Source organism: Notechis scutatus, chromosome 1 (genome assembly GCF_049901735.1).
Source record: "Notechis scutatus isolate UNSWTSFEM ecotype Mainland chromosome 1, rNotScu1.2, whole genome shotgun sequence".
Lineage (NCBI taxonomy): Eukaryota > Metazoa > Chordata > Lepidosauria > Squamata > Elapidae > Notechis > Notechis scutatus.
In genome coordinates, this window is record NC_142009.1 from 111542933 (window position 1) to 111677085 (window position 134153).

The following is a 134153-nucleotide window of genomic DNA, read 5'->3' on the forward strand; positions in this document are numbered from 1 at the left end:
CCACCAATCCGATCCACTTTCATTTTAGCAATGGAGAAAAAAAGCATTCAGTACGCACATAAATTGCTCAGTTTCTTAACCATCAAACAACTTTCTACAATATTGCATAAATTGTTGAAAATTCATACTAATTGCCATCATTTACAATTATAGGCAAGTCTACTTTGTCAAATTCTGTATTTTTTTTATTGTTGGAAAGATGAAGATGTGTCTTAAATTACTTGAGAGTTTTATTTTACATAAGTGATGAGGTATTTTGCCTTATTACAAAAGCTTCTGAGATCCAGGGGGTGAAAGATATACCTTCATCATGGAATGAAGCACTTTAAAAAAAAAAAAAAAAATGGTATTTATGAAATCTTTCTTCCCTAGCAGGTTATTCTACGTACAACATCCTCACCTAAATGGAATAGTTCAGCAAGAAAACAGATGTCTATGCTGTGCTCATATTTTTATTAATAATTTCTTAGCTAAATAAACTTGGGTGTCTAAAGAAAGATAGATATGCCAAAATTAACTCTGACAGGCATGAAAACGGTTAGGAAGCAAACAGCTTCAGGCGTTCCATGTGCTCATCAGATCTCTGTACCAAGGGCATTTGACAATGTTTGATAATGGAGTTTTACTTTCCTTGTGTGCCTTGCATGAATTGTAGGTACAATTCCACAGAATGTGAGATTACAGACCTCAGTAAAAATGTATTACATTTTTGCTGTATTTTGTTAAACTGCATTAGCTTTCTTCCAGACCATTCTTTTTTCGTAGCTAATTGATGTATGTACTTGGTTTGTTGAAATTAGCTTGGATAAAAGCTATCATTAATGTAGATTATTCCAGGTCAGCCACTTAGTTAAATGGCACCACACTTAATTTTGGGGGTAATAGCACTGTAATCCGTTTTCTTTCCTGTTCCATAAGAAATGCAAGCATATTGAGAATCCAGGAGTTCCCATAACAGCCTTGCAAATCTTAGCAGAAGACAGATGCTTTGTTAAAGAGCCAGAAATAATGTAGAAATAATTCTTAAGGATTTTCAAATCAATCTTTGACAGAAAAAAATGTGTCATATGTAGATTTTGTTTAGAGCTGAATATTACTACTAATAGTAATACCATCAAAGATGTTACTTTATAACCCCCATTTTCAATTGGCTGTTCCTTGATATGATTTTGAAGTTTTAATCATCGCTGTGAAGTAGTTTAGTTGACCAGATCAATACTGTTGTAATTACAAAATACTAAGAATTGTCTTAGAAGGGGACTACAGTTGTCCTGTACAGAGAAATTGAATATGGCTGTATATGTGAGATATTGTTTGATTCCAATACCTGCAAGCTGCATGGAGGCCACTCAAAACTATACTGTATTCATTAATCTACCGATTAAAATGCTAGATTCTTGATGCCAAGTTTCTTAAGTACTATCAAACCGAAGTTGGGAACTTGCTGTAATCCAGATGTTTCAGGCTCCAGATCCCATAAATCAAGGGTGTTAAACTCACATCATCACGACATATTGTGACTTCTTTCCCCTTTGCTAAACCGGGTGCAGGCATAGACAGCTTGTGATGCATCCGGTCCGCGGGCCACGAGTTGAACATCTTTGTAAGACCAATGTTCAGGTAGTTTGTAGAACTGTAATCTAAACTATCTGGAAAGAACCATTATCCCAACATCTGAGGCATTTTCACTTTTGCTCTTGGGTGAGGTTGCATTTTAAGCAACCTCTAGGACTCCCATCTACACCTCAAAGGTTAAGTGGCTGCTATGGCCAGAAAGATCTTCCTCAATTAGCTATGATCAGAAGGCTTGGACAATTGCAACATGCTACATGGGGGTACCCCTTGAAGACAATCTGTTTAAGTGCAGCAGGGTGAACTGTAATAGGCATTTCACATTACCTCCACCTGACAGAGGAAGTGTGCCTTTTGTGTAAAAGGATCCACTTTTTATGGAACAACACACAACTGAGATACATAGGGTTCCCATCCTTCAAACATTCCATAAGTGTCTGAAGACCAGGTCTTCATCTGAGTTTATGGTGGCAGTGGAGCCCTTGGCAATGTTTTGGATGTTATTAATGTGAGACTGTCTCTTTGGACTTCAGGTTTGAATTCTAGAACAATAATAAACTTTTATATGCTTGTAAACTGCATATATGTACAAATACTTGTGATCTCCTAAGTTGTTTTACTGCATAGAGAAACAGCACTCTACTGTTCTGTTAGAAACTCAAATAATTAATGTATGAAAAGATATTTTATGAATATGAACAAAAATGCAGTAAAAGGAATACAGCAAATAGTGAAAAAATGTTATTTTTATTGTAGACTATGCACATATACCAGTGATGTTGAATGGAGGCACATTTGTTTGAAATTCTTCATATATTGATTTGTTTTATACCTCAGAGTAATCAAGCATGCAGGTTATGAATTTGCAGTGGGCACACAATTATCAATGTGGTATCTCTTTCAAATAAATGTCAAAATATGTAAGAAATTGGTCATAAAGTTATTAATGATAAAAAAATGTTACTGTAGATATCCTGCATACATTAAAACAGATTGTGAAAAGTGTAAAATGGCAGTTTCCTTCTCCCCCCCAAGATTCAGGCATCCATTTTAATTATTTTATCACATTTCTATACTTTCCCTCTCGCCTAAGTGACTCTTGAATGAATTAAAAATTCATAATGCAGTAATATGAAATTATAATGCCTAAACAACTGGAAATATTGTGAGACATATATGATTTTTCAGATTGAGCTCAAGCTCATACGAACACTTGAGAGGATTATTTTTAAAAAGGAGAAAAATAGGAAATTACAGCCATGTTTTTACTCTCTTTTTTTATAATCATCATTGCTCCTTGAAGAGAATATGTGTTGCAGTTATTTGAAGACTAATAAGATATTTGGATGTAAAGCTGGCTGCTGTACTTCAAGATGGTGTTAGAAAAATTATCTGCCAAAAAATGTTGGGGAATGTTCTATGCACCAAATGTCTGGCCACACACCATGTTCCTGACCACAGAGAAATGTGAGGAAGTAATATGGCATTTTCCACCCCCAATCTCCATAAATTCACTCATTTTGATTTAGGTTTAAATAATTATGACATTAAGTTTTCAAGAGATTTCACACACCCCTTGCATTATGTCAAATTATTGGTTTTGAAAAATATAAAACTTGTGAAATTTTGGATGATAATTCTACACTTTGAGGTACAGGTTACTAAAATGGCATACGATTAGCAATTTAGAAGGTCGCCAACTGCTGTTATAAATTAACTTGGGTTTCTTCATAGTGAGAAAGCACTGAGAATGTTTTTTTCATTGTTTGTGAAGTGAATACCCAGCCAATCTTACACTTACTGCATTTCTTGCGACACTTTTCTTTGGTCTTAGCTTGTTTTTTTGGCTGCAATGATACAATCAAACAACAGAAGCCCAAAATAATATGTAACAGAGTAACAAAAATATTGTCTTTTGTATTTCCAGTTATGAAAACTTAAGAACTGGATCATAAATCTCTAGTAACTACGCAAAATAGCTTCAAAAGCTGGGAAAGATAAAAACATAATCCAACAAGATGTATTTTGAATCTTTTTGGAAAAAGCTTGAAACATGCAGCAATCAGCTTTACAGTGGTATGCAAAACGCTTCAAATAAAATTGAAATTTCCTCTTTTGAGTTCAAATTTTTCCTCCAAATTTGAAATGAATGATTTTTTTTAATCACCCTATAAACCTCTATCCTCAAATTGCTTCTGGGATTGGTTGATCTAGTTCATTTCAAACTTGAAACAGATCCTCTCAAATTTACATCAAATTAAATTCAACATCTTTGTACATCACTTACAGTTTTAGTCCTTTAAAATTTAATCTAAGTTTGGTAAGTGTTATTTCCTAAACAAGTTTTTTTAATTTGAAAAATTCAGGATGTTTGTTTAGATATTAGCTGTTACAACTAAAAAAGTTAAAATTAAACTTTATTTTCTCCAACATGATAAAAAATTATGGTTAACAGACATCACCTAGGAAACAACAATGCAAGGTGACATATATGGTCCAAGTAGCAAGTCCTGTTGCAACTCTGGCTTTATGAGACTTCTTTTATAGTGCCACATGCCTGCCTTTTCTACAAGTAAAATTATATCTATGTGACCCCAGTTTTTATCCCCTGTCTGATCTGTGAGACAAGTATGAGAAATAGCCAGTAAGTTACAAGCACCTTTGCAAGTAAGAGTTGTTGACACAAATTTTCAACATTTCTAATTCCAAGGACGAAACGCCAAGGAAAGAAAAAACTTCAAGAATTCAACAGTCCAAGCGCTTGTAGCTTGTTAATCTAGATTTTGAAAGGTAGAATTCTTTAAATTTTCTTTGTATACTTTTTTGCAAGGCAGTGAAAATGACAGAAACAGGAGCAAGGGATTAAAGTGCAAAAAATGTTTTTTTCAGAATACTTGGAGAAAGATTCTTAATAGGCAAACATGGTCATGAAGTCCAGAGACAGGTGTAATTCTGCCACCTTTTGTTGCTTTTTGGCTTCTACTGCACTTAATACAAGGTTAGATTCCACAACCATTCAATTTTGTTGATGTAAGGACACAATCAGGATGAATGAAGTAGCTTGTTCTCTTGTGGCCAGGTTCCTTTTCTCACACATTGCCCATCTTATGATGAGGCACTTGCAAAGGCTGCAGGTTTGGGCATGTGGCATAAGGAGCAGGAAGAAAACAGGCTGCAATTCCATTTGAAGCAAAAGGCAGGGAAGGCCCATAGAAAACTTCTTCTTTTCCTTCCTTACTGACATCCAGCACCTGTGTAAGGAAAAACAGCAATAACACTTAGACTTATCTACAGACCTTTACAGTTCTCTCTGGGTGGCTTACAGAGTCAACATACTGCCTCCCAACAATCTGGGTCCTCATTTTACTGACCTTGGAAGGATGGAAGGCTGAGTTAACTTTGAGCCAGTCAGGATCGAACTCCTGACAGTGGGCAGAGCGCCTGCAATACTATATTCTAACCACTGCACCACCCATGGTTAAAATTAAGTCTATGCTATTTTATTCAAAGCAAACTACAAAACCTCATTTAAGAAATATTAAAGGTGAGGCCACATTCAGGTTTGCTTTGCTTGTGGTGCCTTTGAGTCACTGTTGACTCCTGGCTACTGCCAGGGCAAGTCTGCAGTTTTCTTGGCCTGGTTTTCAGAAGTGGTTTAACCCCATTGCCTCCTTCCTAGGGCTGAGAGAGAATGACTTTGGTTCTGAGCGGGGTAAGAACTCACAAATTTCTAACCCAGTGCCTTGAACACTACACCAGACTGGCTCTTTTTATGCACTGGACTACATAATTAAAATGAATATTATACACTATCTAAACAATACTGGATATAAAAAAAACACCTAAAGTTAAGTGACGTTCTAAAAATTCAAATGTACAAATATAAGCTGTAGTATGCCATTTTTTAAATCAGAAATTTACCAATAAGATCCCTGATGATGATCTAAAATACACAATATAAAACTGCACATGGCTACACCATTATGCATCCCAGTTAAACATTTTCATAAAAATTAGCGAAAAGGTCCAATAGTTTTCTTTTTTCTATTCCTCACCAAAGCATCCTGCATCAGAACAATTTGAAAGCTATCAAAGTTACCTGGATACATGCTGAGGGTTCATTTGTCCAAATTGAGTAGCCACCAACTAAATATATTCTGCCATTGTGTACAGCCACTCCAGATTCATTCTGGCCTGATAAGAGAAAAATAAACCATGATTTCTGTTAACTAATTATTAAACGTCAGAACGCCTTTACAGCACAATGCCACGCATCTACTGCTGTGACAGCCTCGGTTAATTTTAACTAAATATGCACAAGAGAACTGTATATTTGTATATGCAATAGATGTTTGTTCCTGTGGTTTCAATATAATTAAAGTACAAAATAACCCCATCCCCAAGTGTCACCGATCAATTGGCCAATTGGGTTAATTGGCCGGCTCACCAGGCACTCCTTCCCCAACCTTATCTGTTGCCAGTAGAGATGACCTTGGTTCTCACAAGAAAGTTCTCTGTTGTGTCTAGTAACCTCCTTCCCCCTCTGTGTGGCAACTGAAGAACAGAAAAATGGCTGCTGCCAGGTTCAGTTTGAAGTTGACACATGGTCTGTAGGTTTCCTCAAAAATGATCTTGAAATGCCTTGTCATTGCCACCTCCATAGATGTCCTAATGTCGTTTCAGCTTCACAATCTAGCCAACAACCCTGATAGTTCCTGGTCTGTCTCTAATTATTAATCAGGTCTAGCTTTGCTTAGCATTTCAATGTCAGCCAAAGATGGTGAGAGTTGGCTGGTTGGTTGTTTTTTGCAATACACGTCTCCAGTTAAAAATAGGATTTCTCCTACAGCTTTGACACAGATTCGGCTAAGAATACTTGCCTGTCAACATGCTGAAATGACACCGAGTCCACTGGTCAGCATCTATACTGTAGGAGTCTATGTGGCGGACAAGAATTCTGTCATTATTGTAATCTAGATCATTGCCCCCTAAAACATAGAGTTTCCTTTGAACAGCAGCCATGGAATGGTAGACTCTTCTCTGCAACATGGGGCTGCGGCTGAGCCATTTATTCTGCAAAAGCAGACAAAAGAAAACTTTAATTCCTACACACAATGAACATTTTAGGTGTGTTGATTTCCCATTCACCAGTACTCATAGCACCTGCTATCCAAATGCATCTTGCATAAAACTCCATTTCTTTTAAAGAAAGGAAACAAAAAAAATATGCCTTTTTGTTTGTAGCATAATCACTGAAAAATGCAAGTTTAATGAAATTCCATCCAGGACAGAAAAAGACCAATTTTCTATTATTTCTAAGATATTTTATCATTTTGATGAGAAGCAAATATTTAAGGCCAGCGTGGAAACTATTTTGAGCTGTTTGAAAAATTGTTAAGTGGTGAATGTCAAAGAGCAGAAGTCAGAAAACAATTGTTCGATGTAGCCCTTCCAAACATATAGCTCTCCATTAAACTGTGCAGCACCTGATTGGGAGAAATTAATATTTGCATTTACAGTGCATTCCCTTGACACAGGACTATAGACACCATCTGCTTGGCAAAGCCTGCCTGCATCCCCTGATTATATTTTAGCTTCCTTCACAGCAGTGACTGCCAGGTAAGCCGCCAAGCACTGCAAAGGCAAAGAAACGGGTGGGTAGGTGGGGGGGCTGGTGCGGGTCATTCCTAATAAGTCAGCGTGTGAATACTAATCAGCAGTGGAGAAGCAGAGGTCACCCCAGCCTGCCTGTTGGCAGGTAGTGATGTGCTCGGTGGCAGATGGTAGACATTATCAGCACACCACAAAGGCCTTGCGCAGAAACAGGCACAAGCACCCAACGAGATAGAGTTATTGAGATTCTGTGCAAGACGCATGCAGATGCGAGGGGCTTCAAGTGCCCACCATAACAGTCTGCCAGCAGGATATTTTTAAAAAACAACAACAACAACATATGTGTGTAAAATCATGAAGCAACCCTGACTGTATAAGAATGCTAGCACCAACTTGCTGCCTTTTGACTGTTAGCGCAGCCTGTGGGGATGGAGTTTGGGAGCAGCCAAAATGTGGCAGCCCATGGGAGAGTGCGGCAGACTGGTGGGGAGACAAAAAGGACACATGAAAAAGGGAAGAATTTGACATTTGAACATTTAGACAGGGATAGCCTTTATTCAGAGCAGGGGCAACATTTGCCATAGGAGCAAGTCTTTGCATACAAAGTAAGCCTTCTGGTTGTACATGTCTCATTGAGGCCAAAGGGCTCAGTTCGGCAGTAAGAAATGCTTACTATAATATGACAAAGCAGAGTGCCAGGTTCTGGAATTCTGTCCCAACACTCACACCAACAGTCCCTATATGAAGGATCTCTATTTTCCTCTGGATAACATGGTAATTTGAGCAGGCAGTCTAGGACTAAAAATGGTGAATGGCATTCTTCCTTTTCCTGACAAACCACTGAAATCATACAATGACTTCAGCAACTGCTGAAGCCACACATTTTTCTATATAGCCTGTTTTCAGCACTTAAAAAGACAACGCCTTTTTAAATAATAGGTAATGAGTGCAAATTCAGACTCACATACAATTCTGGGTTAAAGATAAAGTTAGGAACAGAACTCATTCTTAACCAGGGGACTAAGTGATAAGATTCAGTCTCAGGAATCCCATGTAAAAAAAAATCATTCAAGAAGCTGGGCAGGGCCTATAAAGGATGCTACTCTCAACAGAAACCTTATATTTTAAACCACTGATAAAGCTCAAGAACATGATTCTTTCAGCAAACAAGGACTTGGTGGCAGAGAGATTCTGCACAATTAAATACCGTTCCCTTACCATCTCATTGAAATACATGGAACGTGAGGTCAGCGTGTGAGGCAGAAAAGCTGTATATCTTTTTGCCTTTGGGCTTTCACATGCATTCACGCAAACTATGGTACAGAACTTGACTAACAGAATGAATATAAACTTACTTGGGTTGGATCATACACCATTAGCCTGTTCTGATACTGCGCCGTGTTTGTCACTCCTCCTGTAACAAACATTTACTGTGTTACACAAACATTAAGCCCAGTTGGAAAGAGTTCGTGGCATATTATTTTCTAGTAAGAAAACATGTCAACAAAAGAACATTGTGAGTTCAGAAGTCTTTCCAGCCTATTTATTCTTCTATTTATAAGTTAATATACTGATGCGGATTTGATTGGATCAAATCATTGCCAGATAAAACAAGACACATATTTTAAAACCTAAGAATATGGTCATCCAGTGCATTTTGTTGGGAGCGGGGTGGAGGCATTTCTGTATGTATGTACGCTGTGGAAGAATCTCTTATATAAGCCAACTCATTAAAATATGCAGGTTGTTTTGTCCCTAATGTGTAATGGTAAGAAATCTTTAAAATCTTTTTAAGGTTTAAGATTTATTACATGTACTATATTTACTTGTGGATAGCCAAGAATTTAGGTGACAAAATAAATGACAAAAAATGGGCTTGTCTTCTCCATGAATATATACAATAGATTTTCCCCTTAGCTTTTTAAAATGCCCATATATCCTGTAAATACTCAATAGATAACTTTAATCATTGACAAATCTGCCTTCAAATTTCCAACCAAATTAGGAAAAATGTCCCTCCCTCAGATAAGCCAATTGTGAAAATCTAAACATGGGTTGGCTTATTCATGGGTGGTGCATTTTTCAAGTTTTGTTGTTGTTAAAAATACACGGGTTGGTTTATATGTGGGGTGAGTTTATACATGAATATATATGGCAATATTACACTATATCAACTAGTAACTGATCAGTCAATCTCTATCAACCATTACTTTTCCATTACTGTTCTGTGATGCCATAAAATGTTAATGAGTAAATTGTGAAAATAAAGGTTCATTCCAGAATGCTGACAGTCTAGACTCTAGGTTATTCTAAGAGAAACATAACTTTTTCTGTATTACTTCGCCCATCTATCACAAATAGGCATTACTATACTTGAAAATTAATTCACTGTAGTGTTAGAAACACATCACCTTTCAAATAAAGGAATACACCAGAGTATGGTTAAAGTCTATTTTAAGACTCCAAGCAAGGTGATGGGAAGAGAGGGGAAAACACATTAAAAAGAAGTCAATCAAAACCAATGACGGGCTTTTAATAAGAAAACATGAAGGGAAACAAAGAGAGATATTTCTTTGTAAACCTTAGGATGTGGGGAAGAGATTAAACTAGGAAGAACTGATGGATAAATTGGAGCATTCCTATTTGTTGTTCCAGTAGGAGCCATGAGTTCAAGCAAAATTTTAAATGGCACACCAGTTCCCTCAGAAGTTCCATCCCATCTAGAGTAACAGATGGAACAGATCTGGTACCAGAAAGTTTCCAAAAGTTCATTTTGCTCGAATTGAGTACAGTCAATTTCACCTCATCCAGTCTTTCATAGGATTTAAGTGTTGATCAAGATTCATTCTGTATTACCTATATGACTTTAATTAAAAGTCAATACTTCTAACTAATCTAAAGCTGAACACTATCGCCATAATGAAAATACCTGACCCCAAACTGAATGATCATCTCTCCTACCAGAATAATAGAATAACAGAATTGGAAGGGACATTGACCTTCTTCTAGTCAAACCCTCTGCACAAGCAGGAGACCCTAATCTCTTTTTAAATACCTGCAGTGATGGAGAATCCACAACTTCTGAAGACAACCCTACTGGTTAATTGTTCTCACTATCAGGAAATTAGGACTCTTAAGATCCCCCTCACAGTTACTGCTATTGAGCCAGATTGAACTTATTCTATAATTATTCATTTGGTTTTTCTTTCTTAAGTGTAAACCTTTATTTTTCTTACAAGTGAATTTCATTTTGTTTAATAGGACCCAGGTTTCAAGTGTGTCGAGATCCTTCTGGATCTGAAGCCTATTTTCTGTGGTGTTGGCTATTCCTGTCAGCTTGGTGTCAACTGCAAATTTGATGAGTTTCCTTCTGTTCCTCCATCTAAATCATTTATGACGATATTGAAGAGAACTGGGCCTTAGACAGAACCTTGGGTTACCCCACTGTTACTTCCCTCCATTTAGATATAGTTCCATTAAGGACTACAGGTTGAGTGCAATTTGTCAGTCAGTTACAAATTCATCTGGTGGTGTCTATCCCACACTTTTCTAACTTGCTAAATAGGTTGTAGTGAACTTTGTCAACTGCCTGGTTGAAATCCAAGTATACTATGTCCACAGCATTTTCCTGGTCTATGAATCTGTCAAAGAATGAAAAAAGATTTGGCAGTTTCATGTAGATTTTAAATAAAATGGAGGAGGGATCAAGCTTTGGAACACTCCACACAGAAGTGCAGGTTTTTAACATCTCCTTCCAAATCTCTGCAGCGGTGACCAATGCAGTTTCCATTTCATTGTCAAACCTAAAACCTATAGTTGAAGTCTGACAATCATCTGAATAAATTTACCAAAAAATTATAAAACTTCTAAGAGGGCTAGACCAAGGAATGGATATTTAAAAAGCGCACACTGCACTGCCTACCTGAAAACATATGGCAAGAATAACTCCACCAAAAATCCCTCTACCACCTCTTGAAACTCACATAAATCATGTTCTTTCTGGCTGCACAAATCATTAATAAGGGAAAGGACATAAGTTGTAAGTGGCTGTCTTTATCCCATAGATGATACTCAAGAAAATTAAGCATTAAGGGCTCAAAAGAACCTCACAAGATCTCGGTCACCTCATATAAGATTTGGCCAATGTAATATCTAGTTCAGAATAAAAACGAGTGGTTTTTCTCCTCAACATCCCCAACAAATTACTTACAAATGCCAGCAAAGGGATCTTCTGATGTCCCCAAATTCTGTCAAACGTGTTCTCAGGCAAGTTTAATAAACCAATACCACTCTAATATATGCATTTCACTCTTGTTACTTCCCCCCTTGGATAAGAGAGCAATTGTCATTCAACTCTCAGTCATGAGTACAATTTTTTAAAAAAAACACATTAACCTTTCTCCATAAATTCCTAACTATGTGGTACTATGGTACCATAAATACCATTACATAAATGGTCTTACTATTTTTCAATATTCTCAAAGCATATATGACTTCCTTGTTGCCAGTTATTCCCCCCATCCCCAACTTGGATCCTAACATTTATAGCATTTTCTTATTCAGCTCTGATAAATCACTCTCATTCCTTTACAAATCTCTAAAATCCTCTTCTGCCATTCCCCTACTTCAATTTCATTTTAAATAATTTCATTATTTTTGTTTCCATTCACTGCTAGAGGCTCATGGCTTGCTGCTTTTCATCCAATTCCAAAACATGTTTTTAAAAATCATTTCCTCAAAACTGCTTGCATGCTCTCTGCCCTTTTTAATCTCTGCGTCTTTTTTTTTAATTCTACACAACTCATATAGAATAACAGAGTTGGAAGGGACCTTGGAGGTGTTCAAGTCCAACCCCCTGCTTAGGCAGGAAACCCTATACCACTTAAACAAATGGTTGTCCAATCTCTTCTTAAAAACTTCCAGTGTTGGAACCTTCACAACCTCTGGAGGCAAGTTGTTCCACTGGTTCATTGTTCTCACTGTCAGGAAACTTCTGCTTAGTTCTAGGTTGCTTCTCTCCTTGATTAGTTTCCACTCATTGCTTCTTGTCCTGCCCTCAGGTGCTTTGGAGAATAGCTTGACTCCCTTTTCTTTATTGCAGCCCCTGAGTTATTGGAACAATGCTATCATGTCACTCCTAGCCCTTCTTTTCATAACTAGACATATGCAGTTGCAGCCACCGTTCTTTATATTCTTTATCCTGTAGTCCCCTAATAATTTTTGTTGTTCTTCTCTGCCCTCTTTCAAGTCTCAACATCTTTTTTTACATTGTGGCAACCAAAATGGTTTCCTTCGGCCTAATTTCTGCAGCAATCATTATCTTATAGATATCGTCCACAGTTTGTTTCACTTTATCATTGCACTAAGCATCCTTTCTCATCCTTCTCATTAGCGTAACTGCAGGTACATCTGTGGCATTCTGTAACATAATTCTTTTCAATTCTGTTCAAAGCAGCTTCCAAAACATTCTTTTCTTACATCCATTCTTCATACATTCCAATTAAGAAATTAATGTGTTTTCTAATACTTTCTCGGACAAGCCTTGTACTTTGTGAGTTGTACTTTCACTATAATGTTTTTTTTTCCCATCACCCCTTATACTTCACGGATTCTGCCTTACACCATAAAGGATTAACCAATTATGTTTCTAAGGTTTATATCCATTGTTTTGTTTAAACTATGCATTAAAAATAAATCTCCTAAGCAAATATTTCTGAGTAACTGTTCTGATTTACCTTCACCTTGGGTGTCAGAATGGTCCCATTTTGTTTTTTGTATTCTCATCTCATTATTACCCATCAATTTGTCTCACCTAATGGAATAACTTTTAAATAACATATGAGGAACAATGTGCTATTTTTTATTTTTTCTTTAAATCCTATTCTTCATTATCATCATCCACTGAAACATTACACGAGGCTAGAGTATCATCTAGCAATCTAGAAAAGCCAGTTTCTGCCTGGCACACATTTATCCCTTTCATCCACAATTAAGTCTACAGGTCCACTGTTATACTTGTATTTCATCAATCCTGCTACATTTCTCTTTTAGTGTCACAAATGTGGAACATGTCTTTTGTTTTGATTTCATCCATCCTATAATCTGGGCTGTTTATTATTTATTCCTATATTCAAAGTCTCAAAAATTCAAAATTTGCCACCAAATGGGCCCACAGAAACTCATCTCAACACTCAACTGAAGCTTTCACATAACATTTTTAGTTAAAAAAAGGAGGAATAAATAGACTTAGTAACTTAAATAATATCAGCATCATATTCAATATTCCTTCATTATAATAAAGTATCAATTCTGGTAAATTTTGGCCACTGTGCCACAAGTATAATCAAAATACACTTATGTGTGTTAAGTATGGTCAAGCTCTACTGTGTAAGGGCACAATCTCTAATTTAGAGTCAATACTGCAACCCAATAATGCAGTATACTGGCATTCAGGGTATATTGGGACTATAGATTCCCAAATTCTTAGTCAGCATAGCCATTAGCCATGCAGGTTGAGAATTCTAGGAATTTGTGTCCCAATATAGCAGGGCATAAAAATTCAATATAAAGATGGTTTTAAAAAAATCAGCAAGCTCAATGAAGTTATCGACAGGACTGAAATTACTGCTGTTGGTTGAAACAGCGATACTGGTGTGTTTAGGTGTGTGTGCACGGGGGGATAGGCACAGGGCCAGAAAAGGTGGAAAACAAATAATTGCAGAGACATGAGCAAAGGGTATATAGCATTTTAAACTAAGATTAAAAATTGGGCTCTACATTTTCTTAAAACAAGCTTTTTCGGGAATGAAAATTAGCAAATCCCAGTTGTGCTTTTGTAAAAAATATAATTGTCGGACTGGGTGCAGTTAAGATATTTGCTTCAGAGTATATGGTATACATTTATTTATAATAGGAACTCTTGTTCTGCAGGTTTAGTTTTTTTCACATACACATGCATGCCTAAAACCGATACTTATTTAGCATCCTTTTTAAAAAAAAAAAAAATCTAGCAAAATGAGATGCTATGGATTTGCATACAGATTTTACTACACAAAATAGGAGTGAAATGAATACCACACTCTATATGTTTTAATCCCCCACCCATTAGATCAAATACCCTTGCCTGCAGCAGAATCCCTGGCTTTGAAAGTCATCAAGCTGATTTGTCTGCTCGCAAGCTAGGCTGCCACATGCTGCTACATTGCCCCCTGCAATCACTGCATTTGCAGAGAGACATCCCATGCCTTCCCTGCCAACAAGTATATTTAATAGATTGGGAGTCTTGCTTTCTGATGCTTCTGCTCCTTCTGTCTCCCTCCAACCTCTCCCTGGGAGGATAATATGCATCTTAACCGTTTTCTACAGATTTGGCTGACATTCGTGTTACAATTTCCTATCAGCATCCATTTTCAACACTTAGGTTTACCCTAAGTGCTGTAGCAAAAGTTTTTTAAAAAATGTCCCAGCTTTTTTCAAAAAATGGGAAATTCATTTGGTACCATTCATATTTAGCAAGCTTATAATGGCCTTTTGGATGGCCAGACTTGCAGAATACTATAGGCCACAGCGTATGAAAATAAAATGAAGGGAAGGAGGGCAGGGCAGGGCAGGGCAGGGCAGGGCAGGGCAGGAAAGGAAAGGAAAGGAAAGGAAAGGAAAGGAAAGGAAAGGAAAGGAAAGGAAAGGAAAGGAAAGGAAAGGAAAGGAAAGGAAAGGAAAGAAGGAAAGGAAAGGAAAAGAATGGATCAGTAGTAAATAGAAAATGTATCAATTGTATCAGAAAAAGAAGCATTTTCCTATTGTAAGCTGGGACAATAAAAAGAGCAATTGTTTTAATTTCTTTTTGCAACTTTATGAAAGAAAGAACAGGAATAATGATGCTATGATATCAAGATACAGTCAGGTGAGCTGCAAAGCGGGCTTTCTCTGCTATTGTCCCTGCCCTGTAGTACAGGAGTCCCCAAACCCCAGGCTGCAACCCACTAATGGGCCGTAGCCTAGTTGGAATTGGACCGTGTGAGTGGCTGTCTGGAATGCACACATACATGCACAGCTCAACTTGCACGAGCTGCGGCCCAGCAGGCACTCACACATGTACTTGCTGGTCCGGCACTTATGCAAGCACTGCATGCACACATGTGCCGGCCCGCTGCTCCCCTCTCCCTCCCGCCAGTCAGGCCAAGCCGCAAAGGTTGCTGCTGTAGAATATGTTCTTTTCTCCTGGCCTTTCAAAAGCCTTTGAAGACCTGGATCTGCCAATTTGCCTAGGGATCACAGAGCAGCATGCAAACCCTAGGGGTGTTCAGTGCCTTAAGGTCCTCCTCCCACCTTTTAACTTATTTCGATTTTGTTTCTACCACACTCCTCTTAGTGATATCCTGCATTTGTATATGGTTTTTGCATGTTTAACTATGCACTGCCCAGAACTGCTCTGAGAGAAAAATGGGCAGTACCCAAATTTGATAAATACATAACAATAAATAATTTGTAATTCTCCAAATACTACAGCAAAAAAAAAAAAAAGTATCCGAATATAATTTATACATGGTATCTTTTACAAAAGGGCAGCAACTTTTCTTGTAACCAAGAATGACATTATTATTATGGTTGGTTGCACAGCCAGTCAGATGATTAGACTGGATATGACATTTTCATCCACCTATCGAGTCCTTCCTAAGGACCTGGGATAGAGAGGTGTTGTTGTTTGACAGTGTTGAAAGTATCATCACAGAAGGTAAGCTGAAGAGACATGGACTGTCCTTAGCTTTTTGTTCAACCTCTTTAAGGCCAATCTACTTTGGTGGTGGTTGTGGGGGGGGGGGAACCAGAGATCTCTATATAGGTTGCACTGAGGTAAAGATGAGTCTTTCAAGAAAAGCCAGGTATAAATCTAACAATTAGCATGGATTATGGGAAGGTGAGGTTATGGACTTAAATGGACGCCTTACCTCATAGTTTGATGCCCATTTCACTCCTTTAAGCCTCACTAGAAATAAAAAAGGAACTCAAGGCTTTGGCTCTACCTCTAAACCTAAAGTAGCTCTGAGGATTGCAAAAAGATGCTGGGGATCCCTGGTTTATACATCAAGTACAGTATATTAACTATCCAGTCCAATTTTAAATTATCTCCAAATATGGTAAGCATTGCTCCTACCACTTCATCCAAATCATTAAGAAAAAAAGTTGAGGAGGACTATATAGTACATTCAACACTTTCCTGAAATTTGATGAGAAAATGTTGACGAGCTTTTTACTGAGTACAGTGTTCAAGTAAGATGTAGATTCACCAAACAGGGATGCCATTCAGCCCATACTGAATTACCTTGTTTTGCTGAAATTAAGTTACAGTATATATATTATATGCTTCAAATGTCTACAATCTCCAATAAGGAAGTGCCCAATCAAAAAATGAAAAAAAAAAAATACTGACTTCAACTAAGTACTACATTGAAAAACCATCTCTAAACATTTAGAAAACAATTTGTTCTGGACTCTTCCTAACTGATGTCAAACTGATTGCTTTATAGCTCTCCAGATTTTCATTTTTTAGTGCTTTGTGAATGTCAAAGAGGGCTAGAGATTCAGTCAAACTATCAGCAAGTGCTTTTAATATTTGAGAATTTAACCTCCTTAGGAGACCTGCTATGTCTTCTTTGAAGTTCAGAAAATCATTTTTAATGATAAAAGAGATATTCCCACATACTGCATACTATTTGAAACCCCCATGATACCTTTCAACATGATAAGGGTTCCCATTTCTCCTTTTTTTGTATGAATATTGACAAAGTAGGAGATTCCATGTGGGAATATAGGGCTCAGCCTTGACCCAGAAATAAGGAATCCTCCAAAGCAGACTCGGGCAGCTGCAAAGTATTATATGTCAATTCTATTTCTCTAGATTTCCTTGAAGAAAATTTATGGCATAAATCTGGCACTTGATAACCTAGAACCGGTTTAGCAAACTATTTTTCCCTAGATGTTTCACTCTACAATTAAGTCAGTAAAATGAGGACCCAGATTGTTGGGGGCAATACACTGACTCTATAAACCATTTAGAGAGGGCTGTAAAGCACTGTGAAGCAGTATATAAGTTTAAGTGCTATTGCTATTGAAATTCACTTTGAGCTATAATTTGAAAGTTAATTTCTATATGATACATTGTTGGTACTGGCATTTAACACCTTAAATTGTCAAAGATATATAAAAATGGTGTGCCAAATATATGTTGGAAATATAATCAATCCAAAAGCACCTCTGGTGGACTATATAAGGAGGCTAACAATTATTTGGATCAAATTCATATTTTAATTCAGAGAATTTTTAAAACAAAGGTACAGTTGAAACCAGAGATTTTACTTTTAGATTTGATGGATAAGCAGTTAGAGAAAAAAATATGGGACTTTGTTTCTAAACATTATAACTGCAGTGAGATTTTTGTAATGCCTAGCGATTCCCACAATGAAAGGATTAAGATGGTGAAATTACCTATCTTGATTAAGAAATTTTTTTGTCTAACTTTGCTTCGTGGTGGTAAACGCTTTGGGATTTGTTGGAAACCCAAAAATTATTATATTGATTTTAGGATTTGATACAGGTCATAAAAAGGAGTTTGTGGAATTGATGATTAGAAATGTCTGTGATTATAGAAATAATGGGTATTATGAATTTTAGATCAAAAAGTTAATGAATTTTATATTTGTAACTGTAATGAAAGTTAGAAGCTTTCTTTATTTTTGTATTTCTTTTATTCCTTTGCACTTTCCCTTCCCCATCCTTTTCCTTCTTAATAATTTTTGTTTTTATATTTTATTTTTATATAAATTGAATAAAGTATATTTAAAAAGGAAGGTTCGGTGCTGACGCAGTTTTTTATTTTTCACCATTCGTAAAGGGAGATATTTGTATTGGATTTATTTATTACATACAAATTCCACTTGTTATTCAAGAGTTCACAATGGCATCTGCTGCAGTCCCTCTTCTTCTTCCTATGCTCCCTAGGACACAAAGCTTGAGGTAAAGATGAAAAAAAAGTGACTGTCCCACATTCACCCAGTGTATTTTCACAGCTAAGGTTGTGTATCTCCTTCATTCTAGCCTAACATTTTAACCACTATACCATACTATGTTGTTTAATTATGCTAGGTATTCAATTCTTTTAAAAAACTGAAGAGATAAAGGTTTCCCTTTAACTTTAAGAGACTCCACTGAAAATAATAGGAAAAATAGCCCTGTAGCACTGCTAAAACCATAGACAATGGATTATTGAAAGTATTCTTCCAGAGAATGGTAGAAAAGAGAAGTGATATTGTGGAGCAGACATGTGATAGTTTTCTGGCTTATTGTTGTCCAGGAGTACTAAGAGGTAACAAGGTTTTAAGATGCATTAAAAAAAACCAACCAACCAACCATCCATCCATAAAACATAAAACCAGATAATAAACACAAATATTAATATCCTGGGAGCATTTAACAAGTGACAGACATTAAAACAAAACATAGAAATCGTGTCTGTTCTGAAGTTCTCTGATGAGCAAAAGATAATTTAATCATTATGTGACTTAAGAAAAAGAAGCACTGGTATGTGCTTCTGCTCATATCCCTGATTAGAAAAACACTGATGTGCCCAGCCAAGAAAAACAATGAGAATAAATAAATACACATTAGCAGGGCATGAAAAGTCAAACTGTTTAAAGCATGCTGCTGAATGCTTATGGGGGTGGGGGTGGGGGCAGTAGCTAGAGGAAATGAAGAACACTTGTGGGCTTTCTCAAGCATCTGGTTACCCAACATGCTTTATGACAGCTAAGTGGATTCCCACAAGCAGAAAGCAGCAGCACTTCTTGCTGCTGCCTCCAACAACTAGGAATTGGGAGAGGGTAAATATTATGTAAATGAGGGAAAGAAAAGGTAAGGAAAACATGCAGTGTTGGATCAAGAAGGCCCGGCCTGTACTATAACTATATTGGAGGCATTTGTATGCCAGAAAGACTGACGGATCAGTTAAGAGCTTAGATCACACAGGCTTAAGGGGTCTTCTAAATATACCATCAAGAAATCATGGACCAAAATGCCCTTTGGTTATTGCTGTTTAAAAGAGGCCTTTGCTATTGTATAAAATGGCATAAAATGCTGTAGAAGCCTTGGGATGCTTAGGACATTTTTCAGTTGAATTATTTCAAAATGAACTAGCTTGGCATAGAGTATTTGAACTGAGCCAATTCAACTCAAATTCAATCCCTCTCAAACCCGTCCCCATAAGAAATACTTTTGCTTACTAGCCTTTTCTTTTATTTCATTTAATCATACGGTTCCTGGTCTTCTCTGCAATCTTTCTTTTTCTTTAAGTAAATGAAATACCTTGTTGCCCTTTTGAAGGTTTGACTAACATAGGTGATTTCCTCTCTTTGAGTATTAGCTGTTCTAGACCATACCGCATCAATCAAGACAGATTACTGAATATGGGTTTTTTATGATTTGGATGGACTCCATGGCTATTTTATTTAAATTTTAAGCATATAGTATGGATTTCTTTGGGAGAAATCTGGATCAAAATTTGTACTCACCACATGCATTAACTACTGACAGCAATGCTGACATACTCCTGTTGTCATACTACACTATGAAAAGGGAGTGGCATGTTCTGTGTTTGTGTAGTTTACAACCTCTACTATTCACTGATGAGAAACAATCTATATATTTAATCATCACCACCTTACACAAGCTTCAAAATTATTTCAGAGTAGAAGAGTGTGGACGTTCTTCAAACATTCACAGGAATTCTAATTTAAACCATTCTGATCAGCCCTTTTTATGGATTACAAGGGTTCGGTCCATTCTATTTCTATTCAATACTTCCAAAATGTGAATGTGCAAAATCTTCCTTTTTGAAAATAGGACATTATTAATATATTGATAGGAATATTGAAACTATTCCTAGGTTCAGTACTCTTCTCCCCTATATTTAGTTCATTTTCATTTGCTTATTCTCATTTTACCATTTTTAAATGGTAGCAAATGCCATTGTTCTTTTAAGTTGTTCACGGTCAGGTGGCTTACAATTATTGTTATTATTATTATTATGAAATAAGCCATGACAACCCATTCTGTAACTGTAGAAGATCACTGACAGACAACTATATTTGCTTAAGTTTCATGACTTAAAATGTTACTTCAACTAAGATAGATGTACTAAATCCAACAATTTTGTGAAAAAGAATCAAAAGTGCATTTATTGGCATCAAGAGATAAGGATACATACATCTTCCTCTTAATGGGCCAATACAAATATATTTAAAATAAATTGCTGGGGACACTTCTATTTAAATTGTAATTGCTTTGTTCAGCAGGCACTGCACTTTCATTATCCCTGTATACAATTTTCTGGCTGTACAACTCCTCTCCTTTGTGCTGAATACCTATTGCTGAGTATCTGTGGCTCAGAAATATTATACCACCTGCCCCTTGTATTAAAACTCAATTTCCAGCAAACAAAAGGAAACCTTTCTAAGGCATGTGGCACCAAACTAATGCCACTGATACAAACATGTTTTGTCATGCTTTTAGTCTTCAAAGTTGCGGGTGAAACATTTTCTACCTGATATCCAAAGAAGACCATCCACAACACATCCTGCATGACAGGAAAGGGACCTGTCAAAGGACAGAACAAAAGTCCATTTGTTCTTCTTAGGGCAGTATCGTTCAACAGTTGGCAAAACTTGACGTAGCTCATTTCTGCCTCCCACAGCATAGAGAAATTCATCCACAGCCCCAAGTACAAAATGCTCCCTGCAATTCTTCATTGGAGCTATTTCTGCCCAGGAATTATTACGGGGATCATATCTACAAGCAGTCCGTACGGCACATGTGCGGCCAGTGGCTTGTTCAACCTCACCACCTGCCACAAAGAGGAAATCTCCCATTACAGCCACACAGTGGTGGCTTCTTCCTACTGGCATGGGAGCCAGCTCACTCCAATTTGCAATCCCTGCAATGTGAACGTTTTCTTGGTCCACAGGATTGAAGTATCGTAGCTCTTTAACTCTGCATATTTCCCGTTTTTTTCCACCTATGATGTAAAGAGTATCTGACTGGAAGCGAGGTTTCGTCCTTCTGGTCTGCCAAATTGGCTGTGCATAGATACTTTGATGATAGACCAAAGCCTCATTGATCAGCGCTGTTGCTGTTTGACTAGTTTGGACAAGAGGGTGTGAGAGGGCAACCGAATGCAGTGTATCCACATCCATAAGCCCAAATCGAACGTACTGTAGAAGTTCATCCATGTACTGATATCGGCAGTTGTGTTCTAGCCATCTCACAGCTAGCTAGAAGGGAGGAAAAACAGTAAAAAAAGAAAAAAGAACCTATCTTCATTATTCACAATTTGGTGTGAGAAGTACATATTTGAATTATTCAAGTTATCAACCAAAAATTATACTCCCAAATTTAATCTTGCTGCATATATAAAAACATCCCTTCATCTCCCCTAAAATAATGACGACTCTGTGTAGAATTAATGTATGATAACAGGGCCGACTTGTCTTAGCAAACATTCAGATAATGAGTTCCTTGCATAAACAAGAAGAAACAACACATGACAACATGAGAGTTTTCCCCTAACGACTAATGTACATATATTGGTGATCAGTTGACCAGAGCAGCCTTCTTCAATTTGGGCCTGTGTTTGAATAACATGTCTCCAAAGTTCCCAAACTCTCAATAGTGGCCAATGTTAATGTTCACTGAGCATTATGGGAGTTACTATCTCAATATTTTTGGATGCCATCAGATTGGAGAAGATTTCTCTGGAAGATGTACCCATTATTCATGGTCACTGGGTGTTTTGGGGATTATAGTTCCAATTTATATGAACAACATAAAATTATGGAAAGCTGTGGGAAAACAAGATAAAAATATGTCAATAACCTCTTCTCTATTGAGATATATAACCATCTATTGAGGTATTGGGTCTCCTGCTTGAGCAGAGGGTTGGACTAGTAGACCTCCAAGGTGCCTTCCAACTCTATTATTCTATGTTCTGTTGGCCATATGATATATTAGACCCTTATTTATTCTCAATGATTTTATATTCCCTTATTTTTGGGCTGGAGTCATTGTTAATGCATGTACGTAACTTTCAAACTCCTAACTGACTGGTAACTAAAAGTCACACCACTGAAGTATACTGTACAAAGCATGTTAAAAAGATTAAAATGAACACAACAACAATGATAAACTAGATGCAACAAATAATTTGACTGCTAGCAATCATAGCTAGTAGAATGAAGCACACTCAGGATTTGTTTTCTAGCATACACATGTAGTCATTTGCTGGACATGTGATAGCACCATATAGCTGTGATAATTATGAATGTATGAGAATAACATACTGGACAATATTTGAACTTGAAATACCCCACTGAAATCAATCCCCACTGGGATTTGTTCCACTGATTCCTTTGTTACTCAAACATTTTTATTAGGTTATAAAATATTATAAAATGCAATATTATAAAATGCAAAGTTCCACTGATTCCAGTGGGAATGAAGAACTATATCCAGGGGTTCGGAGGCAAGCCACTGTACTATCAACAGAATTGAAGCTCTACACAGAATAACCAATCCTTCTAAAACCAAGTGATGACATCTGGAACCAGCTGAAGTCTTCAAACCATTTTAAAGAGCAGTACCGCTAATACAGGTAGGCACTAGTCTCTCAGTTTCCTATTTTCTACGCCTGAAGCTCTGGTGGAGGCCAACCTGATGAGAACAAAAGAGCATGCTTTAATAGAGGCTTTCCCCCCACATAGCACTTTGTTCTTTTTTTTTTGCCTGATTCTTCTCCCCCTCTGGAATGCATATATTCATTTTTAATAACTATTATTAGCCTCTCTGAATGGGACATAGGATCAGATGGGCAGAATTTCTCTCTCTCCCCCTCCCACCTGCACCCGAGTCTCACCGCTAAAGAGAAGAAAAAAAAATCATGTGGCTTGTGGGAGCAATTGTGTGAAAACTTTTCTTTTTCTTTAACTGCTGTCCCTGTTTTTGTATTACAGATACAAGTCTACCACCTCACAATATTCCGTGAAATATACTACTATTTAAAGCAAATTAACTTCCACAATAATTTTTGACATTCTCATTCTTACAGCATGAAACAAAAAGCAAAATAAGCCTGTGCCAAACACAGATAATAAACAACCATGGGAGGGAGGAGGGGAATTAAAAGGAAGAGGAGGGAAGCAGGGTTCCACTAGATCTGCTGTGGCTTTAAGTACAATCCATGGAGCCAGGAAGGGAAGCAAGGAAATAAAAATAAAAATAAATTAAGAGAGCAGAGGAAGCCACAGTGAAGGTCAGGGAGTGAAAGAACTTCCTCGGGGCACAGAATAAATTAAATCCCAAAGAAAAAAAAGTGATTTCCAGAGTGCAAGGCACAAACTCAAAATGACAATGATTGGCAGCCAAACTATATCCATGCAATATCGAAGGCTGCACGTTCTCATTTACCTCAGTGTAGCCAGCAAGCGCCCATTAAACATCCGTCTGATGCCCAAATTAACCTTCTTGGCAAACTGAAAGAGGCACAAACTATCATAATCAACCTTTCATTATCACAGCAGCCTCCAGTTAAAGGGTCAGAATAATTGTGCCATCAGAGCCCTGATTGTTTTCAATCAACAGACGGCTGGAGTGACAGCTCCGTGATGGAGTAGTTTGATGAAACCGCACCAGGCCTAATCAGAGCAGATGAAAGGAAGGCATGATTGGTGCAAATGAACAGTCGTGCCTCTCTTTTTCATTTACAATCTGAAATTACTCTTAAATTTACAGGTTTTCCCCCCACCCTCCCTTCCTCCTTGAGTACCTCAGAAAGAATATTTGACTTATTATGAGTTCTGACAGTGCAGAGTTATAAAAACACAGGTAGGAGTCTGCCTCCTCCCCTTCCTCCAAGTGCAAGCTTTAAGTGTACGTTCAGCATAATTTCAGCAAAACCCAGTCACAAGATAACTGACTTCCAGTAACCTCACCTTTCCGTGTTGTTTGATTAACCTGGCAGTTTATTCTAGCCAACAGTTTTCATAATGTCAGGAAAGTTTGGAAAATGGAAAGGGAGCAATAGTGATCACAATGAATGTGCAAAGAGCTCTGCAAAACGTTTTCTTCAACAATAAATTTATTGCCATTCTCAGTTTTAAAGTGATACATTTATGATGTTTTCTCTTTTTTAAGGGAAAAAAAATCGAAGCCAAGAACATTTCTGGAATTTAATACACACACACGCGCGCACACACACACACACAGAAATATTTTATTGGAGCTGCTGGTTTCAGAACTATATTCTTATTTAATTTATTATGAATTAAAGCTAACAGTCTGATACTCTTAATTATGAGGAAAGGGGAACAGAATATTCCAGGCATTGCTAACTCACTCTATACTCCAGCTGCTAAACTCTCTCAGCTAGCTTTGCATAATTCTACCACATTGTGTTTTTTTAGATTTTAGTAACTATTAAAATAAAAGTGCCAAAGGCAACCTCATTTTATCACTGAGCAAAGTAGGTGTTTTAAGTGGAAAACTACAAGACACCTTTATGTTATTGAGCTGCATCACATATATCTAGCCAATTGTACATCCCCACAGTACATCAGCATTCAAGACACTGCAGCAAAACAAGAGGCTTAGCAGAGGAGATTAATTTGTATCTGAAGAAAGGCAAAGCAGAGAAAGAAGGCTGAAGCTAATTCAAAGAGCTTCACATTTCAAAAATTTACTTCCAGTTTGTACCTACCCGGCAAACTGAATCTATTTCCGTGTCCTTTTACATGCCCCTACCCTTAATTGTAGCTACAGCAATATTAGTGTGCCCCCGGGCTTTTTAACTATTGGCAGATATGTAAATGTAGCAATGTCAAGGGGGCATGATCCAGTCTAATTTAAATACGCTTGAGTCCCATTAGTTTCCATGGGAAGCCATTAAGGGTGCAATTCACTCTTTCCCACTGAAATCAATGGGATTTAAAAATGTTTCAAGGAAATTATTGTGTAGCATGTTAAAAAAAAACATTCCCATGATCAAAGATGCTTAACAGATCACTGACATACAGCAGAAACAGCAGTAGCACTAAGCAGCTATATATTGCTGAAGAGCAGAAGATCATCCTTCAGCAGTATTACTGACCTGCTTTCTTTATAAAGCAATCATTATTATTGTATTTCATGTACCAATCTTTTGAAATTCTTGCAGTGATCATCAGCTGTAGTGTTATGTGAAAGACTACATAACACAATGAAGCTATAATACCATGAAACATTTTGTTTCAAGTCTGACTTGTGTTCTATATTTAAAAATGTTCCAGGGTGTGACTGTTCATGTTCTTCACCTCTCCAAGCTAAAAGTGAAGGGAAAGCAACCAATGCTGTTTGGAGAACCAGCAACTTTTTACTTTACTTGTATATCCCTTGGGTCCTTCTTATTCTTCCCAATGCAACAGAATTCTGGAAAGAAATAATGTAAAGCGTCTCAGAACTCTTGCTAGTCTGACAGTCTATCCATCTCCCTCTCAGGAAGCTACTTTTTAAACTGAACAAATATAGAACAGAACAGGAGACAAAATTTGAGTGGTTGGAGAAATTAACAAAAGACAAATTGAGATAAAAAATGTAGATCAGTCCATTTAAAAACCATCAAGTATGCTAATTTCTCAGACTTACTTCAGAAACTTATTGTGAGGTTTTAAAAAATGGAATGGGCTCAACTTTTGTGAAAGGAAAGGAGACAGAACACTACAGCTAAAGATGATTTTTCCTTTCTAATCAGTTTCAAAAACAACATCATCAAAGAGCTGACAGAAAATAATAGGATACTTTATGAACTGCCCAGTCAAGGGCTAAAGCTCAGCATCATAAGAGATTATGCAGCTATAATTACACTGCTTTAATTTTCTAATCAGAAAGTTGCAATAGCAGTGGTGGGATTCATTTTTTTTTACTACTGGTTCTATGGGCGGGGTTTAGTGGGCGTGGCAGGGGAAGGATACTGTAAAATCTCCAGTCAGAGGTGATATTTGCTGGTTCTCTGAACTATTCAAAATTTCCACTACCAGTTCTCCAGAAATGGTCAGAACCTGCTGAATACCACCTCTCTGCAATAGCCAATTGGGGATCTGTTTTCCTTAAAATTTCGGCACACAACACTATAGCAAAATGGTCCTTTTGGTAGAAAAATATGTTCCTATGCTCTAATGTTTTTATAACAGACTGCATTACAGTCCACAGTAAAATGCTTTGAATAAGACTCTACAAAGTTAAAAGCTTCATATCCCATTCCTGGGCTCATTCTTAAAGTTTGGCCAGACTATCTTAAATTCATTTATTCATTCAGATGGCACTATTTTACAGTAGGAATCTGGATCATGCCCATCTTGATCATGCCCATCTTGTCAGATCTTATCAGATGGGCAGATGAGACAAGTGATCTCACAAATGAGCAGCATGTTATATTGCACCTGGAAGGTCAGTACACTTTGCAAAGCAGTGAGGTTGCATGGGAACACTAAGGCATGACCATAACTGCTCATGTTGCTGCATTCTAGACCAGTGATGTGAGTGGTCTGAAGGACAGTTCCATGTTGAGCGTGTTCAGGTAATACAGATGAGAGGCGACTAAGGCATGAGTGACACTGCATGGGGCAACACTGGATTCAACTGGCATAAAAGATGGATTTGTATAAAAGTTCTCTGAGCCCCAGATGCCATCTGTTCTTCAAGAAGTCTGGGGAATTTCCAAATTATGCCCCAAAGGTGCTTTTTCAAGAGACAACTGGATTTTCTGGGTTTTTTAAAAGACATTTTGCTTGTCATCCAAGAAACTTTTTCAGCTCTTCAAAGAAAATGTCTTCAAAGAAAAACCAGAAAGTCTAGTTGCCTCTTAAAAAGGCACCTTTGGGACAACCATGACTTGGATGACTGAAAATCTCCATAGACATTCCAAATTATTCACTAGGTCTGCCTGGAGCAGTGCGGTCTTACTTAGAACCAAAGATGGAAACTACCTGATTCCAGACGGTTCCTCTCCCCACCCCCCAATCCACAGCTACTTGGTTGGCTTTTCTAAGATTGATCTTGAGCCAATCACCCCATCCAGAATGCAGGGAAAATAAACTCTCAGTGTGAGATGTGGGGCCAAATCTTGAAAAGGAGTCAATCTGATCAAGAGCTAAATTAAGCCACTGTTCTTTTGAAGCACATAAACTTTAAAAACTCCACCTCAAATTCTAAAAAATATTCCTTTTGAAATCAGGCCCTTTTATTTTGATGAATTTTTATTTACATACGTGTAGATTCAGAACCCCAGACCAAAGCGTAAAACCGCACTTTCTTTTTCTTTTTAGAAAGCTAAAGAAAGCATATTTTTAGTTATACTTCAATATTCAGCCTTGCAGGATAGAGGAAGCACACCAATATATAGGGGGCATTTCTGAATCTTGGTTATGAATCTACATTGACCATTCAAATATGGTAGTTACCTAAATAAAGTAAAACAGTGAATTTCAGCAATGCTTGGTTGATCTGTAAAACAGACAATAAAATGAAAAGGGGACAGATTTTCTTTTAACGATCACATAGTTACAAGGGTGTATTGTTTAAAAATAAATATATGAAGTATCTGGAAAGAATGTCCTATTATGTCAGTTTAAGTAAGAAAACACTGCTGAAATAGTTCAGGAAAAAAATCATTATAAAAGCTGTAAAACAATTTCATCTGTGAAAAAGGTTAAAGGGGATTGATTGCATATACTGTATGCATGCTCCAAATTCATGAGACAAAACATTAAGTCCTACAATGTTTAAGAGGTTAGAAGAAATGGTACCTTAAGAGATTAGATGTAACTAAATCCTACTGAAATCAAAGACTTTTTTAAAAAAATACCTCGAATATTTACGTTGAAGCTGAGCTACTCTATTTCTTTCCTTCAATTCTGTAGAAAAAGAACAGAAAGACCTCTAGAGAACATATTCAAATGTAGTCATGCTAAATATTGTTAACTACTATCTGTATGTTTAAGATTATAGGATTACTATCTAAAATCAGCAGAAGAACAAAACTGATTATGTCAGAATCACCCAGAATCAATCAAAATACAGACTAGGAATGTATGCAGACCAAGTTCTGATGCAACCAGCCAAAAGACATTGAACATTTTTTTCCATTTTTATGATTTTTCTATATCTAAAATAAAAATGGAAGCAAAGAATGTAGGCCTACCACAGAGTTACAAAATAAAGACACACTCTGAAAATAAGGATTTCACACTATGACATATTTGGATCTATTCTAAATTCAAAATAGCCAAACATATTGTTAACATATGAATCAAATTCAACTCTTGTTTTTTTAAGTTCCCATTTCCCAACTCATCATTCCCTGGTGTGCTGCCCTTGAAATTAGCTTTCTAAACCAAAAGATAAAATGTTTTATGCCAACACAATAATATGTATTCAATAAAGTAAGGAATAAGTTATCTAGGGTCCTTCAAGTATTTTGGACTATAACTCCCACAATTCTGAACACCTACACAGGATGTCTTCATGTTTTGCCCTCCTGTCTTTCTACACACTACTGTGCTTCAGTCTTTCAATGTTGCTTGCTTGCTGTGCTGTTACCTGCTTTTATTCCATTCTTTTCCTAACTGGTGATAAAATATTTTCTATTCAACAAAGTCAAGAACTGTGAACAGCAGAGAAATGGGGAAGCAGGGGAGAGAGAAATGTCTTGCTCCCAAACCAGGCTTTCCTCATCTAGGATGGTCTCTGAAGTATGCTGTTAGATTGTGAAAATTGTTCTCTCCTTTTTAAAACTCACATCACACGAGCCACAAAGCATGAAACCATAAGAGGAACTATTTTTGCCACCTCAACTTCTGTGTATGTAGTATAAAGCCTTACTTCTCAATGGATGTGTGTGTCTGCACCAAATAACACCCCAGATTTAACAGTTGTTGATAAGAAAGACAAAAAGTCTGGATAGTGGATGCTGTAATATCTGGAGACAGCAGAAGATAAGAAAGGGAGAAAATAACAAAATACAAAAAGTGCAAATAGAAGTAGAACAACCATGGCAAAAAAAAAAAAGCAAAGATACTAGCAATAGTAATAGGCACTTTGAGTGCAATCCAGTGGTGGGATTCAAATATTTTTACCACCAGTTCAGTGGGTGTGGCTTGGTGGGTGTGCTTTGCACGTGTACACACTTTTTGCATGTGCATGCGCCAAACACGCACTTTGCGCAAGCGCAGAGCCATTTGCGCAGGCTCAGAGGCATTTGCGCAGGCACAGGGGCGTTCTAACTCACCTCTTGCAAGCCTGCATGATCCCGGTTGCTTCGGCAGTTGCCGCGCGGCACTCTTCTCTGCCATGCAGAGTAGCTGCGCTTCAAATTTAGAGGATAAAGGGCGGGTGGGTGGGCCCAACAGCAAAGCGGCAGAGAGAACTAGTTCGGTCTCCGCTGCTCATCGCTGCTACCGGCTCGGCAGAACCAGGCCAAACCGGTAGAATACTACCACTGATGCAATCCCAAAACAACTTAGATACCATTTGAATACTATGGCATTGACAAAATTACTATCAGTAAATTGCAAAAGGCAGCTCTACCTGGAACAGCTTATATCCTGCTACAATACCTTTAACAACATCTGCCTATCCCAGGATTCAATAGATAGATGAACATGCCAAATTCAGTCTAAACATCTGGCTGACTATACAACCAAACAATATTATTATTTTAGGCTTGCAGAAATTTATTGACCAGAATTCCCAAGCTTCTAGAGTACACAGTTGATGCTCATCAGTCCTTGGCTGTCCTGGGGATTTTGCAACAGACAATCCTTGTTGTAATCCATCTCAGTGCTGCGAAACTGCAAATTCTCTAAAGATTTTCTTTATCTTACTTCTTGAGCCAGACTTTGAAAATTAACATAGAATAAAGGGAAAAAGTATTATATGATTTTCTACATTGTATTCTCTAACTGTGATGTTCACTACAGCAAGCCCCAAAAATTTTTCATAAAAAGATGTGACTTTTATTGCCTCATATCCTACAAGGTGATACTTATGCCACTGATGTCTGATTTTGAAAAGAAGACATTTGTATTTTCATCAGGAAAAACCCATTAGTGTATAAGAATTCAAGTACGCTAATGCTTGCATTGTAACATGTTCTTATATTCAAATTCTACCCAGAGTTTGTTTTCAACATTTACCAAGTTTTTAAGCATTAGCACTTGTTTATTGGCTATCACAGATAGGGGACATGCCCTGGCAAAGTAAGAACTATGAAACTATCTACGCAAGGATCATGTGACCAGAACTCCATGTTAGTCACGATCATATCTGTCTTTAGTCTGGCCTTACCAATATTCAAGATAAATATTTTTCTTCTAAATTGTTCAGCCAGTATACTGAATATGAGTCATCATTTCAGTGACAAGAGTATAGGAATTATTTATGTCTAGCCAATATTGCTATCCACTCCAAGAGCCCTGCCCTTGGGAAAAGGAAAGCGCAGAGACACCATTAAATTTGTGGTCGATGCTTATTGGAAGCACAACTAGTGGATGATGCCTTGGGGGGGAATACTAAATCAGAGTTCTTCCTGTTCATGCATGTGCATACACAACATGGCTGCAGCTGGCTTTTACCAATACCTCACCGATTTAACACATGAGAGTAGTATTCTTCACCAGCTTTTCTACTGCTTTTCCACCAATACCCCCACCCAAATTTGAGGCCAGGAGCCCCCTCCCTCTCCAATGCCTCTTACCCTGTTGTTGTCCTTTAAGACATAGAATGGGGATTTGTCAAAGTCAATGAGCACTTTATTAAAGAGAGAGTGCTCAGTAATGAACAATTCAGCAATTTAATGAGATTCTGTAGCTCTGGATCTAGCCTGTATATCAAGTTTCACTTCTCTAAAGCACCCTGACACTAATCCTCTGGCATACCCAATCTTCACCCTGGGCTGAATATTAGATTCTTCCATGGTATATTGCTTTAACAGTATAACCTTAACAAAAATGATGAACTTAACTACACTCGAGGCAACAGAGCAGCCCTGATTTGATTTTCATGTATTGGGTTGACTGTGAAGGAATTGCTTATTTACTAAGATAAAACAAAAACAGTTACTTTACTTCCCACTCAAAGCTTAAATTGGCAAATATTTATGTGTGTCTTAATTCATTCTAGAGGTCCAGGAATGAAATTCTGGTTTCATTCGTTTTGCCCACAGCAGTAAAATAGCTTAAAAATTCTAGGTAACGGCATTAGTAACCATTAGAGAGGCAATTATAATAACACCTAGAATGGCCAATGCAGTGTTTGCTGTCACTCAGAAAGCAGCACTTTTGTCATAATCGAACACACTATTCGCAATACCAAATGCAAGGCAGCAGAGAAGCACAAAAGCAAAAAATAGCTGTGTGAACCATACAGCATGTGGGGGAGAAACAGACCATAATGTTCTGCAAAAGTTCTGGTTCTCACAATGGTTTGTGACTTGAGGAAACAGTTATGCTACTGGTATTTCAATATAAGGCATATTTTCTGAAAACTCCACATTTGCATTTTTCTCATTGGAATGCGGTAAATTCACACACACACACACACACACACACACATCTCAAAGATGTGAATTTTGTACTCCTGCTCAAAGTAGGGGAAAGATGAGAAATTCTGAATGGTTGAATGGCTCCAAAATAATGGCACTGTAAAGAGATGAGGATCATCATATATTACTTAATAGCATTGTATAGCATTTCAGATTCAAACATAAAAAGGTGCTTCAGAATGCATGGGGCACTCATCCATAGCACCTGTCTGCAACTTCTGAAAGAAGCTGCCCTTTCCTGTCAGGATTATGCAGCTGGCCTCCACAGCTTCAGCACAATCCCAGAAAAGCAATGTGTTTAGTTTGAGTGTTTACAGAACAGACTAACAGAGTTGGAAGGGACCTTGGAAGTCTTCTAGCTCAACCTCCTGCTCAAGCAGGAAACCCTGTAACAGTGGTGGCTAACCTTTTTGGACTCCTGTGCCAAAAATTGCGAGCGCGCCAGCATGCCCGTTCTCGTGTGCCAGCACCCATAATGCAATGCGTGCCCCCCTCCCCATGCCCCCCGTGCATGCCCGCACAATCCCCACCCCCACCCTCTTACCTACACTGCGCCTCACAGCCAATTTTTCGGCCTCCCAGAGGCTTGGAAAAAGCCCCTGCAAGGCTTCTCAGGCCGAATTATAGGCCTGTTTCGTCACTTCCGGTATTACAGGAAATGACGAAACGGGCCTATAATTCAGCCAGGGAGGCCGAAAAAAGCCTCAAACCAACCGGGGAAAAAAATCAGCTGTGAGGCACGGGCATGCATAGTGAGTTAAGTTTGCCTGCAGCTCGCGTGCCAGTACAAATGGCTCTGCGTGCCACTTGTGGCATGCGTGCCATAGGTTCGCCATCACGGCCCTATAACATTTCAGACAGATGGTTGTCCCATCTCTGCTTAAAAACCTCCTGTGTTGGAAGCACCCACAGTCATTGGAGGCAAGCTGTCCCACTGATACATCGTTCTAACTGTCAGGAAGTTTCTCCTTATTTCTAGGTTGGTTCTTGCCTTGATTAATTTCCATCCATTGCTTCATGTCATGCCTTCAGGTGCTACATCTACAGAAAGGTACTACATGCATAGTCCCATATGCTCCAAAGCATCTTTTTTCATTTTGAATTTTGAGTTCTTAAAAGCCCAACTACTTAAATACAACAAAGATTTCTTACTAAGAAACTCAATTTAATCAGACAAAGCCTATTTATATTTTAGCCCACTTCAGACATTTGGACACTTCAGACAATCTCCACTGATAGGAATTGTGATAGCTATGGGATTTAAGGGATCGTGTTGACATGCCAATTTATCAGCCACTTCCTCCAAGATCAGCTTCATCAAATTACTTATTAGGGATGTATATCTTACCCTTCAAGGAAACTACTACTGATAGTTATTATACATAGACTAATATTACTAAATGTAAGAGAAATGAACTGAACATCTATTTTTGGTTTTGGGAAAGCATATTTCAGCTTATCCCTGCGTATTTTTCTAACTGTAAAGTAGACTGCATTGAATACCAAGAGCCTCTTATGCTAAGAATGTAAAGATACAAGCTATGCAGCAAAAGCTGAGAATATAATCCTCCAACCAATTAGCTGTATTTATTAACCCCTGCTTTATTTTAGAGCTGCTTCTTGGCATATGGAGGCCTTCAGTATGTTGGGATATTATCAACCCTCCCCTCCCTTTCTGGAACATGAAGTTTGACTTGCATTCTTGTCAAAGGAGTAAAGCAGACTTTGGAAACCCCCTAGTGCTTGCTTGGGGCAATAATTAATTAATATTGCACTAATAATTAATTCCTACTGCTTTTCTTTTATTGTTTCTTGTCATTTGCTGTAGCAATTTGATTTTCAGAAATGCTTATGGATATACAGTATATATTCTTTGTGTTTAACATATATGCCAATTATATAATAATAATAATACATATTATTGCATTTTCTTTTACCTGTTTTATTCTGGAAATAGACATTATATTCTATTTTATTTTATTTGATATAGCCATAAGGTTAATCAACAAATAAATTAGTTCCCTCGTTATGGATATACAGTACTAGTCTTTCAACAGTTTAATCGTTCTTTGTACATTACCAGCCAGATTTGTTCTTCATTGAGTGACGTGAGTTGATCACTTTTCAAAACTTCTTGGATGAGACAATATGGCAGAGCCAGGACTTCATCAGGGTGGTTATTTAGTAGTTCTGAGAGATGTTTCACTAAAAAATCAACCACGGCTTTCTCCAACAGATTGAGGTTGAAAAGATCAGCAAGTTTATAGAGATCCAAGTAATTAAAGCTATTTAACTCCTGGGCAGATAAAACAAAATACACACATTGTTTAGAAGGAATGAGAATTTAATAAAAACTTAAAGAATTATTGTGGAAGATTGAGCTACCATTCTACTTCCACAAATAAATGTATTTTAGCATACTAAACCTAGAAAAAATTACTACTGCAATTTTATATCACCACTATCTATACCTCATAACACAACTACATGTGTTATGTGAAAGAATTTGTTTCTATGGATAAATGTTGGCAATATTTGGGATAATCCTATAATAACAGATGGAAATGCATTTCCAAAATATTCAAATCAACATTGCTGAATGCTCTGATTTCTTCTACAAAATAAACCTCTTTTGTGTCCCTTATGAGAACATTTACTGTTCTTTGCTACTCAGCACCAAAATACAAAGAGAATATAAAAAACCACCAACTTGAGTTAGTTTGTTTTGGCGCTCCTTATCAAAGGCTAATATCAATACAATCAGTTCCAAAGAGGATTTTGGGGTTTATATCTTACATAGCACATCACATCATTCCAAAATTCATAGTTTTTAGAAGCAGAATGTGATATGGCACATACCATTGTTGATGACATTGATGACATTATTGTCATTATTTTTCAAAATACAAACAACTAGAATTGCTTCCCCAATCCAGTCAATGTGAACAGCTACATTATTAACAGGAGTTACCATATTTGTCTTTTTTTTTCTAAAAACAGTCTCGATCATTATATCTTTTTTGCCCCAGGTGGTGTAGGCAAGTATATACCAAAAGACACAATTAAATTAGTAACAAGTACAGTAATATAAATAAAATATAGAATTTTCTTCAAATATCCATAGAAGGGAGTCATTATAATTCACCCTTTGGTGAAAAATAAGCACTTTCAAAATGAATATTATGCCCAGATTAATTGAGAGGAATTCCAGTTCATATACCTGGAAAATATTTTCAGAAAATAAATTATTTGCTTACAAAATATTCTTCAATCCCAAAAATGTCTTTACAAAATGTAATTTCCAATTAATGAGGAAAATTCAGTTTTCCACGTGTGGAGCTAGTATTTCTGGAAACAATTATGTCAGTTAGAAAGTTGTGCAATGTAATTTCTAAAAAAACAACAACAGGTTTTACTCCCTTTTCCATGCAAAATTGACCTTATGAGAAAGCTCAATTTTAAAAATTGGGGAAAAGATGGTAACATGGAAAAATTGAATGGAAGCAGAGGTATTGACTTTGCATCAACTGATAGACAATAAAGTTGAATTTTAACATATTCTGTGTTAAGACATAAATATCACGTATAAGATGCAACCCAATGGCAATATTTACAGGTACAACACTGCTAATGAATTATTTGGACCAGCAGCATCTCCAGCTTCTGAGCCACCTGGGATACTAGAATTTGTTAAATCCTTTAAAACTAAAAAACCGACTATTAGCTTTTTACAGATATTTGTTATCAATAAATCAATTTGTTAGGAAGATGCTAAGAAATCTGTAGAATTAGAGGTTCCTATATTGCTTATACCAGAGTCTCCAAACCGGGCAATTTTAAGACTTGTGGATCTCAACTCCCAGAATTCCTCAGTCAGAACTTCCTTCTACAATGGATCTAAAACTACAATTTATGCCAAAAAAAAAAAAAAAAAAGTTAAAATTGGTTAGACTCCATTATGTGTGGATAAAAAAAGACTGTCTTAAGAGCATTTTCTGGGAGATACAATAAGGGCAGTACATCTCTAAATCATGTTTTTACAATGCTGTATATTTATTCGATTTCAGGGAAAAGTAGTGGAATATATGCACGTATGTGTGTATATTATATATCTTGTGTGACAAAAGCTAAAATTTTCAGAAAAGAATATTCTCTTGAATTACATACTTACATACATGGAATTTGACAACTGGGCAACATAAATGTATTTTGTGCCCTTACTGCAGCTAAAAAAGTCTGACATTGCATCAAAATATAAGTGAATGGCCCCATTTATTCAATGGTTTGAAGACCTGATTATACTTGCTACTTATGAGTGGATACATATGGATTTGTTTAGATAAGTACAGGTAGTCCTCAAGTTATAGCCATTCATTTAACAACTGTTCAAAATTACTAGAAAAGTGACTAATGACCAGTCCTCTCTCTTACAACCATCATAGCATCCCCATGGTCATATTATCAAAATTTAGGTGCTTGGCAATCAGCATGAATTTATGATAGTTGCAGCATCCGGGAGTTATGTGATTGCCATTTGCCACTTTCCCAGCTGGCTTTCAACAACCAAAGTCAATAGAGGAAGTTGGATTTATTTAACGACTGAGTGATTCACTTAATAACTGCAGTAATTCACTTTAACAACCGTGGCAAAAAAGGTTGTAAAACTGGGGGCTGCTCCTTTAACAATACCTTGTTTAGCAACAGGTAATTCTGGTCCCAATTGTGGTTGCAAGTCAAGGGCTACATATATAAAAAACCGTGTGTGTAGGTGTGTGTGTCTGCATTGGACATGTATATGTAGAATTATAATTTTTAACTGTAATAATGATATATTATACTGTAATTTTTCTTTTTTTTCTTTTTAAGCACTTTATATGCATTTTTTTCTTTCAGAACATACGGTTTTGTATTATTAATTATCTATGTGTTTGCTTTTTTCTTTTTTGTTATTATTTTAAAAGCAATAAAAAATAAACAAAAATGTTTTTCTCCACATGGTGATGACAATGATTGATTGTGGTGATGATGATTTCATATTAGAATGTATCCTTGTTCATTGAACACTAAAAATGGTACTTCGGAATTCTAAATCCTGGAAACTATCAGTCTGTTACAACGGAATTATTGTCACTGTAATACCAATCACTTCTTCAGCTTAAAATTATACACTGTGATACCCTGCTATCCAACTGATGAAGCTGCATGCCAAAAGTGGCATGCCGAGTTGGTAAGATGCATAAAGCTGATCAGATAACCTACTTTCCAATCAGCAATAAGACTTTTGGGAACATAATGATAACGGTATAGAAAGTTTTTAAAAAGATTAACTTTCTTTAGCATTCTCATACCAATATTAAATCAGTTGCTTGAAACATGACCTTGCTATCTGCCTTTTCACATCACATTTTAATATATATGAGAGAGATATATATATACTTGTTTTTTTAAGGAGCCCCAAAAGTAATTTATTTCAGCAATAATATACTGAAATGAAGCACATTTTCAGTAACAAAAATTATCAGGAGATTAGAAACTAACCCTAATAAAGAGACATTGAGGGAAGTGGGTATGTTTTGCCTTGAAAAAACATCAATCAAGGGAGAGACCATAGCCCTCTTTCACTATCATTTTACACAGAAGACAGTTGAGGCATGTTTTCTTTCATACCAGGAAACAGAATATAGAATAATGAGTTTAAGTTTTGTGGGATTTTTTAGTTTTTTGAATGGTTTATATAGCCACCCAACTAGTGAACAGCAACTCTGGGTGCTGACATAGGCTTAAAAGGATAAAAACAAAATGACAAATAACAAAAAAAAGCCCACAATGCAACAAAATACAGCACGAGTGAGGGCAAGCCACAAACATACAGATAGTCCTTGCTTAATAGACTATTCAATATTACGACAGTCTCCCAAGGGGGCTTTTTGGCCTGAAAAGCACTCATGACCATCATAAAAGGTTTCAATCCTCTCTTGCAGTCACATGAACACAATCTGAGTGCGTTTGCATTTTCAACCAGTTGCCAAGTGCCCCATGATCATGTGATTGTCATTTGCAATTTTCTCTGCAGGCTTCCCCAGAAAGTTAATGGGGAAGCCAGCAGGGAAGATTGCAAGCTGCTGCTGCTGCTGCCTGCCGAGAGGACTCCTTTTTGTCTCTGGGGGCTAGCTGAAAGAGCTCCCTGCTGATCCGTGCTGGTTTGAATCTCCACAGCTGAAATCCTTCTCTCCTCTCCTCTGCAGAGCTCCCTGCAGAGGCAGGGAAAGAGAAGAACCCCAAGTTCCATGCATGCCTAGATCTCAGCTGCTGATCTTCACTGCCAAAATCCAAGCAGACACAGAGCTCAAAATTCTGCTCTCCCCACCTTGAACTACCTAGTTTTATAATATGCTTGTATTATCACCAATCATGATCCTGCACAGGTCATCTACAAGTGCAATCAATGCTATCCCAGTACTGTATCTCAAACTGAATTCCAACTGAAAAATATCTGCATAATACTTGTCCTTTATAGCCAATGGAGATGCAAACTGACTACCTTCTTAGGATTAAAATTGTCCAGGGGTGCTGGATGAAGGAATAGGTTTTTTTGTTTTTTGTTTTTTTTTTAGAACAGGACAGACCACTACTTTTTAAGAGCCCTCAAGAAAATATTCAACACCACACTTCCGGTTTGAGCTTCTTCAGCGACAGACCGAAACCTCGTCTCTGCGAGGCTTCGATCCGTGCTCGCCGCTGGAGCGCCCCGAGCCAGCTGGCTTCGGGGCTAAGCCACCCCGTAGAGGTGGTGAAGAGGGGGAAGATTGCCAGCAGGGTTGAGGAGAGCCGCATCTCTCCTCCCCAGCTGGCCATTACTCCCTTTCCCGAAGGCAGTTGCAGCGGTGGTCAGAAATGGCCACCACAAAGAAGAACTCGACCAGAAAAGAATGTGCAGGAGGAAGATAAGAGGAGAAAGTTTTGGTTGACCGGGTCAAACAGCAAAAGCAACAAATAAGGTACCCTGGAATTGAAACTGTTAAAAAACAATAACACTGTTCCCTAAGAAGATTTTTAAGCTGCGAAGGAGAGAGAAGAGGGAAAAGATTTGGTTTTCTCCTTTTCCTATACTGACAGCTAAGAGACTTAAGCAAGAAATTGGAAAAAAATCCACTTTGACATCAATAGGCATTTAATGCTGAAAATAAAAAGTCAAAGGGATAATAAAGATTTCTGGATAATTAAAAGCTTTTGAAAACAGGAAAGGAGAGAAAAAGAAGAAAAGGGTAGGATCTGGAAGGGAGGAGACTGCCTGGAATTAAAAAAGAACTTACAGCAAAATCTCAACAAGACTTTCAAAAGATACATTCTAACTGAAACATCGCAACAAAAACCCCAGGAAGAGAAAGTCGAAAAAGAAATAAGAAGATATAACTCGGGACTATCTGGATTACTTGATGATTTCTGGATTCTTGGTTATTGTTCTGAATGACTAAAATCAATCGGGTGGTTGTTTAAAACTGTTTAAAATGGCTCCACTTTTAGAAGAACTGAAAATGGAACTTAAAAAGTACAAAGAAGATGCACAAGAAGGAGAGGTTCTTTTGGCTTCATATTTCAGTTTTTAGAAATGGAGATTTGGAATTATGAGAAACAACAAGAAATGCCTGCAGAACAAGAAGATTGCGACAAAGATGAAGCCATCTTTAATGAACAAGTAATCTTAGATGGGGGGGGGGAAGGAAAGGGGGAAAAGAGAATGGAAAATTTAAGATTGGGAAAAACAACTCCAAAAAAAAATAGAGTGAAAAATAAGTATAAAATCAGAAAGCAACAGAAGAGGGAAATGCAGAAGAGAGAATTAGAACTAGAGAGACAAGGGGGTAAAAAGGGGAGGGAGAAGATGAGAGGGAAGAAAGGAAGGAAAAGAAGTTATAAAGAAACAAAATATAGAGAAACAGGGCCTATTTAGAGATAATGGGTGAAAACTTAATGGAAAAAGGGATTCTGCAAAGATACATAAGATAGTATGGTTATATTAGAAGCAGAAATAATTTTAGAAAATATGAAACAATGTATGATTAAAATGTCTGATAAAATAGCTATCGTAATTCAGTGGAATGCTTGTCAATAAATAAATGTAACAAAAGGTATATTTAATGATTTATAAAACGTATGTGAAGAGAAATAAGGGAAAAATTAATTATGGAGATTATATGTGTTTTTAAGGAAGTATGATATTTAATTGAAAAGAAGTGTTAAAGATGTTAAGATTTTAATGATTATTAATGATAGAACTGAACTGGAACAGAATGAGGGTTGATATTACATATATTTACAATCTTTCTTTCTTTTTTTAAAGAATATAGTGTGTATTATAAGAATGTACCAAGCAGAATTTGATTGGAAGTTATGTATTATGTATTATATTGAAGGTCATAAACTTAAGATATATATTGAAGTTTAAATAAGAGTTGAATGGATGTAATTAAAAGATATAAAGGTGTCATACTCCAATTAGTAACTACAGGAGAAAATTTGTTTAATGAGAAAAGATAATATGAAATTGAAACAGAACAGACAAAAGTATAAATATAATGATTTGAATTGAGATGAGATAATCAAAATAAAATTGAGAAAATTAAAAGAGGGGGAAAACTATATAGAAAATGTAAAATAGTATAAGATATGGAATAGAATACAAAAAGGAGCATAAAATTGAGTTTTGTGTCTGTATAAAGAAGTTCAACCCGGGACCATGCTATTTTCAAAAAAGATGTTTTACTTGTATTTTGTATATGTGAAAACCCAAATAAAACTTTATTAAAAAATAAAATAAAATATTCAACACCACCTGGATCTACCTGAAGGCAACTACGAATATCTCCTGGGAAACCTTAATCAACCAGGAGAGATAATGAGTCTAATACACAGGTGACTGCATGTCAACCACAAGGACTCTATTCACTTCTTCAGGACTACCAAATTCTAACCCTTCCAGGTAATCACGTTAAGCCATGCTTCAGTTAACACCAAGGATTAATGCAACTGTTATCATATCATTCTGTTTCCAAAAAGTTTATTGCAAAAGGCTTATTGCTGGTTGAAAAGTAAGTTATCCAATCTGTTGTATGCATCATGCCAACTTGGCATATCACCCTATCCTCTTTCCTTTTGAGCAAAGGACACCCCCCCCCCAATGCCACAAACATTCAATTAGTTGACTCACTAGGTTTTGGGTATAGAACATCAACCTCTATCCTTTCTATCTTCAAGATAACTAGAGTATTAAATTATATTCAGAAATGCCTACCTGAAGTACTGGGGGAATCACTATCATTCTCTATGTCTTTCACTAAGGGAAACAAATGTAGCCCAGACACATCCATTCCTCAACACTGTCCATCAATGCCCACTTTCAATGTGGATCACAGGTCCTATTCTTATCTTCAATCAGTTTTTTGGATTAGAAAATGGAAAACCACAATGCCCCTGTAAAATAGAACAGTCCACCCTTCAATCAATGCCTCTGAGTTCTGTTGTGGCTTATTAAGAGATAAGATAGCTACTGCCAATGTGGTGGGCCACATGGCAATACAAAACACAAATAAATCCTGTAGTCAGTACACCATACTACTCATGCTCCCAGCGTTACTCAAAACTGTCATTGGGTGCTCATGTCCTCCAAAACTCTAAGGAAGGTAACCCTGAACTTTCCCTCATCACCATCACAAGTAGAAATGGAAAAGCTACCCCAACTAAATTAGCCACCATCCCTCAAAGAACACATTCATTCCATCGCTGTTGCCAGCACACTACTGACAAATGTTCATCAGATGAGTGGTTGTGCCTCCAGCTTATCACAGCATACCACCAAATAACCTATCAGATGTCTTTCGCTGCAGTTACTCTATTGCTGGCTCACCACTGATTCTAGACAGCCAAGTAGCCCTAGCCCCGGCCTACGCTGAACCACAAAGTCATCCAAAGGTCTCTGCTCATGGCTGACTTTCACATTCACTGTGAACTACTGCCATCTTAACTTCTTTGAAGATCATCTACTTCTCACTCAGGACCTCCTCAAACCAATTCCAACTTGCTTTTTTTATTGCAACTCCTAAGTTAAAATAAGTCAGATTCTGGATGATTGTAAAAATTAAAGATCTAGTCCTAGTAGTAAGAGCAATTTGACAATGGAACCAAATACCAAGAAACATAATGAGCTAATTTATATTGGAATCTGTTCAAGTGGAAGACAGAAGATTTGTTGGGATCACTGCAATCTGAATCATAGTATTTCTAAAGATTACATTCAGTGGTCTGAATGACTCTTTCCAAGTCTATGAATGTATTTATTTGTGATAATTCTTTTAGACAGTTGTGTTCTGTACATTGAAATGAATGCCCACAGTTTTGTAGATATTACTATTCATAAATAACAAGTTCAGGTTGTTAACCAGACTGATTCCTATCATTGCCTATGTTCCTGTGGACCAAGAATATTCATACAAGAAGTGCAAATCTCCTATGTACGTTAAACTACTGTGCAATTACATTATTATTTAAGTGACATGGGTTCTAACCAGTGAAAACTAGCAACAATTAGGAGTATCTAAATCAGACAAGTTCAGGTTTGAATTTAAAATCTGAAATCTGATTTGAGTCAGACTGATTCACATTTCTTTTATCTACTTGATAAAAGAATGTCAAGTTATACTGAGGAAGCATCAAAATGCCTGTTTTTAGGTATAACTGGGTGAAAATAGCAGGGATGGTTGTAAACCTTTCTGAGAAGGTCTTCCAGTTTCAGCTGGACATGTTCAAAGGTATCATAATCACAATAAATTTTTGGAATATTGCCCTTCCACTCCTTATATGTTAGAAATCACAAGAATAAGAAAAAGACAGCCTACCAACTTCCAAAGTATTGTGTTACTGTCAGACATCACACAACCTACCCCTGTGCTTATTCCATATTCACAACAACATCTGAGACTTTACAAAGTCAAAATGTCATCAAATCCCCATTATCCCGGATTTTTAACGATTAAAAGGTACTTGATTCGATGCTAGAAATTGTTTCAAAATATTGTTTCAAAAGGATTATATCATAAAACTTAATTTGAATCGGATTTCAAACGTTGCCCAAATCTAATGATCGTATATTCCAAAAATCCAGCCTGAAATCCAGTCACAGCTGTTTCTTGCAACTGTACAATTTACTGCATCCATTTAGGTAACTTGTTGTAGAGATTCCCAAGCACATTCCGTTGTCCCCTTAATCTTCTACATTGAACCACCTCAACATTCTGTGCTGTCCTCTTTCTCTAACTCAACAGCCAGCATTCCAATCCCTATTACCTTATGCTGATCTACTGTTGCTTTTAGGTAGGACTGTAATACCATAGAAAACTTCAGGAGACAACAATTTTCCCCATTCAGTTTTCAAATCTTACACAGAATCACTAGCCTCCAGGCTCACTCTTAAGTCTGACAAGTAAACAAGCCCACTGATAATCATCCATCACACTCACTACTGAAAAAAGGCTATTGCACTTTTCAACACTCACAGTAGTAATAAATAAACAAACTTGTGTTATAATTACTTTGCTTACTTTCTTTATAATTAAAACAGAGCATGCAACTAAGCTGAAATTGCTCTCATTATATTTTCATGGTACAATGTAACAACTAAAGGTAACAAATTCCAAACAGGGATATTAGCCCCTGCTTAAATCATATACAAATTGCTCATTTATTTATTATACAAATTAACATTTATTCGGTGTGCAAAGATTACATAGTAATTAAAGCTGACAATGGGTGTACTATAATTATAATACTGTATTATTATTGATTAGACTTTGCATAGTGCCAACTACCAATATGTCTTAGAAGTTTACTGTAAACAATAAAACATAGACTTTTCAATATTTATGTAACAATTTTCTGGAAATACTATTGAATTCATTGAGCCTTAGCTATGAATAAATATATATAAGAATAGTTTACTGAGTGATTTAACAATGAAGTTACATTGATAAATAATTTTATCATATTAGATTGGCAATATGAATTAACTACCAAGGTATTTTTCAGAGTGTTTCTCCTATTTCACAATGTGGTACATGTTTTATACATTTACATGACATGTAGGTCCAAATAGGTATTTCCTTACAATATGAATGTACGTATATATTAACAGAGACACACACAGACACACACAAACACACAGCAATAGTGATGTAAAACACCACATAGGATAACAACAAATGAACTTTCTCTTTTAGCATTATTTCATATTTGTTTTTCCTTTGTTTTTGTTTTTAAATTTAAATCAATGCATATGTCACAGAAAAGGATGTATATCAATAACAGGCTGATAAATTGAAAGTTAATCACAACTACACGTACAATTGAACTGAGTACAATATACCTCTGTTCCTGTGTGCTGTGGTATAAAAAGGAAAGAAAAACACAAGGAGAACTATGGGGAGAGGCTGTACTTCTTTATGACCTTATTTGAAAGATAAACTCCTTGGGGAAATACAATTTATTCAGATTATCAAGACCCTGCTGTGCAAATCTACAATCTGGGAGCACACTACAGAGATCAAAAAATATTTACTTTATTCTGTTGGGTATAAAAGCTTCTAATGAATGCATAATTAAGACAGAAAAAGTGTATACAGCTTTAGAATTCCATTGCTGAGCCAAGCCATTAATATCCAAGGAATCATACCCAGTTGTTACTCCACCTGCTTTATTTTTGGATTAGAGAACAGTTGTAAGTCAAGGTATTACTGCTCCATTTCCAATATACGTACATACACATGTAATTCAGTGAACAATTTACTAAAATTATGTGGAAATCATACATAAAATATATATAATTTTTCCCCTTCTGTCCCAAATACATATACGCAATGCTTGAAGACAGAGAGGAAGAACATAGTATTTTTTAGATTTACTAAATGCAGAACGCAGTAAAAAGAAATTTAAGCCTACAACTGATTTCACAAAAGCCATTTAAGCCATTCTCTAAGATTTTTTTTTTTTTTAGATTTCACAGAAATGCTTCAGAGAATCAGTCAGCCTTAGTGGAAATAGGAATTGAAACATTACAGCTATTTAAGACTCTTCAAAGTCTTAAATGTCATTTTACCTCTATGAATAGAAATGCTTTACAGGGGGCAAACCCACAGACACAAAAAAGAATTAGACCAAATGTTAAGGATTTTCTGGCATCTTCAATTCACTACCACTGGTATTTGGGAAAATGTCCTAAAAGACTTAATTCTTAGAGACAATGCCAAATATAATGGTATTATTATCCCTTGAGTGCAGTTAAGATTTCAGATGCATCCCTTGGGTTCCTCTCTTGATTTTTCTTCGCCATTTTGCTTTTGTTTCTCTTTTCAGTATTTGGCTTGTTGTCACTTCAGTGCTAACTATACTTTGCTTTAATTTAGGCATGACCAAGTGCTTCTATCCTTGGTCTCCCTTGTCTCCTTCAATGCCTGAAGAATACTAGAAAAAGGAAGCTTTCTTTTTAACCTTGATTAAGAGACTAAAAAATCTTGGGACTTGAGGGTTCATTTCCCCCCCCCCCCCACTTATAAGTAGCTTTCTTCATGTTTAGTATACGTCCATCACAAATCATTGATACACAATTATTGATGCATACAGATACCACCTACTTCAAATATTCTGTGAATCCTTCTTCAATGGCAGAATTGAGGAGAAGGAAGGGTGGGCAGAGTTTAAAAGTTAGTTCCTTATGCCCAAAGTCTCCCTTTCTCCCATCAATTTAACTTTTGGTTAAATATTTCTTGAAAGAGTCAATTAAATCCAAATTGGGATTTTTTAAAATAAAGGCAGCTCTTTGGATTTTTTGTTTTCTGTTCAGGTATGCAATATTGTTATAGTATACAACATTGGCCCACCAAATAAGTTATTTTTCCTTACTAAAAGCAAAATAGATTGCTGCCACTATTTTTGATTGCTGAAAGGAGTAATCAATCAAAACTCCGCAAAGATCTGGGAGACTTGAGAAGATGAACTTAACATTTTCCCATCTTCACCTCTCTCCATAGCTTTTGAATGGGAAACAGGATTTTAAAAATGAAGACTACTCATTCTTCAGAGATGTCTCTGAACATGGATAAAAACCAATTTAAAAAAGAATTTGTTCATGTGGGTGGATAGGCCTAGAGAAGCTGATATAAATTTTCCTCCATTTCATTTGAAGAGCTTAAAGAGTGACATGTATCTGGTATTCATACTTCTCTTCTCTTGCATTACAGCAGCAAGTCTTCTTTCAGGTCACGTCTCCCACATAAAAGTGCTAAACTAATGCCGTTTAATGACAAATTAATGTCCATGAATAAAAAATACACCTCTAATAGCATGGAGTAATTTGCCATTACAATATCATCATTGGACATGCCCCTGGTTTAATACGATGTATTTAATTCATAACTTAATGAGTGATATATAAAAAGAGAGAGATGAACCCTGCAATTACATTTATGTGAGTCTGTCACCTTATTTGTAAAACCTTAGAGTCATTTACATTCAAATTAGAACAAATGAGAGATTTCACAAAGTGCAATGATAAATGACCATTGCTGCACAAGACAGGGCTGTATTTCCTGAGAAACCCTTAACAGTTCCCCATTATTTGTTAAAAATTACAATGCATATTGCCCAGTGTTGTGTGAATAATGACTTTTTTACTGATTAGGTCACAAGACTAATATGGAGCAAAATAAATAATTTCTTTTCATTTTTTCCCCTTTCTAATGCTTTAATTTATTCAGACTAGTGGACTCATACTGCCATCTACTGTTCATTGGTAATAATAATAGGGATTGCTCTAAAAAGGACAGTTCTTAGGTATTTCGGAACTCTTTATAATATGGTACTCTTCAAACAAGCAACTTCTCTTAGTTGAAATGTGATGGCAGATATGGGATACTTCTTAATTACATATATTGGTCAGTTCTCCTTATCAAAAAAATATAAATTAAAGCATTTGTTGCATAAAGTATGTACAGTTCAATATCATTCAGTACAGATCTCATCATACTAGAAACAAGGAACATTCAAATGCAAGTTCTCGATGCATATCCATAAGGAAGTAGTTTTATCCAATGACCCCTATCTCTTGTTTGACTTCTTTTTTTTAAAGAAAAGAATTGTTCACCCTGTGAAATCTATTAGTTAAAGTAACTGCCTGAAGGCAAAGCCTACAGACAGTCGTAAATCAGAACTTTTTATTTGGTGGAAATTAACACTACACTGTTAAAGAGTTTTCTTGTTTTGACTAATTAAATTTTAATTAATGTTTAAAATTATTTTTAAAATTTTATTAAGTTACTTTTAAAAAATGGAATTCAAATAAACTTATATCTTATTTTAAGCAATTCTGAAAACTCCTTAACAGGGAGCAAATACTGGGAGTAAATAGAAAGAACCATAAGGACCAAATTTGGTGTAAAGAGCTGGCCAGTCCAAGGCCCTTGGAATGGTTCAGCTTTGACTATACTTGTCAGATCCCTAGAGTGATACTACCATTCAACTGGGGGAAAGAGGGAACCCCAAATATATTTCTTTATTACTACTTCTGACAACTGCTGTTTTATAACCTTTATCCTGGTGCCTAAGCATCCCGATATTTTCTCATCTTTTGGGGAATGTACGGGGGGGGGGCATGTGGGTTATTTCACTCTGAAAGCAGGTAGAAGATGACCCTGGGAACACTTGCTTATCTGGGTCTCAGGACGACCATTACAATAACATCTCCACACCTGTGGATTGGCTGAATCCATATTGGGCTGAAGGGAGGGGTCTCCAATGCTTTATTTCTAACTGTATTGCTTGAGGGACCTCAGAGTCTGCTTTTCTTTTCTTCCGCTATCACTTCTGCTCAATAAAACTTGAAATACCAAGTTTCAAGAGTTTTTACTTTCTTGAGTAAAGAGGAGAAGCAGGACCTTACAATACCCTGAATGTCAGGACAGTGTGTGTACCTCCTAAATAATGAAATGGAGAAAACAACATTATATTGTTTGCAAAGTAGTTTTAGCATTATAGAGTTTAAATGACATAGAAAAATGACATAGAAAAAAGTCCTTACATCTAAAAAACATCCAAGTTACCCAAGAGCTTGCTCTTCCTGAGACCATCATCTGTGAACTATCCTTAAATATCACATTTCGATTCTTACTATGTTACAGAGCACCTGATTATGACATCGAACATGTAAACAAGCTAAATTCACTACTAACATGGGCAACATCCTGCCCACATGCTTTTATCTTTCTTGGTGACTTCAATCTACCTCATATTGACTGGACCCTAAACGAATGTACAACTGAACCCATACACGCAACCTTCCACAATGCTGTTACAAATCTGGGACTAGAACAACTAGTAACCAACAATACTAGACTAAACAACTGCCTCGAATACAAATATGGAATACAAACTAAAGAACCCTTTTCCAACAGTGACCACAATATGATTGACTTTTGTCTCAACATATGCCCACACAAAAATCATCACAATGACACAATCCCCAATTATAACTTCAAAAAAGGCAACTATGATCTTATAGACAACGATCTCTCATCCCTTGATTGGCAATCTCTATTCACTGGATGCAATACTGTTGAAGACCATTACAACATATTTTTACTTGAAGTCAAAAGAGTCATCAAACTATATGTACCAACAACAACTCCCAAAACAAAAACAAAAAAAACAGATTACCCATAACAATAAGGAAACTCCAATCCAAAAAGAGATCACTCTGGCGGAAAAACAAATCTGGTCACGTTGCCAATTTCAAAAGCCAATACAAAAATTTATGCCACCAGATAAAGACTGAATGCAACAATTATCACATTAAACAAGAGGAAAACCTTCTACGCACCAATTCCACCTGCGCTTTTTACAATTTTGTAAACAACAAAATAAAAGACTCAAGGTCCATCCCACCGCTGATAGGACCTAATGGTAAAGTCTGCAACGACGACACCGTTAAAGCCAACATCTTTAACACATTCTTCGGCTCAGTATTTGTAAACAGCAATGGATCATGCCAGTATTTCCTAGCCAAACCACAGAAAACTACAATGATCTAATACATATTGATTTTACAGAAGACAATGTTGAAAAAGCACTATGCAATCTAAAACCATCTCTATCTATTGGACTGGACGGAATATGTGCCTACTTCTTAAAAAAGCTATCCACTGCCATAGCAGAACCTCTAAGCATAATCTTTGAAAAATCTTTCAGGACCAGCTCCTTGCCTAACCTATGGTCACAAGCCACGGTCATCCCCATCTTCAAAAAGGGAGACCCCAGCCTAGTTGAAAATTACAGACCAATCTCCTTATGCTGCGTCACCTGTAAAGTCATGGAATCAATTATTAACCAATCCATTATCCTCCACTTAGAGACAAACAACCTACTCTCCAATAAACAATTTGGTTTCAGAAAAAAACTATCCTGTAATCTGCAACTCTTACACTGCAAAAACATATGTACTACACAACTCGATCAGGGCAAAACAATAGACGCAATCTATATAGACTTCTGTAAAGCCTTTGATTCAGTGGTACATGACAAACTACTCCTAAAACTAAAATTTTATGGTATCTCTGGACAACTGCATAACTGGATAGAAGCATTCCTGTCAAAGAGACAACAAATGGTCAAAATTGGGAGTGTCCTATCAAATTCTGTACCTGTCAATAGTGGTGTCCCCCAAGGCAGTGTTCTAGGACCAACTCTCTTCATACTCTACATAAATGACCTCTGTGATCATATTAAGAGCAACTGAGTTCTCTTCGCTGATGATGTAAAGCTGTTCAATACCACAGACAATACTGCTACCCTTCAAAAAGATCTTGACTATGTATCAGAATGGTCAAACAAATGGCAACTTCAAATCTCAACAAATAAATGCTCTGTCTTACATATTGGCAAAAAAAAAATCAGAAAATAAAATACAAGCCGAATAATCAAAACCTTGTTGATGATCCAAGCTCTGTAAAGGACCTTGCAAGATTCATCTCTAATGATCTAAGTGCTAGAGCCCATTGTAACTACATAGCCAAAAAGGCATTAAGAGTTGTTAACCTAATCCTACGTAGTTTTTTCTCTGGTAATATCACGCTACTAACTAGAGCAGGGATCCCCAACCTTTTCGACGCCGCGGCCCGGTTCCGACATCAGCTGGGCGCCGCGGCCCGGTACCGGCGTCAACTGGGCGCCGCCATCTTTTATGACGAAAAGGCGCTTCCGGTGGACGTCACCGGAGCGCTGTTCGTCATAAAAGATGGCGGCGCTAGCGCTTCTGGTGAGCTTTTTCGGGTAGAAATGGCTTTCTACCCGGAAAAGCTCACCGAGGCGCCGCCATCTTTTATGACGAAACAGCGCTTCCGGTGAGCTTTCTACCCGGAAAAGCTCACCAGAAGCGCTTTTTACCAAAAAAGATGGCGGCGCCCAGCAACCAGCGGCCCGGTAAGGCTTGTTCCGCGGCCCGGTACCGGTCCGCGGACCGGCGGTTGGGGACCCCTGAACTAGAGCATACAAAACATTTGCTAGACCAATACTCAAATACAGCTCATCAGTCTGGAACCCACATTACGTATCTGATATTAGCACAGTTGAGAAAGTCCAGAAATATTTCACAAGAAGAGTTCTCCACTCCTCTACTCGTTGTAGAATACCTTATGCCACCAGACTTGAAATTCTAGACCTAGAAAACCTTGAATTACATCGTCTTCGGTCTGATCTAAGTATGGTATATAAAACCATACATTGCAATGACTTACCTGTCAATGAATACTTCAGCTTCAACCATAACAACACAAGAGCACACAATAGATGCAAACTCAAGATTAACCGCACCAAACTTGATTGCAGGAAATACGACTTCAGCAACAGAGTGGTCAATGTCTGGAATACTCTACCTGAATCTGTGGTTTCTTCCCCAAATCCCAAAAACTTTAACCTTAGACTGTCTACTATTGACCTCACCCCTTTCCTAAGAGGTCTGTAGGGGGCGTGCATAAGCGCACCAATGTGCCTACCATCCCTGTCCTATTGTTTCTTTTATTTTTCTTATATGTACCTATTTCCTATATTCATAACTATGTATATACTTATACCTATTATCTTATAAGCGATTGACAAATAAATAAATAAAATAAAATAAATGCCATAGGTATGCATGAAGATAGTTTGGTTTTATGAAATAGAATTGAAGAATTCATCCAGGGAAGTAAGGCATACATTAAATGAAGAAAAGATTATGTAACATGTACCAGAAAGCATGTATTGGTATCATCCAGTTTGTTACTGATGGAATATGAAACCTTGGATTAGTGATAACTACTTGTTGTGTTCTAGGGCAGTGGTCGCCAACCTGTAGGCCAGGACCACTGGTGGTCCATGAGAAAATTTTGGTGGTCCGCAGAGAAATGTCACCCCCAAAGCACTCCCAAAGCAATTAATCCAGGCTGCACAGAAACACAAGGCTGTACCACCCACATGGCGCATGGGAACACAAGGCTTGCGTCGCTTGCAACACAAGGTAGCGAGGGGAGGGGGAAAGGGCGGAGGGGGGAACTTGCCCCACTCGCCCCACGCACCTGGCCTGGCCACCAGGCTGCTTCTTTCCATTTCTTTCTTCTTCTGCTTTTGGCTGCACGCAAGGAAAGCAGCAAAAGTCTTTCTTTCTCTCCCCCAAACTCCACCAGAAATGAATCTTTGGGACTCTTCAAGTAATCCTGCTCCAAGAGGCTGCGCCGATGCGACAAGTCTCACAAAGACTCATTTCTGGCAGAATTTAGGGGAGAGAAAGAAAGACTTCTGCTGCTTCTATTGCTTTCCTTGTATGAAGCCAAAAGTCTCTCTTTCTCTCTCCCCCCCGAGAATGGAGCTGGAGACGGTATCCTGCAATTCCAAATAAAGAATGATCGATTGGTAGGAAAATGGGGTGGGTAATTTTCCTGCTGACTTTTTTCTGATTTTCCCACGGTCTGTGATCCGCGGGATTTAAAATTATGAGTTTGGTGGTCCCTGAGGTCCAAAAGGTTGGCGACCCCTGTTCTAGTGCATGGTGAAAATGGAAGAATAGGGAATGAGTTTGGAGAAAAAAATCCATAACATGCTGAATAAATGTGAGCTAAATACAAAAAGAGAACCTAGGCCATTTGGAGACTAAGAATGAATGAGAATGAAGAGAGATAAACATCTGAGAAAATGATATGTTTCAGATACATAGTTTAAGAATACATCTATTTTAGACATATATATATGAAAAAAGGAATGAACCAAAAAGCACGACTGATTTGTTTGTGATGAAAACTGAGAAATTAGTGAATGAAAAAAGATAAATGAGAATTCTGAATGTGGGACAAATCATTTGATAGTTTCAAGAACTAATCTTGAGGAAAAAATAGTCATGAAAGAAAAGGCAACTTTTAAATGAAACTACTTTAAAGAGCAGGAAGAAATAGTATGAATCCTGCATGAAAAAAATATTACAATATGTATTAATCTCCCAACAGGATTAATGGAAAGTGAACATGTTTAGACCTTTTCATATGAAAGGAAGTAACTATCTATCTAGTGAGCATAAAGTGTTGGAAGTCAAAGTTGAAAGTGTAGCTATCTTGTGCCTTTCAAATATGTGATTGCAAGAAAAAGAAGTTTTTTAGAAGTTGTTCAATTGGGTTTTCAAAAGGATGAATTCCTGGTTCCACAATGCATCCCAATCTCAGTCCTTTCAGCAGAGATTGGAATAGCATTCACTGAAACTCAAGCACATGTAGCATTAAATTAATTTTAATTTAATTTTACAAGAAGAGCTTTAACATTGGCCTACTATAACTGCTTTTCTGTCTGATCTTTTACAGAACACATCTTTTAACGTTCCTAATGAATAGCATATATTCTTGACTTTTAGGTAGGGGAAAATCAAAATTGTAGATCATGCAGTGTTGCACTGTATTCTTTTATAGAGAAATTCAGTGTGTGTCTATATGTATTTCTCCCATCACAACTCAGTATTTAAGCAGGATTGACAATGATCTCTGTTTCTTGTGAGCTGATCTGGAGTAGAAACCAAAGGAAACACAGTCAGTTTCTCTATACTGGCTATTATGGAATGTAAACAGTTGCTTCAGATAGCGTAGATGCAAGTATTTTATGTTAATGTAATTTTTGCATGGGTTCTGATATATTATTTTACTCATGTTTCAATTTTGATGTACCTATTTTATTATTTTAAGTTACTCTGATCTACAACCATAACAAACTAAATTAAACAAGCTCATTTCTGATCACACACCAGTAGTATTATCATTGGTTTTAAAAAGTAGAATATCATCAGATGGTATTTTAATAATTCTTTGCTGGAAGACTCTCAATTTGTTGAACCACCACAAAAAAAAGATATAGTGGGTTTTTTTACTCTTTTTTTCTCAAACAAATAGAAAGGGCAGATTGGGATAAGCATATATTTATGGTGAGATAATAGCCTACACCTCCTGGAGGAAAAAGATGTGTGCGCTGCAGCATAGAATATGAAAACTGGAATTAAAAGAAGCACTGAAAGTGTATTCTACAAATCAAACTCAGAATGCATATTATGTTTTAGATTCATTAAATTACAGCCAGATCAATTATATGCATTGGAAATGGAATATTTCATAAAACCAATGAAACAAACTTATTGGAACAGGGAGTTATTGGGTTTTCTCCTAAAACATCTGAAAAAAGGTAACATAATGTCTCTTATAGGGATTCAATTGTCCAATTCATAGAAATTATAATGAAATTCATTTTCAACTTTTAGGTTTTATATTTCAGCAAATAGAGTTATAAAAAAGGAGTCCTGCTGATTTTACTCTTAGTCACTGTCAACTATACGGGGCGGTGCTCATCTCCGTTTCAAGGCCATTGAGCCATCGCTGTTCAAAGATATTTGCACAGTCATGTAGCCAACAGAGTGCTCTTACCTTCCCACTCTTTATCCACTCTTTATCTACTATTTACATGCTTTCAAACTGCTAGTTTGGCAGGAGCTGGGGTGAATATGGAAGCTCACCCCATCATGTGGCATACAGGTCTTGAATCTGGGCTGCTAGCTTTCCAGCTAACAAGTTCAGCATCTTAAACACTGAGCCACTCCACTGCCGTAATAGAGTTATGGGCAACAACCATTTTTTTTAAAAAAAATGCAATAAGTCATCCAGAAACCTTAACTCAGAGAATGTAGTTGCGTCCATAACACTATACAGAAAAATCTATGAAACTACTGATGTAACAACATCCAGAAAGGCCCCTGGGCCAGATGGAGAATCCACAGAATGGGATAAAAAAGGAATCTCTATACTTTTGAAAATATATTAAATATTTTATTGGGGGTGAGAAAAGAGGCCCTGTCATTTTCTTATTATGAAGCTTATATAACTGAAAGTTTGAAAGCTGATAAGGACCTGATCCACTGGAGATTATAGCTGGTAAGTGATGTTGCTAAGTTTTTGTTGCTATCACTAAGTGATGTTGCTAAATTTTTAACAGATTCATTGCAAGATTAGAGAAGTTTATTTACCTACAATAAACAGCCTTACGTAATCTGATTCTATAAATACATCATGACCCAGATAAAATTACATACTAGCTTTGTTAGTAAACATCTATCAGCGCTTTTAGCTTTGTTGGATGAAGAAAAAGCTTTCGATACACAGTTCTGTAAATTATGTTTTATTTCAAGAAATGCAGAAGTTTAGATTTCCTACAGAAATTATTTCATAGATAAGAGTTTATTATTCTAATCCCTCTGCTCAAGTAATTACTAATGGGATTATCTCACTGGTACTTAAATTGCAAAGTGGCACATATCAAGGATTCCTTTATCTCCCTTAATTTCATATTAAACCCTCACTATGCTTAATAAGACAAACTAGGGAAATTCAAGGAATTCATTACCCAAATTTGAATGTGTTGGTGTTACATATAGATAATATTATGGGTTTTTTAAATGAGTATTCACATTCTTTCTTGTAAATTTGCAGAAATTAAACAGTTATTGGGTAGCAACAGAAAATGTTGTAGGTCAGGATTGAATAGTGAAGTTCCTGATGATCTCCGAGCTTGACTGTTTGCTTGCAGGTCTTTCCTTACCAAACTACATAATATTTCAGTGTTGAAGATGTTATCTAATCTGATAAAAAAAATATCTGCAAACAACCAACCAACCTCGCAGAGCACCAAGGACAGAGCACCAAGGTATAGGGTAAATATTCTGTCTATATAATCAATAGGAATAAATCAAATACTGTATTATACTAATTGTAAAGCAGTCCCAATGGTTTAGATAAAAACATAAGCTCTATTCATCATCCAGAATTAATTAAATACCTGGAGATATATTACCTCTAGGAAAATCAATGGAAAATATTTAGCAGACAAAAATATTTATGTATGATCCAGAGGAAATAAGGTATTAAAGTATGGTTAAAACTACCTCTATGAAATGTAATAATATCATAAAAATTACTTTTTCATCAAGTTTTATATGCTCTTTTAGGTGGTTCCATTTAAATATTTTAAACAGATTAAATATTTAGGTGGTTCTAGTTAAATATTTTAAACAGATTAACAAATTAAATTTGAAGGACAAAACAAATACCCGGGTTTTCCCTGGATTATATATCAAAGTTATAACTTGAATATTTTAATGATGGTTTTACTTTTCCTCATTTTAAGAATATCCCTGGCCATATTTGTTAGTTATATAATGGAATGAAAGTGATATTAATTCTCTACCAATGTGAGCTTAAAAGTTGTTATATATTGAAATATAAATATTGAAAATATATTTACTGAAAAACAAAATCATATTTAACACAAAGAAATGCAATGAACTTCATTTAGGAAACAGAATTTAAATGGTCAGATATATCACGGAAGATACTCAACTAGGCAATCATGCTTGTGAAAAAGATCTTAGAAAAGTAATTGATTATTAACTGAGCTTAAGTCAACAATGTATGATGGATGTAAAATACACCAATCGATTTTAGGCCAAGTTTTAAAAGTATAGTTTCCAAATAGAAGTATTGATCTTGTTTTATTTTTCAGTGGTCAGACTACACATTAAGTATTTTGTCCACCTGATACCACCCCTCTTTAAAGAGGATTTAGTCCAGGTAGAACAATGTGTACAATTGAAAATATATTATATAAAAGAAATTAAAACATCTGGGATTGTTTAGTCTTGCAAATAGAATTGATAGTGGTGATGGATGAATTACGATAATCCTTCTATAAGTGCCACAAGGAAGAAATATGTTCTATATCAACTATCTCAAGACATGCAGCAATCTATTTGTTTTATGAAACCTATTCCAGTTTAATATTAAGGAAAAAATAAAAAAATTACAAGCAGTTCAATAGTAGAAAAAATTCCCAGAGAGGCTATTTTTTTCCATTTATTGTGAATCATTTAATTTGGATCTCTGGATCGAGCAGGAAATTGTACTAAATTGCTAATAATGAAATTCTTAAAAAATGAATTAGGTAGGGCTGAATCACCACCACTATAACTTAACAAAAATAATTTAATTGTGAATGCTTTTCATTTCAAGTTGTAGGGCTAATGAAAATCTCTATTTATTATAGAAAATAATTAAGAATTAAGAATAATTAATTAAGAATTAAGAGTAAATAATTGTTAAATTACATATTGTTCTTCAACTTCTTTCTTTAATCTATCATCTGGCAAGGCTTATTTTTGACAAATTCATGCTAATTCCTGGTAATTACCATGTTGAGCTACCCCGTTTCCTTGAAAATAAGACTATTCAAAAAATAAGACCTGTTTTTACGTGTACGCCTAATATATGTCCTACACCCAAAATAAGCCCTACTTAAGAGCCTGTGCAGCCGGTGGCCTGCCCATTCTGTCTAGTTGCTCATGGAGTCATGGCCACAAGGTGAGGCACAATGGTGGTGGACCTCCCTCATGCACCCTGCACTGACTTACCTCAGGGCCCCTGCAGCTAGGCCATCTATACACTGACACCTGCCTTGCAATGGCAGCACCAGCAGCCATGTGCAGTAGCCCACGTGACTACCTGTCCATTTCTTCTGCTTGCTCGTGGCTGCAATGGATGAGGCCAAGCAGTATGCTGGTGCTGCCGTCGCGAAGTGAGGCAGGTATTGGGGCATGGATGGCCTGGCTGCAGGGCCCCTGACATAAGCCGGTGCAGGGTGCATGAGGCAGTTCCACCCTATCACCTTGGTGCCTCACGATGGCAGCACTGACACAGTGTTCTGCCCTGTCACGAGCAAGCAGAATAAATGGACCTCCCATATGTGGGGAAAAAATAAGACAGCACCCCTCCCAGTGCTTATTTTGGGGCCTAAAAGAAAATATGACCCAGTCTTATTTTTGAAAACATGGTATAAGTAGTTTGAAAATCATCCCTATATAACATTAGAATTGAGGTCAGGAAAACAAAGAAAAATATCCAATTTATTATCCTTACCTGAATAAGATAATGTGAACATAAACTAAGCATTTCCAGCAGCTGGAGATGGCTTCCTGCAGCAAGCACATCCTGAATCACTCCTGGCTCCAGCAGAACCTTTAAGCAAAGAAAACAAACTCAAAGCTTTAAAATTTCTCTGGAAAAATGTTCTGGAAAACATGCAAAGTGACATTTCTTTTTTTAATGTAATTTTGAATAATAATTTTTATTACAATTGTAAAAATGAATAAGTAAACTCGCATAATAAATAAAAATAGAGAAAAATAAAAGGTGCAGTAAAAAGATGAAGAAAAAAAGAAATATAATAAAGAAAAAGAAAATAAATATATAAAGTAATAAATTCTAACCTTCATCACATATATAAACATGGTTAGAAACTCTTCACCCTTACAAGATTACAAATAAATTATTAAATATCTGTTAATAATTAATAATTTAATGAACAGATCTATAAAGTATCATTTTTTTCAATCCTGGTATTAAAAAAAGTCCACAAAACATTACCACAACTGTGCAAAACGAATATCTTATTTTAACATTGATTAAATAAATCACTCTTATTTCTCCCCTTTAGTTCTAAGAGTCTTAATCTTCAATTCAATCAAATATTGTCATGGGATTTAATTTATCTTTAATCTTCTTTATCCTATTGCAGGTTTCTTTAAGGATGGAACAAGTCTCTTTTGTAGATTCAATAAGATAACACTTTAGAAGTGATTCATTTAGTTTGTATTTCCCTTTTAATTTTTAAATATTTAGTCAGTTTCTTTTGTGTATCTAGTAAAGGGTCTTTTTCCAAATCATTCCCTTGAACAGTCATTTGTAGTTCCACACTCTGTACTTTCTCTGTCCTTTCAGACAAAATTTGTTCCACATCTGTCATTTCTTCACTTTTTGGACATGGTCTATCTATAGAAGCAGACATCATTACTGATAGTATTGATATTGTAGTTACTAATTTTTGGCTCCATTATTTAAAGATTCCCCTTAATGTTTCTGATATTTTTGGCATTTTGTAAATCCTAGTATTAACTGACATCAAGAACAGGTTTGCATTTTCTCCTTTTTCTTAGAATCTTTAGTCCCCTCTAGTGTTCAGCTTCTAAAATCATAAAATAACTTATCTTTGTTATGGTTTACAATAGCCAGGATAGACAAAATAAGCCTGCTTCCTATAAGAAACTATTTTTAGTTAATTCCAAACACTTATAATAAAAGTCAATATTCCAAATTTATCTGGCCCATTAATCCACTTATACATTTCTTAGATTAAAAAAAACATATTTAACTTTTCACTGTTTATCTCAAATGCATTACATTCTTAAGCTTATAATCAATTTTTCATTTGTTCCAAGTTGAAAATAAAACTTACCTGATGATTTTTCAAACTTGTACCAAAAGTCTCTAATAGCTTTAAGATAGTTATATAGGCAATTTACATAAGTAGTTAGTATCCTTTAAAAGGGTTTACCACACCAGCAAGCAAGTTAGTTGACCCCTTTGTCTCCCAGTGCTTAAATCAATGGGAAACTGTTGTCCTGCAGTCTCTACACAAGAAACATCATTCCAGAGTATATGAGAGAGATCTCCCACCCTCTCCTTATCTTATGTCCTCTATTCCCCAGTTATCTTGGTCTTTGTCAAGGTTATCTTCAGTTTCTCATACCTTCCATGGAAGTCCACAAAGTGACATTTCTTGATGTCCTTTTTTACAAAGCTGCAGATACACAATTTCAAATGTCCCAAATGTGTTTGAAAGCTTTTGCAAACAAAATGCCTAGCTAGTGTTACAAAGTACTGGTTACAAGAATGTAAGCATAAGATCTATACTTATTTCTAGGGTCACAAAGGTGGTTTTCTAAGTTAAAGCACTCATAGGTACGCAAAATTCTGCATTAAACTAAATCAAACCGTACAATTCAATGTTACAGTAGCTGTCATGTTTCTGACAGATCTTTCACTAAGGCCAAAGCAATACTGCAACATAAGGAAGAGCAAATTCAAGGCAGCAAAGGCAATAAAAGTCTATTTAGAAAAGTCTATTTTCCAAGCAATAATACACTAATTGTAAGATGGAAGTAACATACATAGGAAAATGTAGCAAAGCATCCTAGATTGAAGTTATGTAGAATATAAATTTATGAAGTGTATCAGAATGTAGCAGTAGATATTTGGTGAGAACATTCTACCCCAACATAACTCTAAGTGGTCCCAAATCCAGGTAAAAGTGACTTTCACTTAAAGGCCATATGATTAGACTAAGAGATTAAGCCCCAAAGCAGAACAGGAAACATTATCAATACCAGTACCAAATCAAGATGCACACAGCTTGATCAGCAAGGCAGAAAATTCTAAAGAAAAAAAAGATGATCTATGCAAAAGAAGATGATCATATCAGTTTGCTGTTTTATGATATCCAAATACAGTCTCATTTTGCCAATGATAAATGCTAATCCTTTTAAAAGCAGAGGCATTTTTTAAAAAAAATATCCATGAGCATCCAATGAATAAATCAAGTCTGCCTTATAGACATCCGAGACATCATGTGTGTGACAGAACCCAATCTGGGTCAGTCACTAGGACCAGAGGTTTAGACTTCCATGCTTTAGGACTCATGCTGGAGCCCAACTTCTTCTCCCTGAGGATGGGCTCCAGTATGAATCTGAAAGCTTGGAAGATTACGCCTCTGGTCCTTGTGACCGACCCAGATTGGATTCTGCAACATTATCCTGGGACACGTATATTTGCCATCATGTGTGTGAATCTTTTTGGGAAATCATGCCAGTGAGGAGATTGGAAATGGTTTAAAAAGTTGTTTTTATAAACCTATCACAACCTAACTGAAGAAAATAGTGCATAGTTTCAACGTCTTTAGGTAAGGAGAGCTATTTGATGCAAGGTGCATGAAACAGGCTTTAAAAAGTAACTATAAGCCCTCTGGATTGTACTAAAAATGACTATGGTGTCAGCCCCAGATCCATCTTGAATCAGATGTGGGGCTGCCAAAAGGGAGGATGGGTAATCATGGGAATGAAGGTAAAGTGAGAAGGGAGGATAGACACAACAACATTCTTTCGCCAAAGCTCAAGGCTGAGTCACTGGAGTTTGGAGGGGACTTGGCGGGAGTTCAGAATGCAGGTGGATTGGAGAGTGTGTCTTGACAGTCATCAGTAAGGGGGTTGGGTGTGAGTTTAATTTAGCAGAGGAAAACATGGGATTTCACATTCAGGTTTTCCCAGATGTGCCAGTATGACTTCTCTAATAAATTCTTACTTGGATGGACTTTGTTTCTGAGTGCTGAATTGAGATGGAGAGTTTGGTTGGAACACTGACATTTAGCAGCATTAGGCAAAATATGCTACTAAAAAGGGTTTCTGAGACTTAACAAGGCAATACAGCAATTCAGAGTTTATTAGGTATGGCCAATTTATTATCGCAGTTCAGAGTAAGTGTAGCAGTGGTGGGATTCTACTAGTTTCCCTACCAGTTCGGTGATCGCGCACTTCACACATGCGCATGCGCACCTAACACATGCGCAGCTTTCCCCATACCAGCTGAGGCTCTGCTGCACCAATCAGCTGAGAGGATAAAGAACAGAAAAGTGCAGGGGCAGCTGGGAGGGCCAATCCTGCACTTTTCTCTTCTTTCTTATCTCAGCTGATTGTCGGAACTTTTTTTTACTATCGGAACCGGGCCGAACCAGTAGCATTTGACCACTGAACTGTAGCCACTACACCAGCTTTAATTAGTAAAAATTTATACATGCCATAAATATCCTTAGATTTTCAGGGATAAGGTTAGGGTAATCAGAATTCCCAAATATTTTTTAAGTGAACATCAGCAGAAAAAAAGATTTTTGTAGTGTGACTGCCATTTGATAGTTACATTAAGTTGGCTCTATAGCAGTTTTCTATATTCCCAGCTACCTCCTGAAAATTACATTGCTAGCTGCATGCTTCTGAAACAAAGTTGGAGACCCAGACTGAAAGATTAAGTAAAGGTTAATCAAACAACAAAAATCACAGTAATGTTGAAATATTATATATCTTTGCAGTATTATTAGGCAGCGCTCCATATGAACACTGCATTTCAATACAATTCTTTCTCAAAAGAGTGATTTTCCTATGAAGCTACCTAAATCATTTATAAATTCTCATGAATCATGAATCCAGCTTTTAATGAACAGGAAGAATTAATCTTCACCAGATACCTTCCAATTCCCAATTTTAATACTAAATCCCCGCAACACCCAATGTTTTCACTAGAGGTCTCAAGATATCCACCTTCTCCAGGAAAGGAATGTTTTATTTTCCTACTATCCAAAATATATAAGGAAGTAAGTAAAAGAACGATACAGGGTTTTGTGTGAAATATACCTTAAAGAGAGTAAGCTTAATTAAATACTTCAGCTTAATTAAAATAAGTTTAATTAAATATTTCAAATGTAGCACAGTGCAGTACAGAACATCAGATGCCTACTGGTAAGATACAGAAGGATCAGCCTATCATGAACAATCAAGCATGCATTGTGTCTTAAAAATAAATTTTGAATTGAAACCATAAATACGTTTAGTATAATCAGAGAGATTATACTAAAAAGATAGTAAAAAAAAAAGTATCACAATGTGCTAGGATTTAAACTGACAGGAGCACAACATTGGAAAAGTGAACCTTTGACAACTATATAGGAAAGAAAGACCCAAAACAGAACACTTTGCATGGGTGAAAAAGTCTGCATATATTCATAATAGAAGCTTAACTAAATTCAAGCATGAATGGCTGTTTTACATTTCAAAGACCAGTTTAAACGTTTGGAACACAGTATGCTTTTAAGAAAAAAATATATATCAAGAGATTAATGAAAAAATATCAGACAAAACTATTTAAATAAATAAAACCAATAATCTCATATATTTCAAGATAAAGAGAAATATTTAAGCAATAGTTTTTAAAAAATCTTAAAGGAGAACTAATGAGGTTTTTTTTCAATTTTGTTTCAGTTATCTCTATACTTACACTATTTTTCACCAACAGCTTGAAGAATGTAAAGTGAAAATATAGTTACATATTTTAATAAAGTGTGCACCACATCACATCATAATTGTACACAATCCACAAGGCATGTGTGTGTCTGTATTTGTGTGTATGTTTCATTTCCTTGAATTTTATCCTTCCATAAATTCTGTAAAATAAATGCTACTGGCAAAAATAGTTAGTTTATTGGCTGAACTTCACAGCTATGTAAGAATTTGAATAGGACACCTGTTATATCTCTTTGCTGAACCCTTCCTCTCCTTGCACTTTTTATACAGCAGATACTGTTTATAACACAAAACACAAAAGGCCTCTTTGACATGTCACGAGTTTCATGACAGATTTAGACAAATCAGGATTTGGCTACTTACAATTCTAGGATTTTAATTTCAAAACTCCTTTCAACAAGATTAAACAACCGATTAAATATGAGTTAACAGTGTGCAGTGGCAGCCCAAAAACTCAATGCAATCCTAAATTGCATTAAAAGAGGAATCAAGGGAGTACTAATACCACTCTATAAAGCCTTAGTAAGACTACATCTAGTGTATCCGGTTTTGGTCACTACCCTATAAAAAAGATGTTGAAACTCTAGAAAGAGTCCAGAGAAGAGCAACCAAGATGATTAGGGGACGGGAGGCTAAAAACATATAATGAACGGTTGCAGGAACTGGGCATGGCTACTCTTGTGAAGAGAAGGACCAGAGGAGACATGATAGCGGTCTTCCAATATTTGAGGGGTTGCCACAGAAAGGGAAGAGGTCATACTATTTTCCAAAGCACCTGAAGGCCAGACAAGGAATAATGGATGGAAACTGATCAAGGAGAGATTCAACCTGAAAATAAAGAGAAATTTTTCTGACAGTGAGAACAATCAACCAACAGAACAGCTTGCCTTCAGAAGTTGTGGGAGCTTCATCACTGGAAGTTTTCAAGAAGAGACTGGACTTCCATCTATCAAAAATGGTGTGAATAGATGATCTACAAGGTTCCTTCCAACTCTGTTAATCTGTATCTGTATTAACAGAGGGATAGAATCAAGACCCCATGAAGTGTTAGTTCAGAATTAGTTCAGAAGAACTACTTTATCCCTGAAGCCACCTCTTTGTACAGCAACCAATAGGTGCCTATTGAAGGACCAGGTCAGGCATGCTTGGTCTTCAATGGGAGAAAGAAGATGGTGAAGGTCAGCTAGAACATCAGGAGCCATGAAGTGCAGGAGACCAAAGGTGCATAGATGGGGAGGGAAAGTTGAAGCCCTGCAATTGTATGTGCAGGCTGCCAAGCACCCAAATTTTTATCACATGACTGGGGGGGAAGCTGCAATGACCATAACTTTGGGCCAGCAGTGGGATCCTACCTGTTCCACTACTGGCTCGGTGATCGCGTGTGCGCGCGAGCGCACCTAACATGCGCACATCTAACACGCACACGCAGCTTTCCACATACCAGCTGAGGCCTGCAGCGCCAATCAGCTGGGAGGACGCAGAAGAGAAAAGGGTAGGGGCCGGTGGGACGGCTGATCTTTTTTTTCTTTCCCCTCTTTCTCCTCTCAGCTGATCATGGGAGGGGTTTTTTTTACTACTGGCCAAACCGGTAGTATACCACCATTGCTTTGGGCACAGATCAAAAGTTCCTTTGTTCAGGGCTGCTGTAACTTCAAACAGTTGAAAACCAATGACTGTCTGTGCTTTGTCTTTGCAGCCAGGTAAATAAATCAGGCTGCTGGAAATGATGAATGGCAGGGGCGAGGAGAAAAAAAGGAGCAGACAAGAAGGACCTGAAAAAAGTGAGCCCAGGAACACACACACACACACACACACACCCCGCTCTCTTATTTGCAGACAAATAAAGCTAAGACAAGCTAAGTTCTACCAGATTTTTGCAACCATTCCATTTCTTTCATCCAGATTTTAAAGGAGAAGTAAGCAGCCACAAAAATAAAAACTCAACACTATAGAAAGATGGCTTCTTTCAAACCAAGAAGTAAAAATGTCAGATACTGATCAGTTTGTCTTTCTTGGGTAGCTCTCCACAATTCCTTGTTCTCCCTACAATTCTTCAGGATGCCTTACTTTCTAGTACGTAAATGATCTTAGCTAGCTGCTCCAAACTGATACATTTTCTCAATGGGAATAACAAACTTATGGAAGGTCATACCTCTTGGGAGGATATCTTTTAAACAAATGATAAGCATTTTGGCAGCAGGGTAAAGATGGTATATGGCTGCGCTCTCAGAGAAGAATGGAGAAGAGAATGCACAAAACCACTCATTTGCTAACAAGTGTTTTGAATTATAGCTGTGTGAAACCTTAAGGATTTCTCTAATATTTCAATGGCACTGAGATATCACATGGACACAGAAACATCTCACTGTTTTTAACCTGTGGCTTCTAACATTTGACACTAGTCTCTCAGGAAAATATTCCAGGAAAAGCAAGCAAATAAAACAGTCCTTTTTCATGTATGGTTACTGTTAGGATGGGAATAAACTGCAAAATCCAGTTTAGAATTCAATCTGATTCTTAGTTCAGAAATCCAAAGTGTGATGTCTTGGCATTTGTCTACAGTTACTGCAGTCTTTTTCCAAGATGTATCTTTATCTCATGGTTACAATTAAGAAATCTGTGAATTTTTGAGACTACACTAAGGAGATAAAGTCAGCTACAACATCTTCTTCCAGCCGTCAATGTGCCATTTGAGATTGTTGATTTTATAATTCTAATTTCTATTCTTTTTAATCCAATAGTCTTTGTTGTTTTTAAACAAATAACAGGGAAATATACCTCCTTGGAGGACTGCTTTCTTTTCAATCATTCTATTGCTCCATATACCAATCCAACTGTTGCTTCCTGGTCATCATTCAAATTCTTCAATAAGCAGATGGGGTGTCTAGTACACCCATGTTTTAAGGACTATTCACAGATTGTTGTGATTTTCAGTCAAAAGCTTTAATATAATGCAACAAAAACAGATATCTTACAGGAATTACTTTGCCTTTTCTATTTTCTACCCATTAACTTCTGAATTTAGCTTATGCATCCAGCAGTTCACGTTCCACATATTGTTGTGGTTTAGATTGCAGAATGTGGAACATTATCTTATGAGTGAAATTTAGAGCATTATTATGAGTGAAATAAGAGCAATTGTTTGATAATTTGAACATTTTTTTATAGGGTCATTTATGGTATGTAAATATTTATTTCACAATATTTACAGCCTGGTATAAACAGGCTGTGGATGAGGTACAAGAAAGAAATATAAATTGATCTTTTCATTCCCTTGGCCATTTGCTATTCATATCTACTTACAATTCACAAGTAGCATTTTAACTGCATCATCTTGTGATCTTACAAGATGGGCTTAATAGCCACTATCAACATTCCTTGTGGATTGCTGCTTGATAGTTTTACTGGGAAAGGGATCAGAATGATTCTATACAAAAAAACGGGTTTCCCACTTTTAGACATGAACAGAAAACCAGAATTTTATTCACCTTCAGTGAAGCAATGACTAATCAGCAGTTTGGCAGAAACAGCATGCCAACCACGAATTAAAATTTTTGTGGCCCAAAGCTATACATGGTCATAAGTTTTGCCCTCTTGACTCAAGAAGGGAGGTTTTTAAATCACCAAATGATATTTAATGGAATACTTAAAACCATATTAATACAAGATTGGAGAGGACAGAAGCCAACAAGGTTGTGTCAGATTGGGTTGAGAACTATGGAGGAAAGACAACTACATTTTTCTTCCCAATACAGTACATCCCTATGGGCAAGGCAGTTGGGCAGTGAATCAGAATTTTCCAGTTCTCCATTCTGCGACATATATATCCTTTCTACACCTCTGGCCCAGAACAGAACTATTATTAAAGAGTCTGAAGAAATTCCATAAACCCTAGTCTATATTGTTTCCCTATCCCAACTGATCTCTTCAATATTATAAGTGATTTGGTAAAAGGGATTCACATAACTTTTATATGCCGATTAAGGACTGTAATATTATACCTGTCCGGTGTACGCGAAGTCCAGAGCTTGCTTTAAACCTATTCCTGTGATGCCATGTAAATTCACTTCATCTGCACAGCTTTCAACCATACAAAGACTGAACATTGCCTAAAAGAAGAAATAAAATATGTATTCATTAAAACTGTTATGCATAACGTCCATGTTATGTATCAGAAAACAGTGGTTGTTCTCTTGCTATTCCTTTAAAAAGACCTTTGTTAAACACGGACTGGCTTCCAAATAGCACAGAGGTTTCTATTCATGTGACAAAGACCAGGCAAAGAGATTGTCTCTGTAATTTTTCTTTTCTCCTACACAAATAAACCTCTGTGTCTTTTGGAAAATTGCTTTGGAAGGCTGGAAAAATACATAGGGCACTGTATGAAGAAGAAAAACAATGATGAAAATCTTAGAGCAGAATTTGTGGTGCCTTTTATAAACCAAAGGAGCAGTTGCTTCAATCTGGATCTACTCCAATGAAGTTACTAATCAATATGCTATACCTTCAAGGGAGTCAAATTTTGGAGTTACATTTTGCTTTATTGCATTAATATTCTTCCATTTCTGTAGGAGCTTACAACAAAGGACACAGTCTTCTTCCATTTTAATCTGTCATTAAGCCCATAAAGAAGGCTAGGCTGAAAGATGATGACTTTAAGTCAAAATATTTAATCTGCTGAATCTGAGTGTCCCCAGTCCTAATCTGACATCGGTTTCACTGTATATGGTCAGAAGATTGCACTATGGAATGTATTAAGGGATTTTGTTTTGCAATGTTATCTTTTAATCACCAGAAAGGAGGCATAAGAGCTCTACCTCTCATATATCAGGGTAGTGGGATGGACCAGTGGAGGCACTCCTGGAAGATGGGTGTTGGCAGCAGAAATTACGACTCTCTTTTGTTTTAAAAATCTTACTGAGTCCCAGCAATCTATACTTGAATATCTAGGAAATGAAGAGAGATACCTGGAGTTTTGCTCGCAGTGGCATGAATTCTTTCATTATATACAAGTAAAAAAGGACTTTTTAACAAATTAAAAACAATATTGTAGCAACTACTATGAGGAGCCCCTAAACTATAGGTCTCTGCTGGCCAGGCCAGGTCTAAATATACAACTATACATTTTCTTCCTACCTAAGCAGTATTCTTTTTTTTCCTGGCTAAGCAATTTTTACACACAGCCTTAAATCTACACCCACAGGGCCTTTTCATGCACATAAGGTGTTCCAGCTTGTGAAAAAGCCATAGGAAACTACTCCCACAACACTGCTCATAAGTGAAAGCCTCGCACTGAAGGACAAGCTGTGTTTTTGCAAACATTAATAACACCATGGTATATCAGGAAAGCAACATATGCTGCCTCTGGCACCACAATGACTAATCGTTTGAATCCTCTGGCATTCCACAACTTCTTCATATCCTAATCCAACTTAATATTGTATATTTTGCCAAGAGGTGGTATCACTTTCACCTCACTTCTCAATTATGCACTCAATAAAGTAAAGTAAAACACAGCATAGTAGCATCAAACTAAAACTGACTCAATACAGATAGTCCTTGGGTTATGACCATGTGTTTAATAACTATTCGTAGTTATAATGGCACTGGAAACTGGATTTATGACCTGTCGTAGCATCCATGTGATCAAAATTTGGAGCCGCACTTACAACCATCATAGTGGTCTGCAATTCCATTCTCTTGCCCTGCATGAACTGCCTCAGCTTCAATTTCCCCCATCAGTCCTCCCCATGTTTGTCCTTTGAGCTCCACTGCACATCATGGTGATGCTGCTATGTTCCACTCTCCCAGCTGACCTTTGTAATATTCTTTGCTTCTCCCTCCACTCCGCTGAATGGGCTATAATAAGGGTCTGCAACCTTAAACACTCAAAGAGCCATTTGGACCTGTTTCCCAAAGAAAACACTGGGAGCCAATAATTTAACAACTGGTATGACTGGGTGGGCATGGCCAACTCGATGTCACTCACTCCCACTCAGTTACCTCCTTCTCTGGAATATGGAGTGAGTCTCCATCCCCTGCCATCACCCTTACCTTCTCGGGCCAGATGAAGAGTGACAGGGAGGGGAAGGGCCAGCCAGTGGTGGGATCAGCCAACAGGGAGCCACAGCAGAGAGCCAAAAGAGCCGCATGTGGCTCCAGAGCCACAGGTTGCAGACTCCTGGTCTATATGGCCTTAAGCCACAGTGTAGGGACTCTATCACTGCTACACCTGGAGGGGGCAACAGACTACAGTGGTATCTTCATCAAGGTGGCCCAAAAAGGCAGAGATGAGCTCCAACAGAGCTCCCAAACCTTAGGGCTTGAGGCCAACTGGCATCAATGAGCCCAACAAATGGGAAGAGAGGGGAAGATGATGAAGGCGGGTGACATCATGAAGTAGCATCCCCATCTTGGTTAGGCTATACAGGGCAGTCAAAAAGACAAGGAAGGGAAATTGGTTAGGCTATACAGGGCAGTCAAAAAAACAAGGAAGGGAAATAGGTGGAGGGAGGGAGTTGAAGCAGAGGCAGTTGCCACAAGGCAAGAGAAATTAGCTGATTCCCTGAAAGCATCCCTTGCCTTGGAAAAACCATGGCTCAGGGCTCAGAGGGACCAAATTGGGAATGGCTTGGATTGGTGTGGGAGCTTTCAAGTAACAGGAGACATGATCGCCATTTACAACTTTCCCAGCCAGCTTCTGATAAGCAAAGTCAATGGGAAAACAGGTAGGAAGTAGCATATTGCAACCACCTGATGTCCTCACCTAATAATCACACTGTCTGGAACTGCTTTGGCAGTTCAACATGACTTTTAAGGTGGATTTTTTTGGGGGGGAAACCTTAAATTGTACTTTAAAAAAAAATAACATTTTAAACTGACACTTAACACTTAACAAGTGTTTTGCTTAGCAATGGAAATTCCAGTCCTGATTAGGATCAAAAGCTAAAGACTACCTATGAGTTCATCATGTGCAATAATAAAACCATTCTGAAAATATCCAGCCAAATGAAATTATAGTGCATTGAAAATTAAGTAATTGAGCAGTTTCATTTTGATCAAACTGAAGCTTGCTAACCAGTCTGCAAAATGCAAGGAGAGTATATAGAATAACGGCAGTGTAGGCTGAGAATTAAAAGAGAATAAGTAACTAAGGTCAAGTCAGGTCTGCTCACGAAAGGATTTAGCTGATAGAAGATTAATCCTGCTATCTAGCCATATGGTAAATTACCCACATTCAGGGACACCTCCTAGTACACACATAATATTTCAAAAAGATTGCAAATCCTAATAGGCTGCAATCTTGTCACAATCTTATGTTCTTCATTTTATCCAAAATCATTCAGATCACCACAGAGAACATTCTTTTATGGCTCATGAATGCATTAAAGTGATTATTACTTATTTAATTCATGTGCTCTTTTTCACTCTCCCCCCCCCCTTTTTCTCCCTCCCCATATCTATCCTGTTTCTCCAACAATACGGCCTCCACCAATAGGAAGTCCCAGCATGTTTTATAGGCATGAAATGAAATTAAGCCCCTCCCCCCAAATTAAGGCCTATATTAAAACATGCAAAATGGGGGGGAATGGTAGGGGGGCTTGCCGTTAGGAAGTACTTTTGTTGCACATCCGGATATGGTGCTGCCTGCGTTGACCCCGATACGAAGTGACCCATCAACGCCGAGGTCAACATCCAAGCCGTCGCCGCCCGTCCGAAGATACAAGGGGGGGGGAATTAAGTCACCCCCGAAAAGATGGCCTAGCCATTTTTTCGGGACTCAAAAAAAAATAAGACCCAGTCTTATTATATGAGAAACACGGTATATCTATCTATCTATCTATCTATCTATCTATCTATCTATCTATCTATCTATCTATCTATCTATCTATATCAAATGCATCAAAAAGCAAACTTTAAACTCAATAACATTAATATTAATAATGATGATGATAATGATAATGATAATAATAATAATAGAAAATTGTGAAAAATAATATCATTGGACTAATCTGGTGTGATACAATTACGCAGTTAATTTGAAATGATCTCCAAGAGTTGAACTGCATTTATTTATGAGCACAGAAAAATCTAGTTCAACTATACAGAAAGTCCTTAACTTACAACCTCAATTGTGACCAGTACTACAGTTACTAAATAAGATGGTTATTAAGTGAGTTATACTTAGTTTTATTACCTTTTTGTCACAATCATTAATCAAATCACCATGGTCATTAATCACATTTGTCAGAAGTCTTTGGGAAAGTCATAACTGACATGCAAGTGACATTGTGACACTACAACTGTTGTAAACACATGCTGGTTGCCAAGCACCTGACTTTTGATCATGTGACACAGAGACTCTGTGAAGGTACAAGGATTGGTCATAAGTCTCTTTTTTTCAGTGCCATCATAATTTTGAATGGTTTTAAATGAATGTCCATAAGTCGAGAACTATATGTACATATTTTCCATGTAGAAAGAGAGTCTTGTGCTAGTCTTCCCTTCCAAGGATTAGATGCACCGCACAGAATCTATATACGTACAATACATACACTCCCAGAAATGTGCACGACAATACTTTAAAAGTAAATTTTTCACACTGAAATGTTTGAGTGGATTATCACTACCATGTCCAAAATTTAAAAGAAAAAGGAATTTACATTTATCAGAATAATCTCGAAGAATACAATTACATAAAAACATAACTATACAAACATAAGTTAACTTACTCTGAAATAGTCACTGCATGCTGCTAGCACAGCCTTGTGAGCAGGGAATTTCTGTTCTTCAGCAATTAGAGTTATATCACAGAGTATCCCATCATTTCTTTGTTGATTCAGAGCTGCCAGGACTGTATCATTGTGAGAACTGGATTGGCAAAGTCTCTGACCAGTCAGCATATCTTGAATACTGCAAAAGAGGAAACAGTAATTAGGACCATGAGAATCAAAATAAAGTCTATGAAATATACTCATGTGCTTTAAATTATCTGATTTTTAATTACCACATATAAAATCTATTTATATCTGTATTTGTACAATATTTTTTCAGAGGAAAAAGTATCTGAAAATTCACTGTAAAGTGAAATTGGGCAGGAATTCAATATTATGACCGGAGGCCTGGTCAATCAGATGTTTTGATTGGATTTGATATTTCTGTCCACCTATCAAGCCCTTCCCAAGGGCCTAGAGTAGAGAGATGGTTTATTATTATTATTATTATTATTATTATTATTATTATTATTATTATTATTATTATTATTATTATTATTATTATTATTATTATTATTATTATTTACATGTGAAATCACAGCTGCCACTTAATTAGCTGGTGATGGCCTTTATATATATCAAATTCTTCCCAATAACCTAGGATGTCATAATTTATTGGTGCTATGAAGGGTGGGATGCTACCAGTTCTGCTCGGCTCTGTAGAACTGGTAGCTCTGAAGAGCAGCAGACACAGAACTGGGCCTGAGCTCTTACCTGATCTTTATTTCCTGCTTTTTCAACCTCAGCTGCCTTGCACAAAACATAAGTACTGACCCAGTAGTAACACTGGTTGAATCCCACCCCTGGTGCTATGTATGTGCGGATCCAAATATTGTGACCTTTTGTAACTGACAGAGGGAAATTTTATCAATGCACAGATTTTGCCATATAAAACTTTTTGGGATTTGGCACTGTGTCAATAACCACTGGGACCATCACGATCTGTTCATGCCATAATCTTTCAGCTTCATTTATTACTATCATTATTATTATTTCTGGCAATTAAAAATAAAGTATTTTCTTCTATTTCTGCACAGAATCAGCAAATGTGTAATATTATAGTCTGTCAGAAATATCATTCTTCTACACCAAATAATGCTATTCTAAACAGACACAGTATGTCCATACATAAATTATCATTCCCAGACTCACATTAATTGAACTGCCATTCTTATGTTGTGTAAGAATTGTACAATGGCAACCAATAGCATGTTTGTGAGCAATTTCTGCTAATTTCCCTGAATATAAGTAATTAAATTATCATTGCCACTAAAGATGGTAATAGATACCATTCTTTCCAACATTCTGGAAATGTTCAACTTTATATAATGCACTTTTTGAGAGGGCAAAGTGGCAGTACTGAAGTACTGAAACGTCTTACTAAATATAGCATTGGTTTCTTCAGATAATTTATGTATCACTACCAGTTCCTGTCAACACTTTTTGCTGCAACAAAAATAAACACACAACTAGAAAAACACTTTTTAACAAATCACAAAGAATAATGAACTACAGAATAAAGGGACAGTAATACTAGAAATGCATTTTGCATTTCTTAGGGTCAGCCATTTCTACAGTGTACCGATACTGATATTCTTTGGCAATGTTAAGTCTATACCTGTATCTCCCAGAATTCCCAGGCACTGTAGCCCTTGGGAATACTGGCTGGGATTTTGAAGGAGGAAAACGATGGAAGCAAAAAGTTAATCTGGTGACAGCTTGCCAACTTTAAAAATAATCATTACAAAGCATGTTTTTTCATGAACTGCAGCTCGGATAAAGTGAGCTAAAGTTCACAAAAGTTTTCATCTTTAAATAAAATGTGTTAGTGATAATTCAGCTGGAATTCTGGGTTTAAAGTCTCAATACAACTAAAGGAAAGACAAACAAATTAGGGAACACAACTCTATACCAAAATTAATTTTAGAATTTGCTTTTAAATGAAGTTGCTCTTTTGCCTACTGACTTATGTTAAATGTCAATGCAATGAACCATGATATATATTTAAGCATAATAATAATTTATTAATATTGCATACCTAAAATGTCCCAAAAATTTAAATTCAAGACAATTTCCTGTGCTAAACCACTTGTTCTAGCATTTTGGACACATATTTAGACCTCAAGAGGGGCAGAATTCAAAGTTCACATCACCTTTTTACTATGCATAATTAGAATCATATATGCAATATGTAAACAACACAAATAATCCAATCAGCTGGGGAAAATTTATTTGTATTACCGTAGTTGAATCAAATTGGGAGGAGCAAAAAATCTTATGATTCTTTCTACTTTAGCTTATATATGTTTTTAAAAAAAAATAATTTTAAGGACTGATCTATGAGGATCACCACAATGCTATTCTCTTCCTTTTCTCTCTCCCTCCAGGATTTACAAGTTTTTATTTTAGGCTGGAATGCACAACATATAAATGAGCTGACAAACCTGTAAAAAGAGCAAACATTTTTTGCATCAAGATTTTCTGAGATAAAAGTTATCATGAAAATTCAAGGGAGCCTTTCACCATTACAGAAACAAACCTTTGTTGACAGGGTAATCTTGATGGGTTATGCTGCGTGCAGAGGTTGGTATTGTCATCCTTTGGGTAACATGAATACATATAAAATGAAAATTGGCTGATGAAAATACTGTGAACTATACCTGAGGCACACTTCAGATGGCATCCTTCAGCTTTACTGTTTGGAATCCCTTGCTTCTTAATAATTTACAGAAATGCACTACACATTCCAACTGAAAAGAAAAAAAATAGGGTTAGAATTAACATGACTTTCTGTTCTCTCCCTTGCAGGGAATACTGCAAATCACTACAAAAAGTAATTAGGCTAAAATGCATGCTGAATAGTTAATGCCGATATCAATGCCCAACAATATTTATTATCTGCCAATATTTAGTATCAAGTTACAGGTATACTTTTTTGAATCTGCAAATTGAATATAAAAATTGTATGTAGAAAGTAGCTTATTTCCCAGTTGTCATATAGGGGTCAAGTAGCAAGCTAAAAGAATATGTTTTTGCAAGACAAAATCCTGGACTCTAAGAACTGTTTACGTCTCTTTAATTAAAATCCAAAAATCTAAACCTGTTCAGCACTATATACATATTTTGAGCCATATCTTGAATGCATCTTTTCTGCTGAAGCTCCCACAAACTACTTCAGACAATCCATTCTTGATTTCTTTCCGGGGCACAAAAAGTTGTGAGGCTTACACTACAACATTGAGTTTCATGACTGATTAAGAATATCTTACAAAGTAACAATACAAATATTACAGAAACGTTTAGCATTGTTTTAATTTCTACACCAAAAACCAGTCCCTTGAGTTTCATTAACTCCACGCCCATTCCACTTCATATCTTAACCCTGTTATTTCAGCATGGAAAGTTCAAGCAGCAGTGGAAATACAATTAAATTCATTGACTGATACTTGTATCTTATCTGCCAAGACAACAAGAATGTGAAATAGAACCAGAGCAGGATGATGCAAGTTTACCACTAATTGTTCCCCCATGACTCTTACTAATCAAAGTACACATCTGGACATGTTATTTTAAAGGTTCACTTCATGTGAAGGTAATGCAATCTTATTTGTGCGCATTCCAGAACACATATCTTTCTACATCGAAGAAAATATCCTCTCTGGAAATTCCATGCACAGATTCCAGGCATAATTCAGCACTCATTTACTACACGGTAAAAATATCTTTCAAAATCTATCCTATATCATCTTCTTCCTCATGATGAACACAATGAACATCACATATTTTGTTAACTCTATGAGTAATTATAAGAATTCAGAAAATACATGAAAATGTTTTTAATTGTTTTCTATCTTTTTCTTTCTATTCTTTTTTTAAATTTTCCTTTTCTCCCTTACATTTATGTATGTGTTGTTGGTCTATTTTAATTGTAAAATCAATAAAGTGTATTTAAAAAAACGAATGCAGAAAATACAAATGGTCCAGAATAGGATCACATTGCCATAAATGCAGGAGATACATTACAAAAACTGACTCCAATTTTTCTAGTACAACTCTTTAACAGGGCAAATTTACACATTTTATTGATGTTAATCTTTCAGTTCTCATATAGATGTAGCACAATATATTGATGGGTTTACAAAGACTCAAAAGTCTTTCATGTTAATAGCTGAACGTGGAACAATATTTAGATATTTCAAGGAAAATGGTATTTGAAGAAAATAGATGACTCAAACTGAGTAGAAATCAAACAATTTGTGGATAAGAAGACAACAGCTAAGAGCACGGCTGAAATTGTCTGGGCTAAGGAATTTAAACAGGGTCATACTTGGTAACTGGCAGGTTAAACCAGGCCAGTAGCAATAGCAATAGCACTTAGACTTCCATACCGCTTCACAGTGTTTTACAGCCCTTACTAAGCAGTTTACAGAGTCAGCATATTCCCCCCAACAATCTGGGTCCTCATGTTACCGATCTCAAAGGATGGAAGGCTGAGTCAACCTTGAGCTGGTGAGACTTGAACTGCCAAATTGCTGGCAGCCAGCAATCAGCAGAAGAAACCTGCAGTACCACATTCTAACTACTGCACCACCACGGCTCTTAGTAGGCTAACTCAAGAGTCTCAAAACAGAGAATGTTGCAAACAGTCAAAGTCAAGAAAACGACATGGAAACTTAAGTGAAATATTCACTAGCTGGACTGAAGGAAACTTTATTTTAAATTTGGGTACAGCATATGATAAGAGGTTCAGCAACTACTTAGCTGTTTTCAAAAAATAATCTGAATTTGTTAGATATATCTGAAGGATGATGTACAAATTTAATATAAGATCATAAACAATTTCAGAGGGGAAATTATACTATTGGCTTCATCATGGGGTAGTATTCAACTTTTGTATCCACCCTTATGAGTATAATGTATGCTGCTATTTGTATTACGCTTCAATATTTACTACAGGTGTAAATCCCTCTCTAATTGGAGTTGGCAAAAAGGAGAGCAATGTTGTTACTGAAGACTCACAGCAAAGGAAGAGATCACCCACTTTCCATGTAATCTATAGCTTCTCCAGATGGGGTTAGAAAAATTCCTGCTACAAACTTTGGAAAATTTTTTGAACAAAGGCAGCCTTAAGTTAAATGGTTCAGAAGACTCACTTGATACAGTATAAAGAAGCTTGTATGACCTTGATTTTTTTCTTCCACCAAACTGGTTGCCTGGAAACATGGCTACTCTATCCACTTATTCAATAATTTTATGGTTCTCCATCCATTACTCCAGAGCAGCTTTAGATTTTATTGGTTAGAATATTCTACTAAAACATTATACAAGAAAAGAGAGACCAACCATTTCTCTCTGAAAACAAGCATTTTGTCCTACATGCTGGCTTTTTAAAAACCTGGGACATTTACAGAGATAATATTTTCAGGGTTACATTCTCATGTTTACTATTGGTAGCATCACTTGAACCAGCAATTATTGCCTTAATAAATGTAGACATTGCTGAATAGGTAATTTGATTCCAGCTGCTTTGATCTATTGCACAGCAGTGAGCAACAATGACTTGGAAAGAGGATGCTGACTTGAAAAGCACATTCCACTCCAGGAAGAACATTATGACCAGATTAAAGCTACAATTCTATGAAATAACAGAAGAACCTGTGAAGCAATACATTAAAAAAATCCAGAGTTTCAAAATCATTTAGAGCTACAGTATATTAAGACTATGAAAATATTTCTATTATTTGGGAAAGAAAAAATACATAATGTTAAAACATTGGTTTTATTATCCTTTTCTTGAATTATGCTATTCATTAAAGTAATACAGGGCAAAATAACAGGAAAAAAATTATGGAGGCTGGAACTAATATAATACTAAAATAAGTGCATTTTATTGTAAAGTGCACCAATCATATAGGCTACATTCTTATGTCACAGTGTATAATACTTGTGGTTTAATATTATCTGAATCCTTTCTGTTTATTCTGGTTTATATAGAAAGTATATGTTTACTGTTGCACATATCAGTAAAGAGTGTATCCACATTGATTCCATACGAAGCAGGCCATAATTGAAAATGTTTCAGAGGTAATAAGGATATTAACTGTACTTGCAAATGTTAGGAATTCCTATAAAACATGAGCAATTCCAGTATAATTTTCAGAAATACAGAAATATGTATAACAGATTACAGACACAAAGGGTTTTCAAATGTGGAAACAGAATTGGGTAGCAGGATCATTTCTATATTATTTTGTATATAATGCTAAATCAGAATTGAAACATTAAAGAAACATTATTGTTCCCTACCTTCCTAACTTTCAAGTAACAATTCTGATTATAAAAAATGGCCTTTGGAGAGAGCATTAGGGAATGTTAAAATTTGGTATCTACCTTTGTTCATTAGTAAATTAGATTAAAATATATATTGTTCACTACTGTTACACTGTGTGATTTTTAATCCTCTAATTTTTCGATATACACTATACTTAGCAGTTAGTAAAAGAGCAGCTAGAAATATTAATAAGGCTAAAATCAATCAATAATAAAATAAGCAACAGAAAGAATCAATCAAAAATATGTGCTGCTTTCAGGCAGGAACACCAAATCATCACTTATGAACCTCTTGCTGATATCAGGGTCATGACATTACGATAAATTAGGAATATGAATAAGATATATTTAATTCCTATCCTTGCCAAATATATCTCTATAAAGACTAATTAGGGTAAAATTTAGAAAAGATAGTATCCAACCAATACTATTAGACTACTAATATGAACATATGAAAATATTTCCTATCAAGTCTTACTGGCTTTCTGTAATGAGAGAGGAAAACCAAGGTATGGCCCTCTCAATTCCTAGAATCCTCCTTCAGGATTCTTATTATCTTGATAGAAACCACTTCAAATCTTTTCCAAAATACTGTAGCCCAATTTAAAAAAAACCACCCAATTACTTCATTTTTGTAGATAAAAGCAAAATAAATATCAAAACAAAAACAAAAAGGTTGAGGTTGTATTTCAGTACACAAAACAACTAAATACAGTAAAGCAGAAATTTGAGCCAGGATTTTGGTCTGGCTTTAGCACTTAAAATTACTGCAAGTGATTCACTAAGAGGCAAAAGAAGCTCAACAGATTTGAATACCAACCATGGTGTTCTTTGGAGGCGCAATACCACAATGAGGCTGCAACACATTTTTTCAGTGACTCTAATCCTTGGAAGAGGACTGCTGCTAGATGATTATCATCTATTTTTCCCCAGGAATTTCTCATCAAATTGGAAATAGAATGAAAATGTGCTCTGCACTTGCTGGCATACTTAATGAAAGTATATATAATCATCATTGGAAGGAAGTACTGTACCTATCTTTCATTTTTGTTCCTTGTTCATTCCCTTCTGCATATTGCCATGGTGTCATTCACATTAGAGGCTGATGGCTCTCAATGCAGAGCAAAACAGAGTTTGGAAAGGTCAGATATTTCATTTACCTTGAAATGAACAGCTTCACTGGCAATGTATGGGTCCCATTAATTCCATATGGGTAAATAAGCAGGCTGACAGGAGTGAGTGAGTTGATTATATCCCTGCCCAAACACCTATGTGATTTCATATTGTCGTAGGGAAACTGGAAATGTATTATTCCATGACTGGCATGGAAACAAAAAGGTAGACAGCTAATAATAGGCCACTTTCTTTTATGAGTCTAGCAACAGGTAAATAGTCAGCCTTTCCAAACTAGTACTAGTCAGTAATCAATTTTCTGGATTTATTTACAAGATAACTTTTATCTAGAAATTATAACGATAAAGTGGCAAAGAATTGCCATCTTAACTCCTCTATCTCCTCAATAAGCTTAAACTGCATAAACAATAGACCCGAAGGAATACCATAATATAAAGATTTATAACTTCTGTTGGCTTAAAGACCTTGCAAAGATTTTGTGAATCCTGTTGAGGATGAACCTGCTGTGAAAGTAAAGGGTCTGAGGCCCAAATTTTGGGGAGAGGTGCTTGGAATTGTAAGGAGTAAAATCCACAAGGCTCTAGGCACCCATTTTGCTCCTTAGCCTATATTCCCCAAAATAAAACAAGTGGTAGAAATGTTGGGTCAATTCTCCCGGAGGACAAAATCTGAAAATACCAAAGGGAATACCAAAAATACCAAAAGCAAAAGTTTATGCTAACTTGCCATAACCTCCATTCCTGTTATGTTTCTTTCACAAAACCCACATCTATTCCATAATGTTGGACCTTTATGAAATTTGGACATTATTCCAAATTTCAAAATACCATACAACCAGATTCCACTCCTAGCTACTAACAAAAACTAAATATGATTTATGGAGAAGCAACAAGCAGCATTGAAATCAGGCGTTTTGTGAAGAAAGCAGATGAACAGAAGATCCATAACAATCTTTTCAAATCAGGATAAATAAAAGAAAGGACTCCTTTATACACTGCATGCTTAAGGCATGGAATTTACTATTCCAACTGATAATGCCAAAGCTGAATAGCTTTAAAAGATTATTAGGCTTATCCATAGAGAATAAGTTATTAATAGCTACTAATCGTGATGGCTATACATTTTCTCCAGTACAACAGGGCTCTCAGGATAAAGGCTGATGAGCATTAATCCAGAGGAGTTCTTATCTGTCCCCCTTGCAATGTTTCCAGATGATATTTGGCTGGCTTACTTTAGAAACAGAATGTTGGATTAGACAGAATTTTAGCTGGATGCAAAACTGCCCTCCTTTGTCTATTTCTGTATATATTTACTTCTAGTATTTATACTTTCTGCCTGAAAAGCTTCCATAACTTACATGATAATAACAATTGGACCCAAGTCAAAGAACTGTTTAGGATTGCATAAGTAATTGTTAAATTTTCCAGCAGATTTTCTGCACTGCACTCTTCAAAAACAGAAGTGTAAACATTTTCCCCAACTCACTCACTTTTTATAGAAAACTTTCATAATCTCCAGGAGATGACCGCTATACAGTACAGTACTATAATGTATTGTATAAAAGCAGCAGCAGCAGCAGCAAATCTCTATCTGGTGTCAGCAACCTAAGACCTAAAGCCCAGTTCTAGATCTGCAAGAAATGTTATCTCCCAACTTCCTACACCAAAGCTCGTTATAAATAAATACCACTCAAAACAAGAGAAGTTGTCAATATGTATTAACTTCCCAAAGACTTTGCACATATTAACAAAACCAAGCTCTATCAATTAACTCTCTTGCTTCAATTCACAACACAATCAGACACAAATTAGCCAACTGCACTTTAGACTAATGTATTAATGTTTCCTCATCCAAGTACATCACAAATCAATCAATGTTCGAGGGAGAGGCAGGGGAAGCTAACAGGGGGAAAAATACAATAAAAGTTTTGAAAAGGGCAAATGGAAAAGAAAAAAGGGGGAAACTCCCACACTCATACAGATTTTAAGAACATGATCTGAAAGTACAGAATATCTGGATATGATCCGTGTTGGATATAAAAGAAGCAGCCCAAGAATTATGTACAAGTGGGCCCAGAATCACACAAGGGGGGGAAGAACAAAGTAGTTTTTAAGAATAGGATACTTTATGGATGTGATTCCTCTCCATTTACAGCCAAATCAAGCCTGTTTTTCAAACTGGTTGGATGTAGCTAGTAGCTTAAGTTATCATATGGCTTTTTACATGAAAAACTCTAAAGCAGTGGTTCTCAGCCCCCTGGGGGTACACAAAGTCTTGAAGAAATGTTATGATTGAAATCTCGAGTTAAGTCTTGGTGGTCCATGGCCATGATCCTGTGGCCCCAAAAGGTCCATGGTAAAAAAAAGATTGAGAACCACCGCTCTACAGTATCTGCATTTCCTTACAGTATCTGCATTTCCAGATGGCAACGATGTGAAAGGCATCTTGAACAAGGGCACCTCCTTTCCCCTCACTTGGCCTGAGACCACAAATCACACCTTAGATCTTCCTCAAAAGCAGCAAACCACAACTTCAAGTCCTGGCAATCCCAGCTTGTAAACCCTTCTCTTAAGAGTATCTTCTCCAGAAATGCAAGGTGGGTGGGTTTTTTGTTTTTGTTTTTGGCTTCCTTTCGACCAGGAAGGTCAGGGGGAGATTGCTGACATGATGGAAACTGTCAGGGGCAAAATTTAACACTTGTGCGAGGGGGGGGGGAAAGGTGCAGCCTGCAAGCGCATCTTGCTCCCCACTCAACTGGGCAAACCGCCCCACTCTTAAGGGGACAACTTCTCCAAAGCTCTAAGACTTGCCATTTGGTATTCGATGAACAAAAAGCAGCATTCATGCCAACTCAAGAGACACCCAAAGGGCCCCCATCCCGGACGTCCATCCCTAGACCACCATCCCCCTCGCCCCAATAGCCCTTCCAAGAAATGCTGCAATGCCAAAAAAAAATGGGAGGGGGGATCTGAATTCAGTTGTGAAACGAACTGAAGGGCTGAAGCAGGGCGACGTATCCCACAGGCTCCGTTGAAGGTTGCCCCGGCAACCGAGGCAAAACCTTCCGTTATTGGTTGAGGGGCAAGTTTGTCGTTTCCCCCCCTCCCGCCCCTCCGGCCCGCTTAATAATCAGGGAACTAAGTAGACTTTTCTCTTATGCGGCGGCGGGGCAATGACGGCGTCTGGGGGGGCTGCGGCAGCCGCTCGGCCGCCGGGCCTCCTTTTATACGGAGCTCCTGCCTCCCCCTCCGCTCTGTGGGAAAGCCGTTCCTCCGTTTCCACGAGGCTGAAAAGGCGAGCTTCCCCTCTCCTCCTCCCCTCCCCCAGGGAAAAGTCTGTTCGTCGCTCCCGGTCGCCCAGCCTCACCTCTCCAAGAAGAGAGCAGCAAGACCGCTTGACGGCCTTCGCGTCCCGTGGCAAGCAGCCGGGCTCGTCCGGCCTTTCCTTCCGATCTCGGGGGCCGAAAGGACCGAAGACAGCCGGGAAAAGGGGAGCTGCTTCTGCGGCTAAGCGGCGCTGAGTGCACACTGACCGACGGCTGTTAAATGCTGCTGCTGCAGAGGCAGGAGGAGGGAGTAGATCCGCTCTCGCTCTCTTTCTCTCTCTTTTTTCCTTTCTCTCTCCCTCTCTTTCTCTCTCTCTCTCTCCCTCTCTTTCTCTCTCTCTCTCTCTCTCCTTTTTTTTCCCTCCCTCCGCCTCCTCCTCCTCCTCCTCCTAGTTGTATTGCTCCCCTTTTCTCCAATGCGCAGGAGCGGCGGCGGCAGCGGCGACAATGCATTGTTAGCAACCGCGAAAGCCGGAGGAGGTTTTGGACTAATTCACCTGCAGGAGGAGGAGTCTGGAGGAGGCCCGCTCGGAGCGCAAGAGAAACAACAGCGGATCAAACGGGAATTGCCTCGGCTGCTTGTCCGCTGGCGGGTTGGATTAAAGCCTCGCCGCAGGCAGATTCCGTTCCAAGGCCTGTTGCAGGATGGCTGGACTGGGCCGAGACATTTTGATAGCGGAAGGTGGAAAGAAGCATAGTATTTCAGTCCCCCGCCGCACCCCTGTATTGAAATCTACCCGGCAGAAAGCAAATTCCCCCTTAGCGGTATACCATAACGGGTTTTTATTTATTCTTTGGAAGTATAATTTACCTTTTCTCCAGGAGATTCAATAGATAATCACACCTGCTACCTGATCTTGCTGGGACTTGGAAGCTTCTACACCAAGGAGTTGTGTCTGGCTTTTTTTTTTTTTTTTTTAATAAAGCGATTTACAGAATCTGTAGGAAAAAAAACCAGTTTTTAAAAAATGACAACAAAGCATTTTCATATTGTTTAAAGAAAACCATATAAATGGTCATATTGTCATCAAGAATCAAGTTTGATTTTTCTGCTCTCCTTTTTAAAAAATCCCCATATTTAGCATTATTTTCTCCAATGTCCCAATGGTCCTTTTTCAAGAGGCAACTGGACTTCCTAGTTTTCCTTTGAAGATGTTTTGCTTCACATTTCAGAGCTAAAGAAGCTTCTTGGATGAGAAGCGAAGAAGTGAAACATCTTCAAAGAAAAAACAGAAAGTCCAGTTGCCTCTTGAAAAAGCACCTTTGGGACAACCTTGACCTGGATGACTGAGAATCTCCATAGGCACTTTTCTCCAATGGTTAGCAACCATTCTGTGATGACTGAAAGGTGTGTTTTCAAAAGGCACTTTTACTTTGTTTTTCCTGGAAGACGTTTCACTTCTAAGAAGCTGCTTCTTCAGTTGGATGAGAAGCAAAGCGTCTTCAAGGAAAAACAAAATCCAGTTGCCTTTTGAAAAAGAACCTTTGGGATATTTATGACCTGGATGACTGAGAATCTCCCTAGACACTCTGTGATAAAGCTGAACTAAGAATGACTGCCCTAAAATCACTTACTTTTGGTCACTAAGAGAATTCCCTGTGCTGTTTGAGCATACAATAATGTGTGGACCCAACTATTATTTATAGCAAGGAGGCAGGGTTACGAATTAGGTGAGCTCAGCTCATTTAATCAGCCAGGAGTGTCTGCAAGGGAGGATGTGTATGAAAGCATAGTGTCCATGATCATTTTGCATTTGCCATCTTAACTTTTTCACCCAACGTGGTAATCAAACAGAGTAAAACAAAGTATGGCCTAGTACTATGTACAAGTCAGCCACAACAGAGCAGTGTGTAATGATTCAGTAGAGGAAAGTGTTTCCTGGAGCAAGACTTGTCAGCAGCAAGCACTGCTTCCCCTTCATCTCCTGCTATCTTCAGATGCAGTTGAGATTGTGTTCTTGCCAATATTAAAGATTCCAAGAGCAGAGAATATATTAACTCAGAGCTGAAAGTGTATTTGTGATGTTCTCTAAGTTAAAAAAGAGAAGGCTGTTTTTAAACCTCATCTTTCTCTCCCTCACTGTTTTGGTCTAGGTTTCAATAAGATTTTTTCCAATACAACTATTTTATCAGTTTTGAGATAAGCGATAATGACCTCTTTTATTTATCTTTACAATATTTTAGCCTCCTACAAAATGATGCTTCTTACAAACATTAAAAAACAATAAGCCATAATAGAAAATAGACTGATTTCTATTGCTTGCTTATGGATAGTTTTAGAAAGTAACAGATTGGTAAGCAGTTCTGCTAAAACAACCACTATCATCACTTTCAAAAAATACATAACTTTTGAAAAGGAAATAGTAAATAATCTGGTAGATTTCAACAGAGATCATAATCCACATTTCTATAATGTATTCATTTATCTGCTTGAGGTGATCAAGTCATGTTTTAGGATTCTATTCTAATACTTTACTTTTACATTTGGGGGGGGATTCCCTGGAGACAAACTTATATACAAAATAATATTTTTTTCTGATTATAGGCCATCAAATAGGACAACAACTACAAGATAAAGAACATAAAATTCTAAAATATTTAAGAAAAATTGGCATACTGTACAAATTATAGAACAGTTTTTAGCTGCGGTCAACAAAATGAAATCATTCGTGATAGGAGATCATTTGATATTGGGCAGGTTATAAAAATAGATTCCCCATAGCTGACATAAATATTGAAGATAGGACAGCACTGAAAATGAAGAAACAAATTTTGTATATTGAGTGTGTATTTCAGGTAGGCTGTAAAAAACAAAATGTTATTCAAAATTTATTTAAATATATTCCCCATGTTTTATAGTCTGATTCACTACTTTTGAGACCTGATTCCGAAAGAAGATTCTCCTAAGTTTGCTATAAGGATGTTTTCAAGAATGTTGAACATGCAGGGAAAATCACCCAGCCCATAAATCAATATCCAGCATTCCTCTGTTACCAGAGAACCTTGGTAGCAGCTAATAAGACCTCTTTTTAAATGTTCCAGATCATTATGTTACTGATAACTTCATTTTTGAATGGAGTAGGATCAGGGTGGGATGCTACCAGTTCTGTCCGGCTCTATAGAACCGTAGCTCTGAAGAGCAGCGGGCACAGAACTGATACTGTGATTGCTGCTGTTCGGCCCACCTGTCTGTCCGGGCTCTTACCTGTCCTTTATTTCCTTTATTTGCGCGGCACAGCTGAGGTTGAAAAAGCAGGGAAAAAGAGGCTTTTCTAATGCTGTGCACCTGCTTGCAGCGCTTTTCAGCTGTCTGGGAGGCACAGCCTAAGATTAATTTACATGTGCACACAGCAAAACATAATCACCAAACCAGTAGTAACACTGGTTGAATCCCACCCCTGAGTAGGATGCAAAATTCCTGCTTTTTCAATAAACACTTATAAAGTGTGGGCATCTTTAAGAGGGACCTATTTCAAGTACTAAACAAGTACTATGGAGAGAACTGATACTTCCAAGGATTTATCCAGGGTAACTATTTTTGGATGCTAGGTTAATATGGGTTAATCTACATTAGACCTCCATTGAAAAGTAGGAAAATTATGAAAGGAATCTGTTGAAACCTCCTGAGTTGTGTGAGGCCTTTTTAAAATCAGCAGTTAAAGCTTACATTGTTTAACCCACCAATTAAAATGCTATTCCATCAATCTTTTTTTTAAATTTTATTTGGGTTTTCACAAAAAAAAACATAATACAAATAAAACATCTTTTTTTTAAAAAATAGCATGGTCCCGGGTTACACTTCTTCATACAGACACAAACTCAATTTCATGCTCACTTTTATGTTCTATTCCATATCTTATTACTGTTTTACATTTTCTACATAGTTTTTCTCCTCTCTTAATTTTTTCAATTTTATTTTAATTATCTCAATTCAAATCATTATATTTATACTTTTGTCTATCCTGTTTCAATTTCATATTTTCTTTTCTCATTAAACAAATGTTCTCCTGTAGTTACTAATTGGAGTATGACACCTTTATATCTTTTAATTTTATCCATTCAACTCTTATTTAAGCTTCAATATATACCTTATAACATTCAATATAATACATAACTTCCAATGGAATTCTGCTTGGTACATTCTTAAAATACACACTATATTCTTAAAAAGTGATTATAAATATATGTAATTAAAACACTCATTCCATTCCAATTCAGTTCTATCATTAATATTCATTAAAATCTTAACATCTTTAACATTTCTTTTCAATTAAATATCATACTTCCTTGGGAACATTTATAAGCTTTCTGTAATTAATTTTTTCCCCTATTTCTCTTCCCTTATATTTTATAAAACATTAAATAATTAAAATGTTCCCATCCTTTCCTAATTCAATTCTCTCATTTGTTTTATTTCCTTTATTTATTAACAAACATTTCACTAGATTACAATAACTATTTTATCCATCATTTTAATCATACATTGTTTCATATTTTCTAAAATTATTTTTATTTCTAATATAACAATACTATCTTATGTACCTTTGCAGAATCCCTTTTTCAATTAAATTTTCACCCATTATTTCTAAATAGGCCGTTTCTCCATATCTTGTTTCTGTCCTTTATAACTTTTCCTTTCCTTCTTCCCTCTCTTCTTCTCCCTCCCCTTTTTACCCCCTTGTCTCTCTACTTCTAATTCTCTCTTCTATATTCCCCTCTTCTGTTGCTTTCTAATATACTTATTTTTCACTCTATTCTTCCTTTTCTTGGTTGTTTTTTCAAATCTTAAACTTTTCATTCTCTTTCCCCCCTTTCCTTTTTCCCCCCACATAAAATTACTTGTTCATTAAAGATGGCTTCTTCTTTGTCCCAATCTTCTTGTTCTGCAGGCATTTCTTGTTGTTTCTCATAGTTCCAGATCTCCATTTCTAAGAATTGAAATATGAAGCCAAAAGAACCTCTCCCTTCTTGTGCATCTTATTTGTACTTTTTAAGTTCCATTTTCAGTTCTTCTAAAAGTAGTGCCATTTTAAACACTTTTAAACAACCACCCGATTGATTTTAGTCATTCAAATGCAATAACCAAAAATCCAGAGATCACCAAATAATCCAAATACTCCCAAGCTGTTTCTTCATGCTTCTTTTTTCATTTTCTCTTCCTGGGGTTCTACTATTTTGTTGCCAAGTTTCAGTTAAAATGTATCTTTTAGAAGTCTTGTTGAGGTTTTACTGTAAATTCCTTTTAATTCCAGGCAGTCTCCTCCCTTTTTTCCAGATCCTGCCCTTTTATTCTTTTTCTCTCCTTTCCTGCTTTTAAAAAAGTATCCAGAAATCTTTATTATCCCTTTGACATTTTATTTTCAGCTTAAATGCCTATTGATGTCAGAGTGGATTTTTTTTTCAATTTCTTATTTAAATCTCTTAGCTGTCAGTATAGGGAAAGGGAGAGAAGAAGAAAAAAACCAAATCCTTTCCCTTTTCTCTCTCCTTTGCTGCTTCAAAGTCTTCTTTGGGAACAATGTTACTTTTTTTTAGTTTAAATTCCTGGGTACCTTAGTTGTTGCTTTTGCAGTTTAACCCGGTCAAGCAAAACTTTCTGTTCTTATCTTCCTCCTGCACATTCTTTTCCAGTCGAGTTCTTCTTTGAGGTGGCCATTTCTGACCACCACTGCAACCGCCTTCAGGTAATGGCCAGCTGAGGAGGAGAGATGTGGCTCTCCTCAACCCTGCTGGCAGTCTCCCCCCTCTTCACCACCTCTACGGGGTGGCTTAGCCCCGAAACCAGCCGGCTTGGGGCGCTCCAGCGCCGAGCACGAACCGAAACCGCGCACAATCGTGGTTTCGGTCTGTCCGTGAAGAGGCTCAAACCGGAAGTCCCTATTCCAACAATCTTGAGACGCTGTGTAAGTCATAAACATTTGTCCAGCTGTTCCTTATTTCTAATCCTAAATTAGTTTATATCTAATCCTAGATTGCATTAACAAAGGGATAGAATTAAGATCACATGAAGTATTAGTTCCGCTTTATCAAGCCTTAGTACAGCCACACTTAGAATACTGTATCCAGTTTTGGTCACCATATTATTAAAGAAGATGTGGAGACTGGAAAGGGCGCAAAAAAAGAGCAACAACGGTGATTGGGGGTTGAGGGCTAAAACATACGAAGAACAGTTGCAGGAATTGGCTTTGTCTAGTTTAGTGAAAAGGACTGGGGTGACATGATGGCAGTGTTTTAATATTTGAGAGGCTGCGACAAAGAAGAGGAGGTCAACCTATTGTCCAAAGCACCTAAAAGCAAGACAAGAAGCAATGGATGAAAACTGATCAAGGACAGAAACAATCTAGAAGTAAGGAGAAAGTTCCTAAAAGTGGGAACAATTAACCAGTGGAATGGCTTGCCTTCAGAAGTTGTGGGTGCTTCATTATTGAAAGCTTTTAAAAAGAGATTGGACAGACACTTGTCTGAAATGGTATAGGGTCTTATGCTTGAGCAGGGGGTTGGACTAGAACAGGGGTCCCCAATGTCTGGTCCATACACTGGCATTGGTCCACAGCATGCCAAAAAACCTCTCTCCAAGGAACCGGTCCTTGGTGCCCAAAAAGTTGTAGGCTGCTGGGCTAGAAGACTTCCAATGTCCCTTTCAACTGTTATTCTGTTAAGAAAATATGAGGACGTCTTACAAATGCTTGATAATGCATTTATAAAATGATGCTACTTCTTCCTAAGATTTTTTTAAATGATTAAGTCTTAAGTAATAGGGTTCAGAGCCCATTTATAATCACCTTTACTAACTATGATCTTTATTTATTTTATTTGTTTGTCAAGTATGTATGAGAAAAAAAGTATAAGTATGAACATAACATATAAAAATATAAGTATAAACAGGTATAAATATAGACATAATAAATGAGTATTAATAAATGGATAAATGGGAAAGTAGGACAGGGATGGTAGGCATGCTGGTGCACTTATGCACGCCACCTGACAGGCCTCTTAGGAATGAAGTGAGGTCCACAGTAGAGTTTGGGGGGGTTGTGGATGTAACAGAGTCAGGTAGTGAGTTCCAGGCATTGACCACTCTCTTGCTGAAGTCATGTTTTCTGCAATCGGGTTTGGAGCAGTTTACTTTGAGTTTGTATCTATTGGTTGCCTGTGTATTATTGTGGTTGAAGCTGAAGTAATCATTGACAGGTGGGATATTGTAGTAGACAATTTTGTGTACTAAACTTAGGTCACACCATAGGCAGCGTAGTTCTAAGTTGTCTAGGTCCAATATTTCAAGCCTGGTGGCATAAGGTATTCTATTGTGAGTGGAGGAGTGGAATATTCTTCTTGTGAAATACCTCTGGACTCGCTCAATTGTATTAATGGATTTCAGGTGTGGATTCCAGGCAGATGAGCTGTATTCAAGAATTGGTCTGGCAAATCTTAAAGTTGATGCTCTCAACCAGCATAGGAGAGAGAGAAAATGCCAATTCTTTAAGGCCTGACACCACTGTCATCCAGCTATAAAAAGAATGCATTTATTGACTGTTGCTATATCTTTACGGCAAGCACTTAAAGATTGACACCTAGAGTTAAAAGGACAGCTTGCATTCCTTCATTCTTACAAATATGGAGCTCCTACTTGGAAACTGCAGAGTTTTTCAAATTTGTTCTCTTTCATTGATAAAATAAATTGTAGTGAATCGATAAAACACAAGCATAATAGATTCAGCACTTCTAATTTTCCTTGGAGAATTTGAAATAAGCATATATAACATTTTTTTCAGATTAATATCACCAATTAAAAATAATTGCATCCTAAATAATATAAGGACAAAACATTTGACTCTCATTCATACAACAGCTTTCAGAAACACACAGTTAAATAATAGGTGTATTCTTAATGATTTGCTGCTAATGCTCCTTCTGATCAGCAATACTTAATATGTTTTATTTAATATGTAGTTTGATGCCTTAAATCCATGACTACAAAACACTGCTTAGAAAAAGCGCTGTTCTGGGGGAGGCTTTCCTTTTCCTTCTCTTGTTTCTTGATTTAATAGCCACATTACACTACAAACATTCAATAATTTATGCTAATCCTTCTCTCCTTTAATAACTGTTTAGCAACAACAACCACTCCACTAGAAAGTAATAGAAGAAAAGAAGGGAACCCAAGACCTGCTTCATTAGCTCTGCATAGGTCAATGTATGGTTCTTGGCTTCTTTTTGGACTTGGGTCAAATTGATCCAAACTCTTAAGAATGATATGGACACATCCATGAGGTATCCTTGGCAACAATAGAAAAGGCTTTGTTTTGTTATTTCTATGGCACTGGGATTTCCTGGTGCTTTCTCCCGTCCCCGGTAATAACCAGGAATAAACCTAGATAATCTTATTTAAGTCTGCCATTAGCCATGTTCAATCATGTAAGAATATTTTGTCTTAATATGCAACACAACTGTAAATAAGATACACAACTGTTCTATTTCGACACTATTGTGCTTGAGAGAAGATATTTACTGTTATGGAGTTCTTTCCTCCTCGGGTACCATTATTCCTTTCCCCACCTTTCTGATTGATTTCAAATGTAACACCTTCCCCCCCCCCATTTCTTATATTTTGCATTATTCTTTGGTTGAAGTTACCAGCTTATATTCCTCCATATCTAGCAGCCCTGCTTCCCTTCCCTTTACAATTCTTTTTTCAATCTCAGCAAATCCATCACTTAATCATACACCTCTTAAGCTTTTCCCATTTGTCCTTTTTATGGGATGCTTGTGCTTTCAGTACTTTAATGGGCCATTGTCTAGAAAAGGTATCTATTATTCCTAATTGTTCATTACATTGAATAATGCATGATTTACAGCAGTATTACACAAATGACATATTTTTTATTATTTGCATAATAATGTAATATAGAGGATATAAATGTCCATTGCATCCAGATCTCTTAAATCAATATTTTACCCCTATCACAATTTTTGAAGAACTTTTCCTTTGGCTTATTCAAACTTTAAAATTTCAAGTTATGGCACACTGCCCACCTATTGTTTCAATTCATTAAAATTTGCCTTCCTGAAATCTATGATGTATATCTGACTTCTTTCAGCTTTTCTTCCTTGGTTTGATCTCCAGCATGACATTGCTATGTTTGCCCCAAAGTGCCCTCTTTAGTCCCTCAACCTAATTCTTCTCTGTTGGTTAGTAATATGTCCAGAAAATCTAACCTTTTACTTTCTTCAATCTTTTGAATAATGACATTTCTAATAAAAGAGGTTGAAAGCATATTGGGCTTCCTACTCCTAGCTGAGTTAATCATCTAGATTCTAGAAAATATAATAGTTAATGTCTTTTATTACCATTTTAACCTATTATCTTGAAAACTTTTGAATTGATTTTGAAAGGAATTATTTCTACTTCTAAGTAACTTATGTAATATATAACTACCACATACTGTTCACAATTTGCTACTTATAATAATCTAATTCCATACATCAAAAATAATGATATACCTTATACTACAAAATGAGATTTGTTTCTTTTGGATTTAGATTGCAGTGTCTCCCCTTACAACTGTTGTAAAAATAGTCATAAAATTGAGGCTGGTCACATAGTGTCTCAATTTATAACTGCAATGACTTATGTCCAAAATTCCAGGCTCCATTGTGAGTGTAATTCAAGGACTACCTGTAGTTTGGACTTTGTTAAACAATGAATGAATGCAGCCAATGAAATGTATTTGCAGATCATAACATAGGTCAACCTTGTTTAAAACACCTAGCAAAGAAATATCAGTCAGTTTCTCCTTTTGTAGTATTGGTAACATTCTGATTTGTAATCTTGTCACTCTTTTTAAAAAAAATTCAAACCCAATATATAAAAGAGATGATCAGAGATGAAGGTTTATAATTACATATATTTATAATCTTTTTTTTTTAAAGAATATAGTGTGTATTATAAGAATGTACCAAGCAGAATTCGATTGGAAGTTATGTATAATGTATTATATTGAAGGTCATAACCTTAAGGTATATATTGAAGTTTAAATAAGAGTTGAATGGATGTAATTAAAAGATATAAAGGTGTCATACTCCACTTAGTAACTACAGGAGAAAATTTGTTTAATGAGAAAAGATAATATGAAATTGAAACAGAACAGACAAAAGTATAATGATTTGAATTGAGATGAGATAATCAAAATAAAATTGAGAAAATTAAAAGAGGGGAAAAACTATATAGAAAATGTAGAATAGTATAAGATATGGAATAGAACACAAAAAGGAGCATGAAATTGATTTTTGTGTCTGTATAAAGAAATTCAACCCGGGACCATGCTATTTTTAAAAAAGATGTTTTACTTGTATTTTCTGTGTGAAAACCCAAATAAAACTTTATTAAAAAAAGAGAGAGATGATCAAATTAGGGATGGAGTCACCACGTGTCTGGCAAGAAAAGGCTGGATCTTTTTCTCTATCAATTTGTTCCCCAGTTTATATTCTGCTTGTAATCTTCCTGGATGGATTGCTTTGGCCAATGTGTTACAAATAATAGACTGATCCTGAAGCTCTTCTTACCTATGGATCACCCATTTGTGAAATATCCCTTAATATTAAATTGAAATATACCATAAAAGCATATCTTAGATCATTAAGGACTTCATGGCTGCTTTTTCCTGTATTGTAGTGGAGTGATGCAGTCTGAACACCTTAGCCCATTATATATTCCAAAGGTAGATCAGTTCTTCAATTAATATACATCCTTCTATCACCTCTTTGGGATCCACTTTTAATGGCTAGTTATATTACACATTATACAAAGACCTTATCATTTGCTTGGCTTTGCCAAGTATGTATGTGTATGAAGCTGAAGCTATGCAGCTGAAATTGCATCCTGCCTATCTCTTTTTTCACTTTAAAAAGTGTGACAATCTTATTCTCAGCCAGATCTCTACGCTTGTGCTAAGGATCACCACCCTGAGGTCTATCTGAAATCATTAAAAGAGAAATACTACAAACAAGAGACACCAACTAGCACAGGATTGACATTTATTGTATGCAGTAATTACCACATTGCTTAAGATTAGGACTAGCAGCTAATTAGCACTATAACACATTCACTACTGGATACTGTCCAATAAATAATCAACATATGCATATGCTAATGTTGATAAATTGCTAGATTAAAGTCACATTATGATGGTTATTTGCTCTTAGAGCCAAAATAATTATTTGTGAACCACAAATGTGTGCCAGTACCCAATGTTTATTATGTTGGACATAGATACATTCAGGTAATCACTTAATCCCCCACCCCCCCCATATGGCTGGAACAACCTCTTCAGGAGGATACTATGGCATATAGTATCCAAAGCTGTAGAGCAGTGGTCCCCAACCTTTTTTGTACCAGGGACCGGTTTCAAGCAGAAAATTTTTGCAAGGACCGGGGGGAAGAGAAGGAGGCTTCGCGCTCTCGCTGCTCCACCAGCCGGGGGGCTTTTCCTGTCGCCGCAGCTATTCAGAAGCGCCCGTTTCACCCCCACCCCCACCCCGCCCGCCCGCGCGCGCGCTTCAATCCACAGTGTCCCGTTCTGCCTGCCTGCCTGCCTGCCTTAGTTTCTGGTTGTTTGGGAGCAGCTTCGGCTGAGAATAATAACTATTCGCCTCTTTTACTCAGCCGAAGCTGTTCCGATTCAACCATTAACGAAGGCAGGCAGGCAGGCAGAACGGAGCACTGCGGGCGGGCGGGCGGGCGGACGGGGTGGGGAGAAACGGGCGCTTCGGGAAGCTGCGGCTACAGGAAAAGCCCCCCGCTTCTTTGAAGCAGTTTCTTCCTGTGCTGGTGGAGGAGCGAGAGAGCGACTGAGAGAGCTGACCCAGAGAGAAGGACAGGCTTCGGTTGCTTCCTCCCTCCCCTTCTTTCATTTGTGTCCTTGATCCCCGATCCCAGCAGCATTCACCGAAGGTGAAGAAAGCCGCCATTTTTTTTAAAAAAAAAATTCTTTGCGGCCCGGTAGAGAGTGCTCCACGGCCCGGTACCGGTCCGCGGCCCGGTGGTTGGGGACCCCTGCTGTAGAGAGATCCAGAACCAACAGCATGTACTCCTCTCCCTCCCTCCCAGGAAAGATCAGTAGGGTGACCAAAGCAGTTTAGGTGCCAAAACTGGACCCAAAACTTGTTTAAGAACATTTGTTTTGTATAACAGTTTTGATTTATTCAGCCTCTGTGTTCTCAAGCATCTTGTTCAGGAAGGGGAGGTTGGAAAAAAAGCACATCAGGTTAATACCTAAACTTACAAACTGTGCTCTCTCTCCATCAAAGAAATAAGTTCTTTGCTGAAGATAAATTTAACTTGAAGAAAAATTTAACATGGGCTTTCCTGTCACCCAATAGTTTTCTGAAGAAACCTTATTTTTATTTTCTTTCATGCAAACATTGATCTCAAGAATACTTTTTTTTTTACAAAGGTTATATTCCTAACTTTAGTACTGTATTACTTACAAAGCTGTAATATGCTGGAATATCATCAGCTATCTTTCTTGTAGAACAGGCAAGAAGCTGGTCATTTTTCATGACTAGTTGTATTATTCTATTCACACGGGGCAAGCAGCCTCAGGCAAATTCCAAGTGGAATTCTGTAACTATACATCCTTTTTTTTTAAAGAGGGGTTTTCTTTCTTTGAAGAACTATCCATGTGAAAAACTTCCATTGGCAAGAGAAAAAGAAAAAACAGGAAAAAACAAGCTGTAAGGATTTGCACTTGGCAGGACCAACAATTAAATGCTTGAGGCTAGATACTTGTATAACAACTTACCATACCGGAGAAATGTCATGAAAAATCATTGTGCTTTCCAGGCATGCAATAAACAAAGCAACTTTTGCAACCAGTAAACCCAGATCAAAATTATGTATTATCTATGGCTCACATTTATTAGTAGATGAACAGAAAATGTGCCATCATAGATTGGAGCCCCGGTTTGCCTAAATGTCCTATTGATTACTGAATTTGGCCAAACACAAGAGAAAACAGGGTTCTTATATACTCGATAATTGATCAGTAACAACTGCTGTAGAGCTGACCAACTTTCTAACCAAAGTTAAAGGCATACGAGTGGCATCTTCTTTTCCATCTGGCCACTGTTTTTCCACATATATGCATAAAGTGAATCTTGACAATTTTCTTATAATTTGGATAGCTATTACCACTACAAGTGGTCCTTGCTAAACCACTTGTTAAGCAACCATTCAAATTTACAACAGTGCTAAACAACTACTTTCAAATTTACAACAGTGCTAAACAACTACTTTTAACCAGTCCTCATACTTACGAGATTTCAGCATCCATTTGGCAGGCAGCTCATAATTATGATGTTGAAGCATCCCATGATTACATGATTGCTATTTGCAGCCTTCATTGGTTTTCAACAAGCAAAGGCAAAGAGAAAGCCAGCAGATCTCAAAGGATGATCACATGATGTCACATTTTACAACTGTGTTACTTAGTAATGGAAATTCCAGTCCTTAATTGCTGTGGTTAAATGAAAACTTCCTATATCATGGGTAGGAGCTGCGGGGGCACAGTGGTTAAAATACAGTACTGCAGGCTACTTCTGCTGACTGCCAGCTGCCTACAATTTGGCAGATCGAATCTCACCAGGCTCAAGGTTGACTCAGCTTTCCATCCTTCCAAGGTGGGCAAAATGAGGACCCAGATTGTTGGGGGCAATAGGCTGACTCTGTAAACAACTTAGAGAGGGCTGTATACCATTATACCACTGTGAAGTGGTATATAAGTGTAAGTGCTATTGCTATACCTATCTCCTACAGTACTAAAATGAACAAACCTAAAAGTGCTTAGCTTTGGCTCAGTTTTCTCTTTAAAAACGTATTATTTCACAGGTAAAAACAAAGGAAACTTAAAACAAAAATATTAATAATTTATGTCACTTGAATCTTTCTCCACATATTGGAAAGAACTTTTTAGTTTGAGTACTCTATTAAATATAACTTCTTGGGCTGTTCAACTAGTTTTCGTTCAAAGGACAAATATTTGGATTAAGGCATTACAAGCCAAACCACACTATATTTTGGTGAATTAGATTGCTGAATAATTAGTTCAAGGTTAAATTTTCTCTAATTGTTGCATTTATCAGGCAATCTAGCCCTCAAAGATGTGTTTATTCAATGATACTTACTGGGAATAGGTTTGCAATAGAAAATAATGATAATTGCATTTGTGAAGAGATTATGTTGCTAATATGGTGGCCTCCAAGACCAAGTTATCACTCCTATGTTCCCAAAGCTTACAGGTGCAAAGCCTCTGGAAAGCATTATGTAGCTGATTTGACATTGCAACCTAATTGGTATTCTTCAGATCTGCTGGGCTGCAACCCCTTCATCCTCAGCCAGCAAAATACATACACACATACATACACACATACATACACACACACACACACACACAATTTTTCACAAAATTTTAATTTCAGTGGGCATCCTCTTGTTAGAACCAGAGCATATATTATTCTTCATATGTAGCCATTAAAATTTATGAAAATGCCTGCTTCTTTCTTTCATCTGTTGACAGATTCAACAGCCCTAGATTAACATTATTTCGGTCCATCCCCTTCAAATCACCGTCATCTTTAGGTGACATGATTCCATAGGTTCCTGGGGTAAAATTTGGAGAGCGTTCTTGTCGATTCTCTATTATCATTAACATGTTTTTGAAAAATAAAGATTTATAGGAAAAATACCTCAATTTGAAATTCCGATAGTAAAAGTGTAGTTCTTTTTTTTTTTTTTTTTTTTTTGCAGTTTTTGGCTGTAATACTTGTCATGACCGCACAGAAAGTTAAAGGGTGCGTGTATCCTCCTTTCCAATCATCTGTGTCCTCCCTACCCTAGTTGGATCGCAGAGTTTCGAGCTCGCACCTTCCTGATTCACGCGGGTGCCGGTGGTGGGGAATCACAGAAGGTTCGGGCTCAAGTTTACAATACGACTTCAGATTTCCGGAGGGAAAAATAGCGAATTCGACTTTCTCTTTTAGAAAACAACCCGACCTCCACTCCACTAAGCGGCGCCCTCGGCCGCGGTCTGTGAGCCGATCGTCGGCCTTCTGCGCAAAGGCCACACCGACACCTTCCCCGACGCGTTGTGAGCCGGTGCGATGGGCGGCAGGCTGACCCGCATGCTTAGCAAGTTTAACGTGGAGAACCGAGCGTACCGGGAAATCAGCAAGAGCAAACCCAGACCTGCCCCGCACCACCCCGCCGCAGCAGCGCCGGATTGTGAGTTCAGCGGGCGCAAACGCGCTGCCGGATCGTACAGTTATCACTCTTTGCTTTCTACTGCAGAGGGGCTGGATTAAAGGAAATTTGGGGAAAGGGAAGAAACCAGGCGCCGTCCCGCCACGGAATATCCCCGGGCAGCCCCGCGGCAGGGAACGACTGTTGCATTGCGTCCATAAAGAGCAAAGGGCTTCCTTTCCCATTGCATCTAAGGGAGCACGGCCTTGGGAGCAAATCTTGCAAAGGAAGGGGATATTCGTAGTCAGGCTTTGTCCTTTAAACGAAACCGGTCGTGGGGTGGGGGCGGAGGCTGCACAAACAAAAAGTAACCGCGATTTTCGAGGGCAAGGGCGCTGGTGACATTGAGGCGACCCCTCGTTCCGCTCCCGTTTTGGAAACCGCGCTCGCGCGTTTATTCTGCGTCCTGCATTTGGAAGGACCGATTGTTTGACTTTAGCAGCTGCCGCATGCGCGTCTGCGGTAATGAGCAGAAGCTAGGAACGCAGTTAAGGGGCAAGGATGCCCAGACAGAGCTTGGACATAGCAATAGGAGTAGAACTTAGATTTAACACTTCACGGTGTTTTACAGCCTTCTCTAAGCGGTTTACAGAATCAGCCTATTTTCCCCAACAATCTGGATCCTCATTTTTACCCACCTCTGAAGGATGGAAGCCTGAGTCAACCTTGAGCCTGGTGAGATTTGAACTGCCGAATGCTGGCAGTCAACAGAAGTAGCCTGCAGTACTGCATTCTAACTACTGTACCACCACTGCTCTATGAAAGTCTTCCGGTTCCATCAGTACAGACGTAAATATACAAATGATTGAACAATACATCCTTTTTACTCCCCCCTGGCTGCCTTTCTTTACTCGAAATAGCCCTGTTGCAAAATACAAAATTATGGCTTCTGTAAAGAAGCAGATAGAGGTAGTCCTTGACAGTTCGTTTAGTGACTTCTCGAAGTTGCAACGGCACTGAAAAGAGTGACTTATGACCATTTTTCACACTTAGGATTGTTGAAGGGTCCCTATGGTCATGTGATCCAAATTCGGATGCTTGGCAAGTGACTCATATTTATGACAGTTGCAATGTACTGGGGTCATGTGATCACCTTTTGCGACCTTCTGACAACCAACGTCAACAGGGAAACTAGATTCACTTAACAATCATGTTATTTATTAACAACTACAGCCACTTAACAATTGTGGCAAGAAAGGTTGTAAAATGGGGCAAAACTCACTTAACAAATGTCTCACTCAGCAGCAAGACATTTGGGGTTCAAGTCAAGGACTACCTGTAATGTTCTTTTCAGCTCCAGACAGATCAGCTAACACAGAACACACTTAGTCCTGCTTTCTTTAACTGATTAAAGAAGCCACAATCAGTTAATTTATGCAATGTGCTAAAGTAAAACCAGAGAAATTATATTAGGAGTGACCTGGGTGATTAACCATTTTTCAGGGCTGGAATACATGCCATCAACTCTACCCACCCACAATTCACTTGAAAACAACTTCTACCTATCTTTTCCTACCGTCAGTAATGTTTTCTGATTTGTGTTGGCACAAGTGGTGCTGTCCAGTTTATCCGTTGCAGTTAATTTCATTGTAGTGCAAACGCTATTGTGCGCCTCTTTGACCATTGGTCAATGCCCTGGTGGCCATTTGTCTTGGGTAGCTAGGCCTGTCCCCTTCTGAAGAGACTTGGATGGTGAACCTCTGGATTCCCCCCCTTTATCTTAGACCAGTGAAATTGGACATTTTATTTCTGGTTGTTCACTGTGAATCAGGGATATGGTGGTTCCTTCTTTTCCACTCTAGGTGAAATTAACAAAGGTTTTGTTGTTTTCTTTTAGAAACTTACATGACAGGAATTGATAAGAGCATGGTGGTCTGTTAGTAGAAGTCTAATGTCCCCAAAGAGCCATCCAAGGAAAGAAATTAGTGCCTTGGTGGGAGGCGTAAAGAAGGCAAGTCTACCAATTAAAGGGCCATTGCCAGTGTAACATAGCCAAAGCAGAACAGGTTGAAATCTAGAAGGAGATTCCTCATACCAGCTTCATTTCCAATCAGTTTACACATAGGAGTCAAGCAGCTTAGGGCTAGGGTATGAGGGCATCTTTAGGAAATTGAAAGACCCAGGCCAGGAAATCTCCCAAGCTATATTAATTTCAGTGGGCACCATCCTGTTACAGTCCGAGCATATGTTCTTCAGCTGAAATCCACTAAAAGCAGTAGAGTAGAAGACTTCTAATTTCCATTCAGCCACAACGTTCACAAGCTAAATAATAATCTCTTAGCTAAACATGTCTGAAAATGTAGCACTTAAAACTAAATGGGAAGTCAGTAAAATGGATAGAAAAAGAATATAGTATACTGAGGAGGAATTAGGAATATAATTTCTTTCCTAAGGTGACAGGCCTGCTTAACTTCATAGAAAATCCTCTTTGTCCCTTGTCTTCCATGTCTCCATTATATTGTACAATGACAGAGCTCACGCATTAAATGGTTCTAGCCCAAGTTAGAGGAATAATTGCTTTCAGGTTTTAAGAGCAGAGGCTATTTCAAATGCAGTTCAGTAGCCTGAATGTGTGTGCTTGTGTAGTGTGTGTCTGTGTTTGTAAATGCACATACTTTTTGTTTATGATTTCATTTAGAACTGTACTGTGGACTCTATCGTGCTTTCTGGGCTTGGTTGTCAGACATTTTATTAACCTACTAGGTAACATTATCAGTGCTACTGAGAGTGGTGTTTGTTTTCTATTTATATACAGTAGCTTGCCCTGCCAGTATTGGTGAGGATGTTTTTTCCTTAGTAGTTCCTTGATTAGGGTATTATTTTATGCTTGCTTGATGGTTTGTAAGGTATTGATCTCTGCTTATCTGGATATTGGCTGCTGAAGAGGATGTGTTCTGGTCTTTTTGTTTCAAGGAACTATTAAGGAGACAACAGTCAAGCAGAAAACAATATCCTATTCAAGAAACTATCCAGGAGAAAACCACAGCCCCACTAACCCCCTGGCAAGACAAGCTACCATATATAAATGAGGAGCAAACCCCACACTTACTAGCACTGATAAGTTACCTAGTTGGATAATGAAAGTTCTGCAGGTAAACAGCCAAGCTCAGAGACCACCAAGGACTCTATGGTTCAGCTCTTAGCTACATATATTTCTCTTCCATTGGAACTGTGCCATTTTGTTCTAAAAATGTAAAATTATGGTTTTTATGTTTATTTTCTTCAGGGTCTGCCAGTTTCCAAGAAGAGATAAAGAAAAAAGATGAAAAGCTTCTTACTTTATTAAAGGATGTCTATGTTGATTCCAGTGATCCAGGCTTGCAAGTGAGTTACAGAGTCTTGAAATGCACACACACACACACACATTGATAATTCAGTTTTACATAGCATACTGGGGACAAAAGAAGTGTCAGGGTTTTTCATGATACAGTCCAACTAGTCTTTGCTTTCTTACATTGATTTGTTACCCATATCAGTACAAGCCAGTGCCTGATATTTTTTTCAGCTTATGAATACAATTAATCTCTTATACATTTCCCATTCTCAGTGACATTTATCTAATAAATGCAAGGATCTGTCTATGTAAATCCCTTTCACAGATTTCCCAAATGTCTTTTTTATTCCACCTGCTCAGAATTCTGTTTTGCCTTTATTTTGGTAATGCACTGCAAATGTATCAAAATTCCTGATAATTTGAAGACGCTCACGGGTGGTCCTTGACTTACAACCATTTATTTAGCGATCGTTTGAAGTTACAAGAGCACTGAAAAAAGTGATTTGGCACTTAGACTGTTATACCATCCCCGTGGTCATGTGATCAAAATTTGAGCTCTTGGCAGCTGGCATGTATTATGGTGGTTGCAGCATCCTGAGATAGCAATAGCACTTCGACTTATATACCGCTCCATAGTGCTTTACAGTGCTCTCTGAGCGGTTTACAATATCAGCCTATTGCCCCCAATAATCTGAGCCCTCATTTGATCAACCTCAGAAGGCTGGGTCAACCTTGAGCCCCATCAGGATCAAACTCTGGACTGTGGGCAGTTAGCCTGCAATACTTCATTCTACCGCTGCGCCAGTGGTGGGATTCAAATTACTTTACTAACGGTTCTGTGAGCATAGCTTGGTGGGTGTGACTGTAAAATCTCCAGTCAGAGGTGGTATTTGCCGATTCTACGAACTACTCAAAATTTCCACTACTGGTTCTCCAGAACTGGTCAGAACCTGCTGAATACCACCTCTGCGCTGCGCCAACAGGGCACCTAGGTTACAAATGGCGATCATGTGATCTCCGTTTGTAATCTTTCCAGCCAGATTCCAACAAGCAAAATCAATGTGGGAAGCTGGATTCTCTTGACAACGGCAGTGAGGCACTTAACTGTGGCAAAAACGGGTCCTAAAATTGGATGGGACTCTCTTAAACAACCCTTTGTATAGCAAAGGAAATGCTGGCCCCAATTGTACTCGTAAGTCGGGAGTATACCTGTATTCAAAAGTATGCACTTCTGAATAACTTATTTGTATTTGGAATCTGACATTAAGGTGCTTATAGATGTCCAAATAACAGGGAGATTATTCAGAAATGATGTTAGCTGTGTTTGATAGGGCTTCCTCTCTTAATTTCTAAGATAATTGATGTTGACTTTAATATAAGAGAAATAAATGGGCCTGCGGGATAAGTCTCATGCATTTGGCGAACAAGCTAGGTTCAGGCCTTATAGACAACTTCTCAGAGTTTAGAAGTTAGAAAGAAATGCTGAAGGTTGTCCTGCTTGGAGATGCCCTCCTTTTTCTTTTTTCTTCTTTGCCTGCCTCTGGCAGCTTGCTCTACTTTCTGTCCCAGATCTTTCTTTGCCTCCTTGTTTCTGTTCATCTCTCCCCCTCTCCTCCATTCACTGTAGTTGCAGAGATTCAGATCTTTAGTCTGAATTTTAATATTTCATGAGGTTATATGAAAAAAGACCATGGCTATGTTTGCTATCATTGCTGTCCTCCTCTATCCTTTTGCAGTATTTTAACTCTCCAGCATTGCTTATTTTAAATTTCAATTGACTATTGGTAGTGTCAAAATGTAAAACCCAGTAAGGGAAACAAATGGCAGCAAAACAAAGAATGATCTGTTCATATTGACAAACCAGTTGTCCAATATAAGACAATTATATGTCTTATGTTGTCCAATATAAGAGATTCATAGCTGGTCTTTTTTTCAGTAGTCTCCTCCAAGCAGTCCCTGTGCTTAGCTTTTTCATAGCAATTCAAACTCTCAAGCAAGAACAGACAATCTCTTAGCATATCAGTTTGTAAAATTCCTTGTGTTTTGATGCTATAAAATAGGTCGTCAGCTCAGCCTAATTTCAAAAATCCTCTGCAAGGAATCAGTTTAGAAAAAGCTGTCTTTCTTCTGGCAGTCCACTAGATGGAGATAAAAAGAGAGAGAGAAGAATCGCTCTTTCGTTTCTGGTCCCTCCCCAGCCTGCAATTTTGACTTGCAAGGGGGGGCATTATCCTACAGGGCCTGCATGTGAGGCTGCAGCATTTCTTAACCTGACTGACTTTTAAGATGTCTGGGCTTCAACTCCCAGAATTCCCCAGCTTGCTGAAATCACATATCTTAAAAGTTGCCAAGGTTGAGAAAACTTTTTGGTTTTTTGCTCAACAATCAATTGCTTGGCCTCAGTTACCAAAACTAAAGCTCTGAGGCTAATCCTAAGTAGGCCACTTACAATTTTCTACGATTCCTGAAAAGATAATGAAATGTATAAAATATATTTTTCTCAGGATTTTTAGATCATTTATTTTTCAGGAAAGATGCATCTCTGGGGTTATGTCTTTTATCCTATGTGTTAATGGGCAAAGCCTTTTGTCATTTAGGTTACCCAAAGAACAAATGTTCATTGGGAATGTTTTCATCAATAATCATTTAGAAATAAGATACTGAGGATATCTTGACAGGCCGCAACATTTGGCCAAAACCAATTGGTTGAAATGTAAAAGTAATCAGGCTTACATTTAGAAACCATGAAATTAAGTAGGGTTGCTATAACTGGCACTGGATCCTACATCTAGAGATTTCCATTTAGATAATGTGAGAAATCAAATGTTAAACTAAAAGGGCTTGGGCCTAAGCCAGCAGGGCTGTTTTAGGTTCTTAATTTTTTTCTAATTTTGCACTGATATCATTTTCCTCCTTAAACGCTCCAGATAGCTTAACATCTAGGCCTCCCCTCATTTTAGACTCAAAACAATCTTGTGACGTTTTACAGACAAGAGAGAATGTCTGGCCCAGAGCCACCCACTGGATCCTATAGCTGAGGGAAAATTTGAATTATAGTCAAGAAGAAATAATATTGAGGAAGAAAAGGAAGAACTGCTAGCAAAATAACAGTTGGGTAACAGAAACCTGAGTCCAGAATAGAATTGTAACCTGAGGAAGCATCTCAGACAAGCCGCCACCCCCCAACTCCCACCCCAGTTCTCATGAAGATAAAGGGAGGGGAAAGACATTGACAGGGAAAGGGATTTTTAAAACCTTTGGAAAATTTAAAAAGTAACAAGCCACTGTATAGCAAACCAGACTATTATTCTATTTGGCTTGAATTTTGTCTTTAACTGATAGCAGCCACATTTTGGGTTTCAGGATTCGAGCTTGCTAGTAATCATAGATATGAATCTAGGATGTTGTACATTTAAAAAAACAAGTAATGTTCTAATGTAATATTTTTCCAAATACTCCTGAAGTATTTCCAATTCTTTAAACAGCCAGAATGACAAGGATTACAACCAGACACTTCTTTTAAATGGGAAACCAGGTAGACTCATAAGAGAAGAATACCGGTAGATTAATTTAGGTAGTCCTCACTTAGCATTAATTCAGCAACCATTTAGAGTTATGACAGCACTAAATGGGGGGTGGTGTGTGTGTCTTATAAGTGATCCGTGAATTGCAATTATCAGGGCATCCCTGTGACAATTTGGGCACTTGGGAAACAGCTCAGAATTATGAGACCTGCACAGGGGTGGGATTCCATCGATATAACAACCGGTTCAGTGATTGCCCGTGTTCGCTCCAAATGCGTGCTCCGCATTTAAAAAAGGCAAGCCCATATTTATATTCAACTGCAGCCTCTGTGAAGAAAACAGCTGAGGCACGGCAAACTGCTCTGCCACGCGAATCAGCTGTGCTCTAAACAAAGGCATAAAGCACAGGAAAGAGCAGAGGTGGGCAGGCAGGCCTACTTCCTTGTCAGAGCAAACCAGTTCGGAGTAAGCTGAACATCAGAACAAGGGGTTCACCTGAACCAGTCCAAACGGTAGAATCCCACCCCTGGACCTGCAGCATCCCATAGGCATGTGATTGCCATTTGTGACCTTCCCTGCCAACTTCTCACAAACAAAGTCAATGGGAAACTGGCAGGAAGTCGCAAGTCACTCTCATCCCTGCCAATTTTCACCCTCACCAATTTTTCTCCCAAGAAGTCTCTGGGCAGCATGTGGAGAGCACCTACAATGCCTGACTGCATTCTCTAGTGCCAATCCCAGCACCTGTCCACCCTGCCCATCCTGCACTCCACCTATGGGACCTTCCTGCCAGCCTACTTATCTGGAACAAAGTTTCAGCAGCATAAGCAGGCATCTCTTGATTCCTGCCTTTTTCCACGATGCGGTCTTGTGAGGTCCTTTGTTATTGATCTACACAGCCCTGGCTTAACAATGACAATCTCTATTACCATTGCAGTCATGATACATTCTGCTTTATGACTGCATTACTTAGCAATGGAGATTCCAGTTCCAATTATCATTATAACCCAAAGATTACCTGTAGTTCATAACTTCATTACAGGTGGTTATATGAAAAATAAATGCCTTAATATAGAAATAGAACATTGACTAACATATTTCTAATGGTTTATTTATTTTTTACTTTTTTTCTCTCCTAGAGGAAAAAAAAAGGGAGAAATCTCCCACATAAGCAGGAGGATTACAGGCCGGTAATAGATGGACAGTTCAATTATCTGGACATTCAGACTGTTCCCAAAGGCAAAGTCTTGATAGAAGAAGCCTTGACTCTTCTCAACAACCATCAGCGCTCTCCAGAGACATGGACTGCTGAGAAAATAGCAGAGAAATATTCTTTAGAACTGAAGGATGTGAATAACCTTTTAACATTCTTCATCCCATTTGTAATGGATTTCCTTCCTTACAAAGACTCAAAAACCCTGGACTCCAAATAAAAATTTCAAACACAACTCTAGAGGGTTTGTCAGTATTCAACCATAATTACATACCTGTAGGAATTCTTCCTCCCCCATCAATCAAACATATGCATTTTCAATAGTGTCTGCATTTTCTTTAGCACATCTATAATCAGCAAACCAACCTGATGATGGAGCTATGAAGTGCCAGGTGGGGGAGATGTGCCCACAGCCAATTATGCAGTTTTCTTAAATATTCTAAAAATGTTGGCTGCCTCATGGATGATATATTGCAAAGCATGTGTTCATTACTCAGAATCAGACAATAAAAGTGCAGGTTCTTTGCACCTGATTCAGCTGGAGCTCTGCAGAAGCTTTTGACCTAATAACATTCTGCAAATAGCTTTCAAAACAGATTCGTATCTTCCTTATGATAAATTGCCATTGCATATCTGTAGTTCTCATATTTGATCAACAAAGGAGTATGCATACAAGATTAAATTTAAGGATGGCATTCTTTTAATTTTGAGTTTATTACCCGTGTTAGAAACAAAGACAGTTTGAGGCAAATGCTGTTTTTCCCATGTTTCAGTGACTTGATCCTAATTCTAGTTATTCTTCCTTAGTACCTTGTTTCAGTTTAATATTCTATTGTTAATTATTGGCACCATTCCATGAAATCTGTCTTAGCTGCTAAGCTTGCTTTAGCCTCTCAGTGAAGGCCTATAATTGATAACTATTAAAGGTTCAGCATTTAATGACTGTGTGGAAATACAGCTTTTCTCCTTTCAGTTCTAATACATTTGTTCTAGCTACTTAACTTTTTTTGGCTGTTGTTTATAATTGGAGCAAACTTCCTGGTGAGACTTGGGGAGAAGGAAATGTGAGGGGACAGGATTGATTATTTGAGCCACCTATTGTATTTTATCCAAGTTCTCAGCTTTGCTTGGGCAAATAGAACAACTAAAAGCAAATCCCTATAGGTATAGATGTTGCATTTTTTTTCTATAGGAAGATAGTGGGATCTGAATCCAAATCTTCCCTGGATTGATGCACATTATGTGTCTTTAGTCCCTATTAGCAACAGAAATGGAAGGTTGATGAAAATTTTCTCAGTCCGTAGGGGAGTGTTTGGAAAGCGTCACCTCTGCTTTGACTTGTGTGGCCCTGGGGATGCTTTCTCTGAGGTTACTATTTGCAAACAATACCCTGTATCATAACATTGACTCTAAACTGACTAGTGAATTGCTCTTGGAGGTTCTCTTGAGGAGAAAGTGTTCATCAGGTGGCAGAAAAAGACAAGTCTTTTATCTAGAAGAATCTGAAGAAGAAGAGAGAGAAAACTCAGCTAGATTGGTTAAAATACTCCAAGAAACTGAAACCTGGATCTAGGTAGGTATACCTTGAGCAAAAGCAGATTAAGATGCAATTTATGGATTCCAAAATGTAAATATCCAGTTTCTGCTCATAGAACTTGTGACTTTTTTCATTAGCACTTCTGGTGTCACATGCAAGTTAATCAAAAATAGATACCACATTAGAACTGATACATAAAACCCTGATTTCTAATGGGAATTAGCTATATTATTGTGTTATCCTGTTGCAGCCAAACCCAAAAAGCATCTTCAATTTCATTATGGCATAGACGAGTATTGATTAGAATCTGTTTCTTCAGAGGAAGTAGTGTTATCCTGAATTAGTAAGCAGTGTGGAATGAAGAATGAGATTAGAGAGAAATTCTACCCAAAACCCAGCAGCAGAATGGTTTTGTTGAAATTTAAAACTTATGTAAAATACATCTTTGGTGATAAATGACAAAGATTTACTGTAACAGCTTTACCTGATAATAAATTAATTTCAACTTAGAATGAGCTCGTTATCTTAGGTGAGCCTATAGACCAGTGTTTCTTAATTTTGGCAACTTCTAGAAATATGGACTTCAACAACCAGAATTCCCCAGCTAGCCAGAAGTTGAAGCCCACCAGAATTCCCCAGCTAGCCAGAAGTTGAAGCTCACACATCTTAAAAAGGCCAAGGACACTGCTAGGGACACTGGGGCAATATGCTGACTTTGTAAACCACTTAGAGAGGGCTGTAAAGCACTATAAAGTGGTATATAAGTCTAAGTGCTATTGCTACTGCTGTATAATTTAATCATATCACACTAAGCCAAGCAGGATCAGAATTGCCTATCTTGGGACAAGAGATGGTAGCAATGCCAAGGCTGTAGCATGGACTTTTAACATTAATTATCAACAACTGGATGGCAGTGGGTTAAAAAACTGAATTCATAAGGTCTTTAAAGAAAAGTAGGATATAAACCCAGTACATAGGTACAATTCATGCAAACATCACTGGATGGTATACAGTATTCTGATGATGGGCTCTCTGTGCTCTTCAGTGGTGGTCAGTAGGAGAGCTAAAAAAAAAAACAAAGAATCAGGATTGGAAAGTCAGTGGGAAACATGCTGATCTCCCCATATGTTGTTGATAGATAACCAGGCTGTGCAAAACAGTCAAAAGAAGCATTTTGCAAGGCAAGTTAGCACAAATGAAGTCCTGTGTCTTGCAAGGCTCACCTGGCTGATTTCAAAAGCTGTTCCCCGTTGTCTCCACATCTACTGCAGGGAATATTTCCACTGAGACTGCCTTCCAGGAAAAGGGCTGTCAAAGCAGCCACAAAGGCCTTGCAAGGGACACAGCTGGTTTAAGCTCTTGTTTGACTTTCAGAATTACGGAGTTTGAAGCCCTGTGTCCACGTTCCAGGCCTTTGTCCCTTTTGGGGATCCTATAGCCTCATTTACTAAAATTCAGGGATGTAGTTTTCCACCATTTTGAGCCAGGTCTCTTACAAAGATGTAGTGTTTGCTTAGATAACTTAAACAGATCCCAAGCACCATACAAAAATCCAAGAAACCCAAAGCCTACACAGGCAGTCTTCAAGTTACAATTTTATTTTATCATCCATTTGAAAGTTGCAACAACACTGGAAAAAAAATGACTTAGGACCAATCTTCATGCCTATGATCATCACAGCATCTCTATGGTCACATTTGGTTGCTTGGCAACCAGTATGTATTCGCGACAACTGCAATGACCGCATGTGATCGCCATTTGCAATTTTCCCAGCTGGATGACCTTGGGTTGATCACTTTCTGTCAGCCCAAGGAATGAGCCAATGGCAAATCACTTCTGGAAAACCTGGCCAAGAAAACAGTGTGGACTTTTCCAGACAGTATTTGAAAAACGTACATGACTGAATGGAAGAAACAATATTTGCCGTGATGTTTTTATGGCTACTTATCCATTGTAATATTACTTGTTTCCAAGACCCCTAATGCAAATTGTGTGCTTGCATTGAGGTTCTTGGAAATCAAAAGCATTCAGAATCTATAGCTAAGAACTTTAAAATAGAGTTCTCTAAGAGTTCTGAAATGAAGCTGAAATTCTCAAAAGGAGAGAGAGAGAGAGAGAGAGAGAGAACAAAAGCTCTAATCCGTCTCAAATTGGGTTGGCAATAATTGGACATCTTCCCTGTGAACTGTTTCTATAATTGGAAATGTGAGGAAGAGCAACATGCAGCAACATGCAGTTCTAAACAACAGCTGCCCCAGAAATGATAAAAATAGTGGCAGTGACTTTTTTTAGGATTTGAATGGAAATTAAGTTCCTTCCCCATAAGTAGGCTTAGTGGAATTCATTAGAGATCCTGTCTGTACCTTCTGAAATGAAATGAAAATGCCAAGATTCTAAACAACATGATTGAAATATACATTCATCTTTCACCTTCTTGACAGTAATGAGATCTATTATAACTTTTAAGAAAGAGTTATAGCCATAGGCAAGATAAATGAACGTATGATTTGCACTTGAAAGAAGGCCTGTTTTTGTGTGTAGTTTAGACAATTATTTGAGTGTTTAGTCATCTATTTGAGTCCTGAATCAATGGAATGAATACTCCGCCAATTTAATGAAGCAATTTCCTTACTGCAGGATATCTATAGCAAAACTAGAGGATTCATAGTTGGTAACTACAAATTTATTTGTGTGCCTCTTTGCTGTCTACAGGCAATTCATTTCCACACAGCATGGAAAAATTGCAACATTTTGCAGCAGTACTGGAAGCCATAAACCAGTAGCTCTTATTTCCATGCCTTCATAAACAGCCAGTCAGAAAAGCCCAATTTATCACAAGACATGTTGCTTTTCAACCACCATGGGATGGGGAGACAGAATAATGAAGGCAAGAGGCTGGGTCCTGACACCAGGCCCATTATGATGGAGAACTCATCCATGAAAAGCCATCAATGGAAAAGAATCCAATGATCCTTTATTATTAATAAAGCTAGCATGTTACAGTTATGCTTCCTGGATTTAGAGCAGGGGTCTCTAATCTTGACAGAACTGAGGAATTCTGGGAGTTGAAGTCCATCAGTCTTAAAGTTGCCAAGATCGGAGGCCCCTGATTTAGAGGGAAAAGAACCACAGGATTGCAAAGTTCTTACATAGAAGAAAGCTGTAAGAAAAGGTAGGTTATGCATGGGCATATGCCTAAAGGATATAAAAACCAAAGGGCCTGATAATTATACAATTGATAAGGGGAACAGATGATAATAAAAATGAGATGGGAAATCACCTTTGAAGGGAGAATTGGCAACCTTTTCCTTAACTAACCTATTTAATAAATATTCTAACAAGCCAGCCTTCAGAATTACACAGGCAGGGGAAGTGATCAAGGTAGGGTTTCTTTTACTTGTTTCTTGTTTATTTACTTGTTTATTTTGCAAAACTACCACGAGAATGTTACATGTCCATGATGCCAATTAACTTTATAGGAAATTGGGAGTCATAGTTTTGTGTTCAAAGGAAATAATCTTTATCAATCATTTTTCCAAACCCTTGACTGTAGCAAAGGTCTGCGTTTTCTTAAGAGGTATCAAAGCATGGTGTATACATTTATATAACTAATAGTATTTGCATGCTGTAACTTCCCACCCTTTATACATATGTTATGATGTCACGTGCACATATAAAAGAGGCGCAGAGCTTGTGTTGTGACTGCAGTGATGCTTTCATCATTCAGGCAAAGCTCCTGAAATGATGGTGTCCATGATCTTCTACAATTTAGTATCTTTAAGGACTGGAAACTTATTCTTTGAGAACTAAGAACCCACCCAATTTAAGATGTGATATTATAATGCAAAAGCATCTAAGCAGCACAATATCCCAAAAGAGATATCTTCATTTTGATACTAATACGATTTAAGGATTAACAAATTACTGAAAGCTGTAAAAAAAATTACTGCCCAATTTTGCATGTTTTCATCTGACATTAATGTGACTAATCATTGTAGGCTTTATTTAGATAGAGAAAATTATTCTTACAAAAACTGACCGAGGTGAGTTGCTATTGCTGGTGTAAATTTGCTGGTGCAAAATTACTGCCAGGTGGTTTTACAACTGAGTTTAATTTAACTGTATTTTGTACTATGGATGCATTTCAACAGCAAGCGGAATTATATCAGTTTATGCTGCAAAAGGAGAAGAAAACTTAAATGGATATATTCTTCCTAATAAATACAAAACACTAGATCTTTGTGATGATTTATACGGTGTTATATAATTCATCTTCTACACAAATACCAAATAAGAGAGCACTTGTCAGTTATACACAGAATACAACACTTGAACTCCTTCCTTTGAAAGGCAAAGATTACGCCTCTCTTCTGCCCTGGAAAATACTATTTTTTCTTACCTTTATTGTAAGCCATTATTTCCATGGAGACAGTAAGTCCACAACAATCTACACTGCTCAAAAATAAACAGAATGGTCTTATCTTTTTCTGCCTGTCTACAAGGGTGTACCAGCTGCTAGACCTTTTAATACTATTTTATTGACATTTTATGGGTTGTGGACAAAAGGGGAAGATTGATTTATTCTGCCGCTTGAAGCATGGATGAACGTAATGAGTATAAATTACAAGTCCATTGAAAAGAAATAAATAAAAACCGGATACATGACAATGCCCATAACAGAGAAAGTAATGCTGCTTCCTTAAAAGTGAATTTATTTTCTTTGTGGACCTCAATATTTTTTTTTACAAAGAACTAAGAAATTTGAAAGCAACCTCTTTCCTCCTTCATCTCTCTTCAGATTCAGAAGTCATCTGGCAGAGGAGTGGATACCTATTATAAGCTAAAATGTTAGTTCATACCCCCATACACACCAGTATGAAGCACTGTGGAAAACTGTACACATATATAGCAAATAAATGAATATAAATCCAAAGCCATGATCAATTTAACATTTATTATAAAAGCTTGAAAACATTAATGAAGAATAAAAGAGTATCATAAGGGTCTGAATGTGAAAGAAGACATTATCTGGCCCAGTTAAAAGTGGATAGCAATAGCAGTTAGGCTTATATACCACCCCATATCATTTTACAGCACTCTCTGGGAAGTTTACAACTTCAACATTATTAGCATATTGCTCCCAACAATTTGGGTCTTCATTTTACTGACCTTGGAAGGATAGAAGGCTAACTCAACCTCGACTCTCATTGAACTCCAGGCTGTGAGCAGAGTTTGCCTGCAATACTGCACTTAACCACTCTGCCACCAGCGATCATTGAAAAAAGTATACACAAAAGAAAAGAAAGAAGTAAAAGTTATGAGAACTGAAACAAAGGAACTGTTGGAAAAGAAAATACAATCCCATATGAAAAAAAGGTGAATTGATCGCCCAATAAAATGGATGGAAAGTAGATGTAAAGAAAGAACAGAAAACTGTTGAAAAGAACTACATTCCTGAGTGCCTCAGAAACATGAGAAGATACACATATGGGGAAAAAAATGATACTAGCTGAAATGAAATTAAAAGGACTAAATATGAAAGAATGACTGCTGCAAAAATAAGGATGACATATTCTGACAGACATTATAATGTGAATATAAAGAAAAAGCTACTTCGAAAGAATGTAGTCACAGAGAGGAATGAGCAGTTAAAGTTAAAAATAAGTACAGGTACTGTGATCCTCAACTTATGACTTCAATTGAGCCCAACATTTATGTTGCTAAATGAGAAATTCATTAAGTGAGTTTTGCCCCATTTTACAACTTCCTGTGCCACATTTGTTAAGTGAATCACTGCAGTTGTTAAATTAGTCACATGGTTGTTAAGTGACTGTTTTCCCCATTGACTGTGCTTGTCAGAATTTCACAAAAGGGGATCACGTGTCCACAAGACACTGGAACCGTCATAAATGTGAGTCAATTGTCAAGCATCCAAATGTAAATCATGTGACCATGGAGATGCTGCAATAATAAAAAGTGTGAAAAATGGTCATAAGTCACTTTTTCCAGTGCTGTTGTAACTTCAAACAGTCACTAAGTGAACTTTTGTAAGTTGAGGATTCCCTGTATGCAGAGCAATTGTGATGAAAGTAAATACTGTCTTGAATGTGAGTGCAAAGGGATCAACTAGGAGCTTCCACTAGAGTGAATGAGACTGAAAATAAAAGTGTTGAAACTGAAGTGAAGCAATTCTGGGAAGAAGTAATTTAATGTTTTATAATAAAAATGATGGCGATATGCCAAAGACTGAAATGAAACGATTGCTGTAAATGTTAGTATCTAAGAAACAAAAGCAATGAAAAGGAAATCATGAAATGTGAAAATGTTGAAAAATGATATGGCTGCATCTGCAGAGGGTATAGCAGGAGAAACGTTGCAATGAGTTTTGTTAAGGAGTAGTTGTATGGGAAGATGTGTATGGGAAGATCACATAGGTGCCTTAGTATTGGAAGAACCTTGTTCCCACTAAGCAAAGGGAAAATTAATAACAAAAAACACAAAAACTTAGAAAGATGGATTGGTTGAATTGCCTGTGAAGTTCCTTTGCCAGAATTCTGATGAAAGGCTATGAAGATGATAACAAACAAAACTTGGAAAGTGCTGGTTGATGCCAGGCAGGGGATAAGGGGACCAGAAGTTTGCTTTCAATAGATTCCTCATGAATGTGAAAGAGATCATTTATTGTTGTTCAGATTCTTGTAGAGACCATGAGCTTGCAACAAACTTTTATATTCATTTGAACTGCCTGGACTTCTGATTTCCTGTGCTTGACAAGTAGGACAAGAAGTGATGGGTAGAAACTAGTTAAAGAGCGATAACTAAGGAGAAATTTCCTGAGAGTGAAACAATTAAACAATAGAACAGTTTGCTTCCTGGAGTTGTGGGTACTTCATCACTGGAGATTTTCAAGAAAAGATTGGACAACCATTTATCCGGAAGGTGGGCATTGGGTTGGATAAGAACACTTTCAAGATCTCTTCCAGCCCTATGTTTCTATTCTGCTCTACTCTACTCTATCCACGTATGATATTCCCTTGGTTATTTAATACATGTATGGAATATGTGGGGAATGTTTGTGATGATGTTACAGATGAATGTATTTGTTCTTTAGACCCAGAATATGTGCAGACTTTTGGTTGTTGTGTTCTTAGCTAAAAACCCGAATCACTTGCAGCAAATGTGAGATAGGTTGTATAGCGCAACAGATTACGTGAATCTATAAATATTTACATTTTTATTTTATTTATTTTACTTATTTGTATTCCACCTTTATTGTTTTTACAACGATGGTATACATATCCAACATGCCTTCCTCCTTCTATTTGCTCCACAACAACAACCCTGTTAGGTGGGTTGGGCTGAGAGAGAGTGACTGGCCCAAGATCATACAGTTCGCTTTCATAGCTAAGATAGGATTTGAACTCACAGCCTCCTGCTTTCTAGCCTGGTGCCTTCACCACTAGATCAAAGTGGATCTTATTACATTACATAAATCTTAAAAATGTTTACATGAAAGTTTGAGGCCATTGTCCTTGGTAAAGAGAAGAAATGATTGCAAGATGTACATAGATGAGAACACTGAAAATTGCAGGAAATTTTAATGGAAATGGTTGTAGGAGGATTTTGAGATTTTGTCCTTGTGTGTCTGGGATGTGATCAACATGCCACCAGTTGGTGGATTCCCTTTCTTCATCTCCCGAATATCATAACAAATGATAATGGTTTTTCAGACAGCCAGTTTGGTGTAGCAATTAAGGCACCAGGTCACTTAACTTCAGAGTAGTCACTGTCTCACCCCTAGGAACAACAAATGGTAAGCTGACTAAGCAGGGACAGGTGCAGGCAGTTACCAGATGTCACCATTGGCTTTAAGGCAGAGAGAAAGGGAGGGAGGGAAGGAGAGAGAGCGAGAGTGAGAGCCGTTTTGTAGCTTATACTCTTGGGCTAGATAGGAAACTTGGCAGAGTTCCTACCAATTTCACAATTAAAATTTAAGAAAAGAAGAGACTAAAATTTTACTCTCCTTTTGACTGCCAGCTCCTGAATCTGAAAAGAAAAACAACCCTCCCCACAACTTTCATGGCCAGCCTCCCAAATCAAAATACCTATTAGAAAAAAAGAGAGAGGAAAAACTGTGGGTGTGCACATCAGAGCACACATCAGCCTGTTGGCATGGAGTCAACAGAGGAAGCCAGAATGAAGTACGGCAGGTGGACCAGACAGGCAGGAGAAAGGGAAAAGGCTAATTTTGATTCAGAGAATGAAAACTCAGGTGGAGGTCACCTTCCCAGCAGCCTAAGGGCAGGGTGAAGACAATACAGTTTTCCCTGCCCTCCTAAAATTGTAGGGGCTCTGTCCTGACAAACAACAAAGGCAGAGCAGTCCATAGAGACCTTCATAACTTTATAAATCAAGCTGTCTTCCAAGACCTAGTTTAAATCTTCACCTATATAAGATGCTGACTGAGCTTGTCGATCAGAAAGGTCGGCAGTTTGGTGGCTCGAATCCCTAGTGCCACGTAATGGAGTGAGCTCCCGTTACTTGTCCCAGCTTCTGCCAACCAACCTAGCAGTTCGAATTCTAAAGGGAAGTAGAAAAATAGGGACCGCTTTGGTGGGAAGGTAACAGTGTTCCTTCAACATTTAATCATGCCGGGCGGCCACATGACCACGGAGATGTCTTTGGACAGCGCTGGCTCTTAGCCTTTGTAACAGAAATGAGCACCGCCCCCTAGAGCTGGAAACGACTAGCACATATATGTGAAGGGAATCTTTACCTTATCTCCCACAGCCCTTTTATAAAACAAAGATAATTACAGAATGAAAGAAAGCATGCTTTTCCTGCTCAATTTATTGAAATGGAAGCACAATTAGTGGTAAAATAAATAAGCAGGGATTTTTTTGAGGTAAGATGGTGAAAATAGAGACATAGTAGTGCTGGTTCAAGACATTTTCTTCATTAGATTCACAATGGGTGGACTCTTGGCAGATGTAAACTGGGAGAGAGGGAGGGAGGAAGCGAAAGAAAGGTTAGTTATGCAAAAACAAATTACCTGAGAGACAGATTAACAGGATCTTATCCATTTAACTCTAATGTGTTAATTGCAGTTTCTGAGATTGCCTGAAATTTTTCGATGGATGAGAGTTGAGTCTATATCAGTCTAGCCATTCTATCTTAAATTGTTAAAAATGTTAAAATTGCAAGTTAGAAAAGGGGCTACTAGACACCTCCTGATTTTTTTTGCCATCATAGTCTAACATGGCTCTCCTCCTACAAAGACATTTTCTGTATCTGAATCAGAATTCAGACACCTGCTGGCAATCCCATATTTTTCTGGAATTAGTGATTTAGAGCAAAAATGTGCTTTTAACAGAAGGATTTTCAAACATCATACAGAGAGTATACTGTGTGTTGAACAAGCTGAAAGCAGGAGTTTAGGGAAGTATTTAGCTGAATCGCTGTTTCTCCTTTGATATCAAATCCTAATTGTCTAAATCCCTCTAAGGAGAATGCCACAATTTTACTCTTAGTCACTCATTTTGTTCATTTCTTGGCATGTTTTCCTAACGGGCTCAGTAATTGCCCATCAAAATGGTGCTGACAGAATGCTTGTTTTGAGGGCTAATGTTTGTGCAGATTTTTTTTAAATAGCTGCTATGAACTTGCATACATTTCCATCTTAATAGTTCCAATAGAAAAAGCTCGTTAATTATTGCCAAAGTTTCTAAAGGCTTGGAGCTGCTGTGGGTGTGAAAGCTTATGATCACTTAATGAATTTTCTTTCTGCTCTTTTGCAATCTATGGGCATTTCTATTTTCCTCAGTTTGAAGTGACCTAGAGCGTTTTGATCTCTATAATGTACAGTATTTCCCTGGATGTGCCTTTGTGATAGTCATGCCTATCATTTTCATGAAATGCTTTTTGGCACATGGATGCAATAACCCTTATTATTTTTATGATTTTCATTTTATGTATTATTCATTGTTTATTTATTTCTCACCTTTATTATTTTTATAAATAACTCAAGACAGCAAACATGCCTAATACTCCTTCCTCATCTTATTTCCCCCACAACAGCAAAAGTCACCCAGCCAGATTTCATGCCTAAGGCGGGACTACAACTCAGTCATCTGAACTTCTATCCTGGTGTCTTAATCATGAGACCACAATGGCATTTTAAAATTTTCTTCAAAAAAAAAATGAAGATAATAAAAACTGAACAAAATTATTCATTCTTTCAATTAGACCTCAAATGAGAAATTCATGAAAAACTGAATTGAGGTACTATTCCTTTGAACCTTATTTTCCTATAGCTCATCCACTAAAGACAGTAAAATTAGTTTCACTTTTAATTTTATTTGTATAACCATTTTTGATTTTTTTTTTTTAGTTTAAATAGATAAAATCCCCCATTTACTAGTGTTGGAAGAAATGTTCATCTGGGTTCACTTCCAAGTGGGGAGAAAGACACTGGAAACATGGATACTGTTTGGAAAGATGGTTTAATGGTATACAGGACCACATGGTTTGAGGTCCTGGGCAATTGAGCATATGGGTGTGTGTGTGAGAGAGAGATTTATACCCTCTCATGGGCTTTGAACTTGCTTCCTGTTCCTGTAGGCAAGGGCATGTATTGTGATTGGTTGTCAGACTGCCATAGAGCCATGTAGGGGTAACTTTGTAGCAGAAGTGGTATTCAGCAGGTTCTGACCAGTTCTGGAGAACTGGTAGCGGAAATTTTGAGTAGTTTGGAGAACCGGCAAATACCACCTCTGACTGGCCCCATTCCCATCTATTCTCTGCCTCCCAAGTCCCAGCTGATCGGCTGGGTCTTCTTTTGTTGCCCTGCACAGGAGAACAGAGCTGGAAAGCAGGTTAGTGGGGTGGGGAAGGAATGGTGATTTTGCAGTAACCATCCCCCAGGAGTGGGGAGGGAATGGAGATTTTGCAGTATCCTTCTCCTGCCATGCCCACCAAGCCGCACCTACTAAGCCACGCCAGGCCCACCAAGCCATGACCACAGAATCAGTAGTAAAAAATTTTTTAATCCCACCACTGCTTTGTAGGTTTTCTTGAGTCCCAGGCTTGGTTGAATCTTGGTGGGTGATGCAATCTTGCCATGTGGTGAGATGGGTAGAGGGCTAATCCTATTATGTCCTGAGGGTGAAGGTCTTTTGTTTTGTTGATAAGCTGGCCCAGCCTTTTGTCTTGTAGATAGGTTGGCTCTAAAATATCTACTGGGAGGGGTGGGCAGAGGGCTGAGGGCTGACTTTATGTCTTTAGAAACATGTTTTTCCTTTAGGGAAAATATAATATTCTGCCTTTTTAATATTTCATAGAATATTTCATTCTTCTAGGAAAAGGGTGGCTGCTAACTTTCTACACTAGCTAGCTTGCTAGGACTTAGATGAAAGACCACCAAGAACTATAGTGAGAAATTGAAAAACTAACCAGAAGAAGAGAATGGCAACCATTTTCCTAATGTTGCCAACAAAATAGCTTGGTTGTATTAATATAGTAACCCGGATCTAAGCTCAATTGGAGGAAGCATTTACCTCATATTTGAAATCCAGTGTGATATTGTGATCAACTAGGACTGAATACTCAAATCCATCTTCATCCATACAACCTCAGAAGGTAAGCTGGGTCTACTTCATCCCTGTCGACCAAATATCCTCATTGTTGTTGTTTTTTTGTAAAAGTATAAAATGAAAAATAAAACACTATCTTGAAAAAATATAAAGGGAGAATCCTTGTGTAAGCCAGCCTAAGTTCCTGGATAAAAGGAAACTTGGTGACCCAAATGGAAAAATGCCAAAAATAGTCACTTTCAGAGAGAACATCTTCAACAAGAAGTGTGCTATTTTCTTCAAAACAGATGCTATTGCTGTATATCTAATTCATCCCTCAAATAAGATTTTATTAGGTCCTGAATTTACTTGCTCATAGCCTGTTTAGCTGCCACAAAAAGTCAAGAGGGATGTGGTTCAAGCTCAAACTACAAACACTATCCACTTCCTTAGGTTCCAGAAGCTCAAAAAATCCCAGTGGAAAACCCCAAACTCTGTTTCACTCAGCATTGTCAATTGTGCTAAACAGGTGTTCAACCCAGAATATACACCAGTGATTTGAAGCAATAAGCAACCCATACAATAATCTGGCATGCCTTTACAAATTTAGTTCATGTTTTCTTAAAAGGATCCGAGATACTTTGGCAAGATATAATAAACATGGAGAAGAACTAAAGTTTTATTTCCATGTACTGGTTGTAGCAAAGGATGGGTGCTAATATCTCCTCACTTCAGAGCCTATCTCATCTATCATGTTCTGAAGTAAATATCAAATGAAGTATTTACTCTCCCTTGGGTGTGTTGGGGGCCTTGATTGCTTGTGACAAGCCAAAACTAATAGGTTATAATTAGTAGGAATACTTGCCATGCATTTAAGTGTTAAAAATGACGCATCATCTATAACTTTTGGAGGATTTCAGGTGAGCAAGGCTTTGTGTTGGGACACAGAAGACATGCCCTGGCTGTAAACTGAATTGGGTACTTCTCTGGCACAGGATGAGAAAGACAGCTGTTTTGTCCTTGGGAGGATAGAAAGCTCCCTATGAACTCTGGCATGCATAACTCTGTTGTCAAGAGCAATGCCTACTGTACAGTCAATGTTATCTCTCAGGAAATAGGTACCAGCATTTGCCATCCCAGTTACCATGGTTTCCAAGCAGACACAGTGCTGTTCAGAAAAGAAATAATTAAGCTTAATTTTATATTCACTCCTTCAAATACTTTAAACTTCACAAGCTCACCATCCCACTCTTCTCCCTATCCCTCTATAGAACTGCTATTTCTTATCACATCCTGAAATACTGCCGTGGCTTGATTGAAATTTCTAAAGGTTTTTTTTTAAAGAACCTTCTCTTTTCCAGCACCTTTTGCTCCCTCTTGAAGAATCCATAAAGAATTTAAAAATCAGTATATTGCTACAAAAATCCTAGCCTCGTGGTAGGGACCACAGCTTTTGAAAATTATGGTTTTTGACTTCAACGATGCAGAATGCATATTTCACCGTGAGGACTCAACAATATCTCCTAATCAGCTGCAATTTCTCCACAGGCAATTTCAAAATTGCCTGAAATTTCTATTAGTTCAAGGTCAACATTTCTGCAAATTTATTATTCAGAAACCCTAATCCCACTTCAGCTGATGACATGGCTAACTAGCATTTACCATTGCTGATATATGTCCAGACTCCACAGGCTATTATTATTAATGCTGTCATACAATATAATAGACACACTCAACTGTACTCCCTGGAGTTTATTGCAGCTACTAAAATATTTCTCTAAGAAATCTAATATGTTCTAGGATAAAGCATTATACTCCCACTCAAAAGGCCTTCATATATCCATGATTTAAGGAACAGCAATGATAATGTTCCTCACACATCAGAAAAGGCTTTTTAGAGTAGACATTACAGTAAGTGAAATTGTGAATTGGCAGGTGGTGGGTCACTTCTGTGTTCTCTTCCTAGTCAGTGCACAATGGCTGGACAACAAAATGAATTTGGTCATCATTGGATTTGGCAAACTTCACTAGGTAGCCATGAGAAAGAAAACTCTGAAAGACTGAACAGAACTACACCATGTCAGTTTGTTTTGGCAAAATAATAGTGAAGCAATATTGTTCACCGTCCCTCTACTGAGTCCTGCGGCTTCCTGATGGCAAATCAAAGTCTCCATGTTGTACAGGTAAGAAATGTGTCCTTTGCTGATTGAGGCTGTTATGCTCTGTCTGGGAGCAGGAATTGGTTGCAGGTTAAGGGATGAAAAATAAATCCATGAAAGTTTTTGAGTAATACACTGTTAATTTCAAAACTGCAGAATTATTTCCTGAAAAGGATTAGGATTCACGATGGAATCCATAAACATTCTTATTTCAAATTGTTCCTCAACACTCTCATACAAGCTATGTGCAATGCGCACACATTCATGCATCCATGGGTGTTTGTGCATGCTTGCACAAATTACATAAATACCAGCAACCTGACACTCTAAAGCAAGGGTGTCAAACTCATGGCGTCATGCTGCTGTCACATGATGTATTGCAATATATGTATTACTACACTGCAAAAACATATGGACTACTTTACTTGACCAGGGTAAAGCAATAGACGCAATTTACATAGACTTCTGCAAAGCCTTTGACTCAGTGGTACACAAGAAACTACTGTTAAAACTATACTCTTACGGCATTTCCGGATCCCTTCATTAGTGGATTACTGTGTTCCTGTCAAACAGGCAACAAATAGTAAAAATAGAAAGCGCTATATCAAACCCTGCTCCAGTTAAGAGCGGTGTCCCCCAAGGCAGAATTCTAGGACCCACACTCTTTATATTCTATATAAATGACCTTTACAATCACCTTATAAGCAACTGCATCCTCTTCGCGGATGACGTAAATCTATTCAACACCACCAACAATGCACTGTCCTTCAAAGCAACCTTGATTATGTGTCTGAATGGTCAAAAAATTGGCAACACCAAATCTCGACCAATAAATGCTCTGTTGTACACATTGGTAAAAAAAAATAAGTACACCAAATACAAGCTAGGCGGATATGACCTCGTTGACGACCCTCACTCTGTCAAGGAAACTTGGAGTATTCATATCAAATGACCTAAGCACCAGAGCTCACTGTAATAGCATTACCAAAAAGGTATTAGAGTTGTAAATCTAATCTTACCAAGATTCTTCCCTGGAAATATTGAATTGCTAACTAGGGCATACAAAACCTTTGCTAGACCAATACTCGAATATAGCTCATCTGTCTAGAATCTGTACTGTATATCGGACATGAATACAATTGAGAGAGTCCAGAAGTATTTCACGCGAAGAGTACTACACTCCTCTGCTCGCAACAGAATACCCTATATCACCAGGGTTGAAATTTTGGGCTTGGACAACCTTGAACTACGCCGCCTACAGTTGGACTTAAGCGTAATACACAAAATTATCTGCTACAATATCCTACCAGTCAATGACTTCTTCAGCTTCAACTGCAACAATACAAGAGCACACAACATACACACTCAATGTAAACCACTCCAAACTTGATTGCAGAAAGTACAGTTTCAGCAACAGAGTGGTCAATGCCTGGAATGCACTACCTGATTCTGTTGTTACATCTTCTAACCCCCCACTCCTTTAACTATCCACTATTGACCTCACCCCATTCCTAAGAGGCCTGTAAAGGGTGTGCATAAGTGCACAATTGTGCCTACCGTCCATGTCCTATTGTCCCCATTTATTTGTACCTATTTCCTGTATTCTTACTCATGTTTATACTTATACCTATTATCTTGTAAGGGACTGACAAATCAAATCAAATAAATAAAATAAAATAAACATTTTTTTCTCTTAGCGGAGCTGGGTTGGGTGTGGCCTGCACATGATGCATTTGGCCCACAAGCTGCCAGTTTGACAACCCTGCTCTAAAGTGACCCTTTTTAGAACTGGGATTATTAGTTTTATGAATATATGAAAATGTTGGAAGAAATCAAACAACAGCACATAATTGACTCCGGGATAATGTTCCCATCATACATACACAAAATTCCAAATGAAATGTGTACTGAGAGGACATTATTGAACCTTGAAAACTAAACTTAGCAGGCATGGTTTGCTGAAACAGTACGGGTCGGGGGGGTTAACTGAGGCTAAAATGACATGTCTAGAATCAAATGTCTCATCAAGTCAAAGCACTTGCCAAAGCAGAGCAATGCTGCTCTGCACACCTTTATATCAAACAAAGCAACATCTCTATACTTCAGACACATTATATGAATGCCTAGGTTTCTGGAGAACGCTTTAATGCTGGGAAAGGTGGAAAGAAAGAGAAGAAAAGGATGGTCGTCAGCAAGGTGGGTGGACTCATTTATAGTGATGATAGATGCCCCATCGGAAGACCTGAAGGACCAGGTAGGAGAATCTTGGAGAAAATCTAAGAGTAGAAAGCAATTTGCTGGCACATAGTTAATCAAATCAATATAACATATATAATGTATAAATATTGAGATAATAAAGTCTTAATGTGAATGCCCTTGGCAACAATTTATTCCTGAAATCTTACTTCTTCCATTCAGGAGCATAAAAATTTTGGTGGTGGTGGGGATAATGCCCAAAATATTGCCCTATACCACCAATAGGCAAAATTTCAGTCATTAATATTTGCATGTCAAAGGCTCATGTGGAGTTTGATTTTGGATGATTAGCAGGATGGAAAGATTCTACTTTTGTATGCTGCCACTCTTTTCTTGACTGAGTTTTCATCAGTATTGTTGGCCGGGTTGTTGTTTTTTACACCTCTCTCTACTGATTATTTTTTTTACAGCTCTCCCTACTGTTGCTGCGGTGCTAAACTTTATAGGAGTAGAAATTGCCAAAAGTTTCTTAAGAAAAGAAGTTGAGCTGTCAGTAGTTGATTAATAGACCTTTTCTGTGAGGACACTGCTAAGAATTTGTATTGGAGGTTTGCATTCCTAAGGAAAGCAAGAGCCTAATTCCCATGGCACCTTATTTGATTCTACCATGGCAATTCTATTTAATTCACAGTCTTGCTAAATTAATCTAATTTGAAGATTTGTTCCAACATGCACTGCCGTTCTGTGCTTTCCTTTGTCCAGGGTTGACTCTGTGGTTTTCCATAACAATTTTCTGATTCATAGAAATGAATGTTACCCCCATTTGCTATATTAAAGCAAAAGAACAAATGTCATTTGAAATAAAACATTGCACTGTATTATCTCTGTACAGGCATATTCTGGATATTATACAGAATAAAATTCTGTCACTGTTCTTTGGATGTCTTGTGACTCCAATTACCAGAATTCCTAATCTTTGGTCATGTTGTCTTGGTGGTCTGACAATTGTGGACACAGTCATTTGGAAGGCAGCAGATTAGGAAGAAGATACTATCAAGTACAAAATGATCAAGAAGATCAAGTAAAAGATCTCCACTATGACCTGTTCTTCCTTGGTCCTTCTAATAAAAGAGAGCTTATATTGGTGACCTTTGTTTCAGTGGAGATTTGTGTGTTGGTAAGGCCGTATTTCTATGACTTTCTCTTAGAAGTCAGTAGTCCTATTTTAGTGCTGTTCAGTTCTCTTTCTCCCACTGTCTGTGTTTGTTACTAAAAGTAAACATTAAGGTTTCTCCTGTTTAGTTGTGTCCAACTCTAAGAGGCAGTGCTCATCTCTCTTTCTTAGCCAAGGGTGACAGCATGGTCCAAAGTCATTTCTGTGGCCATGTGGCCAGCATGACTATACTTTGAGGTTTACGAAATGTTGTTACCTTCCCACCGAAGTGGTACCAAGTACCTGTTTACCCAGTTGCGTTTGCATGCTCCCAAGTAATGGGAGCTCACCCTGTCATGCAGCCCTCATGTCTGGAACCCACCCCTAAGCCATCGTAAGGCCACCTAAAAGGTACAATATTTGGTACCAAAAATACAATAAATCAATTGCTTTCTTCTTTCATTCTTGTATTTAAATGTTCTTCAATGCCTCATTCACAAGCTTATGCTGTGTTAGCTTCTTTATTTTAACAGACTGCTTGTTTTAGTTATCTTACATGTGTAAAAATGTAAACAGAAAATATAGCAATCAATTTAAAATTTTTTAAAAAGGGCCCAAACACTTCAGCCACCCAAAACAAAAAAAAAACACTCAAAATGCCAGTCTCCATTAGTTCTTTTTCTCCTTCTCCCCATTAGTAATAAATTGTCTTTGATTTTATAAAATGGAAACTCGGGCACAGATAAAAGCCTCATCAGTTCTTTTTATAATTTTAAGAATATATAACAAAACAAACAAATGTTTTAACAAAGACATGTGAAGTCTATCCAATGTAGTAAACAAGAATATGGGCGTATTGAGTCTTAAAGCTTACACTTAGGTGGGAACTCTTATGGTTCACTTAATATCTAATCCAAAAACAATATTTCAGGGAAGACAAAATATCAGTGCTGTTTGGTTGAATATGCTGTGTGCCTGAGGTATCTTTAGCAGTTTAATAGTCATTGAGGGACTGATTTTCCTGAAAACAAAAAAGAAGTGAAATAGGCTTATATGTAAAGGACTAACCAAATATTGCCCTTTCATTTTTGTTCTAAGGATACTAGAAGGTGAAGACTGAGTATTTATCTTACCTACTACCAGCATGAAATCGTAGAGTTCCAGATTTGTGTTGTTAGAAATGTCTGAATTCTCAAGCCAAGAAGCAAAGTTATGCTTTGGCAGAAGAACAAAAGTAGATGGATTACCTGGAGACTGGATACTATTTACATTTTAAAAATAGCCAGCTTCTCCAAAAATAGAATACCTATATTCTCAGACACAGAAACATACACATTATGGTGCATAATCATAGTGCCAGAAATTGAACATACAGTATAGGCGTGGGAAACAAAGCTGGAGCTTGACTATATATTATCTTAATAATTTAAAATTAGAACAAGTTGGGCTAGATAAAATCCAAACCGGCAGGAGTTTATTGCAAATATGGTGCATTTAACATAAACAATATTATTCAAGGATTTCGAAGTTAGGGTTAGGGTTCACTAGCCCCATGTACTCCATGGCTTCCTTTGATGCACTGTCATTGCTATGTAGGTCTCCTTGTATTTTATCTTAGCAGGTTTCTCCACATGTTTTTGTGATCATATTTTTACCTCTCCAAATTCTCTCTGACATGAAAAATGTGAATGACAGGTTTCATGAAGGGATCGGATATTATTTGGGAGATGTCTCTAAGGTTTTTGTTTATTTTTCAAAAAGTCTTGAAAAGCTGACATGAGATATAATATATTGCTCTCTTCTCTAAAATTCTCTGCATCTACCTTTCTCATCTAGCTTCCAGGATGTATCAGGGCAGCATATATAAGAATATTATCCCAGCCTGGATAATATTTGGAGAGCAGAATTCATTTGTTCTCTGTATTCTGCAAAAATAGTAAAACCTATAATTCTTACTTAATGGATTCACAACATCTAACATCTTCCTCCATCTTCTGAATCGAATGTGAAATATGTATGGAGGCAAAGTTTATGTTGCTTGGAGCTAAATAATCACAGACAGATGTTCTCCCAATGAAAATACAGGCTTGCTATTGGACCCTTGGCAACTGTGTTTGCTACTGGTTTCTTGGAAACGATCAATATATTTTTTAACCATAAGGGGGGGGGGAACATTACAAAATTGTTTAACTTGGAACAATGTAGAACACCACTTCATACATCATCAGAGCAACCCTGCAATGATCTTATAGACAAGATCATATAACTATGATCTTATAGACAACGATCTCTCATCCCTTGATTGGCAATCTCTATTCACTGGATGCAATACTGTTGAAGACCATGACAACATATTTTTACTTGAAGTCAAAAGAGTCATCAAACTATATGTACCAAAAACAACTCCCAAAACAAACAAACAAACAAAAACAGATTACCCATAACAATAAGGAAACTCCAATCCAAAAAGAGGTCACTCTGGTGGAAAAACAAACCTGGTCACATTGCCAACTTCAAAAGCCAATACAAAAATGTATGCCACCAGATAAAGACTGAATGCACCAATTATCACATTAAACAAGAAGAAAACCTTCTACACACCAATTCCACCCGCGCTTTCTACAATTTTGTAAACAACAAACTAAAAGACTCAAGGTCCATCACATCCCTGATAGGACCTAATGGTAAAGACTGCAACGACGACACCATTAAAGCCAACATATTTAACACATTCTTTGGCTCAGTATTTATAAACAGCAATGGATCATGCCCAGTATTTCCTAGCCGAACCACAGAAAACTACAATGATCTAATACATATCGATTTTACAGAAGACAATGTTGAAAAAGCACTATGCAATCTAAAACCATCTCTATCTATTGGACCGGACGGAATATGTGCCTACTTCTTAAAAAAGCTATCCACTGCCATAGCAGATCCTCTAAGCATAATCTTTGAAAAATCTTTCAGGACCAGCTCCTTGCCTAACCAATGGTCACAAGCCACGGTCATCCCCATCTTCAAAAAGGGAGACCCCAGCCTAGTTGAAAATTACAGACCAATCTCCTTATGCTGCGTCACCTGTAAGGTCATGGAATCCATTATTAACCAATCCATCATCCTCCATTTAGAGACAAACAACCTACTCTTTGATAAACAATTTGGTTTCAGAAAAAAACTATCCTGTAATCTGCAACTCTTACACTGCAAAAACATATGGACTACACAACTCAATCAGGCAAAACAATAGACGCAATATACATAGACTTCTGTAAAGCCTTTGATTCAGTGGTACATGACAAACTACTCCTAAAACTAAAATCTTATGGTATCTCTGAACAACTGCATAACTGGATAGAAGCATTCCTGTCAAAGAGACAACAAATGGTCAAAATTGGGAGTGTCCTATCAAATTCTGTACCTGTCAATACTGGTGTCCCCCAAGGCAGTGTTCTAGGACCAACTCTGTTCATACTCTACATAAATGACTCTGTGATCATATTAAGAGCAACTGTGTTCTCTTCACTGATGATGTAAAGCTGTTCAATACCACAGACAATACTGCTACCCTTCAAAAAGATCTTGACTATGTATCAGAATGGTCAAACAAATGGCAACTTCAAATCTCAACAAATAAATGCTCTGTCTTACATATTGGCAAAAAAAATAATAATCAGAAAATAAAATACATGCTGAATAGTCAAGACCTTGTTGATGATCCAAGGATCATCAAGGATCTTGGAGTACTCATCTCAAATGGCCTAAGTGCTAGAGCCCACTGTAACTACATAGCCAAAAAGGCATTAAGAATTGTTAACCTAATCCTACGTAGCTTTTTCTCTGGTAATATCACACTACTAACTAGAGCATACAAAACATTTGCTAGACCAATATTCGAATACAGCTCATCAGTCTGGAACCCACATTACGTATCTGATATTAGCACAGTTGAGAAAGTCCAGAAATATTTCACAAGAAGAGTTCTCAACTCCTCTACTCATTGTAGAATACCTTATGCCACCAGACTTGAAATTCTAGACCTAGAAAACTTTGAATTACGCTGTCTTTGGTCTGATCTAAGTATGGTATATAAAATCATACATTGCAATGACTTACCTGTCAATGAATACTTCAGCTTCAACCATAGCAATACAAGAGCAAACAATACATACAAACTCAAGGTTAACCGCACCAAACTTGATTGCAGGAAATACGACTTCAGCAACAGAGTGGTCAATGTCTGGAATACTCTACCTAACTCTGTGTTTTCTTCCCCAAACCACAAACACTTTAACCTTAGACTGTCTATTATTGATCTCACCCCTTTCCTAAGAGGTCTGTAGGGGGGCGTGCATAAGCGCACCAACGTGCCTACCGTCCCTGTCCTATTGTTTCTTTTATTTTTCTTATATGTACCTATTTCATGTATTCATAACTATGTATATACTTATACCTATTATCTTGTAAGCGTATGACAAATCAAATCAAATAAATAAATAAATAAAAACATTGTTGTTATTTCTGTGTTTCTGATAAAAAGAACAGACTGGCAAATATTGCTTCAGAGTCATTTTCTCTCCTATAGGAAATAGGTCATTCATTGCATGATTTCTTTTATAATCACTGTAATGTCTTGAAAGAAGGTTGCAGAAGTGACTTTGAGCATGGGTAAAGTAGTTTGTTTTTATCAATGGGTAATGAACCCAGTTGAACAAACAATATGAACAAGTTGTACAGTACAACTGATTCTTATATAGAGCAAATATTTTTATTTGTCGAAGTTTCTCATGCTTTGATAGGTCTAGAATTATTAGATTCATCACCAAACGATACTTGGAAGGATTCAGAGTCTATTCCTCTTCATCCAGACCTTTACAGCCTCCAGACACTGAGTCAACATTTTCATAGCATTATTTATTGCTTGAAGATGAAATGTATTGCTTGGTATCATCAGCATATTAAGGATTCCAACCCTATGCCAATCAATGCATCCCCCAGTAGCTTCAGGTAGAGTTAGAAGTTAAAAAGAAGTGGAAAGAGAAGAGAGCTCTGAGTCATTCCACAAAATAGCTGTCTCAAGCTGGCCCCTCCGTTCCCTCCACTGATTGGAACTTCCCCTTCAAGATGGAAGAGAGAGCCATAGTAAGAATACTTTCCTTACTTCAATACTTTGGAAATAGCTTATAACATTACAGTGCTGTAATGTTGTAAAGTACAATGTTGTAAGGTACAATTAAAAGATTTCTTTTTCCCATAAAATATTCTTTAGTGGAATGTTTTAATATTTGGCAAAAATGTCTTGCTGTTTTCGAGTTGTTCAGTCGCTGTGTCCAACTCTTCCTGATCCCATGGACTATATAGCACAACAGGCTCCCCTATTCTCCAATCTCCCAATATTTGCCCAAAATTCATGTTCATTGCGTCCATGAAACTATTTATCAATACATTGCTTTTAAGCAATAATAGGAATAACAATAAAAAAATAGGTGAGGCACCTTTCTAAATTTCATTCAAAACCTCTCTGTCATACTTGGCTTTATTTATATAATTGCATGATGTCAATCGCTATTGGTAGTTAGTGGTAAAGATCTGTTGGTACCTCCTACTATTGAAAGGAAAGCTCTTCCTATCTTGTCTGATGCCCTACTATCACTTAGTGTAATAACATCTTATTTTAGTAAAGGATACGTGATCTAATTCCCAGAAAATGTTCTGAGTTGCAACTGCACCGTAGTCTCACCATGGCCATATTGATTGGGTCTGATGGGACCTATCATCCAAAGCATCTGGAGGGAAACAGGTTGCCCATTTCTGTTGTTGCTTAGGAAGGCTGGTTACTTTGTCAATTTTATGAAATGTATACAGTTCAGGAGAAGGGAAAGCCGAAATACAAATAAATTTGATCTAGGCAGAGCAATGTGGTACAAGATACGGTTGTAAAAATATTGACAAGTAGTCATGGGTGGGAAAGGGTATGTTCATCTATACTGCAAAACTATAGTGATGTTGAGAATACGGTAACTTTTGATTTCTTTGTTAGAGTGTCAGATTTTACTTTATCTAGAAATCAAGTTAATATTTTGGTAAGATTGTACCAGTAGCAATGATTGGCAATACCACCAGTACTTCTTCACAGACATATTCTTCATAAACATAGCTTTCTCAGTCTAATAAGTTACTGATATTTGAGTAATATCCATTGTAAGTCTGTGCAAGAAGGCAGGTATAAAACAAATACATTTAAATGGCTAAGTAATTTCAAAATGAGAGCAAAGTGTGTATTTAAACATCTCCCAGTAGAAATAAACAAGGACCTTGAGCAGACATTTAAAAACTTTATAAGAACTCTCTTTATTCCTAGATTATTTCCTCATATTTGTACCCCTTTTCTGCTGGTGTTGGGCTGTAGATTTAAGTGCATAATATTGATATCTCCATGTCAGTACTGGAAATAAGTTTTGGGAAACATTTAATGCTTCTTTAAGAGTGCCTCTTGACAAAATAAAGTGTGTTTATCTAAAGCAATGTGTAATTATAAAATGCAATGTTTATCTAAAGCAATCACTGAACATTTAGAGCAATCAGATGGCACATAGTTTTCAATGGAAGTAGTGTAATGCCTCATTGTTTCATTAGAAAATTTTTTACTAAGAAAACTAAACTTCCCTTTCCCCAATTCAAATCCTTTCCACATATTTCAACTTTATTGAACGCTCGTTGTTAAACCTCACTGAAGTAAATACATAACTTCCAAAAATACAGAATGTAAATGGCTTGGTGATGTGAACATAACAGCAAGTTAAATCCATTAAATATTTAAGATTTTTTTTTCTTTTCTCCTAAGATTGCGAATGACACATTCAGAATATATAACTGCCCTTTTATAAAAAAACAAAAACAAAATGGAGGTCAATTACATGTCTTTGGCTCTAAAGTAATTCAAGCAAAACCTGTGTACCAATTGCTCTATGACTCTGCATTATTTATAAGGGACAATAGATTACTATGAATAACTCAATCCAAATTTGTAAGAAATATACCTTCTCTACCACAGCATACAAAGTGCAACACTTGCATCACAAAGACAATCAAGATGAGGAGGTGTATGGGTGATTGTTCTCAACTTCTGTCTCAAATTATTGTTTTTCCTGGCCTTGGCTCCTTTTGACAATTTAGGATATTTTTTTTATGTATTTGTAAAACAGTATTGGATTTAAAAAAAAAAATTGTTGAGGGTTTGCCTGAACATTATCAGTGAATTTTGCAAATTCAGTGAGATTAAAAATCAACAGTTGACACACAAATTAGAGTAAAACATCTAACTGATATAACTCACTAAATCAGGGACCTCCAACCCCCAGTCCGTAGCCTGGCGTCAGTCCGTGGCCTGCCAAGAACTGGACTTCACAAGCAGGGGAAGCCCCATCCATGCATGCATGGGATGCAGGCAACGGACGAAACCACACCCCCTCCCGGAAAAACCATTTGTCACTGAACCAGTCCTTTGCTCCCAAAAGGTTGGGGGCCACTGCACTAAATATATGAATTCCACAGCAATTGGTTATTAAAGTGATTGTATAATTATAAATAGTGATTTTATAATTATCATAAATCTAAAAGGAATGCACAATATTTGGCAAGAGATTGCACCTAATGTAGGAATTCTATTTGGAATTGATACTTTGAACAGTTTGAAAAAAAAATCAACTGGATCCAGGCTTAATTTTTTTCTTTCTTTTTGGTAGGATGGGTTAGAATTAATATCAGGACTAAGTGGAATAAAGTTTGTTATATGCAGTTGTTTGTATAGAATGTTATACATACAATAAAAGAAAAAAGCCAATTTACCTTGCACTGACTATAATAATTTGCATACTTTTAATATATGGATAATATATGGATATATGGAATATACCCAAACAGGAATTTAACAAGTTGATTATGCTAGATTTAGTGATATTTAGTATATTGTCAATTTAAGCTGAATTTCAATGGATTGCCACCTGCCTGGATTCATCCTAGCATTTTAATCAATATTTTGCATAAGATCAACTATAAGAACATGTTTAAATAACCACAATTTACAAAATAGATCCATATCTTGTATGGATAGTCATAATAGTCTATTTCAATGTATAATTCAAAACAAATAAAACATTTTTCCCACCCAAAGTCATGCAGCTTGAATTGGGTGGCCATACAAATATATAAACAAAAAATATAAGAATGTAATTATCATTTACAAATATCAATATAAAATTCAAATATAAAACTGTAACATTTTAACTTCAAATTGGCTGAATTTACACTACACTTCTAAAACTGCTACTTACCCATGCACCAGTAGCAAATTATTAAAATGTCTGTTTGTCTGTCTATCCCTCCTTCTGCTTTATTATTCCTTTCTTGCTTGATTGGTGGAATCCATCTTGGATGCTATCTCACCAGCTTTTTTTTTTTTTTTTTTAACTTTGGCTGGGTACAGCACAAAGCTTCTATTTTCTCCCAGTTATTTGCCTTATATTCATCCTATTTTGTGTTCTTCTTTCTTCCCAGTGCAGCAAGCTATTCTAATATCCCATTTTTATGCTGCCTTCTTCTGAGAGGGAGAAAAATGTTTGTAAGTGATAATCTATGTATAAAAGAGTGGTGTGTCTTTATATCCAAGTGAACAATCAATCTTGCGAAAGGATGTCTTGTTTTATATATGACTCATTTGAAGTTGTAGTGTTAATTCAACTGATTTAACAAGCCCTGCCCAAGTATGTTTTCAGATTAATGTGTATTTGCAGACCTATAAATATGGACACACATATGCCTATATGTCAAAATTTATTGGGGAAAAAGTCTTCAGGACTGATTTCTGCTACTTCTACCCATTCTGCATGTCACAGGATTGGATTTGGTTATTTGTTTTCTCTTATCTTTATTTGATGTTAGATACCCTTAACATGCAGAACTGACTGATTATATATCATTAAATTGGTGTGGACTCTTAGCAGTCACTTTGATATTCTCTATAAGGATGTATACCTAATCTGGCCAAATCCATCCATCTTACTGCTGCCAATTCTCTTCCATTTCCTTTCACCTTCCTCAGGCCAGGATTTCACATAATGTGTTTTTAAATAGGATTAACTGAGATTGACCATTTATGCCTTGAATGAAAATTCTGGATCCTCCTGATTTCAGGGGGCTGTTGTATCAACTTCCAGACTATCCCTTTGTAACTAAGGCATTTTCCATCATCTAATTAGAAAATTATACCATCTGTTTATACCATTTGTCCACTTTGACAAGTCTCATGTCCTAAGGTTTACAGATAGGAAGATGTTTTTGTACATCTATAATTTGCTTTTTAAAGTGAAAGGAATTGAATGGGATCTTCTGCTCTACCATTGAAACATTAGAAGATATCTAATGTTTTGGGAGCAAGCATTCTATACTATTCGTGGAATTCAACACACTCCCTTATGTTTTCTATTTCTTTTGTCTTCTTGCCATAAAAAAATACTGAGGGGGAAATCTGACTATCTGCACAATCCTTTTGATTGAGAGCATTAAGTATCCTTCTTCTGAAAGAGTTCAGGGTGGTCTCCTACATTATAATACACAATGGAGCTGAGTGCTTCTATAAATCTTCATACTTAACTAAGTACATTCAAGTAGTTGAAAGTATGGGGAGATTTGGGAGATTCTTTTGAAGTCCCAAATTATAACTCTCCCTCCTTCCTCCTCTTCTCTCACACAGAACTGTATGCATGCATACAAACTTGAACAAATAGGTGGTTTCCAATTAGGCCATTTTTTGGGATCCCAGAAATATGAAACTACTTATTTATCATATTTAAGTAGCTGCCCCTTCTGTGCAACATGACTGTGGGTGACTCACAATATTGTCTGAAATTTCCACATTCCAGGCATTCACATTATTCTTGTTGCAAAACTCTGCACATTCAAACAAGGTAGTTTCTTACGCTGTAAATTCAGTGTTCAACAGCTATATTTGCTTTGGTACTAGTTTGAATATAGGTTCACTGTCCCTGAAAAAAGTTGATATGATGCCACTGTTTCTAGTTAGTTGCTCTTCTGTTCGTTCGTTATTCGTTCCTTCCCTCCCTCCTCCCCTTCAGATTAGCCATTTTAATCATTTTTAAAAACACACACACTTCTAACAGCTATCAATAAACTTTTTATTTCGACACAC

General features: G+C 37.3%; 2 protein-coding genes across 4 annotated transcripts; one reads left to right on the forward strand and one right to left on the reverse strand.

Annotated features, from left to right (window-relative positions):
- Positions 1 to 3978: 3978 nt before the first annotated feature.
- On the reverse strand, positions 3979 to 82516 carry KLHL32 (kelch like family member 32). 3 transcript variants are annotated; one of them, XM_026666589.2, is made up of 11 exons: positions 82067 to 82516; positions 73897 to 73986; positions 71195 to 71375; positions 66464 to 66571; positions 57418 to 57516; positions 33939 to 34154; positions 20780 to 21506; positions 8541 to 8599; positions 6453 to 6645; positions 5672 to 5766; positions 3979 to 4823 (listed from the first exon to the last, which is right to left on the reverse strand). In XM_026666589.2, exons 2-11 carry the CDS (start codon positions 73917 to 73919, stop codon positions 4662 to 4664), a joined length of 1863 nt encoding a protein of 620 aa, XP_026522374.1. In that variant the 5' UTR covers positions 73920 to 73986; positions 82067 to 82516; the 3' UTR covers positions 3979 to 4661. The 3 variants fall into 3 exon arrangements, with proteins under 3 accessions (XP_026522374.1, XP_087799230.1, XP_087799231.1); XM_087943104.1 differs by lacking the exons at positions 57418 to 57516; positions 66464 to 66571; positions 71195 to 71375; positions 73897 to 73986; positions 82067 to 82516 and having other exon boundaries at positions 20780 to 21502; positions 33939 to 34060; XM_087943105.1 differs by lacking the exons at positions 20780 to 21506; positions 57418 to 57516; positions 66464 to 66571; ... (1 more) ...; positions 73897 to 73986; positions 82067 to 82516 and having other exon boundaries at positions 33939 to 34020.
- A 14591-nt stretch (positions 82517 to 97107) lies between these two features.
- Positions 97108 to 106005, forward strand: NDUFAF4 (NADH:ubiquinone oxidoreductase complex assembly factor 4). The gene is made up of 3 exons (XM_026666587.2): positions 97108 to 97302; positions 100547 to 100644; positions 105258 to 106005. Exons 1-3 carry the CDS (start codon positions 97182 to 97184, stop codon positions 105549 to 105551), a joined length of 513 nt encoding a protein of 170 aa, XP_026522372.1. The 5' UTR covers positions 97108 to 97181; the 3' UTR covers positions 105552 to 106005.
- The last annotated feature ends 28148 nt before the right edge of the window (positions 106006 to 134153 follow it).

Excerpts from the sequence above, each read along its gene's own strand:
- KLHL32 (XM_026666589.2), bottom strand. The coding sequence starts at position 73,919 with ATGCCATCTGAAGTGTGCCTCAG. Across the intron at positions 21,507-33,938 it reads ATGAAGAACAAATCTGGCTG|CTAGCTGTGAGATGGCTAGA; the intron begins GTAATGTACAAA and ends CCTCCCTTCTAG. Across the intron at positions 4,824-5,671 it reads AACCCTCAGCATGTATCCAG|GTGCTGGATGTCAGTAAGGA; the intron begins GTAACTTTGATA and ends TTCCTTACACAG.
- NDUFAF4 (XM_026666587.2), top strand. The coding sequence starts at position 97,182 with ATGGGCGGCAGGCTGACCCGCATGCTTAGCAAGTTTAACGTGGAGAAC. Across the intron at positions 97,303-100,546 it reads CGCCGCAGCAGCGCCGGATT|GGTCTGCCAGTTTCCAAGAA; the intron begins GTGAGTTCAGCG and ends TATTTTCTTCAG. Across the intron at positions 100,645-105,257 it reads CCAGTGATCCAGGCTTGCAA|AGGAAAAAAAAAGGGAGAAA; the intron begins GTGAGTTACAGA and ends TTTCTCTCCTAG.